This window comes from Perca flavescens, chromosome 12 (genome assembly GCF_004354835.1).
Source record: "Perca flavescens isolate YP-PL-M2 chromosome 12, PFLA_1.0, whole genome shotgun sequence".
In the NCBI taxonomy this organism is placed as follows: domain Eukaryota; kingdom Metazoa; phylum Chordata; class Actinopteri; order Perciformes; family Percidae; genus Perca; species Perca flavescens.
In genome coordinates, this window is record NC_041342.1 from 4,607,189 (window position 1) to 4,723,602 (window position 116,414).

The 116,414-nt window shown below is 41.3% G+C and overlaps 5 protein-coding genes across 19 annotated transcripts; 3 read left to right on the forward strand and 2 right to left on the reverse strand.

Annotated features, from left to right (window-relative positions):
- The first annotated feature begins 5,314 nt into the window (after positions 1-5,314).
- mbnl1 (muscleblind-like splicing regulator 1) lies at positions 5,315-53,875 on the forward strand. Of its 13 annotated transcripts, none has more exons than XM_028592617.1 (12): positions 5,315-5,463; positions 22,067-23,029; positions 42,521-42,736; positions 42,934-43,155; positions 44,312-44,551; positions 45,598-45,651; positions 46,824-46,977; positions 47,937-47,972; positions 48,794-48,876; positions 49,430-49,474; positions 50,153-50,224; positions 50,352-53,875. In XM_028592617.1, exons 2-11 carry the CDS (start codon positions 22,856-22,858, stop codon positions 50,207-50,209), a joined length of 1,281 nt encoding a protein of 426 aa, XP_028448418.1. In that variant the 5' UTR covers positions 5,315-5,463; positions 22,067-22,855; the 3' UTR covers positions 50,210-50,224; positions 50,352-53,875. The 13 variants fall into 13 exon arrangements, with proteins under 13 accessions (XP_028448418.1, XP_028448420.1, XP_028448417.1 ...); XM_028592619.1 differs by lacking the exon at positions 5,315-5,463 and adding an exon at positions 6,011-6,099; XM_028592616.1 differs by lacking the exon at positions 5,315-5,463 and adding an exon at positions 10,370-10,702.
- Positions 53,876-56,460: 2,585 nt separating this feature from the next.
- Positions 56,461-58,446, forward strand: LOC114565009 (ras-related protein Rap-2b). Its single transcript, XM_028592789.1, has one exon. It carries the CDS (start codon positions 56,848-56,850, stop codon positions 57,394-57,396), a length of 549 nt encoding a protein of 182 aa, XP_028448590.1. The 5' UTR covers positions 56,461-56,847; the 3' UTR covers positions 57,397-58,446.
- Positions 58,447-63,645: 5,199 nt separating this feature from the next.
- Positions 63,646-64,545, reverse strand: LOC114565176 (complement C1q-like protein 2). The gene is made up of 3 exons (XM_028593069.1): positions 64,293-64,545; positions 64,046-64,168; positions 63,646-63,926 (listed from the first exon to the last, which is right to left on the reverse strand). The coding sequence occupies exons 1-3, from the start codon at positions 64,543-64,545 to the stop codon at positions 63,646-63,648; spliced, it is 657 nt and encodes a 218-aa protein (XP_028448870.1).
- Positions 64,546-71,122: 6,577 nt separating this feature from the next.
- LOC114565701 (protein HP-25 homolog 1) lies at positions 71,123-75,838 on the reverse strand. Of its 2 annotated transcripts, XM_028593903.1 has the most exons (6): positions 75,760-75,838; positions 75,607-75,645; positions 74,002-74,163; positions 72,087-72,271; positions 71,822-71,944; positions 71,123-71,702 (listed from the first exon to the last, which is right to left on the reverse strand). In XM_028593903.1, the coding sequence occupies exons 4-6, from the start codon at positions 72,220-72,222 to the stop codon at positions 71,422-71,424; spliced, it is 540 nt and encodes a 179-aa protein (XP_028449704.1). In that variant the 5' UTR covers positions 72,223-72,271; positions 74,002-74,163; positions 75,607-75,645; positions 75,760-75,838; the 3' UTR covers positions 71,123-71,421. The 2 variants fall into 2 exon arrangements, with proteins under 2 accessions (XP_028449704.1, XP_028449703.1); XM_028593902.1 differs by lacking the exons at positions 75,607-75,645; positions 75,760-75,838 and having other exon boundaries at positions 74,002-74,205.
- Positions 75,839-78,667: 2,829 nt separating this feature from the next.
- Positions 78,668-115,406, forward strand: kcnab1b (potassium voltage-gated channel subfamily A regulatory beta subunit 1b). Of its 2 annotated transcripts, none has more exons than XM_028593260.1 (14): positions 78,668-78,963; positions 96,066-96,109; positions 98,736-98,773; positions 99,490-99,569; positions 100,044-100,088; positions 101,233-101,277; positions 103,575-103,618; positions 108,327-108,413; positions 113,549-113,634; positions 113,924-114,044; positions 114,149-114,243; positions 114,381-114,501; positions 114,659-114,747; positions 114,829-115,406. In XM_028593260.1, exons 1-14 carry the CDS (start codon positions 78,710-78,712, stop codon positions 114,916-114,918), a joined length of 1,239 nt encoding a protein of 412 aa, XP_028449061.1. In that variant the 5' UTR covers positions 78,668-78,709; the 3' UTR covers positions 114,919-115,406. The 2 variants fall into 2 exon arrangements, with proteins under 2 accessions (XP_028449061.1, XP_028449062.1); XM_028593261.1 differs by lacking the exon at positions 78,668-78,963 and adding an exon at positions 84,359-84,714.
- Positions 115,407-116,414: the final 1,008 nt, after the last annotated feature.

Below are 116,414 nucleotides of genomic sequence, written 5' to 3' on the forward strand. Positions count from 1 at the left end.
ACCCCCTCAAAGTGGAAAAGAACTGTAGTTGTTGGGGAGTTAACTCCATCATGGCATGATATGACTGGCTGAAACAAAAAGGCCAATGCGACCTAATTCTAGTCAAGAAGTGCACCTATGTAAGCTTTATATGCCACAAACAAGAATACAGTTATGCCTCAATATGTCACACTGAAGTCTAGAAAGTATCACCTCCCTGTATGAGAGGCGCTAGATAAAACAAATAGCATAGGAGGGCATGAGAAATATGGGACACATCTGCTTTTATTATGTTATATATGCCAAGGATGTCTTTTGGTACTTCTATCTTGTCCCGTTTGCATAACTCAGGTGATATGTGACGTGATATTTTTGATGCATTGGCATCTCTGTTGATTAGATCACATTCCTTAAAAATTGAGCGTGTTTTGAAAAGCCTTGCAGAAAGTTAAAGAATAAGACATTAACTGATCTTTCAGAAATTGCGTGGTCATTTTGTGTCCATGCAGCCATTTTGTCATTGTGACTTGTTACCACAATAACAATGATGATATGACATTAAGAGGTTAGTTAGATCAAATCTAAAATCCCTTAAGTGGAACAAGGGTTCTGTTACTTTGTAACATGTCTTATGTGCAGACACAATCCCATCTCTCATCACCCAGAGGGAACAAATGTGCCAATGTCCACTTCCAGCCTTGTGATGTGATCTAAACGTAATTGCAGTGTCTGTGTGCACTGTCGAGGTGACCACTTACATCACCCCGTTGAAAATATGTTAGGTCAGAATTCAATATTGGTCGTAAAATCTAAATATAAGACCCCAGGGACTAAGCTGTTTCACAGAGCGCTGCGGTAGCTGTCTGGCAGAAACACACAGGGTAATAAGGCTTGAAAGTGGAGGCCTTAGCACTTACGAGAAAGCTTCTGCTATTGAGATTATTAGTGTAATATCTGTGAAATGTTGTAATGACTTTGAAGAAGCTGTTTGAAAGGACCTTTGTGCTATGCTATGCTATCCTGTGCTATGTTTTCCAGCATGCCAGTGTTTCAAATAGAGACCTGTAGGTTTTCCAGCCACTCTGCACTGTCTTTAATGACATAGCTCATAGCTACAGTCCCATCCAACAGCCTTCATTATGACTCAGTAATCATAGGCTACATTTGTTTTTCTTTTCCTCTCTACTCCCTCTATCTCTCTTGCTCTTTCTTTTTGTAAACCTATCGGCCTCCCTCTCTGTCCCCGTGTGTTTGTCCTCCTCTGAGCACGACGGATACAGTTGTGAGCAAGAGCCGCGCTGGAGAAAGTGTTTGTTGACTTTTCGGCACAGGCTGGTGCTCTGTAGTGGAGCAGTCTGTTATTTATGGCTCAGTTTCTGTGATTGGTTGAGCAGAGATATAATTATGTCTGGCACTCAGCTTAGCTGGTTTTAGAATTATAATAGGTGCCATTTTGAGTTCATGGTTGCTATGATACTAAGTGGAGGGTCTTGTGCTGTATGGAAAATGTTTTTGATATAGACCTATGTCTGGTGGTTGAACTTTTACCTACATAATGAGGCATAGTTACTTGGGACACTGGGAAATGTAATAATTCATTACTGATTTGTATGAGACAAGATACTGTCTGCGGTTTTGTTTGTGTTCAAGGGTCACAATTTTGCACGAGGACTGTGAATTGTGTTCCCCCATCACTTACATCAGAAGCACTTCAGGAAGGGATCTGTTAAAGGCCAGTATGAAGTTCCCTGTTGGAAAGAGCTGTTTTCAGTAAAGCGGTGAAAATATTCTAAATATAGCGTGGCTATATTGTGTTTTGTCCCCATCCACAGCAGGACATTGCTTAGCTTCTGTGTCTGTCTCCTGTCTGCTTCCCCAAACTGGGGGTGTGCCGACCGCCATCATTTGTAGGGAATACACTGACTATGGATTAGTACCTCATACAACCCCACTTCAAAAGATCCCAGCTATCCCTTTTAATATCTTAATAAATCATGAACATTGTTCTTTGATCCCAGATGGTGTATTTCACCAGAACTACAGGTGAATTAAATGACCTGCAGTGTAAAATAGCTGTAATTGATCATATCTCAAAATTTGTGTATACATTTATTCTACATATTCTACTCTAGCACCAACGTTCATCCTCTAAATATTGTCACATTTTCAGTATATAGCAGTTTGACTGATATGTGATGAAAAGTGTGTATTTGATATTTTACTACTTCAATATCAGATAAAAACAAACTCAGATTTGCATCTAAAGTCATCTTAAAAGACATGTGTGACCCTTAACTATTAAAATAATCGATATTTACCAGAGCAGTTGGATGACACAGGACTAACCACGGTTTAGAACTACCCGCTCAGATTCCTGATTTGTTGTTTATCATTAATTCACTTCTGTACAGATGACTGTTATCTGAATGTACTGGTGCCTGACAGGTACACCTTAAATACCAAAAGACTGTAATTTCATGTTTTATTGATGTCACTTAATAGCCTCTAGTTGTGATCTAATTGCATGTTTAGGAGATGACGTTTACTGAGCTCATCGTTGGCATAAATTATGTCCGAAGGATTTCCAAGGAGCTGCAAAGATTTCCAGTGAACTGCGCTATATGTGGAAGTGAGAAAGCTGGAGTCAGATATGCAAGAGGCAAGAGAAACAGGTCTCTCAACAACCATCTCCACAGTTAGTGAAGGGGTTGACCAAAGACTTACTAAAACACTAAAGTTTCTTTAAAAATGGTAATATATAATTCTTGCGAGGCGGGGTTAATTAAATTATTAGTTATCCATGACACGAGGCATGAACAATTATCTTTATAAAAAAACAGTTACTAATGGATATAGCCCAAGTAGCCTTTATCTCCTCATTATGCAGGGTGTTCAGACAGGGACCTTGACTAGACTAATGGGATTGTGTCAGTTTGAATCGGTCTTTGCCGGGGTTTATCCACACACTTACGGTAAAACGACAGCCTTGTATTTGTTTGCTCCCCATAGGAGGTGGCAGGTGAAGATGAGACTTATTCTCTCCACCGTAGATAATCCTGTTGTGTATTCCATACCGTGGCTTATGTGATCACTGTCTTCTATAATACATGTGTAGTCATATCACAAGTGGAAAACACAAGGATGGGAAGGGAGTGGAGGCTCAATGAGTAATCCTCATTTCAGTTAATTTGAAATACACTGGCTGCCACAGTTAATAAATAGCGATGTGTCTATCATTTTCATGAGTACCGCTGCCTTGGCCTGTCTATTTTTTTTTTTTTTTAAAACACACATCAACACTTTCAATTTTATTTTGCTGTTTTAATCTGTGTTTTCTAGGAAATGATTGCATGTCAGGGTAATTGAATTAGTTTATGTAATAAATCACATTCTCTTTGCTACAGGTTTATTTTTACCACACAAATTGGGAGGAAATTTTTTTTTTAAACTTAGACACTAAAATAAAATACTATGTATCTTGTGTTGGCAGAAGATGAGTATTTACACTCTCTCTCTCTCTCTCTCTCTCTCTCTCTCTCTCTCTCTCTCTCTCTCTCTCTCTCTCTCTGTCTTTGTCAAATTAAAATCAGCCTGATCACGATGGGGAAAAACTACACTTCCTGGCAGGCAGAAAGCAGTTTTCAGAGCCGACAGAGGTTATTAAAGATTACATGACCCAGTGTCAGGACCTGGCTGAGTGGATTGTGTAAGTACAGTTTCTCTGATTAGTCCCCCGTTTCACACCTAATTACTGGTGTGATTTTATGGCAAGCTGTCGTGGCAGTAGGCAATGTGTCTCGGCCATTTACAGGACCAAGCTGTCCATGTATTGAAAGTGTTGTCAAGATAAGATGATTGTAAACGTGTCCAAACTGGCAGGTTATATAAGCTTCCAGTGTGAGTAATGTCAATAAATAACTATGGTCAAAAATGACATAGTTCCCACAGTGCAAGTTTTTGACTTTTAGACCTAGATGATAATTAAAATGGCGCTTCCATTTAACACATTTTGACTGTCACCTCTCTCTGTCCAGGTCCTTAGTGGAGCTAGGAATGCTGTAGTGCCACTTGCAGACTGCAAGTGTCCACGGAGCCCTAAAAAGGGAAGGAGTCTCACTCTGATTCCTGGCAGCTTGCGGAGCAGTGGAGGCTAAATTAGGCCTGGTTTCATTGACTTCCAATCCCCAGAGTCTCAGCAGCCCTGCAGCCCAGAGGAGGAGAGGCCGGCTGGTGCTCAGGGCATCTGATGCTTCCTCAGAGCTTCTCCTGACACTGCCTGGGTAAGTTAAAGTGTCAGATGGAGAGATGATATGTCTAAAGAGCTTAAGATGAGAGGTTGCATCTCCTGATAATATTTGCGAAAATGGGGAAGAAAACATGAATAACATTAAAGGTTCTGTAATGTTTGGCATTATAACATTAATCATCATCATCATCATCATCGTCATTACCAGATCAAATTTAGTGATTATTACTGTAAACAAACAACAAAACATGCTCTGTTGGTTTTTGCAAGAAATAAATCGGCTATATTGCTGTATGGCCTTGTGACCCCTTAAAATAAGGATAACACAAGTTATTAGCCAATCCACTAAAGATACATTATTTCTTTCTCAGATAGCTTTCTCTTGGGGATTATAAGATGCCTGAAGGGGTATAATTAGCACAAATTAGAGAAACGTTGTAAAAACTAAACAGACGTTGTTTAACAGAAATGTTCTTGTGACCCCTTAGATTTATATCTGGACTCCAAAATGGGTACCAACCCTTAGGTTGGGAACCACTGCTCCATGGTATGAAATGTAATTGTGAAATGTCGCTAAATAGTGCAGATGCACTGTTATAGCTACATTTTTATTCGTCTTAAAAAAGTCACCAATATGCCAGAAATAAGGTCTCTGAAATGGTCAAATTCATCTTCATCCTCGTTTGCTCTGATAAGCTCTTTATGTCCGGTGTTTACTAGCTTCAAGGCTGCAGTGTGATCGCAACATTATGTTTGCAACGTGAAGCAACGTGTAGAGTTTTCATCATATTTCAAAAACACAATAACACTGACATGAGAGAGAGGCTGCAGCTCGTCCTGACCTTTTTTGTTTATAGTAACTACGCCAAGATTTCACAATTGTTTTAATAATGATGTGTTGCGTTCAACAAATGAAGTGCTTTAGCCATCATGTGATGTGTTGCACATGACATTCAACATGCTCAGTATGTCTTTTTCTGCTGATAAAATGCTTGTCTGCCTCCCACTCTCCACTGCTCTTTCCTCTTTGCTGTGCTGTCCAGTGTGATTGACCGCGTCTCTTTCTCTGTGCTGGCAGTCGGAGACAGGTGCTGAGTGCTGCTGAGCGTTGCTGTATGTGTGGGCTCCAGGGGCCTGGTTCAACATTCCAGTGATAGTTTGATAGACACAGTCCTTGGGGGAGGAAGAGGAGGTGGCCAAATGCTCTCACCAACTTCACAGAAGAAGAACCGAGGGGGGTAAGTGAAATCCTGTGACGATGTACCTGCCATGGGTGGATTGTGATAACATACTACAAGTGCCCTTTCTTTTTTAGTTCCCTCAACAGCAGCCTTTACAACACTCCACTTCCTGATTTAAAAAAGCTGTTTCACTGCTTATCTGTCAGGCTGCAAACTGGTCTAATGTCACAGGCACTTCCTCTTTTTACACACTCCCAGGCTGCAAGCATGCACACGTCTGTGTACGCATATACATTAGACACAAACTACACACAGTTATCACAATGTGAGGCAAAGGGGAAGTAAAAAAAAAAGAAAAAGGGGATGCAGAGAGAGGCGGGGGGAAATAACAAGGTGACCATATTTGGCATCAGTAGATAATGCAAGAAGAAGATGCAAATTAGATAAAGAGTGGTTGTCATGGAGACTTGATGTTGCGCAGTGATGGTTCGCTGTAAACCTGACCACATTTGTGGTATGGCCGTTGCCAAGCAGAAGCTGCTATTATGAGAGTGAGAGAGATGAGAGTGAGAGAAGTACAGGAAGAGAGAAATGAAGATGTTAGTTCGTCCCATAGTGCATTGCGTCAGCGTGACCTGTGTTGAAATGACTTTGTCGATCCCAGTGGCACGTCAGCGATAGACAGACACACAGGTAAGCTCACTGGCTATACAATCACTTTCTGTAGTATTAATGTCTGTTGACCGTTTTAAATGGCTTTTGGTATTATTCTGTGTTTTCAGTTGATTTGTTTCATACAATTTCATAATTGTGTAGTTGATAAAGATTCCCTTTTTTCAACAAACAAAGTTTTTCCTCTGATACTTTGCAAAGACGTTCTTTGTCAGCCGTAGGAAAGCCACCATTTGCAGTATTTGTCTCTTTATACAACTTTGTATGGCGATATAAAGTTTGTAAGAAGATTGGGATGTAAGTAGAGTTTATTTGATATTTGCAGCAGTATATCTGCAGGCTACATTTAGACAGAAAAATGGCTGGAAGCTGGAGTTAATAACCTCTTTGCAAAGGGTGTTTCCATTCGTTTTTATTTTATCTTCAAGATAAGCTTCAAGCTTAGATGGTGCACGCACGCACGCACGCACGCACGCACGCACACACACACACACACACACACACACACACACACACACACACACACACACACACACACACACACACACACACAAAATGGTCTCAGATGGGGTGAGACAGGGTGCTATTTCCTCTCTGTATTTCAAACCTGACAGCTTGAATTGCACCTGCTGTTGGTGGAGCGAAGTTAAGAGAAAACCACAATTATGCAGCAGAGGAAGTGGACTGCAATTTTGCACACTGTCATACACACATTTACAATTTGTCCCACTTTTATGTACATTTTTAGTAATTTGTAGCATATTTTTAACATCTTTGTTTAGGTGGGATACTCCCCACGTATTCTAAAGTAACATATAACAAAAGTAGTTTGAGGTGTAGATATTTCTTCAAAGCAATGTTTTGTTTTCTCATTATGCAGCCTCCAAAATAAGCTATAGTGAAATGGCTGACATTGAATGCAGCGCCCTGCTGTGGGCCTTTCCGCGAGACCGTGTACCGTTACAGCTGTTGCTGTGATGGTCTGTAATGGGAGTGTAATGTGTATTTGCGGCCTTAGTGATAGATGAGCCGTCAGATTTTGGCACACAAGAGCTCTAGGACATTTCCTCAGTGGAGTGAGAGTTCACATCAGCCAGCCAATGTCATTTACAGAGTGCTGGGAAATAGCAGAGCGCTGAGATGATAGGGAAGCTTAAGGTGGAAAGTTGCATTCATCAGGGAGGAGGGAGAGAAAATAAGGGTGGACGAATGTGAAGGGTTAGGATTTGATGGCTTGACAGAGGCAGAAGGGTCACCCGTTCCAGACTGTGTTGGTTTAGGGTTCATGTGTTGTGTGAAGAATAGAGTGTGAGGGAGTTCTTTCCTTATTAAATTACTCTTTTACTCTGCAATTTAGGACTTTACTTGTAGGACTCGCAAAATACAGATAATAAAAAAGAATGAACAAAATTGATGCAACAGAAAATCTTACAATTAATGCAACTTGATAATGACATTTTTAGGGTTACTTTTTCAGACTCTCTCCCCATGACTAGTTCACTGATCTCAATGTGTAAAGTCGGTGGAATTCCCCTTCAACTCCACCACATACACACACCTCTTCCTGTTTTCAGTTCGTTAACAGTTTGCTCAACCCCAGGATGTTGATGCCTGTTGCTCTTTGCTCATACCTAAACAGCTCCACGGTCTCATTGATCTCCTACAGAGAACAACGTTCACAACAACCTCTTATCTGTAAGACACACAGGAGCAGGAAGTTACAATAAATGACTTCAGATAAAGAAAAAAAGAACCAGAAAAGGAGAAATGGGCTCCTTTTGTACATTTGATAAGATTATATGCCGAATAAAACTGAATGAGCAAACCTTCTGGTAACTGCAAGGTTTGGCTCTATATTCATTTTGTACGTCTGATTAGATTAGGGGGAATATGCATCTGCGGGTTGTGCAAAATAGTGCTTGTGGTTGTTTGTGGGGAAATTTAGTTGAATTAAGATGTAGTCATGAGTGAGACAAAGTGATGAAACCACAGACTCATAGAGAACATATAAAGAGTGATTATGAATAGGAACTATGGAGCAGCAAGGCAGACGAGTAAAAGAGAGACGCAGAGACCGAAAGGAGCAGAAGCACTAGCATACACTCAGCTGCAGTAGAAGAGGGGAAATTCCACGTCAGTGGCTGAGTTTCTCAGAACGCCCAGATCTTTGGAGGCGTTGCTAATGTGTCTCCTATTGAGCCAGAACAACATCAATCACCACGCTTCTTCATTATGGGTCAAGGAAAACTCCATTCGGAGGTTTGAATGACCTGCTGCTTCCATTGATCAGTAGTCAAACAGATTGCTCTGCTAATCTAAAAGACATGCTGCATGTGTTCTAGCAACGCCGTTTCCATAGTTGGAAATATATCTCCTTCCTTCACTAATGACGGTTGGAAATAGATTTAAGGCATGCACTTTGCTGTTGAAGCTAACAATGGCACTGTCTACCTAAATTTGATCAACTCAAAAAAAGAGTACTGTGGCATCCTATGACATCTTCCTTTTGTCTAGACTATACAACATATTTTCGGTTCTCCCTGAATACACAGGCACGTTGCACCAGAATATTGGTAATAAGTAAAAGGTAAGCACTGCTGCTGGGGCTCTACCACAAATTGTCACTGGGGGTTTAAGGGCCTGATGTGTAAATTAGAGATGACTTATCACCAGCTTTGTATTAAACAGAGCTGTGCAGCTATAGAAACTGGTCCAGAGAGAGAAAGAAGGGGTGGAACAGAAAGTCAGGTGTTACAGTTTTACATAGGAGAAGCATTGGGGTATTGTTCGTAGTAGTATACATGTTTATGTAAATACACCAAAGAAAGAAAGGGCTCTTACATCTCTCTGCAAATATGGATGCAGGTGTGATCTCAGTCAAACTGAATTCAGCTGCAGTGTGTGGAATTTCTTTTTTTTTTTTTCCAAAATGAAAATACATTGCAAAGCTAATGTCAGTTCAGCATTATGAATGCACTTTCTCCTTGATCACAGCAAGTGAGTCATAGACAATATGCAGGATCAGACGCCAGAACACAGCTCAAAATCTGTTAAGATTCCTGCAGATGTCAAGGCCACTATCTCCATGGCTACCAGATATTGCAGCATTAAGTCCAAATCAAATTCTTGGAGACTCTTTTAGCCTCTCTGGCTTTCCCCTGGTTGCATGGGTTCTGGTGGCAGAAGCCTTGCGTCAACAACAATACAGGAAAGTTGGCAGCAGCAGTTGCCTCAGTGTGGTCCCGGTTTTTATAATATGTTGCTGTTGCTGACCTGCAGCCAAACGGCACTGGTCTGCTTCTTTTTGAATAGCCATTTCCCGAGTATTTACACTCTGAATGTGTAGCCACTTACTAGCGTAGTCCAATGTGATTTGGTGCAGTTCATTGTGTCCTGCTTTTTTAGTGTGGGCAAGAGCTGTGAGTGTGAGGCTGAGCTGAGGTGTTAGAGGGTTGCATGCCACAGCAGAGGAGGGGACCCTGACAGAAGCCAGACCTAGTCTGTCGCAAACTCCCTGTCAATTTCTTTCTATATTTCTTTCCTCCACACCCCTTAATCTGTTGTTTTTAATCCAACTGCTGTTTTTCCTCCTTATTTGTCCTTACCTCATTAAATCCCTTCTTTCACTCGTTTCTGTCTCACTCTTTCCTCATCACTAGCCCAGCTTTCATTTCTGAAGCCCTTTGTCGCTCTCGCTTTTTCTGTGACTTATTTCCCTTCTTTTATCCTTCTTTATCGTCTTGCTGCGCTTTCCCAATGTTTCCTTCCTCCCTTCCTCTTCACTCTCTCCCTCCTCAGCTTCACTGGATAGGCAAGGGCAGTGTTGCTGTAACTGAACCAGCACTTCCTGGTGTTGTTTAAGGGGGGGCGTGGCCAGCCTTCAGCAAGAAGGAGAGGGAGGGAGAAGGGACTGCAGGATCTGTATGCTCAGTGCAGTCACTCCTCCTCTTCTTCCTCCTCCTCTTCTTCCTCCTCCTCCTCCTCCTCCTCCTCCACAGCTGTTGCTACTGCCACCCAGTGAGCACCACTTTCCTCGGGCAGCAGACAGACGATCCAGAGGCTGTGGAGTCAGTAGAGACACAGCCCAGCCCATCTCAGCACAGCTCAGCACAGCCACTTCAAGAGGCAGGGGAGGGGAGACACTAGCGCACACAGCCAACGCTGCAACGTAGACACACACACACACACACACACACGCACGCACGCACGCACGCACGCACACACACACACACACACAAACACACACACACACACACACACACACACACAATTACACAGACAAACACTCCTGCTCTCTCTCTTCCTCCCTCCCTCTCCTTCTCTCTCTCTCTCTCTCTTTCTCTCTCTCTCTCTCTCTCACTCCGGTGCTCGGCTCCGCACAGCTCCTCTACTCATTCGCTGCTGATTCACTCGCTTGCCTGTCTTCTGCCAGTCGCTCTGCCTAGCTGCGCTCTGCCTGCCTGCCTGAGAATGGTCCAGCCGGTGCCTGGGGGTCTGCTGTCGCGGCCTGTCTGAACACACGCATAAACACAGAGTCAATCGACACGCGGAAGCAAACACACACACACACACACACACACACACACACACACACACACACACAAACTGGAGTGCTATGTGAGAGGTAAGAGCTTGGTTCATAACCTACCTCCTTGTCTCATTGGTTTATCTCGATCTTTCTTCCTGTGTGTGCTGCAGTCTTTACTTTCCAAAGTAAGAGCCTGTACTGAAACATAGGTAGAGATATGGGGATTGCTTGCCTTAGTGTGTGTGTGTGTGGTGTGTGTGTGTGTGTGCGCGCGCGTGTGTTCAGTATGTGGGCCAAAGGGTTAACATTGATCTGTTCCTGCTTGTTTTATAGATATAGGCATACAAATATGCGCATACACACACAGACAGACACACACACACACAGTAAGACACATTCTTGGCTCAAAGCAGACAGTCACACAATAGCTATTTCCTGAGGGTAGCGCTAGTTAGCAAGAAAATTTGCTTGTGCGTGTGCTGGTGTGTGTGTGTGTGTGCTTGGAGGGCCATGGTTGTTCCAGGAAGCAGTAGAGAGGATCAATAGATCGCCCACTCAGCTTTCATTCCCTCCGTCTGACTCAACATTGGACATGTTGGGAGTTATCCTGCAGGGCTTGGTTAACAAGGAGAATGGTAAATTTGATTCTCTTGTACCTCTTCCCAGCCTTGCTGCGTCAGCCTAAAGGGGGAAGCATGGTTTTGCATGTGTGTTTGTGTATGTCTACGTGTGTGTGCTGCTGTGTAAGGCAAAACTCCCGCCTGGCTGCATGTAAATTACGTGTGACATGTGGAGCTGCTGCTACCTTATATGGTGAGCACAGTATTTCAGTACAGTCGGATCTTGCCAAGCATTCCGGGTCGCGGGAGGAGAGAGTGTGTGAGAGGGTGACTCTGTCTGTGGGAGTGTGTGTGTGTGTGTGTGTGTGTGTGTGACTAAGTGAGTGTTTTCATGCGTCTGACAGAGGGGGAGTAGCTGATAGAGAGGAAGAAAGTTGAAGGCAGAAGGAAAGAGGGGCAGGAACGAGAAAGACAGGGAGAAGGAGACCCAGTAAATGGAGGGATTTTACTTGTCTGTGTTTAAACTGGAGTGAAAGTAAGTACCTTCGTACTTTATTAAGGCTTTGGGAGATAACGTGAGATTGCCCTGTGATGGTTTTCTTTCTTTCAGGAGTTGAGTTAAGTTTGTCTGTGTGGATCGTGCCAATGTAAACAGACTCAAAGTGTTTTCTTACGTGCGATAATAACCTGATATTTGTTAGAAACAATAATTTAAAAGTTCTTTTTTTACTGCCATTCTTAATTTCGGAGAGTCTAAAAACTGTCTGAATAACAGCAGGACATGATTCTGGTAAAATATGGTATGTGAAAGGCAGAGGCTCTTCAGAGCTTTAAACTTTAGCCTTTCTTTCTCTCCCCTCTTTGTCCCTCTCCTCGCCACCTCTGCCCTCCTCCCCCTCGCCTCTCTGGGTTTCCTCTTGGTGGTGCGTCCGTGGTTGGGGCAATGATGAGGAATGTTGTTGTTGTTGTGACTTGGAGGGATTCAGGGTGGCTCAGACAGTAGCACTCACACACAAGTACACATATGTAAGCAAGCGCAACACCGACAGATGTGTGGCAGATTGCATTGTTGAGACTTTCTAAAATCCTCATGGTAGCTCTGCTGCTGGTAGACTTATCAATTTCTTTAAGCCTGAGGAGTGTGCTGTTGTTATTGTCAACATGAATATTATGGCCAATAATGTCAAAGGTGACATAGATCTCTCTGTGTTTTGTTGTATGTGAACTTGGGTACAAATTGCTCTGCATTTATGTGTGTTGCCTATAAGCTAGGATCTGCCCTGCAGACAGGATTATGTGCATGGCTGAATCTGCGCTGACAGGTTAAGCCTTTCTTACACGAGGGCTTCACTGTATGTTCCTACTGTGTTGTGACCACATTTCAACCCCTCTGAGCAACACTTTGACACAGCTTTGGATGAGTAAGACACCTTCCACTTGACGTTATTTCAAGCTTAAGCTATAAATGAATTGACTTCAGCCACTGTTAGAAACATGGTGGAGTCGTTAGCTTGCCATAATATCTACCTATTTCTATTCTTTTCAGGTAGTCAGTAATAATTATTTATCAGATAATGCAGTAGAGAGGAAGCAAAGTCAGTGTCCACCTGCATCTGAACCACACAACAGTAATAATAAGCAGGGCGAGCAGCATGTCGAAGCTGCCGTTTGTGCAGTCAGTAATAAGTGTCTCGTTATTTCTTTGCTGTTCTGTCCAGAAGTACACGTGTCAACACAAGCCCGCCCTTGTTCTTCTTCAGCCCAGTTGAATCAGCTCCTGCTTACAGCCTTGACATCTTTAAACCTCTCCATCTCTGAAGCGGAGATAGATGGCTATAACATTTAATAACACAATCCTGCCCCAATTGACATATTCTCTCTCACAGTCTCTTTGTAGCTATCCCGCTGCCTAGCCTTTGTTTCTATGATTGTGACTGCACTGGTTCCGTTTGCCTCGGTATATTAGAAGCAGGCCCCAACACAAGCCAGTGGATGTGGGTACATTAGCATGGCCTGTCCTCCATGAAAATGATTAACTAAATTAAAATGATACAAATAACTAGTGCAGAAGATGAAACTGGTCACTGGTGAAGTATGTTTGCATGTAATATACTGATAAAGAAGTGAATGGCTTACATGTGGTAAAATATGTAAGGCATTACCAGAAGGCACACAACCATGTTTATGCTCAGAAATTAATTAATCGAAGGACTATCCAATTGCGCCCAGAGGCATTTGAGCGGCGTCCGTTGGTGACGCCTTTTGGAAATGAGCTGTGAATGAAGCTTGCCCAGACCCACTCTCAGTTACAACTGAGAAGGGTTTGTTGTCAACCAGGCTAAGATATGTGCAGATACGTCATAAAGATAAAACATTTTAAGACATCAGTAAGTGTGTGGTTTGAGATTAACAGTTTGTGCTACTTTTCAGCCAATTTTTGTTACACACAACTGCTATGATGTGTTTGGAAAAGACAAAAGTCACAGCAACTATTAGGTCAACAACATAATTATTTCCTTGGCCTACTGTTTATATTTATATCTGTATATGGGAACTAGGTTAGGCAGTACCTGTATATATACAGATGGGTGCAAATTAAAGGGGGGAAAAATAACATGAAAAGCTTCGTAGTAAGGTCTTTGTACACCATGATCTGCCATAACAGCTTTAATAAAAAATGGCATAGATTTTAATCATCTCTAATAAACCTGTCCAAAATCTCCCACGTGTTCAATTGGTGACTGCTAGGGTCATGGCATACAACTCACATAATTTAAGTCCTCATCAAACCATTCATCCTTTGCATTGGCCATGTTTTTCCTCTAACTTTTTTCAAGCTTTACTTAAACGTAAAACCAGTCTGTATATGTGGAAACCAGCCTGACTATGTTCCAGCACATTGACACAGACAACATAAATGTGAGCCAATGAGCCACTCATTAAAGTAGCTGAATGTAACTTTCCATTTGTGTTGATTCTAGCGGCTGCTTTGGACAAAAGCGGTAGTGTTTTTACCACGCCTGCTTTCGTAAAGGTCTTTTCTTTACGGTGCTGTATCACCCACTGTAGAATACTGAGTTACGTTACCGAGAGGCTATATAGTCGCAATGAATATTTTGCGCAGACAGAAAATAATTCATTTACAATAAGAGAAAACGTTGCAGATGGATCGTTGCATTTCGATTGTTGCATACAGTAACTTAGCCTACTTTGGATGTCTCGTGAGCTAAACCAGGTATCACTGTCACTGTGTCACGAGCCAAAGCATTAAGAGATTGTTGTAGCAACCAACGTAGTAATAACTTATATAGCACATTTCATGAAACCCACGGACGCTTTACACAAGTACAGGGGGACAAGGGAAAAGAAAATAGTAGGCCAACACAAACATGGACTAAAAGGAATAAAATGTCTACACTAAATGGAAGGGGGGGAGGGGGCGTAATTTAATGTTGGCTACTGACGTACAACCACATCACTCATTGCTGGATACATTGCTGGATATGAAGGAAATTTCTGAAATAAACCCCAAAAGGTACGTTAATGTCACAGCTGTTATAACTACTATTATCTGATATATCAGTGGGTTATTAATCAAGTATTAACAAATACTGAAATAAAATGTGTGATGTACAGTGGAAAGTTAGCAAGCTAGCAAAATACAGATAAACTAGCAGCTTCACATCATAGGGTCAAACGGTTAACATTCAGTACTCACTGCAGACTGAAACTACTCAGGAATAGCTTCATCTGCTGCAACAATAACTAAATAGAAAGAGTACAAACTTACATTGTCTCTGACTTCTGAACAGGCAACCGTGATGAAAAGAAACAAAACGCGATCTCGGGGATTATCGTATGTAACTAACGTAGCCGTAACTACACACACTGTAACCTACACAGTCTCCGTAGCGTGAGGAATTCACAACAGTAACAAGTAACGATGCAGCACATAAAAAATTGAGTGAAAGTATTAAACTCATCGAAAATATGTACTCAAGTAGGGGTGTCCCCGAATCAGAATTGTTGAATCTTTCTATAGTCGACTGATAGTCGAATCATCTATGTGTGTGTGTGTGAACGGGTTGGGAGGGGCACGACACTAGTCAGCTCATGTCGAGCGCAATAAACTCTGCGATTTTTGTCCGTGATTTCTCTTTTCCTTTTCTCGGACAATGGCAGTCTCAAATCTAGCTTTCTTTGAGTTAGTTTTGGCGCAGCTCCGGTACTACTACTAGATTAACTGCCGTCGTCAGTCTGATACTGTGGGTGTATCTAGAAAAAAGACAAACATATTCCCAACATATGATATTGCTATTCGTAAATTAAAAGCGCCATTATATATGAAAGAGTGAACCGTCTTTTTTGGTAATAAACTTACCCGTTTTAAGTGGAAAACCATGTTTGTTGTTGACGAGTGGTAGGACATGAGCTCTTGGCACAACTTGCATTTTACTTTTTTTGGATTATCTTTTACCATTTCAAAGTGCATCCACAACTTAGATTTTCTTTTTCCAGACATTGTTAAATAACGTTAATCCCTGCCGCCAAGATGCTCCTCGTCTGTCATGGATCAGGGAAAGTGAAACTTAAATCTGTCACAGGGGTGGTGGTTGGATTTACACACACACACACACACACGTAAAACATATTTATTGAACGTTTCTTTCTTTTCAAGTTTTTTTTTTTACAGCCTTATCATAATTAAAGGCTGTATATAACTTAATATAACCGTACAAAACCAGTAGTTCTGTGTGAAATTAGACATTGAGCACCCCCATATTGCCAAAATGGTATGATCCTCGTTTCATAATAACACCCGTGAAGATTCGACTGTGAGATTGGTGGTCGAATCAGGCTCCGCATATCGATGCATCGAATCTTCGACTATTCGGGGTCACCCCTATACTCAAGTAAAAGTGGAAGTAGGAGAAAAAAATAATACTCCAGCAGAGTACAGATACAGTCTTTTAGTACTTAAGTAGAGTAGTGAAGTAGTTCTACTTCGTTACTATACAGCTCTGTTTATGATCATCAGATGGAATATTACACAGTTTCAGAAACATGTAAAAATTACATATAGTCACTTTAAACCATAAGGCCAGCCATTATCCTCACTGCCTGTTGACTTGACCACATCATTATATATATACACACACACACAGAAAGATGCAGAGTTGCACACAGTCAGATATTCACCACAATTTAAGTACACATAGAGGTTTGTGTGTGTGTGTGTGTGTGTGCATGCATGTGCGTGCATAGCTCTGTCCATTTATGCTAAACAAGAGATCTAATTGTTTCCAGAGGTTTGCTCTCGGAGGAGTCAATAGCCATTGTTTGTTGTGCGTTCCTAGCCGAAGACTCACTTTCAGAACCACGTTATTTAATCCGATGACAAATAAGTTAGTTAAACTAATAGTTGAGAGGAGATGACAACTTGATACGATTAATAGGTTGATAACAATACCAACAATGGTTATACTCAAGTTAGCAAGAAATGACGGACTATATCCTCTACTCAAAAAACTTAGAAATATATAGTATAGATACATAGTGTATTCGTCATTTCATTTTAATGCAACGGGCTGTTGCCCTAGCCCTTAAACGAAAACATAGCAACACAGTTGAGCTACTGTGTGCAGACTTTTTCCTAATGTTTTCATTGCTGTCTTTATTGGTCCAACACCTGCCTTCAATGGTATTTGGATCTACTATGCATTCCTAGCCCTTATACTCATTTTATGCAGACCTCACTGGGTGCGATCTCTCAACCAACATGAAAGGTCACATCACCAAAAGAAAAGCAGTTTACTCAGCCAAAAGAAATGCAGCCAACTCAGGGATGCATGTGATGTAGAAGAGCTACGGTGGATAGAGTAGAAGCCCTCAGCCTCTCAGTATGTGTGTGTTTGAGCGAAAAAGATCAAGAGACGGCGAGGAGAGCATGATCACGTGTCCAAATATGCGCTTGTGTGTATGTGTGTACGTAAAGGTCAGTGAGGGCAATATTGACATGCTATATTCTGAGCACATGGAGCAGCAGGAGCGGTGCTTGGGGTGTTGCATTTCCTCCAGTGTCCTCCACTGAGATGACCTGTCTCAGCACACTCTCACTCCAGCTCTGTCAATATGCTGAAACAACTCCTTTTACTCAACAGAAGCAAACCAAAAGAGAAGGACACCTCTTTCTCTGCAGTCCATGTTGAAAATAGGAACTCCAAGCTAGAAGCTGTGGTTTGTTGGTTAGGCTGCCATAGCATAGATGTTGCAATATAACAAGTAGCATCTCCCCTCATACTGCATCAGTTAACCCCAGTGTAATTTCATATACAATTACGCAGAATGGAGCCTCCAGTAACTCATGCCCTTTGATGTTAAGCTATGCTAAACTTAGTCTGGATCAATCCAAGTACATTTCCAGAATAATTGCCTGACGGAGGGACATTGAGCGCATGAGACACATGACGCCTGATGTCCCTCACCTTCTGCTCTCTGTGTGCTGCCATTCTCAAAATCCCTTGGCTTCCGGAAACAAAAACAAACTTTGAGCTACCAAGCTACACGCTAAAAAAGTTTCGAAGAAAATGTGGGACGTGCAACAAGGCAGACCTGCTTTGTTCTTAAGGGGAATGATTGAAAAGATTTAAAAAGAATATGTTTACAGCATTTACGATCTAACTGGGACGAATTGGGACCGATAGGTGGGGATTGCTGCAGACGAAGTACACAAGGCGATACGCTGGTAAAAGCAAATGAAGTTTAACCATGTATCTAGCTAATTCAAATAGCTCACGTTACTGTATCATGTGAACAGTTAACTTCATTTAATATTGCAGGTTGCGTTTTCTTTTGCGGGGTGCAAATGTTCCACCAGAACAAGTTCCTTCCCGAGTAGGGTTGGGTACCGAAACTCGGTGCCAATAGGGAACCGGTGCTGACGTAAACGGTAGTAACGAGACCGAATAAGAACGAAAGTTTCGGTGCCTCATTTCGGTGCTCGACTTTACACTACACCTGACAGCATGTAACGTTAGCCTACCTTTAGCTAGCAGCTGGATTAATCACGGTTAAAATGCTGACCGCTAACATTAAACAGTGTAAAGTTTGACTGTATTTCACTGTGGAGGACTTCTACAGCGGGATGTAACAGTCTGCAGTGCAGCAGCTGCCGTTGTCGCAATTCATAGATATACAGTATGTTTATATGGTCGGAATTAAACAACACAGACGGTGCGTTCACTTGCAGCTGCCGTTGTTGGAATTAAACAACACAGATTCACTTAAAACAGGTAGCCTCGTGGTGCATTCACAGTAATTGTAAAATACCCTTTTCCCATCTGGGGTTCAACAGCAATTTACTGGTGAAATAAGTTATTGTTATTGTTATAGTTATTACAGGATTATTAAATCTTTAATTTTGACCATGGCCTTAGCAATAAACAAGTCACTGACTGTTGTTCACTACCCTTATTTTTTTTCTTCTTCTTTTTTTTTAAACTTTATTGAAAAGTACCAGTTCAGGCACCGTTTAGGCACCGGCACCGTTTTAAAAGTATCGATTTAGCACCGGAATCGAAAAAAAAAAAAAAAACGATACCCAACCCTATTCCCGAGACTATTTTTGCAGAGCCACCGTTGCTGCGTCCAGAGCTTAGCGCCGCCCAAGACGATTGTGATTGGTTTAAAGAAATGCAAACAACCCTGAGCGTTTTTTTTTCCTATTGTAGAATGTATGTGTTGTAGCCAGACCTTACTCCACAGTGCTGTATAGATAGGTCTGGCAATGTGAGACTAAAAACTAAACTAGACAACTATTGTGCCACTTGGCCATTTTTCAGGAAGTCTTACCATAACTGTGAACCACTCCCTCTAGCAGTTAGTCACATTGACAACATGAAGACCAGCCCAGATTAACAAAACACATGTTGTTTTGATTGCTCTAACTTTTCAATCAGTTGAGACATGCCTTAATAACAATACAGCTCTCTGTGTTCAAGAAAACCTCATAATGTGTGAGCGCCATCCATCAAAGTGCACCGTGCAAGTCACTGCCAACTTTGCAGTTTTGCAAAGTTTGCGCTTTCAGTGGCGGTGAAGAGTGCATTTCGACAGCATAACCAAGACAAAATAGAAGACGGTCAGAATTGCTTTTTTGAGTCAGAAACGGTTTGGGCCGTTGAGGCATATGCTGGTGTCACATGACTGTGAGCTGATGGTGATGTGCTGATATTGAAGACACACACTTCCTCTTCTTGCAGTCATGTAATGTTTCTGCCACGTGTCCTAAAGTGTGATAGGAAGCATACGATCGCTCTCTCTCTCTCTCTTTTTCTCTCTCTCTCTATCTCTCTCTCTCTCTCTCTCTCTCTCTCTCTCTGGCCTCCTTTTAACATGGTGCACAAACACACCACGCAATCTTTCCTTCCTCCAGTGTGGTTGACCTTGCACCAGCTTGCAAGAGGGAGTGCTGCTGGAGGATGTTGGACGAGAACACAGGCCAGACAGTCACATTGAGGGCACAAAGGCAGAGGCATGGATGGAGTTGGAGAGGATGGGGAAAACAGCAAGACCAAAGTAGAGTAGGATCCACTGGTAAAAACAGTATACATTCTGTGGTTAGAGAAGAGAAGTAGATCATATTAAACAGTCATTTGAAATGGGTGCCTTGGAGACAAAGAGCAGTTAAAGAGGAATTAGATAGAGGGAGTGGCATACTGACAAGAAAGACCATAGAGATGAAGAAATCAATATGGGAAGGACACTCATGTCCAGACATGATGGATCATAATGAGCGCTCATTATCACTCTGGCACTGTCTTACACCATACTACATTGTCTCTCTCTCATAGATACAGTATGTGTTCATCAGCCATAGAAACAGATTAGGCAGCCAGACAGAATGCAGGGGGGCACGTTGTCATGCATTGAGTCATCACCTTCTCTCATTTGATTGAAGACAGCCCCTTCGGCACCTTCAATTTAAAACATGTTATAATAGATATCTCTATTCCACCTCATTACTTTGTGTCCAGCTGTGGCTGGTGTTGAGTCTGATGAGTTCTGAGATAATCCGCACTCACCTGAACTTCAACTTATTACAATGTATATTTGGATAGTAAAAGTGTGTTGTCATCAGCACTGTCAGACTGAGCTGTAGCAATAAATACTTGTAATATCAACATTATATGATATTAAGAACACAGGTGCCAGTGCATACAGGGTTACACAGAGAGATTAGACTTGGCTGACTTGACATTTTCACAGCAATGAAGATAAAATTATGAAGTCTCATTCCAAAACAAGACATTCAATCTTGCCGCACTTCAAAATGTTATTTTTGGCATGAAAATACTATAAAACTGACATCTAAAGATTACTGCCTATCATCAAATAAAATGTTATTATCTGTCATTTGAAAATATTTAGCAGTAAGGTTGATACATCTTTTTTGTTGTTTTGAAAATGTTATTGAAAAGTTCATTGGTTTTAGTCTCTAAAGTGCATGATATGGACGGTGTCTGTGTATTGCAGGGGTAGGGTTGTTGTAGTGTTTGTGTTATGATTATGCTTGCACTCCAAAGGTCATTTGTAGCTGTAAAGCTACTTTTGCTAGCATAGGGGTTATCCAAGGTGAACCGTAGCAGTTTCCCCTCCCTTCACTCTGTAACATATATCCATGTTGCTGGGTCATCACGACCTGGGCTGTACTGCTGCAGAGCTCTGATATAGCGTGTTGCAGTGTTGCAGTGCTGTAAAGTTAGAAGCGGTTCGTAGCATTGCTGAAGGTGCACATGCTGTTCTGGGAAAAAGCCACTTCTCTACACAGGGTGTGGTGAGTTACCCCGCCTGTGCGATAAGAGCACACTAGGCCCACGGGAGCCCAATCATTCAAATTCCCCTAGAAAACCCCATACAATGCATTCACCAAAAATAGAAACCACTGCAAATATGATAAAATAAATACATAAAAAAAGTTTAAAAAAAACTTTGATAAATGGGAAGTTTGGTTTATGAGTGAAATACACATGATATTATCACAGCAGGCAAGTTCATATCTGTGTGAGATCCTCGCAGTCTTGCTGTGATCATAATGGTACTGTTTTTATTTAGAATTGCTTGATTTCATGGAGAATAATATTATCTGGGATATTTAATCAAAGGTTGTTTGTTAGAAAAATATATCATTTGTTTTGCAAGAAATCAGGTAGTCTAGTGGAACTAGTGAGCATAGTGATTAGTTTAGCCTGTCTCTCGCTTTCTCTTCCTCCAGCAGCAGGCAGGTCAGCCTCCTCTTTGCTCCTCCCCCTGCTCTCACCTGGCGCTCAGCCCAGAATGTTGCTGCAACTCTGCAAACTCATTGGTCCCCACTCTTACACCACTTCGCAAGAAGGGAAATGACTAACCTCCTGCCCTGCCTCGACTTCCCCTCTGCTTTCACTCTCTTCCCTTTCTTTCACCTCTAAACACATTTGCAATGGCCGGCTTTGCTGTACTCAACTGTAAGTGATACAGGATTTGATCTGATTTTCCTGCGTTGACCAGAAGAGTTGGAAGGTTGTAAATGGCTGCTGTGTTTTGTGTGTGTGTGTGTGTGTGTGTGTGTGTGTGTGTGTGTGTGTTTGTGTGTGTGTGGCGTGATGAGCGTCATTGCGCACCACGTGTGTTTAGACTGTAAAGCGGGTGAAAGTTGTATTTGTTTCAGCTGACACCACTGCATTTCTGGCATTTTTACATATTCTTCATGCCCACAGCTGCATAGCTTAGCAGCAGATTACAAAAAATGCTGCAGGTCAGAACCTTCTATGAGAGATAAATGAAAGAGAAATAAACCTTAAAATTTTTCTTTGGATGTGTGTCATCAGCCTAATCTTTCTTTCCCTCCTTTCTCTCTCCCCAGAGGAAGTGCCTTCCCTGATGTCTGCTGCAGCTTCGACCTGCTTCTACAGCTGAAGCTCCACCCTCCGCCCCGCCTCGCTCGCTTGCCGCCACAGTAAAACGAGTACAAGGACAGCGGCCACACCCACCTCGCAGCCTACGCTCCGACCTGCTCATCCATCACCATCCACTCCTCAAAGCCGGGCTCCAGCCTCAGCTCTCCCCACCGGAAGGCCCTCCACCAGCCCAACAGCCTTACCACAGCAGCCCAACACACCATTAGGCCCACGCAGCATCTCACCCACCTTGCCTTGGACGTTCGCCTTCAGCCCTCTAAGCCTCCACTCGGTCCTCAGTGTCCTTAACCTTCCTGTAGCAGGCTACACCCAGACTATCGCCTCTGTTGCCTGCTTCACTGCACCTAACCAGAGGGCTCTCTGTTTGGCCCGCTCATCTGTTTGCCTCCTTGGCTTGTGAATGTTGTAAGTGAGACCGTTCAGCAAGAAACACTGAGAGAGAAAAGTCAGGCAGAGAGCGGCAACTTCATTGCTAGTCATCTCCTGGATATAAACGCTTCTTCTGTGGTTGGTTGATCCAAAAGATTATCCAATCACATTCGCCCTGCAACATTTCACGTTGGAAAAGGAGCCCTCTCAATCGACGTCACATACACATATCACAGATCTTAACAACAAATACACACAAACAAAAGAAGAAAAAAAAAATTTAAGTTGTGAATTAAAACACGAGAGGTACTTTATTCACGCTTGAACAGATTTCAGCTCGGAATAACTTTTGCCAGCGTTTTGCCATGGCGATGAACATGGCACACATGCGTGACACAAAGTGGCTGACACTTGAGGTATGTAGGGAGTTCCAGAGGGGCACGTGCTCACGCTCGGACCAGGAGTGCAAGTTCGCTCATCCGGCCAAGAGCTGTCAGGTGGACAACGGACGGGTCATTGCTTGCTTCGACTCACTCAAGGTAAGAAAGGAGAAGTGGTGAAAAGGAAGTCTGAAGGTCAGATCTCAGACAGACAGACAGACACACACATTGGCCACAGATAAGAGATTGAGCGTGCTCAGTCTGACATACTGTTTGAGTAAATATGTGGGGTTACAAACAGCAGTCTACATCTAGAGTGCACCATCTGGCTACGGCATGTGCTCTCCTTGGTCCCACCTATTTCTGGTCAGGTGACTGGAACATGTGATCAAGGGTACAGAGAGAAGGGAAGGGGGAAGGGGGAGGGGCAGCTTTTTACATTCAGGAAGCAGAAGTCAGGCATTTGTAACACTGCGCTGTGGATTTTCTAGGACAGGCTGAAGAGTTTTCGCGGGTTGTTCAGCAGTCACTTATGAGTCGGTCGCATTTCCGACTGATTACACTGCACGTAAACACTGTTGCATGAATTTACTAAACCAGCACGGGCCGTCTAAAAGTGAAAAAAACATGGTTGTGTGCTAGTGTTTGAACAGGAAAACCTACATGAATAGGCTGTCACATGTACAAACTCATATGGATGCCGTAAGCACAACATGTTTCATCAGCTAGAGTGGAACGAGGTGATAGCGTCATCATGTAGATCTTGCTCAGTCAAACCACTTCCTGTGCAGAGGGGGTTTGTGTGTGTGTGTGTGTGTGTGTGTGTGTGTGTGTGTGTTAAAGAGCGAAGTTAGGGGCAGATTTGGGGCACTGTATGCAGTCATTTTCCATTTTTAGGCAGCAGCAGGAAAGGAGAAAAGCAAACACCTCTTTTTTTCTTTATCTCTCTCTCTCTCTCTCTCTCTCTCTCTCTCCCTCTCTTTCACAATCTGTCTTTTTATCGGAGCACAAGATCTCTAGAGATGGGCGGACCTCAACCCAAAGTTTCCAGCATTAACACACACACACCCACACAGGTTGGGCTATGTGTGTTTTTCACTTCTGTTTGTATTTTGCCCCTGCAGACATTGGTGACTCGTGGTCATTGGCAGTGTATGATCAGGGCAGGGTTAGGATGAGGACAGTGTTTATTGCCAGATGTGGACAGAGGAGTATTGTCAAGCCCAGGCTGAACTCTCCCCAAGTTTCCTCACAATGTGCTAACGCCTATGTGTGCGTACTTGCCTGTGTGTGTGTGTGTGTGATTGTCAAAATTACAAGCCACATTAAGTCATAGTTGTTTATTACATCTTGAGTCTTATTTTCATAGTTTTGGCCATCATTCCTGTCTGTGGAGATTGCCACCATCATTCTCCCTATCTCGTGAGATATTTCAAGAAACACAAGCAATTTCGCCAAACATATTAGTAAGAGAAAACAAAGACTGTAAAATGATTACCAGAGCCGTCTGTTCGGGTCACTTGTAACCATCCACAGTTTATAGACCCACTTCCTGGTTCAACTTGATGTGTTATACTTACCACAATTTTCTGACAAACAATTGATTATGGCCAACATTTCTGATTCGCTCAGAAGTAGATAATCTGGCTGAACTGGTGGCTTGTTTACAACCTGTAATCTGACCTGAGAGCTTGAATGCTCATTTATTTCCCATTTCGAACTTCATTAAAGTGATGTCGCTGTGTTCCAAGATGTCAAAAGTGAATTTAAAAGTTATAATAACCAGTGGAAATGGTGGCCAAAATTACAAAGTCAAGTCCCAAGAAGTAAAACACAAATGTTCTTCTGACTATCTGGATGTCGGTGGCCAGTTCAATACAGTGACCACATGTAGACATTCACTGACAACACAGTGGAGCTTTTATCTACAGGCGAAAGGATCTCGATACATGAACGTATGTTTAAATTGTCATTCACGGTGAGGTAAAGGCCAGTCACTTGAAAGGAGTAGCTGGCAGATATATAGAGGCTATTTGAGGGCACCAAGGGGCCTATTTTAGTAGTTTGGACACATTTTCCACTAGGATTTGTGTATTAATGGGGATGGGTGATTCTTTTTTTAACTGTGTGCCCCATTTTTTCCATTGGTAATGAAAAACAGAGCAGGTTTCTATAACCCACAGTGGAAACAGCAGGAGAAAGAGAGAGAGAGAGAGAGAGAGAGAGAGAGAGAGAGAGAGAGAGAGAGAGAGAGAGAGAGAGAGCAAAAGAAGATGGAGAAAATCAGAAGCAAAGGCTATTAATTGCACGTATAAACCATTGACATATATATAATGGACCAATAGACCCCGTTGCTCTGGACGGAGACCAGTGAAGGCTATTAGAAGCACTTTTCCGGTGATCTCTTGCTTTCCTGCACAGCCTCCAACTGACAGAGACAAGGTAAATGTGACGTGAGCAACGTTTCTGAAAGTTGTAAGTCTTCTGGTAGCTGTGCCAAGAGAAATCTCAATAATTTCCAATCTTACAGAGACGTGGGGCGTAGGTATATGTAAGGAGATAACATAAGCACATGCTAATTATTGCTAACTAACATGCTAGTTAACATTAGTAATTAAACCTAAACAGCTAATGTAAGTCGAAACTGCCTGGTTATGACACAATCGTTAGCAGATTTTTACAAAAACGTCTGCTACGGAGCCATAACGTGAGGTACAAGGTAATGGAGCCTTTTATACATTGTCGTATTTCTTTAGAAATAAACAACGGACAAATAGAGTCTTTAAACGCTTCAGATGTAAAGTTATTCACAGTCAAGTGACGTAAAAAAAAAATGGCGGTCAGTGGAATGCTAACAAGAGGTGATACCTTTGTAGCAACAAAATGGTGCCATTGGAGGTTCGAGTTCTGAAGCGAAGCTTACCCCCCTTGGTATAAACCAGAAGATAAGACCTAAAATACAAACGGTAAGGTTTTCCTCTTACATAGACCCACAACCTCAAAAAATACATGTCCTACTCTACTTTCACACAGGTTCAGTGGTTGAAATAGCTACATACCTACACACACACACACACACACACACACACACACACTGCACCCTCACACATGTACACACACTTTCTGCCCATGAGAGAGGATCGTCCTTCTTCTTGAGAAGTCTATAATTAGAATTCGTCTCACATGATCACCAGTGCATAGCTGAGCAGGTCACACCCAAACCCAGTCATTTCCCAACAGCCTCTCCCTCCCTCTCTCTCTCTCTCTCTCTCTCTCTCTCTCTCTCTCTCTCTCTCTCTCTCACCCTGGCCTCCTTTTTATATGGTGCACAAGCACACATGCATGCATATACAGAGATCACCCGCAAAAAAAAATATGTCCTACACTAAACCACACTTGTAGAGTCAACGCCGAGGGAATTAGAGCAGGGAATGTATTTGTACCAGAAATAGCAAAAAATGGTTAATATTTTTTTTCATGGGAAGATGTTCATGGCAGTAATCAGATGTGGATTATATACCCCCAAGCAAGATAACCAATCAGAACTAAGTTTTCATCTAGGCCACAGAATTGAAACTAAGGTGTGCGTGTGCGTGTGTGCATGCATGCATGCGCACGTCTGTGCACTTATATACTGTACATGCATGTGTGGGTGTTCACTGGCCTTAGACTTAGACCTCAGAACGCAGCCCTTTCCGTTGCCTGTGTATCTGGTTGGTGCAACACAGACGGCTCAGCTATGTCGAAGCGGGGTAAATATTTGGAGAAGGATTGTGGCTGCCAGAACTCCCTGATTTAAAGTCAGCTTTGTAACTTTGTTACTGTTAACGATTAACTTTTAAGCAGACGCTGATTCTAAATTTGTACAAAAGATTCCTGTTTACAGCTAAATATTTCTAATATTTCGATCTGCTCTAATATAAACGCACATAGAATAACCGATGAGACAAGCGGAAAAGTGTGGTGCAGCATTACGCTCCTTTGAGCTGCACTGTATCTGACAAAACTACAAGAAGAATGTTGAGGAAGTAACCTACTTTTAACCTCCAGTGGTTGTAATTACTTGAGTTCTCTACTTGCCTCACTAAAGCATTCCCAATCAGATTGGAGTATAATAGTCAGCTCAGGCTGCAGAGCGAGATAATGCAAGCGAGATAATGCCTGTCTCATTAGTTTATACTAGAATGAGTCTGAAATAATATAGGTTACTCTCCACAGTGACTGAACTGTAACACTGCAGCTACACCCCACACAGAGGTAAACTGCCAATTTATTTCAAGTGCTGTACCATCCCACTTTAATTTGATGCAAGCCTATTCTAGTCCGCCGTTGCTTGTTTTCATTCTCCTCCCATCTTGGTAGCTCCTTCTACTTGATTTCCCGCTCAGTTTCCTTTTTGCTTCATTTACTTCAGGCCACGCCCATCCCTGGACAGGGTGGTTCACATTACACCCTGGTAGACCCACACACACACACACACACACACACACACACACATAGAAACCTATGTAGCGTGAGCTTATGGGCTGATGTGACATCAACAAGCAACCTTTTGTGAACCCAAGAGCAGCAGGTCCTTGTTTACCCCCGACACTGCTGTCCATGCCATACAAAATGAGTGGTAACTGTCCACCATGGAGAACAGTTTGAACACACACACACACACACACACACACACACACACACACACACACACACACACACACACACACAGCATAGACCTTGTACTTTGTCTACCTGCCAGCCTGACACACCCACTGTCATCATGTCTGTGTCCTGAGAAAAAGGTCAAGTGTGTGTGTGTGTGTGTGTGTGTGTGTGTGTGTGTGTGTGTGTGTGTGTGTGTGTGTGTGTGTCGCGCGCGTGTGTATGTGTTGCATCTGTATTAGTAGTGCTGTAGCAGTGGGTTTATATGTGTTACCACACTGTTCCGAGCCAAGATTACATTCCTACAGAGCAGCGGGCGGGTAAATACCTCTTATTTATCTCTCTCTGTCTCTCTCTCCTGCTGTCTGTGAATCTATCTGTCATTCCGCTCATTTTGCTGACCCTTTTTTGACAGCATGTTTATGTTCAGTGGTTAAATGGAACAGTCAGGTTAACACACACACACACACACACACACACACACACACACACACATACACATGCACCGAGGTGGTTGGCCAGACAGACATGTGGGGTAAATATTAGCCACGTTGCTAGTCGACAGTGTTTTTTATGATTTCAAACAAATTATCCAGCCAATCTCTGGGCCATAAATTCAACACAGTCTGTGTGTGTGTGTGTGTGTGTGTGTGTGTGTGTGTGTGTGTGTGTGTGTGTGTGTGTGTGTGTGTGTGTGTGTGTGTGTGTGTGTGTGTGTGTGTGTGTGTTTGTGAGCAATAAGCAGATGGTATAAGTTATAAGTTCAGAAGGCTAATGTGTATTTGACACTGCTGTCACACACTGCATTAAAAGACACACTGCACAGGGCCATGTGTAGGCAACAGTTGTAATTCATGTAGCCAGTAATGAATGACTAAAAACCAGAGCAAAGACAACATATTGTAGTTTAAGTGTCTGATTTAGCTCAGTATAGTTTTATTTTAATCCTAGTTTAGAGCTTGATTGTAAAACCCCTATGCTGCTACAATATGAATGTCTTTATTGGGGGAAAAAAGAAAAAGATATATATATATTTTATCTGACATGTTAGACTGTCTACTGTATTTGACATGACAGATCAAATGTTCTCCTTGGATGTTGTCTAAAAGGATCTGTGCCGCATTCGGACACAATCCAAATGCGCTGTTTATCTGCACAACAGCCACAGTTAGGCATGTGGAATCCAAAGCCACTCATAGCCGTGTGATCCTCACATTGCTTGCTTCACTGGCTTCTCGCCAAAAGTTACAAGCCCAAAGAAAAGGAAATAGGACACCTGTGCGCAGTGTCAATAACTGACCAAGACAAATGTGTTTCGATATTAAGGTTTAGTCACACCTGTGATCAGCAAGGTTTGTTTTCAGTAGCACTGTGCTAATCTCAAATCAGGGTGCTGCCGTGAAGCTATAGTTCAGACAGACACTGGTTCCTGGATCCGTATGGGTTTCTCTCCTCTGCAGTCAGCACATGGGATCTCCCTCCTAATTAGATTTTTAATGGGATATCTGTGGGTGCATCCACAATGAAAATGTCTCTCCAATTAACAAGGCATCCATAACATTCAGTTTTTACTAGAAGAGAGCTATTCATATTGCAGTGTCGTCTGTTTGGCTGTGCTCGGTCTTCTCTGATTATAACAAGCAGGTCTCACTAGATAAGAGCTGAGTCACATTGCAGGCGCTTTTATTTTAGTAAGTAGGATCGTTTACGTCTCTTTCTCCTAGTGTTGAGGGGTTTATTTGTACGTCTTTCTCACTGTCACGCTCGAGAGATTTGTGTTTAAACCAGTCTAATCCAGGCCTACACACACACACACACACACACACACACACACACACACACACACATACACTGAGACATTCTTTGGTCTACTCGTTCCATGGTGTGTGCATCCTTGTCAGATCAGTTTGGCTGTGCGTCTTCTCTGTGAGCTTATGTGACGGAAGATCAGCGACAACAGCCTGTCTTTTCTTCTCAGTGTCAGTCGTCCCTATCCCTCCATCACACTGGGCCCCTTCATAACACCACTGATACAATGATTACTTCTCTAGCCTCTCTCTCTGTCTCTCTAACACACAGACATACCATACAACCTCACATAGCTTGAGGGTTTGTTTGCTTCACCAATTAATCAATATTGACAATTTAAAGCCGAGATTGAAGTGTTTTTATTCCAGTTATGCTGGTATTAGTGGATTAATAATAATAATTATGTTCATGCGTTTTTATTGGTTAAAATGTATAGATTTCCAAGCAACTATTAAATGAAACAGGAAACTACATCGGAGCAAACATTTACATTTATTTGAACTCATACACAATAAAGGTAAGGCTTTTTTATATGCACACATACTGTAGAAAGACAGCCCTCATCATGCTTTATTTTTATGAAAGCTTCATACAAACCAGTTCTGCATAGGCCTAGGTATCAACTATTCAATGCTTGTGACATGAACTTCAAGATAGATGTTATTGTTGGCTCCATCCTTCAGACATTAGCAAGAAAACATTTCTATCTTCATCACTTTTAACCCCAAGAACCTTATTTTAATACATCAGAATAAATTGAGGAAAAATGGGTCTAAAATGATGCACTGCAATGCATGTATGACATCTAATAATATGTAAATGCATCCATGTACATCTAGAATACATGTATTTTCATTTGGAGACATGGCGCTGCCATGAGTCTTGGATTTAAATATCATATAGCTTGAATAAAAACTCGAAAAAGCCACCGCAGAATATATGGAATATTGTCAGAAAATGTGGAATAAGACTTTTTTTATTTCGTATACAATTTTAATACGGATTTTTATTTATTTTTTTTTATCTTAAATGGTTTTAAATTTGTATTCATTACTATTTATATTCTTATTTTACTCCCTATTTTTGTTATTTGTTCTTTAATGATTGATGATTTGTGTGAAGCACTTTGAGTTGCCTTGTGCTGAAATGTGCTATATAAATAAAATCGCCTTGCCTTGCCTTGCCTTTAGTATAAAAGCTCAGTCTAATACTTAAGCAAACGCTCGTTGAGCAGCAGCCTAATACAACAGAAGAGTAAACAGTGTGTTGCAGCTATACAAACTCACATTGTTTTAACAGAGAACAAAAATGCCGAAAACAGCCGTTGTCGTGTTCGTGGTTTGTGCCTAACCGCACTGATAAACACTTCACTTTTCCCCGGATTGCAGCGATGCATAATTTTCCTGTGAATCCCTCGTGTTTAGGGAGGCGATCTCAATTCAGCACAAGAATGGCGGACTCCGCCACTATTAAATTAAGAGATCGTTACTGAATGTGAAAACATTTAAATGCTATGCAGAAATAATGGCGGGCATAAATACTTTCAAAAATGGGGTTTGATTACAAGGTAATCTAAGGGACTTTAAAGCTACTTAAGGGGAAATAAAAAAAAGGAAAACTGGCGGATAAGAGGTGAAATTGTTTTAATCTTAATATACCTTCAGCCTTACAACTGATCTGGCTTTTCCTAATTATCCCTATCCATCTCCGTCTATAACTTCCGGTTTCTCTCTCTTTCTTGTTGGCTTTTTCAGTCTGTCAGCTCTGCCATTATCTTCCCATTAGACAGATGAGAGAGAAGGAGAGGATCTTGAGGGCACAGCTACTCACATTTAGACTCAACTCTCTCAACACCTTTTCACACTGCTCCTCCCCCTCGCCAGCTGTTAGGTATATCAGTCAACTTTACCCCGCCTCTTATCTCTATGTTGATGCCAAAACGTGAAAAATAATCTACACGGTGAGACGCCCGCTGGTGGTGCAAGGCACAAGAATGTGAGAGAGCAAGGATAGCTGTCCATCTGTTTTTCACTCGCTCAATTGCTCTCTCTCTCTCTGTGTCAATTTTGTTTTTCTTTAAAGTACATTCCTTCTCAAAATCACGGTGTCTGGGCCTGTCAAACCCATGGCATTGGTGTTCTTGCTGCACCATCACCATTTATTAAAGGCAGCTAACGTTGCGGTCCCTCTGGACCTTCATCAAGAGTATTTTCAACAATACACACAATCGTGATCTTAAATACATTCTGATCCTCCCATTCTGGCTCCCCAGGTGTGAGACAATTGACAATCATTTATCGATGGGAGTGGCTCTCAATAAACACACCTGTCACTTGTGCAAAATTTCACATTCATACAAGTAATACATATCTTAATGTAATTGCAATACTACACATATCAATTTCTCATCCATTTCAGGAATACATAGTGACTCCACAATGTTAACTTGTTGCCACTTAGCCTTTAAAAATATTTATATTCACAGTGTTTCCTACATGAGTGCAAATATATATATATATATATATATATATATATATATATATATACACACATTCCATATCCATATCCATTGCAGTAATACATATCCATTTCATATCTACATACTCAAATTCATATCGATTTCAATAATACATACTCAGATTCATATTTATTATTATTTATTCATTATTATTATCCAACCCTAACTGTAAAATTGTAAAACATACCCATTTTATAAAAACATTATTATGTGACATTGAGCGAAAACTGAGAAGTGAAACAAGTCAGCAGTCAACACATCACCCTCTTTTCTCAAATGATGTTATATCTCCATTTTGGCTTGTCATGATCCATCGTGTGTCCTTGTTTTTTGACCTGAAACAGTCACCAGGACCACCTGAGGTCCAATTAGTGTTAGCCCTGATTAGTTTCGTGTCACACACACACACAGACTGCAGGACTCATACTGCATCTGCATCCTCTACATTGGCCATTACTCATACTAGCGCCAGGTACATAATATATTGCTTTATATATCATGAGCAGCCGTAGCATTTAGCATTACTTGCATTTGCACACTGCCAGTTAATACGTCTGGACTTCTGGACTGGACTTTGGACTGATTGAATAGTCATTGGTTGCTGTAGCTACTCTCATTTCAGTGATATGGGATTTAGACTATTCATTGAAAACTGAAAGTAGAGTTAATTTATGTTGTTTAGAAACTTGCAGTAACCCTAATAGAATAGAAAAGAATAAACGAGAATAATTCCATGTGATGCTTATTATAGGACACCAACACGTGTACAGAATTTGTGATACAAGTCAAGTAGCCCCGGAAACTAATTGAATTCCCACTCCACTGTCAGTTTTTTTTTTTTTCTCACCTTTCAAGAGAGAATACATTTTAAGAGTTAATGTGATACAAAAATCCCTTCATAAAATGCAATTAGAGAGAGAGAGAGAGAGAGAGAGAGAGAGAGAGAGAGAGAGGAGTGTGAAAGCATCCCGCTTTTGCTAGTGAGAAATTCAAAGGAGATAATCGCACGCAGGAAACAGGATTAGGCCAGTTGACAGTGGGAATAGAGCTGTGGATAGGATTACGGTCTGAGATCAGATTAGCACAATACATGCCAGATTGAATCTGTTAGTGCTGCAAACTAAATTAATCATCTGCCCAGTGGTTATTACTTGGCCGTTGATAGAAGGGACTTGTTCTGCATGTTTCCACAACCCAGGTGTCACAAACCTGAGAAGGATATGAACCCTGTGCAGATAATGGTGGTAGTGGTGTGGGTTAGAAAGGGAGAACAGACAATGGGGATCAAAGAACGGCATATAAAAGAGAAAAAGGAGCAGTGGCATGCCTCTAAACTTTCTTTCAGCTTTTGAAGTGTTTGAAGAAGCAGGGATGTAGTCTACATAAAACAAGATGGGGAAGGCATACAGTAAGCTTTTCTTATCTTGGTGAAAGGAGTTTCCTTTGTTACTTCTGCCTTATATGATCACTTTCCCTTCTGTCCCCTTTTTTCTTATCTGTCTGTGACAAAGTTCATGTGATTCGTAATGCTATTCAGGACTGTTATGGTAGTTAAATCCACACATTAAAGCATAACAGTTCCTTAACTATTTAAAACCTATGAACATAAATCCATCTATATGGTGGGGAATCATAAAAGTACATTTGCTATTAATGTAGATGCTCTGCTAAGGCACTAGAAGCAAAGTCTAACCATTGGTTTCGCACGTCACCAGATGACTCCTCTTTAAAGTTGTGAAAGGCCGGCTGATTAAGATACATGGCCGACTTTGATTCTGAGCCTGTGAGGCCTACAGACTGAGTGAGAAAAGAGCACACCTCAGTCGTTTCAGAAACAATAGCGTTGTTATTGACGCCTCGCTGCTGCCTGGACCTTGTGATGTCTGCGCAATGACTTTTCTTTCTGTCTCCCGCTGGGAAGTGGAGCTCCGAGATGATTTAATGAACGTGCTCAGGCCACCTCACGTACTTACACTGCGAGTACTGGATGGCTTTCATAAAGTGCTGCTGCTCAAATCGATACCTGCGAGATTGCTGTGTTATTACTGATAATGAAAAGGACCGAACTAACCTTGTTAGCCTTTACAGGAGAAGAAAGCAGCACTGCATTGAACAGAGACTGTAGAGAAAAAAAAACCTGGCGTAAATAAAGTCACATGAAAGTATGTTTGTGTGAAAAGAGATAGAGAGGAGGGGGGGGGGGGGGCAGGGGGGGCGAGTCAAGAGAAAAACAGAGAGGTCTAAGTTTGGATCCAGGGCTCCTGTGTACGTGACATCTGACCTGAGGCATTTCTGAGAACCAACACTATCTCAAGTGTGAATAACTCATTGTGTGTGTGTGTGTGTGCGTGCGTGCGTGCGTGTGCGTGTGTGTGTGTGTGTGTGTCTATAAATAGTGAGGTTTGTGTGGCTGCCACTGTGTCTAATCCATATGTGTGTTTATGTTTGAAGCATCAAGTGAGACTGCTGTCATCTTAAGTTTGCACAGTATTACCTTAAATGATCACCTAAAACTTTGTAAATCCACCAACATTTTCTGACCACACAGACAATGTTTTGAATCTATCTTACCTCATCACTCTGTGTGTGGTCTGTGTTGTAGCCCGTAATCCTTTTTCTCATCGTCGTTGTTTGGTGAGGGTGGTAATGCGTCACCGGGGGCATACTGCCACTATTATCATAGATTAACACTCCCTCCCTCCTCCGTATCCCAATAAGCTCCAGCATGGATCACAGTGTACACTGAGTCCCAACAGGGAGATATAGACATAATCACAAGGGTATGAGTGTGCGTTCATGGTCTGATATAGAAATGCAAGCCACAGCGAGAAACAACCCTGCATCAAGTATCACTGCGTAGATCTCTTACGTCCTCCTTGCCCTCCTTATAAACTTTACTGCTAATTTAATGCACAATTAAGTGGCTAAAACCAAAAAGAAAATCAATTGTACTTTACTGTAAAAGGGTATTATTGATTGCGAATTTCTCATTGCTTTTGGTGGCTCAATACTTGCAAATATAGCAACAATAACACCACACAAGCACGGCTGAATATTCTTGGACTGCTATGTTTTCAGTAATTTGCATAGCTCTTCACTGACTATCAGGAAATTCCAGTTTGCCATGTCATGTAAGATGATCTGCCAGTTGTCAGAATTTTGACTCATCTGATATGTTTTATATTTTGAGCCATATTTGAGCACACAGTAGACAAAAACAACCAACCACCGGGCCTGGCCCTTTGAGTCTCTGCTGCTTTTCCAGCAAAACAAAGCTTTATTCACAGTGTGTGTGAGGAGAAAGGGCTTTCATCTCTGCGTATGTTTGGACAGAAGTCACTGGAACGCAGGGCAGAGAACAGTGTGGCTTCACACCAGAACCCAACACAACTGAGTCTCACACCACTACACTGGAACATCAAAGAAACATAAGAATACACATATATATATATATATATATATATATATATATATATATATATATATATATATATATATATATATATATATATATATATACATATATATACATATATGCATAGGCAATGCTGCAAATAAGTGATGTAAAACAGACATACACTAGCTGTTAATTAGTGTAACAGAAATGATTTTCCAAGTTTTTAATAATTTAGAATTTTAGTAAATGTTCTTGCCACAGTTTAAAGCCCAAAGGAAATTTAGATTGATGGTTTGTTGCAATGGCTCCCGAATGGGTCGTAAGATAGATCTGACATGAGACGTTCAAAGGGGAAAGGAAAGCAAGATAACATATTTCTGCTATACAAATTTTTTTTTACTTCTAATTCTTATTTAGTTTTTTTATGAATTACGAGACAGTTTTAACACCTCAGGTCTCAGGTAAATTATTTATGGTCTCGTTTAGTATTGTTTGTTGATTATTGTGTTGTGCACTTGTATTGTAGGTGGTGGGCGGTTTGAGCGGAAGTGATAACATATATTTGTTTGCTTCACCTGTTCACCTGGGTTTTTGGGGGTTTTTGACAGAGAGGGGTGAGCCTGGGAGCGACACACTTTCTGTTGACCGCTGCACTAACGCGTTTATTCCAACTCACAAAGTAACTTTACATTTGGTAACTACAGTGCTAGTTGTATTTTACATGTGGAGGAATAAATCATTGCAATACAATCTCGAGCGCGTCACAGTGTGTTTATGCATCTCTCATTGTTTAGTCCCTCATGGCAGCACTTTGTCGGACTGCTTACAGCCGCAATACTGAGGACAGTCAACAGACTGCCCCAGACGACTTGAGAGGTCTGGACGGTTCATGATGTAGCAGCAGATTAGAGATGTATTGTGGCCCTTAAACCATTCAGCATATTATTAACCACCAGTAGTGAGGTGTTGTAATTCAAAAAGGTTGTGAACCACTGGTGTATTGGATATATTTGTACTCTAACCCTTAAGTTAAGACCAGTGTTACACCACCTTGCCACTGTTTCACTCACTTCTTCTCACATACACACACAAACACACACACACACACGCACACACAAACACACACACACACACACACACACACACACACACACACACAGGCGCATTTATACATCTTGCCGCATGCTTCACTTGTTCTTTTCCAAAGGATTGGGATGCAGCCACACCCAGCATTCTTTACACATTGGTTCATTGTTTGTTTAAATCCCACACAGTCACAAAAGCAGGGTGTGTGTGTGTGTGTCTACGAGTGAGAGGCAGAGTTAGAAGAGACTGTGATCAGGGTGGGACATGTTATTCCAATTTATCATCAATCAGACAGTACGGTAGCCAGTGGGATTATTGTTCCCTGTTTGGCCTGGAGTTTGGCAAGTCTGATCTCACCAGGAGAAACACAGACCCCCCACTACTAATACAAAACAGAGTCTGGACTGAACCTAAAGAAGGCACGGGAAGTTCAGTTGTTATTGAATTCAGTTGTTATTATTGTTTTTATTTTAAGTTATTGTTTGTGATCCACAAGTCATCGTTATATAAAGTAATGATGACAAGCAAATGTAAAATATTTTACAAAATGAGATCTGAACAAATATTTATTCTGTAATGTAACCTGCAATCTGTATTGCACTGCACTGTACATTAGTTTAAACCAGTTATCAATTTCTTCTAGTCATTTTGCAATTTGTACATATAAGTAGTCATTTTTATACATTGAAAAACAATTTATTTGAAATATTCTCATTCAGTATTATTAATATATCTTTAGGTTTTGTCATTTTAGAATTGTGGCCCTTGATAAAACAATATGAGGGCTTTTCACACCGTATTCTCAGGGTTAGCCTGAGCCCAGGGCTATACAATTCACACTTGACTTCTTCTAGCCCTGGGTTACGTGTCAGTTGAAACACATACCTAATGTTAACATTCTCCAACTTCTTCTGTTACAGTTTTTTTCGATTGCTAGACGACAGTGGGCACAACTGGAGTCACATGTGCAAAACTCTAACTCCAGTCTGCACAGCAGCAGTTCATGTGGACCAAACTCTAGTTGTTTTTTCATTGCTTGAACACAGTTTTCAAAACTCTACACACTTATCCCATGACTTTAACCACAACATGCACAACACTGTAGATTTACAGCACTTGTTCAAATGCTAACACACTGCTGTCAAAACTGTTAACCACACATTCAAAACAGAATAGATTTCAGTCTGGTGCCTATCAAACACTGCTGATTGGAATTTTAGCTGAAAGCCTAAGTGTCTTGTTTTAGACTAGTTAGTGAACATATACGGTATTTATATAGAGAAAGCTCAGAGAGACTTTTTTGTATACAAACCCCAAATAAGAATGAAACAATTATAAACTGTACCGTTTGAGAGAAACAGGTAAAAGAGCAGAGATACCAACATGTCCAGGTAAGATGTCTGAGATTATGTACACAGCTATAAAAAAAGTGAAAAACACTATATCTTTACAACAGTAAAACTGTGTTCTTACTGTTTTTCAGAAAGTAATGGAGGTGAAAGCAATGAATGTGTATTTAGAGATGATGCAGACATCCAATGTGATGAAGAAAACTTGCCACATGATGCTGGAGAGAGGCAGGATTAGTCACACTATTCTTTGGTACTGTTACGTATGTACCTTTAGTTTTTTTCCACAGTAATTTCATAAATTACTAGAGACAAAATACTATATTGAAGAAAATTTTCATTCCTTCTTGTTTACCTCACGTAAAAATTGGTGTATAATACAATCTATATCTTTTCCTTAAATAAACTATTGAGTAGTGTGAAGTCACTCAAATTTTTCAAACTGTAAAGATGAGAAAGTTTGTAATTTCTGTATTGGTGTTTGACGCTAGTGTTTTTACCCTCAGTGTGTTCTGAGTGACAGTGTGTGTTATCTCAGTGTGTGTGTGTGTGTGTGTGTGTGTTATCTCAGTGAGGCTTGTGCATAGTGTTTGGCTGCACTGAGCCTGTTTTGCAGGTGATGTGAACTGTTTAGCTCAGGTGACTGTTGGTAGGGCAGACTGTAGTTTGAGTTTTGCACATGTGACTCCAGTTGTGCCCACTGTCGTTTAGCAATCGGAAAAAACTGTAACAGCAAGCAGCAGTATACATTCCAAGAGCCTTGTTTCATACTGGCACCTGTTAGCCCCAGGTTTTTTTTTTAGGGTTTAACCCTACAATCTCGGGGCTAACCTTGCCCCAGAGAAGGGCCAACAAGCCCTAGGCTAAAGTTGGGGTTAGTCCATTTGGATTGTGTCAGTGTGAACGCTTTCTTAGCTTTAGGCTACGTGCAGTGTGAAAGGGGCTATGATAATATGTCATAATATGCAGCTGTAGAACTGGATAACCCGAAGTGGAAAAAACATTCCTGAAACACATTTTGGATGATGAAGACACATATGTAACTGCTCTCTGCTCATCAACCTGAACCGACACTGGGGAATCAACTAATGATGTGGATAAATCGCTCTGAAGCGGCTCGCTTCATTGTTTTCATAATTTCTGGCATAAGCATGGAGTATCACTTCATTCACAAAGACAAATCACTTCATTCACTGATCCCATTCTCATCAGGTATTTTCTCACTGGGCCATGAAAAATGTGATTTGAAACCTTCTATGGGTCTCCATAACACATCCAATTTTATTTTTTTAATTTGCATAATTACCTTTAAATTTTGTTGCTATAATGAGATAATATAATTCTGTGTTCCGAGATTTGAATCCCTCGAGCGATTTTGAAACGTTGAAGATGATATCTTTAACATTCATCGGCAGTGAGAATCAGCTTTTTCCTGATGGTTGTATTAGCAGCACAGACACACAAAAAGGCCTGGACACAGGACAGGTGATTGGATGCCCTCTACTCTTGGAATAGTTGTGTCTTCAGGGTCGGTTATATCTCTAGTATTTTCTTTCCTGTATCTGCCAGCGATCAGGAAGATTCCAGGAATAACTGTGTTGTTAGAGCAGTGGGTCCGGCTGCTCTGTTGCCGTGGACACCGTCTCTTGCTGCTCCTCAAGGCCGCTGATGTCATGATAACAGCCACAAACATGATGTGAGAGGGGCGGCGTCTTTCTTCTCCCTATCTCAGTCTGCATCTCCATTTCTCTCTCTCTCGCTCTCTCTCTCTCTCTCTCTCTCTCTAGTCTCTCTCTCTCCTCCCTGCATGTGATGACCCACACTAATCACTTCTTCTGCAAGTTCTAAAATTTCCCTGACGCAGCCCGGCGCTCTCTCGCTATGGAGTCACTATGACTCGCTCTCTTCCACTTATGCAGCCTGATGTTTCCTCTTCTGGGACCTGATTCTTTGTTTCAAAATGGCTGCCTGTGTTGGTTGATGGCATTTCTCTTTGCGTGATTCGGCAGACTGGCAAATGTTAGCTCAAGTCAAAGCCACGTGTTTCTTTCTTAAACGTTACCGTACCACCTTAACCCATGCATAAACCACTGCAGGTGTGAATCCTGTACTCGACAGACAGGGTCATATGGGGTGAACGCAACATGATCCTCCATGCCTTCGCAACTCCCTCCGCGCACACACGCCAACTCACGTAACACACACTATCTCTCCACACACTCTCACTCCCTCCCCTTGCTGCATGCCATTGTCACTTTGTGGATAAGTGCTATTAGAACCTGGTTTCATCTCCTCTTGTTTCACACATTCAAGACGCACTCGCTCACTTTCCACACACAGCGTTGACAGTGTCAGAATTCTTCTGAATGCCAGCTCAACCTATGCGTACATAACCCGGAATGGAAACCTTCACCTCAGCATGGAAAGTTATGCTTTTGTTGAAATTTCCTTTAATTAATTAATCAATCAATCAATTCATCCACCAACATTGCCCCTAAATTGCCCTTGGAAATGAATATAAAGTTATATAAGCAATTTATTCCATATTATACAAAAACTGTGACATATTCCTTTTTTGCTTGTATCTTTGATGCACTGAAGGTGTATCACACACATTGTGAGAGGTTATTAAATCCATTATAAATGCCTTGTTTATGGCTCTGTGTGTTTGTGTGTGCTTTTGTCTTTACGTCAAAAGGAAAATATCTCAAGCTTCACTTTATGCACGTTTTCATCTACAGCATGTCAGCCAATTTTAGCTTATTTTTAAAGTAAGACATAAATATCATATATAATATTTTGCATCAGTTAGCTCTTCACTCAAGATTTTGTTACCATAAGCCATATGCTCCCTTCTGTTACTGAGGCAGTAACAAAGATAACAGTGACACAGAATAGAAGAGACATGGCTGTAGTCCCACTCCATACACAATCTTTAAGAAATCCCTTTTAAAAGGAGATCCAATGAGAACTTTAGATAACAACTTCAGACAAGTGGACTAAACAAAAAATCTTAAAGAGGCCACCTCTGCTATTTAAGTGTCCCCCCTCTCTGCTCCTTATCCCCCACCCCATTCCCTCGCACCTGTCCGGTGCTCCAGTGTCAGCGAAAGGGAAGGAGACGAGAGAAAGAGGAATGAAGTCATGACGGGGTATAGAGATGAATCCCAGTGGGGACAGCTCTGTCAGCGAGGCAAAGCGCAGGCTGCCACAGTCAGCTCAGCTGTGCTGCAGGACTGAAAGTGAATACACAGCTTTCTTAAACTGTGGACGTGTTTGTGCGTGCGTTTGTGTTATGTTTGTGTGACGTGTATCTGCCACCTGTTATCCGAACATGACCCCGACATGCGTGCATTGATGTGTATGCATTGCATTCTTGCTTGCATGAGAATGTGCGTTTGTCAGCCTTTTTCTTAGACTCCTCTCCAGACTAAAGGTGTAATTGGATACTCAACAGCAGGCATCAAAAAGGGATCCCTGTCTGAGATAATTATTTTAAGACTTTGATGTGTGACCTCCGGATGACTGCTGATACAATATATACGGATCATATGAGTGGACAGTATTTTTAGCATTAGTTAGAAATGTAGCTAAGATGGACCTCTGGAGAGCAGCACTGTCCGTCATTACCTCCTGGGGCTAACACGCACACGCACACGTACACATGTCCCTGCTGGGACTGACAGAAATAGCAAGCCGTTAACAATTAGTGGTGAACTTAGCCCAGACCTAATGAGAATTTGAGTGTCTGACATTGAGCATTTACACAATTTTTGATGTCATGATGTTGCACGTAACCAAAAACAAGTCTGCTTGCCATATTCACATTGTGATTTGTAAATGCTCATGTTACACCACTCAGACCGCAGCGGTGCTAGTAGTGTATAAAAGTAAATTTGTATTCCTTCACAGCAAGACTTATCACAAAACAGCAATTTCAAGAGTACATCATCGCACACACACACACACTCCGTGTGCTCATCCTACATGTCTCAATACATTACTAAACAGAATACAGATTAAATTATGTATTATGTGTAAGCAAACAAAAATACTTTCAAAAGGGGTATTTCCAGGTGCTACATTCAGTATACTATTTTAATTAGTCTGCATTGAGGGGAAGCTCAGACTATTGGAGTACAAAAGATCATAACAAGACTAAGAGTCTACAGCCATGCCATGTAATGTACTTTGGGACAACGGTGCTTTGAGCTAAATGCTAACGTCAGCATGGCAACATTTTCACTGTGACTATGGGAACATGCTGATGTTTAAAATGTTTGCCATCTTCGTTTAGCATGTTGCCATGCTAATTAGCGCTAAACACAAAATGCTGAGACTGATGGGAATGCCATTAGTTTTGCAGCTATTTAAACCAAAGTATTGGACAACTTGAAATTTTGGCCAGATAATGGTCTGAAATGAAAGGTCAGAGGTTCACCAAAGTTATTACAGTTCATACTGAGGGAAACATGAATGTCTGTAGCAAGCTATCCGATAGTTGTTGAGACATTAACCACAAATGTTAACCTCATGCTCGCACCAGAGGAAAAGTCAGGGGATCGGAAGTCATTAGGATTCATCGTCTGAGAATCATGAATGTTGGACTGAAATACAGACCAGCATTGTCATCCATAGAGTCATGCCGCAAGCACAAAGCCACAAGTCAACTTTACAAACTTACAAACGTCATCAGTTTGAATCCAAGATACTCCCACAAGAACTTGACACTGGTAGTTTCAACATGCCCATAAAGTGTACGGTTACCATATTTCCATTGTGAATGCAGCCAAACCTGCAGTAAATGGGTCATTCTGACAATGTTTTTCCATTTTTCCATTTAGGGCCGTTGTTCCAGGGAGAACTGCAAGTACCTGCACCCTCCTGCCCACCTAAAGACCCAGCTGGAGATCAATGGCAGGAACAACTTGATCCAGCAGAAGAACATGGCCATGCTCGCCCAACAGATGCAGCTCGCCAACGCCATGATGCCTGCCACGCAGCTACCACCTATGGTGAGAGGACACACACGTATGAACACACCACAGCTGCTGCCCACGGTGAGACCACATACATGTAAAAGCTCACACATATACAGCTCCTTCACAGTCTGCGTGGCTTTTTCAGTCTTTTGATTTGTCTTTCCTTCAGTCCCTCTCTATTTTTTTCCCCATACAAAAAACCCACAGTTGTGGTTTATGTGTACATTTTCGCCACAGTCATTTCATTCTCCTGTTTTTATTTGGCTCTCTTCCAGCCCATGTTCTCGATGTCGCCAGGCATGGCCTCCAACGCCAGCGCAGCAGCAGCTGCAGCCGCAGCCTTTAATCCCTACCTGAGCCCTATGTCACCAGGCCTGATGCCCCAAGAGATAATGTCCAGCACCCCTGTCCTCATGGCCTCCAGCCCCAACGTCAACCAAGGCCCCAACTCTGCCGCTGCTGCAGCCCAGAAACTGCTGAGAACAGATAGACTTGAGGTAACAGACACACTGTTTTTTCTCCAGATTATATGCAGCATAGACCCCACACCTCCCTAAGTACCAGGAAAGCTCTACTCTACTATATGTGTTTCTTAGTCGGAGTGGAGTCTCCCAGTATGATAATGAGCTTGTAAACAAGACACACATTTTTAACAAGTGGTTTTTAACAAGCATACTGTAAGAATAACTGTTCCTAAAACTGAACTGTGATATTATAAGCAGCCTCTATTATGCAAAAGATGCAAAAATCATAAAGCGTAGTTTTTCATCTGCTTATGATGCCGAGTGCATTCCAAGAGTTGCTTTGTAATTAAGTTGTTTTTCATCAACTCACTCTCACACTTAATCTGCCTCCACTACTGTAGTTCCAGTGCAGTTTGTGCACTGCTTACGCCCAGTACGCTTCACCAAATACCAATAGACAAGCACCAGAGATGAGCCTGTTGAATATAACCTTGAGTAGAAAGAGCAGTAATGATTTCTACAGCACCAGTTATAGCAACAACAAAGTCAGTAAAACTCAGAATTTTAACCCCTTTTAAAATCATATCAGGTTTTGCTGCAGCGTTGCATTCTGGTCTATCCAGGCTACTGTGCCTTCTTCCTCTAGTGCAGCTGGTGGTGTGATTGTTGAGTCTAGAAATAAGCCTAATGATTTTGAGAGAAAAAGGAATCGCAAAACCACACAATAGGCCTAGAAATGCAAGGTCATCCAAAAGCAGTTTTGTGTGTTTAGTAGAGCATACATGTTGTACAATGCATTTCCTCTTTTCAGTCGCGTCAGTAAAATGAAAAAGTTGAGTAGAAATGCAACTGTTACCTTTATTGTCTTTCTGTAGCACACATTTATCTAAGTTCAAACATGCACTGCTGACACACTGCAGAAAAGCAGAGTGAGTTGAAGATAAGTAATACCCACGTGTTCATGCATGATACGTCTAAATTAAAAGAAAGTGCTGCCCTCTGGTGTCTCACATATAGACTTTAGACTCTCTCTAATGACAGAGTAAAGGCTTGGTGAGTCATACTTGATATATTCTACATAAAAACACAAATGCACCGAGCAGGAAATGTTCTTTTTGGGACTGTTCTTGTGTTGTACCCACATGAATTTCTAGGTCTAACTCGCCGTCTTTTCATGATCTCTGTCCAGGTGTGTCGGGAATATCAGAGGGGCAACTGCTCCCGGGGGGAGACCGACTGTCGCTTCGCCCACCCCTCAGACAGCACCATGATCGACACCAACGACAACACCGTCACCGTGTGCATGGACTACATCAAGGGTCGCTGCTCTCGGGAAAAGTGCAAGTACTTCCACCCGCCGGCCCATCTGCAGGCCAAAATTAAAGCTGCCCAGCACCAGGTGAACCAGGCCACAGCCGCCGCGGCCATGGTGAGCAGTCTGTACAAGCGTGGTCACACTCTTTCACACCTACATACAGTAACAGGCTTACAGGTGCAATTTTGAGGAAGTTCTTCATTTTTATATCAGGGCTATTTAACTAGAAGTTCAATTACCCAGCAGGGAATTTGTTCTGTGGCTCATATTTACATTCATGTTTTTGAAAGTGTCTCACCTTCCTGTAGCTTTTTGAGTTCTGCTTTTGCCGGGTCAAATGTGTATGTGTTAGGTGGTTTGGGTAAAGTCTGCTCAGAACGGGATGATATGAAGAAGGATCGGACAATGGTACATTATTCTCAATGAGTGCATTAAGCTTTTTTCCCTTCCTGATTTAATAAAAAAAGATTGTCTAGTTCCTTGTTCATTTCATCCCGTACCACAAGCAGAGAGCGAGTTCCTCTCTCTCTCTCTCTCTCTCTCTCTGATGGCCTGGTCTTATTTGTGACAACATTGTTTCTGTACTTCCTATCTATTACTTCTCTTCCTCTTGACATTATCAACAAGGAAATATTGTGCTGTCTCACAGTAACAGCACCTGTGAATAATAATACAGCCACAGTGCTTTCTACATGCTCTTATTGACATAGCGAGGCTGAGAGCTTTGGGCCAAATGTGATACTGACTACGATGTGCACAGTGAAACCGAAACCTGTGAATTGTGCTTTCATGTAATTTTCTGTCCGATACGATACCTCAGAGACCCACCCTAAAGAAATGACTGAATAATATTCTCATCGCTATATTCATCTATCTTTGTGTGACAATAACTAATGTAGATTGGTAGCTGTCTTTGATTATTGATGATCATTTAACTGTTGAGCAGTAGAGCTAGTGTCCACACTGTGCATGCCTTAGTCCTGTTATCCCCTTGTATATTGCATTCCAATGATTTGTTTTTTTATTTGTTTTTGTTTTTTCTCACCTATACCCAAACTGCACTGCTGCCCCCATGATGCACCTCTGCTTGCTGGTTTATGTTAATGCGCTTGAACCCCATTGGCCCATTGCCATCATGTGCTCGCTGCCTGCTAATTAAGACTCAGTCGGCTGTCAAATCACTGAAGCGACCCCTCGACGCAACCTTTGACCTGGTACTATGACCTTTCACCTTTTAGCTTGGCATGTGGCTTTGTTGTAGAGCAGTGTTTTTAACCAAATATACCTAGCTATTTTTGTTGTCGTTTCAGTGCAATGTCTGTCTTTTCCTCCTGTTGATCTGTCATTATTGCCTGTGATAAAATGATTGTGGCTTTCTGGGTTCAGGTTGCATCCAACACTAAACAACTATCTTCTTTCGTGTAGAAATCACCTCAAACACAAATTCAAATGTGGAATTTGTGATAAAGAGCCACAATCAATGTATCACCTGTCGCCTGTTTAACAAAAGTTAGCCAGGGCTAGGGAAGTAGAGCTTCTATAAATGGTGGCATGGCTTCAGACTTACGTCCAAGTCAGTGGTCAGTGTTGTGTGGAGCAGCTCAATTAAATGTGTGCATGTCTGTGTTACTAGTGCATGTCAGATGGATAAGGGTGGGGCTAAGAGGAACACCATAACAGATGATTACGGTTCAAATGATAGTTCACTCCATCAAATCTTGTCACAGATATTCAGATCTCAAGGATGGCCTCATGCCAAGACAAAATCCACATTCAGAGCATTTTATGGTGTAAATATTCACTCCAGAAAAGTAGCTTTAAACAGCTGACTCGTGTCCCCTGGCCTGAGACCATTTTTGACATTTGGCTGAGAGTGAACCATCACTTAAACATGGCTTACACAGTTTATCATGGAGCTAGCAGTGCAGCCTCCCTCTCTCTGTGCTTCCTACCTGTTCCACCTCCTGTTAGCAGCCTTATTGTTTTAATTGTTACTGCTTGCTCATGTTGCATTTAGTCAGCCCTAGGAGTACAAAATGAATAATCCAAGTAAGCTTCCTGATGAAATATAATAAATATGCTTGTTAGCCAGTAGCTCCAGTAAGCACCATGCTCCTGCTTGTGTAGTACTTGTGTCAGACTGCTGCTTGCTTGCTACTGATGATATGATGATATTGTCTTTGTTGTTGTTGTACACACAAGGATGTTGTGATGCTGTTTATATGATGTCCTCTAACGTATTTACCTTTTTCTTTTCTTTCCCGTTTTGGCCTCTCTTCAACACACCCTCTATCTCTCTCTCTATTTTCCACGCACCTCTCTCTCTCTCTCTTTCTATATCTTTTTTTTTCAATTTTCACTGACCTCCCTCCATCTGGCTGGGCAGGGCATCGCCCCTAATGTCATGGCTCAAATGCCCAAGCGGGCAGCCCTGGAGAAGGCCAACGGGGCCACTGCCATGTTTAACACCAGCATGCTCCAGTACCAACAGGCCCTGGCCAGCATGCAGTTTCAGCAGCAGGCTGCTTTCCTCCCATCAGGTATGGCTCCCAAAGCAACCTCCACTAATGCTCTGACCACCCAGAGGAGGCCTGGATTGGTCTAACCTGGCTCCTGTTTGTCTGGGGTTGGGAAAGGTGGTAGATTGCAGGACGGAGCAGACTGGTTGTGGACTATACATCAACTTCTATGTCTTCAGATAGAGGGAACTTACAAAGAAAGTCATACACATAGCATAATATAAAAAAGCTCTAGATTTCATTAGAAGCTAGAAAGGGTTGAACATTCCTCAAAGTGCAATTGAAAAGCTAAGGATGCTTTAACAAATTTGTGCATTATGCTTTGTATGGCATTGCATGGCCACTAGTTGTTAAGAATGGGTTAGAATGTCTTTCTGCCTACTAATTGCTTTAATAAAACGCCACATACAGTAGCTACCTGCTCCTCCTAGTACATGTAGGCTGAATGAGGAAGGCATGGATGTTTGTAGGAGAAAGGACATAACTTGGTTTACTAGTTTGTTAGATTGTCGTGTCCATGGTGTGATTACTCATGTTTTTGATGAGAAAGCATTGCCGGGGCTTTGGCTGGGGCTGGTAAGGACGGGGCTGGATGGGTTGGTTAATGGTAACAAACAGCAGGCCACAGAGTCAGGCTTCTGTACACATCTGCTGTTCTCCTCACTCCTGTCTAGAGTGTGTATGTAATGTTTAATACTCGATAGTTACAATCATAACCGCACTATCACTCTTGTTGTATTACACATTCATATGCAATGCACTGTAGACAAAAGTTTAGATTCACACTCTCAGTTGATTAAAAAGAGATGTGATGATGTCACCACTTTGCCTATTCCAATCGCTGATGACTGTGTCCAAGAGATATTAACCTTTTTTTTCCCCACCTTATCTCTCCCCTCACTCTAACAAACCTTGTGATGGGCTGTTTTGATTTCTCTTCCCTATCCAATCCACTTCCTGTTGCACTGCATGATGGGCAGGCTCAATATTGTGCATGACACCTACAGGCGGCGTTGGTAGGTTCCAGCTTTCCTTCTTCAGTTGTCTGTAACCTCATGTCAGTCTGTGACTCGCACGTCATCAAAATGAAACCATCCTGCGAAATCTACTGTATTGAATCCATGGCCACTTTGTGATGAGATTTTGGTGACCTGAGAGTCACTGTTTTAGTTGCGTGAAGATACATTTTTGTGAATTTGAAGCATAAGCAAGAGTCCACATAAGGAAAGACAAATATTGTGACATTTTAATGTTAATTACCTCTCTGTCAGCTGTTGTTGTTCATAATTAATTTCACTGACCTCTATTTAGTTAATTTCATGTGTACACCCACTATACAGTATATTGCTTGGCCACTCTCGTTATCATGCCGCTCTAAACTTGGCTTTTGGCTGGTCTAACCTGACACATTGATTTTTTTTTTTTAATTAATAAAAAAAAAACAGAGGGAGTTCAATTACAACCTTCCCCTTATCTCCTCTGCCTTAAAGACTCAATATTTCTTTGTAGAACTGTTTTAAACTGTGCTCTCATCTAGTATTTACCAAGAAAGTACAGTATTATTAAAGTACAGCATTTTATGACTAATAATACACACAAATCCAGAAGTAAGTCACTGCTGCTGCAGCTACACTGTGTCACTGTGTCACATCAAGTTCTCAAATCACAAGACCTCTTATCAGCATTGGCAGAGGGAAGAAAGGGAACCAGTTAAATCGAAACCCTCTCTTCTGACTCCCCCTCTCTCTCCTTCTCCTGCCCTCATTTGCCTGGTGTGTATGTGGCTACACTGCTCCTCTATGTATTTTTGCTTACATGATTTTCCCTCCAAAAAAAGTTCCCATGATGCACGGTGGTACTCCAGCCACTGCAGCCAACACATCTGCCACAAACCCCTTCGCAACTGCCTCCACCAATCAGGTTTGCACCTCTACCACCTCAGTCTCTATCGCTCTCTCTCTCTCTATCTATCTATCAGTCTCTCTCTTTCTCTATCAGTCTCTCTATCTCATCTCTCTCTATATCAGTCTCATTCTCTCGTCTCTCTCTCTAGTCTCTCTCTCTATCAGTGTATCTCTCTCTCTCTAGTCTCTCTCTCTCTATCAGTGTATCTCTCTCTAGTCTCTCTCTTTCTCTCTAGTCTCTCTCTTTCTCTATCAGTGTCTCTCTCTCTCTAGTCTCTCTCTTTCTATGTAGTCTCTCTCTCTCTCTAGTCTCTTTCTCTCTCGCTCTGGGGATGCTTGTGTCTTACAGCGAGAGGGGTGGGTTGGGTAAAAGGCGGTACTCCCTCTTGTTGGCCTACACTCAAGTCCAACATGTGTACACATATCATACTGTGACAAGTTTAAACTCTAACCACAATATTCATATGTTTCTTAGATCTATCTGTCTTTCTGGGAAAAAAAACATACTGTATTGTATTTTAATGTTTGTCCTAATTGTAACCTCGATTTTTGTCCTTTCCCATTTTGAGGACTCTTCCTTATCAAAGTTGACTACCAACGAATACATGCAATTGGTATGTATAAGGTGGTTTTATTAAAAATCTTTACAGCGACCTTCGCACAGCTTGTGCAAAAGTTGCTATCTGTGCCCTTTGGTGCTTGGCTTTTTTTAGGGGGGGGGGGGGAGTTCAGCTGCTGCTTCCAGCTTGTTAAGCAATGTCTCGTGTTTAAAAGATGGACATATTCATTATTAAAGTCAGAAAAGTTCTAAAAACCAGTCTGTAAGAAGATTTGCAACGTTGTAAGCAGTCAGTTACATTGTACAGTTTTATAATACCAGTAAAAATGTAGGATGACTCATCATCATGTTAGCAGTCTTGATCCAGGACCAGTTTTCTGCATTTTACTGAGGTGTGCAGGTCAACAACATGGAGGACTTAGATTTGCATGGGGGAGCCACCTCACTGACAGTTTCCCTCTGCCCCCCCCTCATCTCTGCCTTCCCTTAAACCCTCGTGTCCCCTTCCCTGCTGACCAGAAGTGTCTGGATTGTTATTGACATGTCACGACTGAAACTCGAGCCAAATTGCTTTGTCTATTTTGTTATCTTTGTCCTTTTTTTTCTCAGTATTTGAACTTGTCTCATTGTGAAAGGATGTGGTTAAAATGTGTTGATCTGTGTTCCGCTTTGAGTGGTTTTTTTTTTCGGTCTGGGATGCTTCATTTGATCCCTGTCTGTTTTCTCCCCCCAGATTCCAATAATATCTGCAGATCATCTGAGTAGTCACAAGTACTTGACTCAAATGTAGTTCCTCTCAAGAACAGTGAGTTCCTGTTTCCATCCTCATACTCTTTCTATTCATTACAAAGTTTTTTTATTTGGAGTGAATCATTGTAGCTCTGGTTTAAGATTTATTTTTTTGCTTAAGTCAAATCCTTCATGTCTTACAGATCAAATGAATGTGTGCTGGCACCGTCCAAGCCAAAAGAGTTCAGCCTTTATGTACATAGCCTTCAGAATGTCAAAAAATGGGACAAAGGAGGGTCTGCCATCTCTTAGCCGGTCCACGACGATGGTCTCATCGCACGTGTAAACATCAACGGTGCAACACATGATCTGTGCCATCTTCCCACATATCAATGTCAAGAAGAATTTGTTGTCAAATTCACGTCCAGCTGAGAGAAGAGGATATCTTGGTGCCGGGGTCAGTGTGTCTCTCCCTTTGTGGGAAACGTTCACATTACACCCCTGCGTCTGACTAAATCATAGCACTCAATTTGTTCTACCTAATATCATCACTGTGCGCACACAAGGTCAAAGGCATGGTTGCATAAAAGCAACATCCAGTTTTTTCATCCCCTTTTTTTTTAAATTTGTTCTGCTTTATTTTTTTATTTTATAATTGATAGCCATATTTCATAGTTTACAAGTGTAATGCAAACATGCACCTTGAATTGCAATTGAAATCTGAAAGGCACAACGATTTAAACAGGAATTTTATTCGCCAAAAGAATTAGGCATATGTACAGTATTGTGTTTTTACGGCTACTTGTAAATGAGGGTCTTGGACGTATGAATGTTCTTGGTAAACCAACATACCTGTGTACCTTGAAAGCACAGCCAGTCTAGCTTTCCTCACCTTGTCATGTGCCATCAAGGCCATACAGCTAAAACCAGAGTGTTATCTCAGCAGTGTTATTTGTTTACCAAAGTTTAAAGTTTTGTATGGCTCTTTTTTTGTATTGTTTCATTCTCAGAATCTCCATTGTGAGTGTTTTTTTCCCTTCTTTTTTTATTTACTTTTCATTTCTCTAATTAATTCATTTTAGAAGTTGGTTTCCCGCCAAATTTGTGTTTCTAATTTTGATGTTTTTTTTTCTTTTAAAATCAAAAATGTAGGTTTTTTTTCCTAAGTTGGTCATGCCTCTTTTCTTAGACTAGTGTTGTTTTTGTGTGTTGGGATGAAGTTGTTGCTCAAGTCTATTGTTGACTCTAAAGCGTGGAGGGTGTAGCTTGACATTGTGTTGACATTGTGTCACCTTGTTCTCCTTCTTTCAAAGAGGGAGCGACTCTAAAGCTTCTCCAAGGAGCACTGTTGAGCCACAGCCAATTTCCCATCAGTACGATGGGAAATTTAAAAAACAACTGGACCCAGAGGTCTATTAGGTCATTTAAGCCACATGTGCACTTGATTGATTGTTTGTCTGGTCGCCCTGTTTTAATTGTCACAACTCATCCTAAGTGAACTTTTGCTTTTGAGGAAATACAACACATTATGCGTTTGCATTTCCAAACAAAACCTGAAGGTTCTCAGTCACTTGTAGATCTGACTACAGAAACCAAAGCACAGTTTTACTCTCAATCATATTCACAAAGGGTTACAGAAGCATCTCTCAAGAGGCTCAGTTAAGGAACCATGTTCATCCATGTTCCATACACCTGTCAATTTTTATGATCACATCCCTTTTCTGTTTTCACAGAGGTGTGTAGTGTGTCTTTACCGATTGTAATGTACCTAACAAAGCCTTAGATTACAATTACTGGGTCCCAGCCCAATCACATGTCAATCACCATGCAGGTAAAGAACACCAATGATGTTTTATAGTTCTCTCACGTGTCGCTTATGATCGTTTTTTTTTGTTCTTTCTCTCAATGTAAAAATAACAATTACTCTCTTAAATTTCATTGAACTTCTGTGTTATGTACTACTTAAGGATTTGAATCTATTTGAGGTATGTAGTTGTAGATTTTTTTCTTTTTTTTGCCTTACTATATATTACTTGACAACATTGATATAGCCGTTGTAGATTTTGAGATAGTATGACATTCATAACTTTTTCAAACCATATAAATGATAATGTGTTGAGTCAGTTTTAAATATCCATTTCATCCATATAGCTGGATGTCTTTTTCAGATGATGTTACATTATCAGTTAATTTTGTTGATGAAAGACTTTTTTGATACAAGGATTGAGATCAATTAATTTGCTGCCACTGCAGCATCTCTGAGCAGACAAAAAAAAGAAAACTAATCTTTTAACCAACTTCAATTTTCCTTGTAACATGTCGCGATCATGTTTGAAAATATATTGTATTGAAAAATAGATTGTCCATGTTTTAGAGTAAAAATTATTTTCTACTGTATCCATTTCAAAAAGATATGTACTTATGTTTGAATATTTCTTAAGTTTGCCCTGAATGTCAGGCCAAAACGAGCGAGTGAGATTGACGGGTCTCTGGATGTTTGGTGGATAGTGAGATTAGGAGCGAGAAAGCGAAGACTTTTCCAGACTGGAGAAGTCAGAAATGCTGCAGATGATGAGTTCTAACCTAAGGGACGAAGGTTGACTTTTTGCACTTCTGTATATAGTCAAATGAACAGAGAAAAAAATGTGTATCATATTGAGATATTATTTTGAATAAAAAAAGATCTATAATTATAAGGAATTTTGTTAGATTAATTTAAATTCTTAAATTAGAAGACCAGCTAAAAAAAGTATTGCTTGCAAAGAAGGGCACTGGTTTCTTGGCCAACGCATTCAGAGAAAGCTATGCGCTTTTTGTCTTATTTTATCGGTAGTATTGCCAGGGAATGTCAAAGGGGAATAGATTTCCCCATGTCATGCTAACTCCACCTCTCCTGTGGGATGACATATCCAATAATATCCATATATCATTTGTTAGACTTGGTCACGCAGTATTGCTGCTCCCATGGTACACTTGATACATAAAACTTTCAAAAAATTGTATTCTATAATAGTTTGATTTGACTGCATGTAAAAGTACAAACATGTAAACAAAATAAACTGCGTAGTTATGTAAAGACAGATAACACATTCAGATTACAGAATACACAGTAATATGTTTGTTTGTTTTTTCAAAGTAGATAACATCCACAGTGGGGAGAAATAATACTTAAAAAAAAAACAAGTCATCTTACTCTTGTGTGATTAAAAAAAAATATTTTCCAAGCAAAGATGTTATTTAAAGAATGATGAATAAATATTAGCACTCATCCACCCCAGATACAGAACCTTCTCATAGCCGTATAATTACAGTCGACACTGACTCACAGGACGTTGTTCCTGCTATCATCGCTGTGCACTCAGCAGGTGAAGGCTCACCATACCAAATGCTTATTTGGCAAATTAGTCTTTGAAATGAATGTAACAGTCACCGGTCAACAGGTGTCTGACTCGAGGCTGCTGAGTTTAGTTGCTACAGAACCAAAGCACCATTTTTTCCTCCGAACCAGATGTTAAGTCTCCTGGCTGGAACCATGGCTTCTCTTCCCTGCTGGGGGCACGTGTACGCTTTGACTGCTTTTTACTTGTAAGTGCAACCATCAATTATGTATTTGCTAACAGCCACACGATAATGTACTATTCTGTCTTCAGATCTGTTGATGCACATTTTGTTGTTGCCATAAATGACTCTGAATCTGAATAAAACAATATTTGATTTGCTCATGCAACAGGTGTGTGTTCACTGACTCTGTGTGTACTGGGTGTGTGAGTCAAGTTAACACATAGGAGCATTTCAGTGAATGCTTTAAAGTTCTCACGTTCAACCTGATATTTATTGATGCATATACTGCAGATCAACATGCAAGTGTTTTCCCATTATATTTTGGCATGACATATGTGCATGGGATAATCTAGGAGAGTGTCTTCAAAATTGTTTCTGAACTTCAACAAAATTGTTTCTGAATTTCAACCTTGGGTTCAATGTCAGCAAGACTGGAGCAGCTCCTCAGAGACTGATATCATTTTTAATCAGATGAATCGTGCTCAGGGCAATTTTCATGGCATTGTGTGCTTTATCTGGGTCAGACGTGATAATAAAACAGGTGAAGGCCACATGAACTCACAACATGCCTACCATTGTATTGTATTCAAACATGTAACGTGTTGATGACATCAGAGGGCTTATTTCCCTCTTTTCCATCTTTTGGACCGAGTGTATACGGTTCAGAAGGCCTGGTTATCTTATTCATACAGTGACTTGTGTTTGCTGTAATCCAGATGTGAACAAAGGTCTCACCCCCAAAAAATTAAAACACAGGGACCTGCTTTCAATCCCAAATTGATTGACAGGTTGTTGTTGTTTTTTTTTGTTTAGTTTTTTAAATATGTTTATTGGTTTTCATTACAAAATGGATCCACGAAATTTAGCACGCAACCATATTTCAAACAAACACACACATCCAAAAATACAACAACGTCGACTCAGGTACACACATAAAATACAATAAAAAATGAATGAATAAAGAAAGAAAGCATACACAGCAAAGTACTCTCTCTTATGACTGTTATTAAAAAAAAAAGTGTGACATAATGTCAGCGACAGTGGGGTCCATATAATTCAGATAAGGTTCCCAAACTTTATAAAATTGGTTTGATTTGAAATGTATCACACAGGTCAGGTATTCCAGAGATACTAAATCTAACAGCACTTTATGCCAGCTCTTAACAGTGGCTGTTTATCACTAATCCAATGCAAAAATATATTCTTATAGCTGCATATGTAAGAATACAGAAGAGTTTCTGGTTTTTTAACATTACATATCTAGCAGGGAGACCAAAAATAAGAGACATTGAGTCATTGACACATTTTCTAATGCAAGCAGTTACCCTAAAGCTAAATCTTTATATTCTTTTATCTTCAGAAACATGCTACCTTTCCAGTCCGAATGTCTTATTATCGTTTCTACCATGGTGCTTGTTGGCAGGATATTATGTTGCTATGTGTCATAGAACAAAATATCTTTAATGTCATTGTATCAAGTACAATTCGATTGAGATTGCAACCTCTGTATTGACGCTATAAATAAATAACTACGGTAAAGATGATCTAATCAGATTATCACAACACATCAAGAACAATAAATGTGGTTCCTGCTATAGAGGACAATCATATGATTAGATTTGGGGCTACATTTTGATGTTAATAAGGGGGAAAAAAATAATATTCTTCATCCTGTGATAGCTTGTAATAATAATCCAATAGTATAATGTAGTATAATACTTACAATACAGTACCAGGGCCATGTCTGCATTATGAGTACTACTTTTGGTACTTTTACTTAGACATTTTAAAATGCAGGCCTTTTACTTGTAATGTATTACTTGTATATTGCAGTATTGCTGCTTTTACTCATGTACAGGCAGTGGTGGACTTCAGAGTACATTTAATCAAGTACAATACTTCTGTACAGCTTTGAGGTACTTGTACTTTATTTGAGTATTTTCATTGTATGCTACTTTATACTTCTAAACCACTACATTTTGGAAGCCAATTTTGTACTTTCATGACAGCTTTCATTTCTAGATACTTTGTATATTTAGATTATTATTACAAATTATAAATCATTACATTGTGAGCATAGGTTTAACTACCCAGTAGTTAAATATAGTATAGTTATATATATATATTAAAAATATGCCTGCCTCTATGGGAATTTAACATAGGGGTGTCCTTAAAGGTTGTATTTTTCCTCATTTTTTAAATTAAGGTATTAAGATCAATTTCCAAAAGATGATTTTTTTTTATTCCTCTTTTTAGTCAACTTTAGCATGGGTTAATACACTTATGAGCACTACTGTAAAAGATGTGCGTACTTCCTCCACCACTGGCCCATTGGGTGGGGGGGGGGTAAGTAAGATGACATATGTAAAATGGCTAATGAATGACCTTATTAGCACACGTATGTGTATGTATAATCCTAATTACAGACAGCTGAAGAGCCTCTTGTTGAGAGCAATGCCATTGTGTACATGAGGGCAGAGGGCAGAGGTTGTGTGGACTAGGCCACAGACAGGCACAGCCTGCAGCAGGGGGCCGTCGGACTGGGGGAAAAAGGGGACTGAGTACCCAGGGGCCTCATGTGAGGACTCGGAGGGCCCAAAAATATGCTAGAATGAAAAGCTGTGGATGAGGGGAGGGGCCCATAGAAAAAGGGGCCCAGGATGTTGTGCTACGCCCCTGGCCTGCACTGTCTGTCTGGTCATCCCGTCATCCGATGAGAACATCCGACGGCTCTGGCCGAGGTTTTGGGTGACGGCTCCTTTAAGAAAACGGAACTGAGCCTCGGCTTTTGACGCGTTGCTGAGGATGTGGGCAGGAAACGCCATGCAAGAGCGGAGGAGCGATCACGCTTCCCAGCCCCGTTGCACAATACAGTGCGATCAAAATGTGCTTTAATTCGCCACGCTAATGTCCAGGAGCGGCCATTCTCCTCGGATCTGCGCTCCGCGGCCGTCACAGAGCAGGCGAGGAGGATTTGACTCCTATCCGAGCGAGAGGGCAGCCTTCCCAGCCTGCTCGCTTTGAAAACATCGGGGCTGGTCAGCGGGTGGGAGAGAGAGAGAGAGACACAGAGACACAGAGAGAGAGAGAGAGAGAGAGCAGGCAGGCTTCGTCGCGGAAAAAAAGGAGGTGTCTGCCATGAGGGAGTACAAAGTGGTTGTTTTGGGCTCGGGTGGAGTCGGGAAATCGGCGCTGACGGTCCAGTTCGTGACGGGCTCCTTCATCGAGAAGTACGACCCCACGATAGAGGATTTCTACCGGAAGGAGATCGAGGTGGACTCGTCCCCGTCGGTGCTGGAGATCCTGGACACGGCGGGGACCGAGCAGTTCGCCTCCATGCGAGACCTGTACATCAAGAACGGCCAGGGCTTTATTTTGGTTTACAGCCTGGTGAACCAGCAGAGCTTCCAGGACATCAAGCCGATGAGAGACCAGATCATCCGGGTGAAGAGATACGAGAGGGTGCCCATGATCCTGGTGGGAAACAAGGTGGACCTGGAGGGGGAGAGAGAGGTGTCTTCCGGGGAAGGCAAGGCGCTGGCCCAGGAGTGGAACTGCCCGTTTATGGAAACTTCAGCCAAAAATAAAGGATCAGTCGACGAACTGTTTGCGGAAATAGTCAGACAGATGAACTATTCAACTGTTCCCAGTGGTGGCGACCAGTGCTGCTCTTGTGTCCTGCTCTAAAACAACAACAACAACAACAACAACAACCTACAGAAAACAGTGCATCCGGGCTGAGTTGGCGCTTCTAAGTTGTCCTGCAGGCTTTTTGCGAAGCTATTCTCTCTCCTCACACTGTTGTCTTATTGTTGCACACAAATCAACGACGACAATAATCCATTGTGTATTATAGCCTGGAAAAGTGTTTACATGACAAAGTACTTGAATGTTTTTGGATTTTTTTTTTTTAATATAGCTTTGTATATGACACTTCTCTGGAAATGTGCCTCAGTGGGAATGTCTTATTGTGAAACCTAAGAGACACCTGTTTTCTGGTTATTTTTTTTTTTTTTTTTGTGGTTTTATTTGTTGAGTTGTACTGTTACATCTTCTAGGCCGGGTCCATCTGTTTTAGGGTTGGTGGGGTTATGCTAAATCCAGGCAGAGCTGGGATTGGTCACTTGTAAGGTCTTTTTTGGGTGAGACCCCGGGGCTCAAAGCTGCTCCTAAACGTATCAATCACCACTCTAGCCTTGCACAGGTTACTCACATCAGATCTCCACAATTTATTTCCCCAAAAGGTCAAGTGTGAGACAGACGCAGACCCCCCCCCAGCCACTAAGATACTGTATTTGAAGCCGTGGACTGTGGTGGAGTTGTGTTACGACTAAATGTTTTTGTTTTTATCCCCCCCCCCCCCCCCTCCGGTCTGGTGAAAGTGGATTTATCATGGAACTTGCACTTAGCTGACGGTGTCCCTCCTCAGTGTGCACAAACAAGGACCTTAGTGCATTGCTGTCGCTGCATGGGGAACGCCACAACCCCATGTCAAGTGCCTTCCTAAGAAAACTCCTGTGACTGTGCCAACTGATGAGCCCTACTTCCTCTGCAGTGCGTCTTGATGGCAATCAGAACTTTTTTAGCAGTTTTCAGTAAACAATCTAGTTTAATTTGGTGTTGAAGTGAGGAGAGCCTCTAACCTATCTTGCTGTCAGGAAGCTGAGCTTGTGTCAGACCTGATTTTTCAGGGTCAGACTCGAGCCGTTTCTCGAGGTACTAGTCCAACAAGAACAACAGTAACTTTAGCCTACTAGGATTGTGGTTCAGTGAATGGCAAGCCATGTGTGTCTGTATTATCTAGATTTTTTTTCTTTTCTAAAAAAAAAAAAAAAAAAAAAAAAAAAAAAAAAAAATTGACTTACTGTAATTGTAATTCTCTCTTTGGACAAACTCTTCTGCCATCCACCTGTCAGTTTGAAAGACTAAATACTTAATACAAAACGCATTTTACGTAACGCTGTGTGCTGTGCTTGTCTCTGCTAATAACATAAAGTGTCTACATTTTTTGGGTACTTTGATTGTGATTGTCCCTGTAAACAACTTTGAAGTCCATCAATTGAGTAGTCAACAAAAAAAAAGAACTGACCTTTCTGTAGTTATATGAAGGAACAACAAAAACATTTCTCTTAATGTGATGATTTGCTGCTTTTCTTAGTTTTATATTTGGTGTTTTTTGCGCACAAAAAATCATTTTAACGATTTGTCGCGTCACCATGGGCTCATGGCACTTGTGATGCATACTTTCCAATGCTTTTGGGCATCTTATACACAAATCAATTAATTAAACAACAAAACATAGACTAATCGATAGGGAGAAAAAATCAGATATCACGATATTCTTGACCAAATACCTCGATATCAATATTGCGGCGATATTCTAGGGTTGGCAATTGATGCTTTAACAAAATATCTTCACACTTAGATTTTAGATAAATAATCATCAGTAATGTGGACATACTGTCTAAGTGGGGAAAATGAAAATAATAGAACAGCTAGAACAGTCTGGTAACCAGCCTTTAAAACCAGTAAAAGACACCACTTATGTCATATCACGATATTACGATATCCAAAATCTAAGACGAAATCTAGTCAACCTGGGGCTTTTCTTGTTTGTTTTTTTAGATATCATAGATGCAGCGCTAGATGCCATGTTTGACACTTGTTTACAATAAACTAAAAATAGTTGCAGGTTTTAAATGTTCACTGTTTGTATAAGGATAGCCCTAAACACCCTGGTTAGTAGTGTTAAGTAACGATGGCCCACGTGAATAAAAAAACATCTCCGTCCAGTTGTTTGGGTAATGGGTAGGGTTTCCAGTAAGTGTGTTTTGCTGGGGAGAGATGTTTCCCCTCTTCCGCCCGCATGTTTTCTAGGCTGTGGAGCGGAGGACAGAGAGGGCTTTTTATGTCTGCAGCCAAGTTGAATCAGCCATACATTCTGTAGGCTGGTATTTGGTAAGCCGTTCCTCAGACCAGCCAATGAGCTGTTGCCTCAAGTGTCCCTACAACCACAGAGATGTAAAGTCAGATTACCAAATTCAATCTAAGGACTATTCAGGTCCTATGCGAAGAAAGGGTTGCTTCAATGAGTCTAGCAATGCTAACTTTGTTTTCCTAATGACCATCTGCAGTAGCTGCAACTGTCAGTGCATGCAGCTACAACTCCAGAGCACTTTCATTAGAGATGACTGGAATTTACTATAACTACAACTATCGCCAACTCCTATTACTGATTGTTACTGAATTAACAGATGGGCTTAATTTCTTTCTTTTAGTGAAACATAGGAATTACCTTTTAAAGACCTCATATTTTTGCTCATTTTCAGGTTATAATAATTGTACATAATTGTATTTTGAGGTTGTACCAGAATAGGTTTACATGGTTTCATTTTCAAAAAACACCATCTTTTTGTCATACTGTCATTGCTGCAGCTCCTCTTCTTTCCCCCCGCACTCCTATCTTTGTTGGGAGTCGCACCTGAGTCGCACATGCACAGGACCTATGTAAGGACTACTAGCCAGTCAGAAGTAGAGTAGGGCGGGCCCTGACAAGCATGCTAGTGTGATCCAATACAAACCCGCTTCAGCCGGTAACCATGGCTTCGGCTCGTGTTGGAACCCGAGTCTGATCCCGAAGCACAGGCAGAACAACCCGAACCAGCTTCGCAACCTAGACTGGAGCAAGACGTTTCCAATGGTAAGTTATTTAAATGTAAACAAAATTAGTCTTTCATATGTAACGATTTCATTCTGCACTGTCTCCTGGACGTGGCGATACAACTACCTGAACTCTCCGCTCTAGCTTGGTTTGAGGCCGTGCCACGCTAGCAGCTAGGCGAGCACTAAAACGTGTGTTACAAAGTGACGCAGAATGACGCGCATTTGTCACAGAAGTAAAGGCTGGACTACAATAGAGCTGTTTGGAGCAGTTTGTGAACAGTGTTTTCTGTTGGAGATGGTAAGTGACTTTGGGGTAGACTTTGGGCTTTTTCACTTTGTAAACCTATAACATGTACACAAAAAGATACATAACACAATAAAGGAAAGGGAAAAAGCCAAAAAGCATAATATGAGCACTTTAAAATGAATGAAACTTCTCATGCACACATATCAGCAGAAGTGTGCACACACAACAGGAAATGAACCTGGCAGTAGATTTTTTTGTAGATTCCATTTTTTCAGGTTAAAAAGGCAACACACAGCACAAAAGAAGCTGTCAGATAAATGTGTCAAACTAAATTATCTAGTTGCTTAGCTACTGATTTTTTTTTAATCCTAGCAATGGGTTAAATGTGTTCACTTTGCTTCACAGATGTAAAATACTAGGTAACTCAATGACTAGAATGAGCAAAGCAGGACTACTGTCACTGCCTATCATAGTGAAAAGTACTGTACATGTGTACTGTTTTGAGGTAGTTGTACTTTACTTGTGTGTTTATATTTTATACTTCTACACCATTACATTTCAGAGGGAAATATTGTACCCATGGCTGCACTTACTAGGTACTTTTCAAACTAAGACTTATACTATACTATACTATACTATACAGTTATATTGTGTGCAATATAGTTTTATTTCAAGCACTGCTGGGAGGGGCACTCGTAATTTTGTTGTATTCATTCTATTTTGCAGCGACTTTTCTCCGGCGCTTAGCACCGCCCAAGACGATTGTGATTGGTTTAAAGAAATGCCAATAAACCAGAGCACGTTTTCCTCCCATCCCTGAATGCTATGTGGAGTAGCCAGACCCTCCTTCAGCGTGCTTTGGAGGAGGGTCTGGCAAAGCGAGAATAAGTTTCAGATTAATATGGGTTGTTTCCAGCCAAAGAGAGATTTCCCCTCTAAACATCATTTTTAAGGCTTAAAATGTTTTAAAAAAAAAAAATCTCTGATGTTTTGTGCAAATGTGCAAAACATGAATACAAATGTACACAGATTTGTGCTGTGAACCGAACTACGTAACTCATAAAATTATTACAACTAACTCCACCTTAACCAGCTACTACCGTAAAATGCTACTTATACGTTGACCAGTATAAACAATTTAATGTAACAGTTTTATATACATACACCAGAACGAGATTCTGCCCAAGTACTGCGGAATTTAAAAAGAAAACACTTAGATGCAAATTCTGCAATGGTAAAATGCTGCTTCTCCTATGGTTGTTGGAAAAAGTAGTTTTAGGCGTTTTCTGACATTAACTTTATAACTTTATTCAAATTATATAATTATACACATATAATATTACAAATGCAGTTTTACAACTGCTGCTACGCCTTTGGAGCTGGAGATTTGCCTAAAATCTGACACCATCCTCTGCTTACTGCATTATTACACAAACCCTAATGTTCATCCTGAATTTCACAATCTGCCTGGCAGATTAGAAAAAGCATGTGTAATACATGTAAACTGAAAGTTTCAGTTTATCTCCTGCAACATTTATTCTGTTTAGTCTAAAGCCTTTATTGCCTGTAACCTGTGCTTCATTAACATTTCATTGCATGTAAGTCTTTTACAGCTTACTGATAAATTGGGTTTTTTTATTGCATGGAGGAAAGGAAGGGTGGAGGAAAGAGTGCTTCCTGTGCTGCGGTAACTTCACCTCCGATCTATGAAATGTTGAAACAGACATTCAGTTCCTCTTATGCATTTAGAAATAAATGGTTTGCATCGTCACAGGCTGTCCTCCCTCGGGCGCCCATGACACCAGACCTGACTGTATGTCCTTTGATCTTACACTGATAGAAAATAAAGGACAGGGACACGGTGGGAAAAGGATGAATAGGTTTCACTTGTGTGGCTGTGGTGCATGCTGTGGCGCCATGTGATTTGATTTGAGCAAAGAAGCCAGCAGGATCATATGACACTGATTTACCGTAGTTGCAACAGCTGGTTATTTATGAGCTTTTTGGATGCAAAGCCCGTCGTCTTTTCCTTCAAAACACTTCCACCTTTCCAATCACTATAGACACTTCTTCCTAAAACCCTTTCTCTCATGGAGACTATTGAAGAGCTTTCATGCCTTTATTATTGTTAAACCACATGAACCACATGAACTCAAACCAATGTGACAGCTGACAACACACACACTCAGTCTGACCCCAGCAGCAAGTGAGTGAGAAAATGTGGAAGTAAGAAAAAAGTCTTATTTCATTATACGTCCTGTATGTAAAGCTTGAGTTTGCAGTAATAGAGTCAGTAACTGCAGAGGGGAGAGTAAGAAGCTGTACAGAGACAAAAAGCTTGCTACTTCACAGAGTTGAAGTTGACATATAGGCCTACAGCCGTTTTCATGGTTAGCTTACTATGAGACCATTATCACTTCTCATAGTTTATATTCACTTTCTGAGACTTAGATGCCACTCTCAAATCTGTCCGGTAAATAACAGGCTATAGCCAGCATCCTGTTAGCTTAGCTTAGCACAAAAACTGGAAACAGGGGAAACAGCTAGCCTGGGTCTGTGCCTACCAGCACCTATAACAACTCACTAATTAACATGTAACTCCTTTGTTTCATTTTTATTTAAAAAGAAATGTAACAGGTTGTGGTTTTACAAGGAGTTAAGTGCTTTAACTATTTTTTGTATTTGTATTATTTCAGGTTTTTGGACTTTGGACAGAGCCAAGATAACTGTGTTCCTCTGTTTCCAGTCTTTAAGCTAAGCTATGCAGACCTAGAACCAGAGCTTTTTTTTTTTATTTTAAGCAACACACAGTAAATAAACATATGGCTGCTAAAGGTATGGAAGTACAGAACTGACAGTATGAAAAAAAATATATAATTAGATTTTCAGTGTACTCCAAAGTACAGTTTCAAAATAGGTTAAGTGAACTTTAAAGTGAAAGTGCAAACCAGGGTGTTGCATTTGAATTACAGTTATGTCGTGATTTTAGCTTACATAAAAAAAGAGAAGGAAATGGCAGTTTGCACTTACAGATTGAATAACAAATGACCAATGAAGGTGCTGTGGTTATTACCATTATCAACAATCCAGGTGTCAGGCCGCAGTCTCATGTACACCTGGTCTCCCACTTCAAGCTGTAGAGTCATGCCATTGGTTGCGGTCTCATAGCAGTTTCCAGCTGGATGGTTGTACACAGTAACCATCTGCACTCCATTCTTCATCAGGCGCAGCCCCATTGGTCTAGATGATAAATTATGGCCAGAGAAGCTGAAGTAATAAACTCCTTTGACTGGAGCAGTGAAAATACCTGGGGATGATCAACAGAAAGAAACATCTGTCTGTCCATTTCATCTAGAGTCAAAGAAAGTATTTATTTAACAAATTAATCTATATAGCCATGAATATACATCATTATAGTAAGTTTACCTGTCGCAGGATTGTATGCGCCTGTGTTTGAGTACACATTCTTGTAGGTCAGCGTGATCTCAACATTATAAGGTCCAACACTTCCACCGGGGCCGAGAGATGCTCCAAATGCCACACTGTTACCTTTTTTAAGAGTTATTGTAATGTGAATTTTGTTTAAAGACAACTAAACCGGAAAACAATGAAAATGGTATACACACACAAAGACAGAATAAAAACCTATATCTTAGTTACTGTATGTTCTTACCTTGGACATCTCTCTTCAGATCCTCTAATTGTTTTTCAGTGTTCTTCAGTTTGGCCTCCAGGTCTCTTAAGATGTCAAAAAGGTGCCAATGGTTTATCTGGCTCCCTGTTACGTCACCAGCACAGGGACATGTTCGCTCGACATTAGGAATCTCCATGCTTGGGACCTGTTCTGCTTGGTCATCCAGCTGCTGCACCTCAGCCACACTAAGGTAGAAGAGGGATAAAGTCAACACAGCCACGGAGGTCTTCATCTTTTTAACTTACTTCTGTTTGTCTTGATGAGCTCTCCCCACTATTTTTTATATACCACACAAAGAAGAAAATACCCTTAAATTGACCAGCAACCCAAAAGCTGTTTTCTTCCACCCTGATGGGTAAACAAACAAACTCATGACAAGAATATGATATTTGGCCAAAGGTGGCTTTGGTTAATGTTTTATTGTTCTTGGTCAACAAGACTCATATTTACAATTCTTTTTTTTTCTTCTTCACTAAAAAGATAAGGCTTGCTGGATATTTCTATATTTTTGTTATTGTCAGCAATTTCAATGAAGTGACTTCAATTAATTAATAAACAATTAATCATACTGACAAGTATTGTCTTTGCAGCCAAAGCCTTAATTGAATGTATTCCTAATACAGGCATTGCAGTTTATTTTGATTCAATCACACACACACACACACACACACACACACACACACACACACACACACACACACACACACACACACACACATCTAAAGCACAATCATTAACTGTCACGTCCAGTTCCGTTTTTATTGTGTTTTCTGTTTGTTTCATGGACTTCCTGTTTTATTTTGACATTTACTGTTTTGTCTTCATTCCCTTCACTTGTCTTCCTGCCTTTGTTTGTTTCCCGCCGTTTGTGATTACCTGTCCCCGCCCTAATGTGATTCACCTGTGTGTAGTTGATTTCCCATCCCCCGTGTATATATCCCCTTGTTTCACTTGTTCCCTGCCAGATTGTTTTTACTCCTCGTGTGTCTCATTCTCCAGCGTGTCCTTGTGTTTGTTTTCTGGTGTTTCCAGATCTTTTGTTTGTATTTCCGACCACGTTTTCAGCCTATTGGACTTGTACCGTTGCCTGGATTGTTTATTCATTAATAAACAGACTTACCTGCTACTCCGAGTTGAGTCGAGCATTTGAGTCCGACATTGTACCCGTGACAGTACAATCTGGCCAAGAAGGACTCAGCCGACTCCGGTATGTATCCAACGAAGACTGTTTCAGATGAACTTTGTGATCTTGTTTGTGACTTGGTGGAGCTGAAGTCCAGGTGGAGGGAGGCTAACAGTGAGTACCTGAAGGAAGCCATTCTGTCATTAGCCCGTGAGAAAGTTTTGAGGTAACTTTGGTTAGAGGATTCTGTTCCTCCCTGGGCAATAAGTTTAATTTTCACTCTCACTCCTCCAACTGCTAATGAATGAATTCTTGTAAGCCAGTTAGCTCCACCAATGCTAATCTTCAGATCTCCGGACTATCTCAGTGCCAGCAAGCACCCACCAGCCTGCCTAATGCTCTGCCTGCTAGCATGTTGGCTACCGGTGCTTTTTTCATCAACCAGCCTGCTCCTGTTTCTACATCTCCTAGTCGTGTCACTCTTCAGCCTGAAGGAGAGCCAGAAACGTTTGTGACCTTATTTCAGTATACTGCCATGTGTGTGTTTAAAAAGACTGAGGAGGCCAAAGCAGTCAGCCTTCTAGCTGGAGGGGAAAGGTCTAGCACAGCTACTAACAGCTCCCCTGTACTTCTGTCATTCGGCTCTACTGCTACCTGTTCTGCGGGCAACCCCTACAATAAGCAGTCTGTTGTAGGGATCCGCCTGGCTATATTCCCTGGAACTCGTGGAGGCCATATACGGAGTAAGGGTCAACATGGCTCCCGATGCCATGTCCAGCGTCAACCTCTCTCCAGTCTTAAGTCCTCACTTTCCAGCAATCCCAAGCCCGTGGTGTACAGCAGCCCCGAGTCCGCAATGTGCAGGCTTCCAGAACCTCAGCGGACCCGTCTGGCAATATTTCCTGGGAACCGTGGAGGCTGCAAGAGAGGACGTGGTTGAGATGGGTCCCAATGACATTCCACGCTTCAACCTCTCTTCAGCCTAGAGCCCGTGCTGTGCAACGGTTCCGAGCACGTGTGCTCCAGCGGAATGGAGCATGTGTTGTCCAGTGGACCTGAGTACGTGCTGTCCAGTGGCCTAGAGCCCATGCTGTCCAGCTTCCCCGAGTCCAAGCTGACGTGCAGCTTTCCAGAACCTCCGCTGATGTCAGCTTTCCAGAACCTTCGCTGACGTCCAGCCGTCCAGGGTCTATGTCGACTGATCTCCCAGGGTCTATGTCGACGACTGTTCTCGGAGTCCGCGCTGAGCGTTCTCCCAGAGTCTGCGCTGGCCAGTCTTCTAGAGCCTCAGCTGACCAGTCTCCCAGTGCCTTTGTTGCCCGACACCTCAGAGACGGTGCCGTTGGCCGACACCTCAGAGACTTTGCCATTGTTCAGCGCTCCAGAGACTTTGCCGGTCTCTGGAGTCCCAGAGACTTTTTTGTGGTTAGGCACCCCTGAGACTGTACCTTTTTTATTTGGTGCCACAGAGATTCCTGTTACTTGTGTTTTGTCGGTGGTCCGACCAACTCCTGCTCCCCGTGTTTTGTCGGCGGAACTGCTGATTCCTGCTCCTTGTGTTTTTTGTGTGTCCAGGCCGACTTCTGATCCTGTTTCCTGGGACTGTTCGAATTACCCTGTCGGCGGATTTGCCGACTCCTGATTTTGTTGCCTGTCACGGTTCCAGTTGCCCTGTCGACAGACTGGCCAACTCCTGATCTTGTTGGCGCACCCTAACCCAGCTGTCTACAGCCCAGCTGACTTGTCGCCTGGCTCCAGCCCAGCTCCCCCTTCACCTCCTTGGCCTGCCTGAATTCCAGAGGGATATCACCTTTGCCGCCGGCCTCTAGAGGGTTATTGCCTTTCCTGTTGGGCTCCAGAGAGATATCGGCGACTGCTGCCAGAGGGATTGTGCCTTCGTGCTTGGCCGCCAGAGGGATTCTGCCTTCGCCGCCGGCCTCCAGAGGGGTTTCGCCTTTGCCGCCGGCCTCCAGAGGGGTTTTGCCTTCGTCGATGGTTGCCTGAGAGTCTTCAACGTCCTGTTTGGTCACCAGAGGCAGTCTGCCTTCGTGCTCGGCCACCTGAGGGGTATCTCCTTTATCGCCAACTGCCTCCAGAGGGTTTTTGTCTTTGCCACAGACCTCCAGAGACTCTTCGCAGACCTGTCAGTCTTCCCGAGTGACTCAGCCTTCGCCGTCCTGCTCGTTCTCCTGAGGGGATCCGCCTTCGCCAACCTGTTCCGCCACCAGAGAGGTTTCACCTTCGCTGCCGGCCGCCTGAGAATCCTTGTCGTCCTGTTTGGCTGTCTGAGGGTTTCCACATTCACTGTGGTTCACAGTCCTGGACCCCGGCTTAGCTGCCCGCAGCCTTTCGGTCCCCAAGCTCCGCTGTGCCCAGGTCCCTGCTGCCCACCTTCTTCAGTTCCCTAGCCCAGTTGTCCTTTTGTCCTTCCTGCGCCCTTCTTGATCTTTTGTTTGTATTTTTTTTTACTATTGAGTCAAGCATGTGAGTCTGACATTGTACCCGTGACATTAACAGGTTTAATCTACTTGTGTTAATTTGTGCTTGAGGAGAAATGAAAAAAATTAAAAGTTGTTGTTTCACAACCAGTGTTTTATTTATTGTACTTGTACTATTCAAGGTTGTTGGACTTTGGACAGAACCACACGGTTTCCCCTTTTTTTCCAGTCTTAAACCAAGCTAATCACTTCTGGCTCTAGATCTACTGTTTCTTTTGATTGCTAAACGACAGTGGGCACAACTGAAGCCACGTGTGCAAAACTATCCCTTGACTTTAACCACAACGTGCACAACACTGTGGATTTACAGCACTTTGTTCAAATGCTAACACACTGCTGTCAAAACTGGTAATCACATGTTCAAAACAAAATAGATTTCAGTCTGGTGCCTATCAAACTCTGCTGATTGGAATTTTAGCTGAAAGCCTTAGCAAGTGTCTTGTTTTAGACTAGTTGGTGAACCTATACGGTATTTATATAGAGAAAGCTCAGAAAGCCTTTTTTTGTATACGAACACCAAATTAGAATGAAACAATTGTACACTGTAGTGTTTTAGAGAAACAGGTAAAAGAGCAGAGATACCAATATGTCCAGGTAAGATGTCTGATGTTATGTACACCGCTATAAAATAAGTGACATAGGCCTACATCCGTTTTCATGGTTAGCTTAGGGTGACCAGATTTCCCGGAACTAAAACCGGGACACTTTGCACGTGACCGTAGTGCGTTTGTGCACGCACACGCTTTTTAACGTGAACATGTGCCAGCCCAAGTCAGACACAGACAGTAACTTCATTATTTTGATCCTAGGCTCCTCGTCTAATAAGTGTTTTTTCCTGTGAAATTAATAAAATTGCAGTAACAGCCTTTGTCAGTTTAGTGTGAGATTTATGTTGAGTTTTTTTCCAAAAAATATTTTTTGAAGTGTTATTTATTCCAATAACAGCAAAGTAATTAAAATGATTTATTGAAAATGTTGAGCATTAAACACTTAATTTCCTGCATTCTGGTGAATTTTTATGCACCTATTTCTACATTTTTCTGAATCAATGTATGCTGCAAATATCTTTATTTAAAGAGAAACAGATTACAATCCAAATATAAAAAACATAATGTAATATATTGCAGTAAGGCTGTCAGGCATTCTGTATTGCTTTCAACTATTTATTCTCCTTTGGATGGACTTTTCTAATTATATCTGAGTCAGCAAGCATGTAGCAATCATTTACTCTTACCTCCTGTTTTGCTTCTTTTGTTGGGGAAGTAACCTCCTTAATGTGCGTATAACAATTATTCACCTCAATGATACATTCATTCATTTTAATTTATTAATAAACCCCTGGACTGTAATATTTCAGATGTTTGAGCAAGATTTCTGCTCTTGTCCAAAACTTTGTGCACATTCAAAATACAGTATATCTGTGTTCTCTGTGATTTGGAGGAGTCTTGGAGGATATTTTGAGAAAAATAAAGTGATAATAGGAATAAAGTACAAGAATAAAGTCACAAGCTATATTTCAGAAAATAATCTATACCTGCACCATAGTCTGCTGTGCATTACGTGATTGCTCTGCTGATACGGTAGATCTCAGACAGACACAGAGCCCCGTTTGGGTCTCTGGTCTCTGAATGAGACAAATAGTTTAACTAGGGAAGTGGCTATACGCCACGCTGCGTCGGAGGTGGAAACCCGAAACTACAGAAATACACGGAGCATAAACGCAACTCATCTGCCGCAGCATGTCCACAGCTGAGCGCATCCATGAACCTGAAGCTGCGCTGCATTTTACAGAGAGTGGACACTAAGAGACCCACAGGTCTGCTTCAGAGCTCCGTGTGGTTGAGTCTGAACCGTAGACTGGAAACGTCACGTCACGGGAACTTCGAACTAAATCATTAGTATTGCGCTCCTAAACTTTGTGTTGATGGCATCAACGTATTAGACTGATTTGGCTACGATTCCTCCGAAAACTTCACCCCTTTCACAGCTTTCCTCACGGAGAGACGGTTGCTAGGTGATAGCAACAAATACAGCATGGTCGGACCCCGCACGTAGCTGCCCGTTCTATTCGCCTCGGAAAAATAAACTGGACAAAGTTACATTCGGGGCCACGCTCAAAACATTCGGGGCTGAAGACACGGCAAAATCGGCTGACGCCGCTCCTGGTGTAAACCGGGACATTTTAGCGTCCCGACAGGCTTTTGTCGGGACTCGGGACAAGCAATTCAAAATCGGGACTGTCCCGGTCAAACCGGGACGTCTGGTCACCCTACGTTAGCTTACTATGAGACCATTATCACTTCTCATAGTTTATACTCAAAGTGCACCAACAGGCATTTGCTGGTAGGTAAACATATTACAGGTCAAGCTTTTGTACAAAATCACGCTTTTGTACTTAAAGTTCAACTCAAAGACTGATCTTATGTCTGTAATTTAAATATGTAGTTCGACATTTTGGGAAATACACTTATTCACTCACTTTCTGAGACTTAGATACCACACTCAAATCTGTCCGGTAAATATCAGGCTATAGCCAGCATCCGGTTAGCTTAGCTTAGCACAAGACTGGAAATGGGGAAACAGCTAGCCTGGGTCTGTGCCTACCAGCACCTATAACAACTCACTAATTAACATGTAACTCCTTTGTTTCATTTGTATTTAAAAAGAAATGTAAAAATGACAGGTTGTGGTTTTACAAGGAGTTAAATGCTTTAACTATTTCTCGTATTTGTATTATTTCATATTTTTGGACTAACTGTGTTCCTCTGTTCCCGGTCTTTAAGCTAAGCTATGCAGACCTAGAACCTGAGCTTTTTTTATTTTAAGCAACCTATAGTTCACAGTAAATAAACTTGTGTCTGCTAAAGGTATGGAAGTACAGAACTGAAAGTATGAAAAAAATAGAATTAGATTTTCAGTGTACTCTGAAGTACAGTTTCAAAATAGGTTAAGTGAACTTTAAAGTGAAAGTGCAAACCAGGGTGTTGCATATGAATTACAGTTATGTCGTGATTTTAGCTTACATAAAAAAAAGAGAAGGAAATGGCAGTTTGCATTTGTTTCAAAGTGATTGCAGCATTCTTACAGAGTAGGTGTATAAATAAAAACACTTTATGAAGGCAAACATAATGTCAATGAATATACACTTTTTAATGTACACAATTATTAAAAGTATTCTTAACCTGCGTTCTTTTTTATATTTACAGTGATTTAAATTTCCTGAGCTGCTATTATCAACACTTACAGTATAGGAGACCATTTTCTAACAATAAAGCTCTGATAAAGCCACTCTACACCATCTGCTTAGCACCAATCAGCTAACAGAGAAGATAACAGAGTGGTTGGTGAACACAGTCAAGAGCATCTAGCTGCTAAAGAGCCAGATATCTTTCTCTGGAACTGTTGCAGGCCATTGCAGAGTTAAAACAAAAGGGATATTTAGACTCACGTTCATCAAGTTAAAAAGCAACATACTCTCCTCTTTCCCTTACAGAGGGAATAACAAATGACCAATGAAGGTGCTGTGGTTATTACCATTATCAACAATCCAGGTGTCAGGCCGCAGTCTCATGTACACCTGGTCTCCCACTTCAAGCTGTAGAGTCATGCCATTGGTTGCGGTCTCATGGCGGTTTCCAGCTGGATGGTTGTACACAGTAACCATCTGCACTCCATTCTTCATCAGGCGCAGCCCCATTGGTCTAGATGATATATTATGGCCAGAGAAGCTGAAGTAATAGACTCCTTTGACTGGAGCAGTGAAAATACCTGGGGATGATCAACAGAAAGAAACATCTGTCCCTCCATTTCATCTAGAATCAAAGAAAGTATTTATTTAACAAATTAATCTATACAACCATGAATACACATCATTATAGTAAGTTTACCTGTCGCAGGATTGTATGCGCCTGTGTTTGAATACACATTCTTGTAGGTCAGTGTGATCTCAACATTATAAGGTCCTATATTTCCAGCATTGCCGATAGATGCTCCAAATGCCACACTGTTACCTTAAAAAAGTTACATAAAAACGCAGAGTTATTGTAATGTGTATTTTGTTTAAAGTCAACTAAACTGGAAAACAATGAAAATGGTATACACACACACAAAGACAGAATAAAAACCTATATCTTAGTTACTGTATGTTCTTACCTCGGACCTCTCTCGTCAGATCCTCTAATTGTTTTTCAGTGTTCTTCAGTTTGGCCTCCAGGTCTCTTAAGTTTATCTGGCTCCCTGTTACGTCACCAGCACAGGGACATGTTCGCTCGACATTAGGAATCTCCATGCTTGGGACCTGTTCTGCTTGGTCATCCAGCTGCTGCACCTCAGCCACACTAAGGTAGAAGAGGGATAAAGTCAACACAGCCACGGAGGTCTTCATCTTTTTAACTTACTTCTGTTTGTCTTGATCAGCTCTCCCCACTATGCTTTATATACCACACAAAGAAGGAAATATCCTTGAATTTACCAGAAACCCAAAGGGTGTTATCTTCCACCCTGATGGCCAAACAAACTAATAACAAGAATATGATATTTGGCCAAAGGTGGCTTTGGTTATTGTTTTATCGTTCTTGGTCAACAAGACTGATATTTACAATCCTTTTTTTTTCTTCACTAAAAAGATAAGGCTGGCTGGATATTTCTATATTTTTGTTTTTGCAGCAATTTCAATGAAGTGACTTACATCAATTAATTAATAAACAATTAATCATACTGACAAGTATTGTCTTTTGCAGCAAAAGCTTTAATTGAATATATTCCTAATACAGGAATTGCAGTTTATTTTGTTTCAATCACACACACACACACACACACACACACACACACACACACACACACACACACACACACACACACACACACACACACACACACACATATCTAAAGCACATTAATTAATAGGTTTAATCTCCTTTGGTTAATTTGTGCTTAAAGAGAAATGTAAAAATGAAACGTTGCTGTTACACAACCAGTGTTTTTATTTATTGTACTTGTACTATTTAAGGTTGTTGGACTTTGGACAGAACCACCTGCGCCTGTGTTTGTGTACACATTCTTGTAGGTCAGTTTGATCTCAACTTTATAAGGTCCAACTCCTCCACCGGGGCCAAGAGATGCTCCAAATGCCACCCGCTTACCTTGAGAGGCTACATGAAAATGAGGAATTTATTCTGTTTGTTTCTTCTGCTCTGATAGACCAGAACAAACTAATCCTTTTTTATTTACTTTACAAAACTAAAAATAAACAATATAAAGAGTTTCTGAATATTGTTCTCTGAACTAAAGCATTATCTCTTTCATAACTTTAATGGTTGCTTTATGGCATCCCTAAGATAAGGTAGAACAGAAAAAACAAGCTATAAAACTAAATCAATATAAGAGAGGATACAAGAAAGATAAGACAGTTTATGATACAGAAACAGATTTTGTACAAAACAAACAATAAAATGTGCCGGATGCCGATCTTTGAGAGTAACTGAAGTTATTTGCACGTGATTGACCACAGCTGCTTCCACGCTGATGGGCTTCATTTTCTAACAGTGTTGCCTTGCTGCCTGTAGGAGTCAGATCGTGCACAATTGTGGATGAGTCGCTTGGGGGAACAGTGAAGAAAAGACCTCACATATCCAGGGACTGAAATAGACTAAATGCTCTACTGCACACTGAGTGGGAGGACACAGCGGACACACAGAGGTGCTCTCAGCCCCCAGACATCATCATCCAACATCTTATCTTCATTGTGTGTGTGTGTGTGTGTGTGTGTGTGTGTGTGTGTGTGTGTGCGCGCGCACTTCCATCTTCGTTATGGTTTCTGAAAGACTGCACGTTTCTTTTATGGGCAAAAAAATATATTTAAAAAATCTTTAGACTTTAAGAAAAAAAGACTTTAGATTTTTCAAAGCCTAATATGTGGTTTCCTTGGATACAGCTGCTGTATCCTCTCTGTCCTCCACTAGAGAGCAGACGGTTACAACTGAGGAAGAGAAGAATGGTATGGAGTCCTATTTATTCCAATACATTTTCATTTAAGGAGGAGGAGGAAAACATCTCTAACTGTTCTTACCTGGAATCTCTTGCTTCACTGTTCTTCAGCGTTTGTCACTCTGGCTTCCAGGTCTTTGATGTTCTTGTTACAGGAATCGCAGTCCGCCTTGGCCACAGGCAGGTAGAGGAGGCAGAAAGCCAACGCAGCCAGTGCAGTCTTCATCGTTAAACATCTTCTGTCCTGTAGTAGTAGTCAATCTTAAGCCTTAAGGATAGCTCAGAGCTTTTGTGCTGTACTTGACAACTTTATATACCACCCTGAGAAGGAAATACCCCTGCACTGGCATGCTTTTACTTGATTGATTGATTGATTGATTGATTGATTAGACTTTATTGTCCACCTTAGTGGAAATGTGTCTTTGACTTCTCCAACATCAATGACACCAATATAAAATTACATTAAAATACACACAGTTAACAGTACAACTCTAATACCATCAACATGCAACAACAGGAATAGAAAACAGCGCAGACAATTAAGATAAGGTAGGTTTCGATCTACAATTAACACATTTAACATTTTAAGTTAAGTTCATGTATGGCATGGGGAATAAAAGAAGATTACTTTTCCAATTTAAACTATTGTTCTTCACTCATGATGGCTTATAAAAACATGAAGAGGATATTATTTGAAGATCTTTCTTTTGTCTTACAGAGTGACTTTGTTTGTTTTTTTCAACCTGGACCCTATTTCCCAATACTGTTGTGTATAAGTGACTGATGGGAACAACAATCTTTGGAATTGGTCTAGTATTAAGCGAGAACGCTGTGATCAGCAGCCACGAACTGGACTGCAATGTAATCGTCATTGTCTATTTCCTCACTAAAAGTGCAGTTTTTGCCAAAGTTTTTGTCAAAAATCGCTGTACCCATCACTCTCTTAGACACAAAAAAATAATAATATAGGGTCCAGGTTGAAAATATAACAAAATAAGGAAGAAAGATAAGACTGTACATGAATACATATACATGTTTACTGCAAACCTATAGATAGATAATGTGACAATCTTGATCTTTGAGTTTACAGTGAAGGCATTGACACATCAATCAATCAAGAGTGTCTTCCACTTGAGGCTCTGATTTTTCATGTATTAGACATATATTCATACACTTAAGCCTGTGAATGAGTTATGTGTGTTCCTGTTGGTTTTTGGTTATTGACAAATCTATTTCTGACAAATATAATAGCATACATATGAAGTACAAGCAAAGAGATCTAAGCTACAGGCTTCCCTCGCTGGAGCCACCAGGAGCTCAAACAAAAACTGCATTGTCTTTTCATTTGTCAATCATCTAAGAATAAAGTTGACATCACAGGTATGGCCCACAGAGTGTCTGCCCCCCCCCCTCTCTCTCTTTTATCTCCTTTGTTACTGTTAGTATGTTCATTTTTGTGCCCGTCTGTTTGCTCTCTTTGCTGTGTCCATGCACATGTGCCCTTTTTTTTTAATAATTCTGTAGAAATGGTGTGTTGGTGTATTACTCTAAATTACTCTGTTGGCCAGTCATGACAAAAAAAGATCTTCAGCAAACATATCCTAATATCCTTCTATCCCATCCTATCCCATCCTATCACTCCTCTGTGGTCCTGCATGACCAGCGTTGCATTACTTACTGTACTTACATGGAGATGCTTTTAGGCCACATTCTCTCCACAGGATGACTAAATATATTGAAAAAGATTTGTTAAAAAATTTCCATCTTCAACATTGTTTCTGCAAGGCTTTGTGTTCCTTTTCTGAATGAGCAAAGTAGAAAATGTACAAATGTAACTCACTAAGCCTCTTCAGGCTTGATACTGTATGAGAAAGTAAGCTTCTTGGATCTGACTGCTGTATCCTCTCTGTTCACAAGAGGGCAGGCAGGTACAACTGACCAAGAGTAAAGAGGGTACTTATGTGTAACTTCATGCACTGCATGCAACATTTTGGGATTACTATACATGAAATGATCTCTACCACCTCCTCACCCTCAAATCACGCAGACAAATGATAAAAAAAAATAAAAAATTGCTCATGCATTCCCAGTGCAAACTCACAGTACAAACAAAAGTGGCCAAATGTATTGCCCCCTCCCCCTCTCGGGGTGTCTCTTTGGTATTTTTCCATCAGCTGTTGTGGCTGAGTGGCAAAAGTGTGGCAGGAAGATAAGCCACACCTGAATCCACTCTTACTGATTGCCCTCTTGATTTCTCAATCAGAGAGGGCTTGGATATGCAGTTCATGTCTCTCTCTGTACTGACAGCCAGCAGGGTTTGTGATCTATTAGTTTTGATTTCCACACACTCACTACACCACTGATAATGAAACCTGAAATACATGTTTTATCGTAAACTATAGTTCAAAATGGGTTGAAGCTAGTTTGTAGTTTCTGTAGCCACCCATGAGGATTTTCTAAGTAATGACAACAACACTATCAGCGCATCCACATAACGCAAGCCTTAAGTGATGGCACACCACCCTTCTTCCATGCAGTTGCTATAGTGTTTATCCTGTCAAATCAAAGAGGACATGGAGGATTAAAAAAACAAAACATGGACTCTTCAGAACAGGTAATTATCTTGTAATTTTAATGCAACAGAAATGCAGACGGTCCATCGTGTCACTTTCTTTTTTTGGATTTTAGTCCTTCTGTGGAATGTGTAGTTTCTTTGCAGTACAAATGGTGACTGAAAGATTTTGTGGTTACTTCTTTGGGTTTTCCGCCATGCCTTCACCTGTTGCAGCAGTCCTCTTCGTCTCCAAAGCTGAACGCTGCTCTTGTCCTTTCTCAGCGGTGACGGGACTGCATCATTTAGTTAACATAGCCATACTGAGAGTTGTGTGGAGCTGACAGGCTTAATTAGCTTTGTATCAACTCATTTGGCAATGGCTTGAATGTAACTGATGTTCATTAGTATAAAATAAACTGCGCACTATGGCTTTAAATAAATTGGTTTTAATGTAATCCTCAATTATGTGTGGTGTGGTCTCCCTTATTTTGTTGAAACTGTGAGCCGGTTCATGAAAAATAAGTAATGTGAGGTTAGTAGTAGTAGTAGTAGTAGTAGTAGTAGTAGTAGACTTTATGAAATAACTGCTATAAAACCTGGTCTTCGAAAGCTGTATAAAATGTCCTATAATAAAAATACAACTTTAAGCGAGGAGTATTGTTATTATAAACTCCCCATGTGTGACATAATATATCAATAAGATATCTGCCTAAAAGATGGAAAAACATAAGCTTTTATTTTATCCTACTAAAAGGCCTAAACCTGCAGAAATTAGGCCTTTTTGGACATTAAGGAGGTAAAAGAAAAAGATTTTACCTGTCACATGCTGAAGTGTAAAAGTAGCACACAGAGTCACAAAATCAGTGAACAGATATTTAAGTTTGCTAACATTAGCCACCATAAGCTACTGGTCATATCAGACCAAATAAGCCTCTAGCAGCAAAACCCTTGAGTGTATTGAACTAAGCAAGGATGCATTTTATTGCTTATGAATTCAACTTTTCAGTTTTAAGAGGAAGATTATGCCATTTCTTTTTTCAAAAGAGACAAAGTTTCAGGAGTATACTGTCAGGGGATATTTATAACTCCAAACAACATAGCCATACTTGTGGTCAGCATTATGGAAGTAAATCTGTTTAATTGGATTTTGAAATTAAAAAGCCATTGAATTTCTAGCACTGAATATTTATGTATTGAAATTATCGTTCTGAATTTTTTGCCTCTGAGTTTTCAACAACAAACTTCTCCAGCTGACAGCGGGGTCTGTCAGCATCACTGGCCGGCCGGCGAGCGAGCGCTCCCGGCAGCCACCAGCTGGCTCTCGTGTCAGACTGGAGCTTCTCAAGCCGACAACATCGGAGCTAATGTGCAATTCTGAATTTATGAACTTAGAAAAACAAAGGTGAAAATTTGTGTTTGAGTAAAATTCAGCGGCAAAAAAATCAAATACATAATTTCAATGCATAAATATTCAGTGCTAAAAATTCAATGGGTTTTTAATTTCAAAATCTGCTGAAACGGATGTACTGCCATACAGCATCAACTCGGTGTATCTTTATTACTGGTTAGCTGGCTCATTGTGTTGTTGGTAGTGCGTCTGTCTCTTGGCTGCATTTCTGTTACAGTCGCTATGTAATTAATATCTTCAAGGAAATGTTCCCAGAGCAGAGGTGGACTGATTTGCTCTCAGCTCATTACATAATGTACAACAGATGGATATATTTCTGAACTACAAGTGGACATAAATATTTATATATATAATATAATTTGGCTTGCCTCACAGACAAACCGGCTTCCTGGAGCTGTTGTCTTTTAATTTGTCAATCATCTAAGAATAAAGTTGACATCACAGGTATGGCACACAGAGTTTCTGCCGCCTCTCTGTTGTCTCCCTTAATACTGTTGGTATGTTCATTTTATTTGTGTGCGTCTGTTTGTCCAGCTGTCTTTGCTGTGTCCGTGCACGTGTGTACTTTTAATAATACAGTTGTTTAATATATATGTAAAAACTGTGTTGGGGTATTGCTAAAAATGTTGTTGGCCATAGTCATGACAAAAACTTCCTCAGCAAACAAATACGGCTAAATGTTGTCCCACATGATCAGCATTGCATTGTACTTACATGGAGATGTTTTTAGGCCACATTCTCTCCACAGGATGACTAAATATATTGAAAAGGATTTGCTAACTAAACAAAGTGACCCATCAGCCTGTGGGAGACAAGGTTGATCCAAACATGTATCTCAAGGCAGCCTGCACTGAGATCCCAGTGCCCAGGCAGAGAGGAGGGCCCAGGCTGGATCGCTGCCCCAGTTACACCCAGCAGAGGCAGGGAGCAGGAACCAGGGTGCACCCCCCCAGCCCCACCAGCTGCCTTCCAGGAAGCTTCGAAGACAGCAGACCGCAAGAGCGGCAGGGTTTGGAGGAGCTTCTTCATGTACACAGCCTTTTTTTTCAGGCCGCCCAACCTAGAGCCAGCATGGTGTACAGGTAGGATATTATGTTCTAAAAATGGTTGCATGCACTTCAAAATTCAAATAGATAAATCCAAGCCATGCTACATTATCTGATATGGTGATAGAGAGCTTGTAGAAGGAAATTTACAGCACACATGTTTTATGTTACTTACATGTTGCATCATTTTGGCTTATCATGTTGATTCTGTTGAATGAACTGCAACCTTTTTTGATATGTTCAAGGGTTAATGTTAATTTAGTTTAAGCCCAATCTGGGTAAACAGCATCCTGTTTGTCAATTCACTCCGATTTGTTTCATTTATAAACCCCTGGAATTAAGGATTAAAGTTTAACTCTGTCCTGTTAAATACCTAATGTATTCATTATCTCATGAAAAGGCAGAGTCCTTCTTAGCACAGCGAGACCCAGCACTAATTCCCATTCTGCAATTAGACTGGCACATGAGGCCATCTTTAGACATGCTGCTATATCTTCAGTGGATTCGGCAGGTTTCATTACTGTGAAAAGAGGATAACATTGATGCAAAGCAGAAAGAGAGTGAGAGTCAGCAGTGATTATGTGTGTGTGTTAGATAGATAGATTTATTTAATTCTTTTTTTTTATAGTCCAATTATATTTTTCTCTTTCTTGGTTCACAATATTGTATACTTGTGGTACCAAATTCTCATCCTACTGTACATCATAACACTGATAGGTTTCTGAAAGGCCAAAATGAAGCTTAAACTTGGCTAATCCAAAAATGGGCAAAAGAGGCTCATATGGCTCATATAGGATGAGCTGTTACCCTTGGCATATTCTGTTTCAATTACATACAATACATACAATACATACATACATACAATACATAAAAACAAAAATTTCAAAGTGAGCTTGTAAGCCATTTATCCTGAGTTTGAAATTCTGCAGGTACTTAGACATTTCATCAATACTGAATCTATGAACCGTTGAGTGCTTCACCATTAGAAAATAAACAGCCCTGCATTCACTTCCCTTTATCATTCAACATCCCCACTATGAGGCCATATGCCTGCTGGGCAGACACATAAGGTCACTAGGCTTCTGTAGGGGCTGTTACAATGAAAATGTCAGCATTCATCAGGGGCACCATATGTAGTGGTTGCAAACTGAGATGAGGTTGTGGCAAAGGCTGATAATGATGCTGATCATAATGATGGGAAATGTCATAACAGTGATGGTGGAAATGATGATAATGGGAATAGTAGTGAGATGATAAGGATGGCATGATAATATAAGTAGATGCTTTTGGTACTGTATGTGAAGGACGGTGGTGGTGGTGATGATGATGATGGTGACGACCTTGTATTTTTGGTTAAATCCTTGTCCCCTCCTATCAGATTTATAGTCAAGCTTCTTCATCAATAGCCTATTTCATGCATGTTTGCTGGCCCAGAGTGAAATTTGTAGCGCTTAATAATAACTATTATGTCTACACCGAGTCTGTACCACCCTTTTAGAGCAGATTAAACAACCAAATCCTCTGTGGTTTTGTATGCACAGTGTATCATAATCACTTGTGCTGCCGGTCTAATCGGTATAGGGGGAAACACTACGGACTTGGTGTGGGAGCGTGCTGTGTTAAATTGTGATTTAGAGAGGAGAGATGGGAGTGGGGGATGAGAGAACAGGGGATACCAGACGGACAGAAGATGGGAGCGAAAAAGGGGAATGCAGAGGAAAATGCATAAAGCAGCAAGAGACTGGGACTGCTGCAGCAGTGACGTCACAGACAGCTTGGAAAGGTTTCCCCCCCATCTCTCAAATACTCAACAGGAGGTTAGTGTTGATAAGGACAACTGTCTATTATGGAATAGCCTTTTGAACACAAAATATTTCATCTGTCAAGATAAAAGACATTTACAGAGCTGAAATTGTGTGATATGGATGTTGCTGAATGTGGCTAGAATAGGTAAAGAAAATCACTGCTCTCTGCATAGATAGATAGATGCAGCATTTTAAAGGAAGACCGGCAGTGCTATTAAGCTGACAGATGTTCCACACTGTGGGAAACCCAAGGTTTGGTTAGAGGTATTTATCAGTGTCCTCAGTGCAGCGTAATGACATTTGGAGGTCTGTGCCTTAGCAACAGAGTTTTAGAACTCTATTATAGGTTCTTACTGGAGCAATTAAAGCAGAGTGGTTTGCTTCAGGCTAGCAGCGTTATCGCCCGTTGGGGATTCCAGTTCTAGTTGACGCTTTTGACTGACACACTTTTATATGGGATTGGCAGGGAGGAAGTTGTAGCCTTAAGGTGCTGGTGACATTAGAGGGATGTTTTCAACTTTGACCAATTGCGCAGTCACTTCTCCAGAGCGTCGCAGAACAACGTGATCAAGCCAGACCAGGGTCTTCCAACAGGCAAAAGGACTGTAGAAGATGTAGAAATGGCGGCACTTTGTGTGATTTTACACATCAAGATCATCATCATTTACTCGTCAAAGAGAGTGCTTCTGGTCCTGTGTAAATTAGATATTTGTATAATGTCTTCTGTGGCTCTGGAAGGAGCTTTTCAAACTCTGCTAAATGACCCTGATGTTGTCAGGTTGGGCTTTGAGACTTCAAATCCTTAACGGAAAGTCTTTTTCACAGAGTTTAATAGACTTAAGATTTACCAGACAAGGAGAGTCTAACAAAATAATTCAAGTTGCATTGCGGGAAATGTAGGATCCAGGGTTTTTGGATCTTGACCCATACTAGGCACTAAAAATCAGGCCATCTCGGCCTCTTTTGCTTAAAGATTATTTTTGGGGCTTTTCCATTTATCATAGTGATAGTGGATAGACATGACAGGGGGAGAGAGATGGGGGATGACACGCAGCAAAGGGCTGCAGGTTGGATTGGAACCCGGGGTGTTGCAGGACTTAGCCAACATGGGATGAACACTCTTATTGGGTGAGCTAGAGGCCACACCTCAATTTTTTTATTTTTTTTATTTGACTTGTCGGTCCTCCAATTTTGTGGAGGTGCAAATCACTGGAATGCCCCTTTAAGAAATATTTGTCTTCAATAATTATTCTAGCTCGAAAAGACAAGTCAACACAAGTCACACTCATTGTTTGATCTCTGGAGGTCATGTGCCAAAACGTTTTAGTAGCATTCCTATGTATTACAAGCACTTGAAAAGACCGTAAAAAGCTATAACCTCGAGTCAAATACATTACATTTCATCACACAACGTATAGTTTATCAAAAATCTGACCCAGAATCCAACTTTGGCAGCAAAAATGACCGGGCCCTGGCAAACTGATTTTCGCTGTTATCAAATGCAATCACGAGGATATAAATAAAACTGTGCTGGCCCCGAGGTTCGTGGATGCTCAATGAACCATGGAATGCGCCATTGTCACATTACCGCTCAGTGGGGGAGGAAAATAAGACGCTGCGCTGCCTGAACACTGGTTCATGCTTTATTTCACTGTGCCACTTAACATCTGCTCTGAGATGTCAGCGTCAGTGTCGGTCTCCCTGGGTTCTTCTTTGAGACTGTAATGAACTATAGTCTGTCATTTATCACAGTACAAATCATGAATTGTGGTATGCAATTTGTACATTGGTCTTTGATTGGAAGTTAGTAGGCTACTTATTACATGGTTGTTTATGCAATGTAAAGAGGGCTTGCACTGTAATGGCAGACAACAAAAAGAGGGGGTAGCAAGTAAAGCCGTCACCAGTGAAGCGAAGTGTGTCTTTGGCGTTCACATGTAGGTTACTGTAATTAACCACCATATGCCACTTTAACATCCCGCCTGAAGTAAACGAACACACACGCATAAACTCACGTCAACTCAGCTCCCTTGATTTCCATTCAGAATATACCTCTTCCTCTCTTCCTCTCTCTCTCTCTCTCTTTATGAGTGTGTGGCGCCATAGTGAAAAACACTGCAGTTCTTTCAGCCAGTCAGTCAGAGCCAGTAGCCTATACACAGTTTCTCTCTCTCTCTCTCTCTCTCTCTCTCTCTCTCTCTCATTCAGCGCCTGGCTCACTCATTCTACGCTCAACACGCGCTGCTCCTCGCCTCCTCACTGCATCTGTTCTCTTCTCCCTGAAGTGAGGTACCATGCATCCCGCTTTCTCCTCCTTCTCCTCTCCGCTTGTCTGTTACCATTCCAGGGTCCCTTTATCAAACAGAGTGTTCTTGCTGCAAAGCCGGGGACCATAAAAGCTTTGTTACTTGCTCGAGGACTTTGGAGACGGGACAAGGCTGCTTGCCGGGTCTGAGGACAGCTACCGGAAACGCTGCTGCTGTTGCCGCTTTCTGTTGGGATGCAGATCTTTACGGGGCCTGTGCTTGCTGTGTAACACCGCTTGATTCCTCTCAAAGGTGCAGGAGGGCACACGTCAATCAAGAATCTCATCCTTGGTTCTCAGAGAACGCTGAGAACTCATTGTGTGTAAGAACGGTAGATTTAATTCTGTGTGTTGTGAGGGGAAGCAAATGCAGCTGTTTGCCAGAAAAGATTTGTGAGTGTTGGTCTGTGAAAGCATGACCTTATTTTTTAAATGTGTGACAGGAATTAGACGGTGTCTGCGCTGATGTGTCTGTGCATGTGTTTACATTGTCGAAAGCCTAGTGTAGCGGTGTCACTGTCCCTTGCTCCAGGTGTTTGACTAAAAGGCTTAGCCGCAGTAGGAGGACGAGAAAAACTCCCCAGACACCCACAACTCCCGGCTGCCCGACAAAACCTCCTAGATACCTACAGATATATACATTAAAAGAGGAACTAGAGGCAGACTTTGTAAAGAGAAATGGACCTAAGCAGAAACAAGCAAGAAATCAAATTGTTGTTGGAAATGGAAAAGTGCACAATAGTTTATATAGAATGAGGTGAGGAAGATAAAACAGGACAGACACAGAAAGAGAAAAATTAGATAGAAAAGCAAGAAAAACTAGGGCAGTATTGAACTCATTCTTTATATTGCCACGGCGAAGCAGCTTATAGGTGTGAGCAGAAAACATTGAACTAGAGAAAAAAGCACGGAAAAAGAAAATAATGACACAGGTTTTTCTCTTCTTTCTGGTTTAGCAGGACATTTTCCTCGTCTCCTCACACCATTAACCCTAAACCCTTTAACCATCTGCAACACACACGCTCTCAAGTGCTCTACTCAATTGGGCGACTCTTTCAGCGACTCATTCAGTGCCTCTTCTCCTTCATCCTTTCCCCTCCATTTCCATCCTCTCTTATATATTCAGGTGGAGTCAGACCGTCACAGAATCACCGTCTCACCTCCTCATACAGTGACCAGGACTGCCCTGCTGCTATGTTTGATCTTGATGTGACATTGGCTTGAGATTCGTCTCCTAAAAAAAAAAAAAAACTGAATGATCTCATGTCCCCATCATTCCTGCCTTTGATTTCCATATGAGATTCAGCAGCAACAGGCAGAACTGGCTTGGACCATTGACTTTCAACTTTACATTAGAACAACAAGGACAGCATCTAAGTTCCACGGACTGTTAGGTATTTTTAAAGACAGAATTACAGCCTTGTTTGTATTGGAGCAGCTCTAGTGGCATTTGCCAACAGCCATGCAGGTTTCCTTTGCATGCACGGACCACGGGCTGAAGGCCCCGCGTAACGGCGAGCACAGCAAGCAGAACGCCACCAGCCCCAACACAACCAGCCAGGCCCGCGCCCGCTTCCGCACCGTGGCCCTGATAGCACGCAGCCTGGGCTCCTTCACCCACCGCTACCACCACAACCTCAAGGAGTCCACCGGCAAGCTCACCGGCATGAAGTACCGGTACGTAGACTCGTGGAGACTGTGTGAGAAAGAATTAGGAGGTGTATTTAGTTTGACTTAGTTTAGCTTGCTCTCCTCTGCCCAGTGTACGCTCTAAAAACCTGCCACAACTCTTAATGTGAGAGAGAGAAACATAATAACTGAATATGAATCACAACACAATATAACATGTTAGAAAATGGTAGAAAAACAAGATAACTAAAATGAGAAGAGAGACTTAGAAAAACATCAAAAGATGGATAGAATGAAGATATGAGCAGTGCCAGGTGAATAGTTGGATGCTGTGTTTGTGTGAGTGTGTCAAGATAAAATATTCTTTTTCCGGATGCATATTTATTGACACCTCTATATTTACTGTACACCACAATTAATAGTGTCTTTTGCAAACTAGGATCGGGAACAGTTTAGCAGTTTGTTTGGAGTTTAATTGAAGTGCAATTTGAAGAGAGAACATATATTTTGTTCTGGTTATGACAAAGAAAAACCGAAAAGATTGTTTTTCAGGCACTCAGAAAAGATATATTTAAAGCTTTTTTAAGCCAGGTTATTGGTTTTTAAACTGGACTGGTTTTGACCTCACAGACTAGGCCTACACCTGGTACTGCATAGACCAAATTACTAATAAATACAAAGAAAACAAAGATAATAACCTAATATTATGAAATCAAGATAATAAAATTAAAAACCTTAAACATTTTTATTACAGCATAGTTGGATGCAGTCATCAACATGTACGGATAAGAGAAAGATATAAATTTGAGATTCTCACAACACACAAGCTGACCAAAACGGTGGTGGTGAACATCTGTGCCAGCTGTGTGTACTGACACAATCTGTTTATAAATAGGGTGTATGAGAAGTTCAGTGGCAGATGTGGGAGCATAACTGATGCTGCAGCAGACTATGGATACCATGAGGTAAAATATGGGAAAATTGAACTTACAGTAGTGCTGATTCTTTGTAGACAACGTATTGTCGGTAGGAGTAGCAGTAGTAAAACAATTTGAATGCCCATGAGAAATATTACCAATAAAAAAGCGGACTCCACATAAAGCTAAATAAATCACCCGATACATTATGTGCATCTACAGCACAACACCTGCCTGTATCAAAGCTGAGTTTGATCTTTAAGATATATCCTGTTCCAGCCCACCACCAGCATCAGTAAAAGGACCAGCCGCATACTGTTCTAATTAACCGGCCGCTACCATACAGTACATTCTGGAAAGTTTCACAGTAAAGCCAAGTGGAGCCGTGTGTGTGTGTGTGTGTGTGTGTGTGTGTGTGTGTGTGTGTGTGTGTGTGTGTGTGTGTGTGTGTGTGTGTGTGTGTGTGTGTGTGTGTGTGTGTGTGTGTGTGTGTGTGTGTGTGTGTGTGTGTGTGTGTGTGTGTGTGTGTGTGTGTGTGTAACAAGGCTGGGCCAAGTAAACAATGCTCTCTTATCTCAGAGAATGGGCTCTTAACCCAGACCACAGGAGCAAAATAGTAACTTTCACCTCACACTGGAGAAGGTGACATCCTCGCTAATGGTGTCAGAATCAAGAGAGACACAGAGAAAGACTGAGAGAAGGAGGGGATGATGGGAAGAGAAAGAGTTAGAAAGAAGAAATGAAAGACAGAACAATAAAAGACTAAATTAGAGAGTGAATGAGAGAGAAAATTGGGGCATGCGGGTCAGTTCATAGGAAAGAGGCAATTAGCAGAAACTCAGCAGATTGGATGTGGAGCAGCTAAATGTGATACGTGTCTGCTTGTCACACAATCTCATCTCGTTTCCATAACAACATCGAAATAGCCAACTTCAATCTGTTCCCATCACCAAACAAGACTCCATTGTGCTGACTGGTTCAGCATTTACAATAGAATGTTTTCCATTACCCGAAAATATTCAATTTTGAAATCCTATTGCGTTTTCCCATCATTTTCATTTATTTTTATAAAAGCACAAATGCAACCACAAGAAGCCACATTTTAGCCATACTTGTTTCACTGTTGCTTCTATTTTCCCCAGGGAGCAATTGATAGAAAAGTTTTGCAGCAGTGATGCAAAGTGCATGGCGTGTTTATTTTGGTTTGTAACATGAGGATTTGCTCGTTCTTGTAGCTTCTTCTAAAAACAGGATGCTACCAAAAAAGCTTCCTACGAGCCCTCAGCAAATCCCCTATTTCCACCGCAGAATGATAAATGGATGAATGAAAATGGATGAAATTGCTCATTTGTTACATCCCCTCTACCTCTGCTCACTGTTGGTCTGATCATTTCTGTCCCTCTCTCTCTTCTAGTACTGTAGCTGCCTCCCATTGTTCCACTTAAACCACTGACTTAAAGCTTTTTGGATTAAGTAGATGCTTGTATTGCTTTGGACGCCATCTGACAAGGAATCTCTTTCTCTTGAGGTGAAGCTAAGTCAGCAGCTAAATCTGCATTTTGCAAACTGTAAAGATTTTTGTCTATGTGATAACAAAAGAAAGCACTTTTACTCCAAGTGTGTGTGTGTGTGTGTGTGTGTGTGTGTGTGTGTGTGTGTGTGTGTGTGTGTGTGTGTGTGTGTGTGTGTGTGTGTGTGTGTGTGTGTGTGTGTGTGTGTGTGTGTGTGTGTGTGTGTGTTGGCATATGCATTTGGCACACTGCATTACATATATGAGTGCATGAGATGTGTGTGCCGTTGAGGCTCTGCACTGGGAACATCCGAAGGCGTAGCAAGTTGAGAGCGAGTGAGTGAGCATAAACTAATAATACCACCATCCGCAGCATTTTTAGTTGTCATGGCGATATGCAGTACTGTATAGTGTAGCCAAATATAGTGTAAATTGAATTGTGACGTCCCCTAGTTGCAAACATCCAATGTTGTTGGACCTCTTTCTTAGAATAATACACAAACCCACAAACAGCACGCATTCAGGCCAAAATCTATGACGTAACAAAACATGCTGTTGTTGCTGGCTTAACAACTAACAAAAACAGATTATTTCTGGTTCCTGGTAGTGAGACCCTGGTCACCTGGATTGAAGTTCATAACGGTCATTAGGCAGCAGAAGGCCTTTTGACAGTCCAGAAGGTTTGAGGGAGATTCCACTTGATTGGTTCAGAGCTGCGCTGCAGATGAGCAATGCAAAAAAAGCCCTTCTGTCGGTTCCTTTGGATGCAGGCTTATCAGTGGCCAGCAGAGAGAGAGAGGCACTCTCTGCTGTGTATACATATATGTGTTGACAGTGTGAGTAATGCATAAAGCAGCTATATGTGTGTGTGTGTGTGTGTGTGTGTGTGTGTGTGTGTGTGTGTGTGTGTGGGTGTATGCATTTGGCACATTGCACATGAAATAGCCTGTTTGCGTCGGAAGTTAGGGCTTGGCAAGACAAATTCAATATTCAGGATTTATTTTCTATTGTTGTAATCAAGCCATAGGATTCTATATCATAATCATTATGTTGTATTACATTAACACTGCAAAGCAACTATGTCTTGCGATTTCCTCTAAAATCCTTGCAATGCACTTGAACATTTTTTCAGTTTGACTTCTTCATTTTGATGAATACCAGTGAACAGAAACTACACCTAAAAAGATAGTGTCTTTTCATCAGTATTGTATGTGGTTCATACTGGCCACTAAAAGGTATACCACACTTTGTCTTGTTGCACAGTGACACACAGTCAAGCCAAATTAAAGTTTTGGAAGAAACGTTAAGAGTTTCTTTTCCGTTTGAAGCAGCCCCAGAGCGACTGTCACCTCTCATTCATGAATGACTAGTTTAAAGGGGTGGTTCAGAATTTTGGACATAGGACCTCATTTCCAAGTTAGCTAGTGTGTTTATTTATCAGTGGAGACCGTTTTCAACACGTTTCATCCAGTCCTTCCAGTTGCAGAGTTCGCTGGTGCTAGGCTAGCGCAAGTAAACAGTATATGCTAGCCTGCCACTAAAAACCTTACCCACTCCGCAGTACACCCGAGGCAAATAATAATACGTGTTAAACGGTCTCCACTGATAAAGAACACACTGGCTAACCTGGAAACCTAAAATTCTGAGCCACCCCTTTAATCCTTTTAATTAAAACTTATTCCCTCTTTTAAGTCCCTCTAGTTAATAAACCAATGCGCTATCAAAGCTTAATGAAAACATACTGGTGTAAGTGACTTTTGGGTAACACTATAATGTCTCCTGAGTCATTGATGGGTTTCTTCAGCTTAGAAGTTTAAATGTAAAAAGTTATGAGGCGCCCTGGTAGCTCACCTGGTTAAGCGCCCCATGTACCCAAGGCTCAGTCCTTATACTGCAGCAGTGGCTTGGGTTAGATTCCAACCTGCAGCCCTTTGCTGCATGTCGTCCCCTCTCTCTCTCCCCCCTTTACTGTCTACAGCTGTCCTACCAATTAAAGGCCAAAAAAGTCCAAAAAACAAGCTTTAAAAAGGTTAAAAAAAAATTACTGATGACATGTGGTCTGTTATTTTTGATCGGAAAATACTTTGTTGTTATTATATTATATGTCGAGGCCTTAAAACAACTCAGTCAAGAACACTTCCTTTACAATAGTGTGGCGGGGAATACACTGCAGATTCTTTTCACATATTTAGCATGAAGCATTTTTCTTTGTACCACAAATCATTCAGTGGGTTTAGACAAGGTGTACGGAGGCTTGTGTGATTGAATATTACACAGAGGGCTGCAGTTTTTAGGAGCTGTATATAGAAGACTGATGCAACCTCTGTCCACAAAAAGATAACCGATACTCTGCAGCTGTGGCACTTGTCAGGGTGTGCCATAAATCATAATTTGCTTTGTTGTTTATCTCAGTGTGTTAATGTCTGTGTTTTGTAGTGAACTTGGATCATGTGTGTGCATGCGCGTGTGTGTGTGTGTGTGTGTGTGTGTGTGTGTGTGTGTGTGTGTGTGTGTGTGTGTGTGTGTGTGTGTGTGTGTGTGTGTGTGTGTGTGTGTGTGTGTGTGTGTGTGTGTGTGTGTGTGTGTGTGTGTGTGTGTGTGTGTGTGTGTGTGTGTTCGCATGACTTCATGCGTGTTTGCAAACAGAGCCCATCATGCTGCTTTTGCTCAGAGACACACTGGCAGTGTGTATCCAGCTCTCTGAGTTGATTTTTTACCCAGTTTTGTTTTTATCATGCATCAAAAGTCTTCATCACCCTTCAGTAAAACAGTTGTATTTTATGTTCCAACATCATTTACATCATTCAGGTCATGTTCCGTTCTGCTGTGATGTATGGTTCTAATAATATGAGCCAGGGTGTTGCACAACAGGAGCCTTGTAGCACTGAGCTCCATTCTGCCTATTGTCCAAACAAGCCCCCAAGGATAAGATTTGCCCCAAACAGCCCGGATGTTTTGCATATATTTTGCATTTTAATTAAAGGTCACAACTAAAATGGTTTTTTTGTGAGCATAATGGTTTAATAATAGTGTTGCTTTGCAAATGCAATTTTGACCTTTTCTCCTTAAGTGGCCTCCATAAACCGACTGTAATCAAAAGATTATTGAAGTGATGAAGAAGAAGAAGAAGAAAACACAGCAGCATGTCTATAACAGTGCACTGGTCTTCGTGTCAGTTTGCATGTCGAAGTGTCCTTAGGCACAATAATGAACCCCAAATTGCTGAGAAGGCTGTGCCATCAGTGTGCAAATGATTAGATTAGATCCTGATGAGCAGATTGGAACCTTGCATAGCAGCTTCTGTGTTTGTGAATAGGGTGAATGTGGCATGTAGTATAAAGTGCTTTGAGTGTCGGAAGTGAATTGAATTGGAATTGTATTGAAAGGATAGCCCCTTGGGATGTAGCATCTCATTTCCGAGGGGGTCCTCTAAACACATACTGTATATACAGACAGAACAGCTTAACACAAGTCCATTTACCATTCACCAATTGAATATAATGATGTGTAAATTACGAAACCATGCTCGTTGGCTTGGCTGAAAAAGGTAAAACCTCAAATAATCAGATAAACATTACCAGTCAAATGTCACTGACAACAGAAACTAACCTTACAGAAATGCTGTGAGGTTTAAAACAAATCCAGTGTGTACAAGTTCAGGCTTGGCAAGATACTGTCTCGATATTTAGCATTTATTTTTTATTATTGTAATCATATCGTAGGCTTCTATAATATCATAATTGCGTTGTAGTGTAACAATGACACTACAAAGCAACTATTACGTCTGATTTCCTCCAGAATCATGTCTAAGATCCATGACAATGCAGTTGAAAATGTTTTAAGTTTGACTTCTTCATTTCGATGCATGCCAGTGAACAGAAACTAAACCTAAATAAATACTGTCACATACTTTCTACTAGTACTGTATGAAGGTTTTCCAGTTATCATGACATGCTTTTTATTCTCCACATTGCAACGCTCTGAATCAACCACTTCAGATCTGCCCACATGTTTTTCAATACAGGATCAACCCACAGGCCACTAGCTTCAATCATGTGTCTCTGCCGAAAATACAGTTTTTCTGTGTGAGAGTCTCTACCCATTGGTTTGGGTTTTTGAATAGCCTTTTAATACCTACCAAAAAATTAAAATAGTGTATGCATAAGAGAGTCTGTGTATACTGAATAAAAATGAAGAAGAAAAAAAACCCTGAAACAATGTCGACTTTGGCCCTGTGGAAAAACAAAGCACAAAGTCATGTTGGGACTCTGGCTCTTTATTGCACACACACACACACACACACACACACTATACAAACATGCACATCGTGCAGAGCCCTCTAGGGAGCCAGCTGTCATTTCCTATTTCCCATTCTGTGTCATATAGAATGCTTCATTTGGAAAGGGCTTGTGATCTCCTTAGACCTGGGGCTTGGATTTACAACTCTGCAAGTCTCAGTCTGTTACTAGTGGCTCTTGGTTTCTGTCTCTCTTTTTAACACTCTTTTTCCTGCTGTTCTTCATCCCTTTCCCTTCTTCTGTCATTGGTAAAGATTCAGCCATTTCAGCTTCATCAGTGATATTTGTCCCCTGCAAGTCTGCAAATCTATTCTTTTTCCGCCCTCAAAGTGCTTGATTTCACTTCCCTACTTTCTTCCTGCCCACACAGACCCTGGCTTTGATATTTTTGGAATATGACCTGCCTTTCTGCCCTGCACTGAATTATTTTGAATACAACAGTATGGTTGCCATCAGAAGAGCGGTGGGAACTGAGGAGGTGGACGTTGTCTAATCCCTCCGCCCATCAAGGTTGGCTTGTGTGGGTTTGCTTAGTCTACATTAATCCCCAGCGAGTTTTACTCAAAACCTTAACAAAAGGGTTAGCTGACAAATATTGATGTGAGCAATCCAGTATCAGGAAATAAATCATAAGAAATACCCGGGTGTGACTTGAGAACCATATTAAGTGCTTTCCATGCGGGGAAAAAACAAAATCCTCCCACAATAAGAGTTCATTCCTCCACAGATTTAAGCACAATAAATACAGCCAGATGTTTATTAACTTTCAACTGAGGATCCACTAAGAATAGCATGGGCTACATACAGTAGCAGCTCACAGGATCTTCATAAGCGGTGACAGGATTGTGTGAGGAGGCGTTTTCAAATGACTCATTTGTCATTTTACTTCAAGGCTTTCTTTTGGGCACCATCCAAGCATGAGGGACCGAGCCACACTCACTGGCTTCCAAAATTGTTTATGTGCAGGTTTGTAGAGACAAGTTGTCCTTTCCTTGTGTATGTGTGTGTGTGTGTGTGTGTGTGTGTGTGTTTATCTTACCATTTACAATATAATATATAAAGAACTTGTGCCTCTGCATCCTAATTGCCCTATTTGTCTCTCCCACATGCTCACAGAGCACCCATTTTCTCCTAAACACAGTTGTTAATTTTCTTTCCTGTGTTGTGCATGACATACTGTAATTCCCTGAATCATTAGCTTCTTTAGCAGCGTACCTCTGCTAGCACCCCTTTCCAGACCTGAACAGATCTTTGAATGTGCTATTAGCCATCTGTGTGGTTAATAATCAGGTATGGCCAATGCTGCTGCTTCAATGGGGACAAGAACACAGCAGCGAGGCGGCTTTTCCGCCAGCTGAGCGTCAGCTCTGTTCTTCTCCTATCATTAAGGCATCCTGTATGCATTTAAAACATCACACAAACAATGCAAATATAGCTTATGGAGGATCTCCAAAAAGAAAGTTAGCAATTGTCCAAGGACAGCCAGCTATATATGGAAATGGAATATTCTTGCAAGCTTGTTTTTTGTGGAGATAGTATGCATCAATGTGCCACTGTAAACATAAAAAACAGTATCAATTAAGACCCAAGGCAAATGTATGTACAATTTACAACGATTCCAGGCTTTAAGCATGCAGATGCTTTACCCAGAGTGATGTGCAATGAATGCAGCAGTGAACATTCCTCATCATCAAGGCAATTTGTCCTCAATAACCTCCCGGCTGAACACACACACATAGATTCAGTCAGTCTCACACTTCTAACCTATAATACAGCCCCTCCCCCCACACTTTCATGGATCAGAACCCCCTCGCTGATGTATAATACATCAGAGAGACCGAGGATACAATATTCAAACTCCTCCATCATATCAGAGACCAGAGACCAGAACACATCCTACGATCTGTGACTGCGGAGAGATCTGTCTCCTGTCATTCTGTCATCAGTACCTTAATTACACAAGACATCATAGAATCCATAGATGTATCCCATCAAGTCGTTACAATTAAACACTTTCCTTTATATGTGTTCCTCCTTTATCTCGGCAGCTCAGCTGAACTACTGACATGATGACTGATGCTTCCCCATGTTGAACGCCTAATTGAATTGGCTGAGGGCGCGGTTACAGGCACGGGCTGGGATTAGTCCGCCTTAAGCTCGATGGGCACAGGCCATGAGTTGTCAGGCACGAGAAAACCACTGCTGGCATTTCTTACAGCCTCATTCCTCAGAGTCTGAGGATTGTGCCTCGAGGTTACAGCTAGCCAAAAGACAAAACAAATGGTTAACTTGTATGTTGCTAAGATGCATGAGCTACTAGCTTATGTAATAAGTTAGCTAAGGATGTAGATTAATTTAGAATAAATCTACAGATGCAGCCGTATTTTGGAGGTGCAGTAGTATTTTGGAGGTTTTATTTCCATTAGAGTAAAAGAAGACATGGAAGCAAAATAGACCAAAATGTCCTGCATTAAACTGTAACTGTAGGCTCCTCATCTAATAATAACAGTGTTGCTTCATTGCTTCGTTGGTGCAGTGTTTTTTCCTGTAAAATCAGTTTAGTGTGAAGATTTTTCAAAAAGATTTTGTTGTGTTATTTATTCCAATTATCCCAAAAGAAATAAAATGATTTATTGCCATTTGCAAAATAAACAAAACTATGTCCCTCTCCTTGATGCAGTCACTTATTCTAAAGATATACTTGAAACTAGTATCATAAAAAACATGCACATTGAGGCAGAGTTTCCTTTGCTGTTTGTGATTAACCTGGTGAATACTAAAAATTCTCTGTGTGAACTGATTATTTTGTTGAGTATTTATTAAATCTATTTAACAATTGCGTGAGGTAAATAAGAAAAATTAGTAAGGTGGTCAGAGTTGTGTTAATATAGTTAACGTTTTGTTTAAATTTAAAATCAATAATTATTTATTAACTATTAGGCCTTTTTTTTCCCTTGAGCCCCTGCCGCCCAAAATGTCTGGCCGCGTTTTTCTGTCCGAGCCCAGCCCGCGTTCGACAGAGTCGTAACCGAGCCCGGGCCGAGCCCGACAGGCATTAAGATATTTATGTCCTAGCCCAACCCGAGCCCGACACATCCTCATTTTTTTCTCAAACTAATGACACATGTACATTTGTGTGTGTGGAAAGCCCGCTTTTATTAAGCAACTGTAGGAAGGCATTCAGAAATGTCAACAGATGAGCGCATCAGTGCACACGGGGCAACAAGCACACGTTAAAACAGGGGCGCAGTAGCTACATAATATGTTTTAAATTTAAAATGTTCAATGCCTTATCGCGCTGATGTGACTGAGCCCGACCCGAACCCGAACATCATTTCTAAATATGTGTCCGAACCCGGCCTCGGGTTGGGTATCCATCCTCTATTGTTCACGTCCCTGCCTCAGACCCTAATTGGAGGTTGTTTCTGTGTCAAGAAATAAGCATTTGAACATACTCTCCTCTCAAGTTGAAGAGTGTTGTGTGTGATATCAGTGGCTCTGCATGTGGCCTTGATGGTTTTGTCAAATGAATGTGTCTCAATTTCACAGCATTTTGCTTCAAATCGTTTTCTCTATCAGATGGCTGCCCTCGCAGGGCTGTGCATCACCTTGACGCAGTTTTCTTTTCCTACAGTCCACACACATCACTGTGGGAACACACCTGTGGCGTCTGGAGGCAGAACAATCTGCTCTTACAGTTATCGCTGGTGTTAAGTCATTAAACACTTGCACCACATGAGTTCCCCTCTCAGTTGGACATTATGCGGCACAGATTGAAAAACTAGAAGTGGAGCGCCGAGACTCTGAGTTGAGGATGGCAGGAACTCTTTAGTTTCTCTTCCATCGCGTTACTGTAATGAGAGCCAAAAGTGCTGTATTATTTTGCCGTAGATCAGCTGGATGTAAATTAACTGTATATCAGAAGGTGTACCATTGCAGAGTGACTAGGTAGAGGGATAGGATGGAGAGAAAGAGTGTGCGTGTGAGGAGCTAGGTTGAGAAAAGCTGTTATGATACTCCCGCAGTGCTTGAAAGCGAGCATGGTTGTCTGCATTTTATGGGTAAGACAATAGCTGTAAAAAGACTTAGGATTGAAGTGTCGAAGGCTCCGGGATAAAAGAAGAGGCAATTGAGTGAGGGATGAGGGGGGTAAAGAAACAAAGGGCAACATTTGATAAACAGTAATTGGATTTTTTTGGGTATGAGTAGAATATATTTTTCAAGTTCTTTAGAGGGCCATCCTTTTCTTCCAGAAAAGGTGGGATCCATATTGATGGAATAAATCAAGTGTCCTCCCCCCTGTAATATCTCAATTCTGATTCATGTTTGCAGGTGTGATAAAGGTGACCCTCACATCTAGGGATTCTCCTCTTGATCAAACATGACAAGCTACCTAGATTGTTATTATTACAGTAACCCCTGCATACTGCAGTTACAATTGATTGATGAATTGATTTTTTTGTTGTTGCCTAAGCTCCACAATAGCAAAATTGCTGTTGCTGCTCTCGAGTTATATGATATGGAAACAATATAGATTTTTTGGGCTTTGTTTAGGCAGAAAATCTTTGTGTGCCTGAAGCAAAGTACAGCGACGCAGTGATTGCAATCACATTTGACTGAGCCTAAACAACGCTGTTTAAAAACAATCATATCATAGTCTGTTTTTCTTCATAGGAACCTGGGGAAATCTGGGTTGCGTGTCTCCTGTCTGGGGCTCGGTGAGTACATTTAATTTAATTAATTACAGTGAAATGTCTACTAATTTCATAAGCATCCAAGTGCAAACTCAACTCATCTGTGTGTGTGTGTGTTTTATATTATTTCACCCTATTTTGAACCTCATGCATTTTTTATACTTATGGCGAGTCATCAGAGACAACACAACTGTTTGCAGTTGCAGAGTGTTAATATTTTTCCTGTTAATATTTAATCAATAGCACTGGTTTTAACAAACAAGTTGCTTAATTACCACACAATTTTAAAGCACACCAGAGGGTAAATACTCTCATTCATCCTAATATGTCTGATTTATTTAATAGTTTTCTGTTTTTGTGTTTGTGTGTGTGTGTGTGTGTGTGTGTGTGTGTGTGTGTGTGTGTGTGTGTGTGTGTGTGTGTGTGTGTGTGTGTGTGTGTGTGTGTGTGTGTGTGTGTGTGTGTGTGTGTGTGTGTGTGTGTGTGTGTGTTGGCAAAATCTTTATATGTGTGTATACTGTGTTGCAGCGTGTGTGTGCCAAGTCGCTTGATGTCTCTGAGGATAAAATAACTTGACAAAGCAAAGGAATGATGCAGTGCTGCCCAGGCCCAGCAGATACAGAACGATGGAAAATCTGTGAATAAGTTAGTAAATCATGCCTGTAGTGATATATTTTAAAGATTTAGCACCATTACATTCAGCAGCAGAAAGGAATAGTAAAGAGGTAACGATCCTTCAACTTAAAAGAATACGTTTTGAGCCACGATATTTGCAAGCCTCGGTCATGTGGCAGTGCCCTTGAGCAAAACATTGATTCCTCCTTATGCTGATTTTCAGTAGAGGAGTTAAAAGAAAACAAGAATTTCAATGTGGGGATCAAAACAGAGCTATGTGGGTGTCTGTTTTATCCTCTCAACTGCATAATCGTCTTTTAAAGGAATAGTTTGACACTTATTTAATTTCTTGAGACTTAGATGAGAAGATTGATACCCTCATATGTGCTACTTCTGACTGTTAGCTTAGCCTAAAGACTGAAAGTAGGGGGAAACTGCTAGCTTAACTATGTCCAAGGGTAACACATCTGCCTACCAGCTCCTCTTAAGCTCACTAACATGTTATATCTCATTTGTTTCATCTGTACAAACACCAAAGTTGTCGTTTTATGTGCTTTTATGTGTGTAGTAAATTTCTGGAATCTCCGCCTGGTTGCCTGGCAACCTCACAGTGACGACAAGACTCAAGGCTAATCGTCACTGTTTTTACACCTCTGCATTTGTACGGATTACACAAAATCACAATGGCATGGGAATTGGTGAGGTTTAGAGGTTCTGGGAGATTTTGTAACCTACAGACAGTGCTCCCGGTTTCCTCCGTTGAGTGCAGAATGTTTACATATAAATGAACGTCTGTTACATTTAACCCCTTGACGAACGAGTTCACACAATGCTGATTAAGCCTATCAATAGCCAAAATAAATCCAGCTCTGTGTCATGTTTGTGTGGGCACGGCGTTTAGATGAACGGTGTTCGGCTTCCCTCTATGGCGCCCATGTAAGGAGCTCAGAGCAGCAGAGGTGTTTCGCATCATCTGGAGGACTGAAGGGAAGCCAAACATCGTTCATCTGCCCATACAAACATGACACAGAGCTGATTTAAAGTCAGCAATGTATCCCTTTAAGTATGTTGACCGTGTGGAATGCTAACAAAAACCGTGTTCAGCCTATGCTGTTGGCGGAAGAACAGTGGCGTAATTGCTTCTTTTTAGAGAAAGTAAAATAATACAGTACATCATTGCAGTCTGTGCATGTGTTTGTATATGCATATGTCATGTGTGTATTCACTTGTGTGCGTCAATTGTAAGAGGACCTGTTACATGGCCTTAGACTAAACCCTGACTGAACCCTGAGTAGGGGGAGTTTATTGATAGCCTACTGCTATTACTTATTAAGCCTCTTTTAGCTTTTGGCAAAAGACAGGTGTGGACTGTTGGTCTGCACGCAGTGGCCCGTTTTAGACCAGAAGGAAAGAATGTGAAAAAGAAAGGTTACAGGCAGGATAAAGAAGCATACAACAGACTTCCCTGAGTGAAGGGTATCTCTGAAGTTGAGCTTTTTAAATGATGAGAGGAAAACGAGGAAGTAAAGAATAATACATAAATATGAATCCAAGTAACTGTCGTCAGAAGCTGCAGAGAGGACAAACGCTAATTTGTTTACTCTAGCAAAATGCAGTGATATCTCCCCACCTCTTTTCTCTGTCGAATGGAACAAGAAAACAGAATTTCACTTAAAACTGTTTACATGTCTGTCTGCCCCAAACTGTGGAAAGAATGAGGAAATGTAAGCAAACACAAGCATAATGTACGCACATGCACTAATTCCCTCAAAGGAACAAACACCTAAAGCTGCTACACTTTGTTTCACATAAAAATTCTGCACATAGTAGCTTTCTCATAAGAAACTCATACGCCATGTTTTCTTTCAATCTGAAACACTCAACCCTGACATTTCTGTGATGGCTTTAGGGCGGGGGCGTTTTGCCAGTAATAATTAATGCACCACTAAAACGTTTGTGAGCATAGTTTTTAATCCAAAAGGTCTCGTATGTTTTTTTTGGTCCAAAACTTTGACATTGATGTTTTCTTCAACAGGCACATGGGTAACATTTGGAGGTCAGATCTCTGATGAGGTAAGCTACATGTGAAATATCGTATATGAGCAGATGTTGGCTTTCATTATTTTAGAACCTGCAAATACAACTAGTGAGCACTTGTTGCAGTTTACAACCCCCAATTTGAAGCCCCCATGGGAGCAATTTAGTGGATGTAAAATAGTGTGAGTAGACCATGGTAATCATTCTAGTAATAATTAAGTGTTAAGTCCCTGTTGGTTCTACCAAGGCCAAGTTGTAAGGTCTTATTCCTCCCAGTCACAAGTTTTGAAGCAGAAGACCTCTTCCAGTGCCTTGATCCGGCCTTGAAGGGGGGAAGCCATTGAATTGGAGACAGCTCATCACTACATGTTTTCTACTGGGACTAAGAGACACAAACAAACTCACCAAAACAAAACCTAGTACAGAAAGAGACAAAATTAGGCTTTCCTGACAAAATCAGGCTTTCCTGACAAAATTAGGCTTTTTGTGTATGGCTCTGAATAAACTGCAGGCACAAGAACTAGGTCAAAATAGTCTGGGAAATATATTGAGCAGTAAACAACTTTAATCAACAAGCAGCCATTACGGTTTTCTTGATGAGGTATATCTCCGTGGAAAAGAGATTTACTCTCCTTGAGCTTCTTCAGGAAATTTCCCCAGCCAATCCTTTTTTAAGTGTAATTTTGGGTGGGTAATATTTATAGTCGTGTGTTGCGCCACACTAGAGGGGAAACCTTTCTTTTCTGTGTCAGGTGGCAGAGCAGCTGATGACTATCGCGTATGAGAGTGGGGTCAACCTGTTCGACACGGCGGAAGTCTACTCCGGGGGGAAGTGAGTGATGTCTCAGACTTGTTATCTATCTCACATAGCCACAGAGCGATCTTCTGGCCTTGTCAGCCTTTTTCCCCATAGGACACAAGATATTAACAAGGTTCAGCACCAGACCATAAATTATTCACCTGCAGTCCCAAAACGAAAGGTAGATTTACATAATCTTATTCTGTCACATATGACTGGAGGCTCCTCATTATGTTCACAGCTCAATCTAACTTTATAGGCCTGGACATTTGTCTCGCTGAATAATGCGGGACAGGCTGTAGATGTATGGGGATGAATAGTAATTTTAAGGTTGCTGGTGAACATCAGGCATACACTACAGGTGTTTATCCTTTATCTTGTACTCCTGCTGATTTTTAATCAGGTATTCAAGCTGCAGATGTGTGGTAGATAACAGTCACGCTTACATGCTCTTAAAATAAATGGCAGCCTGAGATATAATCTCATTGTGTATTTTTTTCTTTAAAGAGCAGAGATAATCCTGGGAAACATCATCAAGAAAAAGTGCTGGAGGTAAAGTACAGTCTCTCAATATTCTAAATGTGTTCTATGAATAGGTTTTAGATTGTGCATGTGCTTATCCACTACACGGCCAAAAGTATGTGGCTAGGCCAAAAAAAATAGGTTATCTTATTTTTTTTTTTAAATGCATGCAGTCTTCTGAGGCTGAAGGGATTATGTTATGTGATGTTGGGTGGTAAAGCCTGGCTCAGTGTTGGTGTTCCAATTTTTTTTATCCCACAGAAATGAAAAAAAACCATGGTGGCACACTGTAATGTTGGAACAGCAAAGGTATATAGTATCTGTATATAGCTGTGTCGCTAGCATGGATGAAAATGAACTTGACCTTGTGTAACAGAAATATGTTTTCTTTCTCATCCCTTCAATTATCTTGTGAACCCTCAGATTTATGTTAGGATCCCTTGTGGGGGGATCCTGACCCCAGGTTCGGGAACCACTGGTGTCAAATATCATTGTATGCTACAACATTAAAATGTCCTTTTATTGAAATGAAGGGACCCACAATTTTGGCCACATGTTGTTTGTTTCATGCTTGTGCTTAACATGTTCGTATATGTCTGCTTTCAAGCATTGTACATTGTGAATTGAGAAGGTGGAAAGTGCAGAATATGTATCCATGTCATCTTTCTTGGCAGTCTGTAAACGCTAATTCACTAAAATCTCCTACCTAAATATAACCAAGTAAAAGCATAAAATGTGCTCATGCCTGTGGCTTACAGTTGAATAGCAAGCAGCTAATGGTGAGTGTGAGCTTCTATCTGCATCACAGAAAAGATCAGCTCCATACATCTATACTGCATGCACAGCCACACTGCAGTGATAAGACTCAGTTGTGTGTATCTCTGCCTGCCCTCACGTCAACTCTGGCTCGGTTTTAAATTATTAATCATCAAGCATGGGGGATTTTATAATGATGGAGTTATCGCGTTTTCTTTGTTTCTTCAAAGTTACACGTTTGTTAAAGGAGTGCAGCCCATCTGCCATTTCACGCTGCAGGATAGAAAGTCACTGGAGAACCCTTGCATGTCCATGCACATATGCAGACATGGACATACTGACACACAGGCATCTTTTTGAGAACAGCTTTAAAGTCCTTTTTTATGTCTTTTTGATGTGTCTGTCTGTCTTCCCTCAGGAGATCCAGCCTGGTGATCACCACAAAGCTTTACTGGGGAGGAAAGTAAGTGTGTGTGTGTGTGTGTGTGTGTGTGTGTGTGTGTGTGTGTGTGTGTGTGTGTGTGTGTGTGTGTGTGTGTGTGTGTGTGTGTGTGTGCGTGTGTGTGCGTGTGGTGTGAGCTGTCCAGCATGTGTGTTTTCCTCCTCAGATGTTTGGACTAACAACAGGCTGCACAATAAAACATTAGCCACAGAGCGTGACATGGCATCGACCATTTTGGAAAACTCACAGAAGCACAGACATGGACGACACTCTAGAAAAATGAGTGACACACATGCATTTCAACATGGCCATGTTCTCACCCCCTCTTGCTTCCCTTCAAACCCTTCCTCAGCTTTCTTGCCAAACTGCCAAGAATAATATCTGCTTCTTCTGTCATGCTGAAGTATTCTGCTCTCAATCCGCATTAGTCACATTCCCTCTGTTTCTAAAAGTCCTCAGGCTCGCACTGAAGGAAGTAGAAGCTCCATAAGTAAATCCACATTCTTGTTCTGGTTTTCTTTTTAAGTATCGTATGTAGATCAGTGGAGTATGGCCCAGGTGCGATTGTGAAAATTTAATATAAGCTCTTCCTCTCAGACTATCATCAAGGTACCAAATCCGTCTCCACTACAGATAGATTTCGAGAACAGCTACTTAACCCCTCGCTGAGTGAGCTGTGAGACTGTGCCTGAGAGGCCTGTCAAGCATCAAACCACCCAAACATACAGTAGAAATTTGCACACTTTATTCCCTATTGCACTTCCCTACCCTTTTGCACAAAATGTAAGAAGACATGATGACATGGAGGAGGGGCAGCATATTTTGTGTTTGTACTTGTTATAACCTAGCTGGAACACCACAGGAAGGAGGGAGGCCGAAAGAGAAAGTGTGAAATGTAGGATGAAGACGAATAGCAGGCAACTGAGCAAAGAGAAAAACACTGGAGCAGAAAGGAAAGAAAGGAGTTAAGTGGAACAGGAAAATGCAGGCATGGGGAAAATCTGAAAGTAACTTAGTGAACACAGGTGGGGGCCGTGGGGCATCTGACAAATCACTGAAGCACAGTTTTGGAGATTTCCAGGTGTTTTGGGTTTAACGGCCCACAACGTCTTTGTTTTGGTTGGGTCACTACTCTTATGAGCGTCATTTTTAGACAAAACCAGTAGCAGTTATTTTTAATTTTTTTTTGAAAAACAGCTTTGTTAAACCCACGTAAACTACATGCTCAGCGTTACATGTCAGACAGATAAAGTTAGCGACCAGCAAGTGAAAATAGTGGAGCATTTTGCAGCTTCTGAGTCAGATATTTCCCTCAGGAGTTAGTGGACTCTAAAACAGATATAAAAGGAAAAATGAACAATCAACTTTTTGTCCGGCGGCCAGAAACACGACTCCAAATCAATGCTAATGTGGCTCCGTATGTGTAGGTAATTGTTTGCTAACTCGTTCGCCATAACAACTTATTTAAATTATGTTAGTTTTTGTGTGTTGTTTGTTGCACTGCAAAGTAGCACCAAATCAATAGTGTACTTACAAGTGAAATAGGCTACCTGCATTCAAAGCTGTACTTTAATAAAAGCACAGAAATATTAGCTACACATTGTACAAAAGCATCAAAAATCCTGAATGGCTCCTTTTAGAGTGCTATAAATGACTGACCTCAAAGAGGCATGTTTGTGTTGAAGATTGGGGGTGCTACATCAAACTACTATACTATTACCTACTATACAAGGAATAATATATGTTTTAGGTAGCCTAGTTAAATGTTCAGTAATGTGAAATTTCGCATTATGGCATGTAAAACTTACCAGTAACTATAGATAGATAGTCAGATGTAGTGAAGTTAAAAGCCTAATATTTCTCTCTATGTGTAAGAAGTATTAAGTCGAAAATGTAATCAATTACAAGCAATAAGTACATAAAGTACAGCAGCCTACCTGAGTAAATGTACTTTGTTATGTTCCAGCCCTGCATCTAAAAGCAAAAAATGTAAACCAAGCGATTGTCCAGTTTTGGCTGAGATCTATTTTCAACTGCAAATCCTCAAAGACCTGCAAATCCCCAAAGACCTGCCATTGGCAAAATTACTGGCCATCAGGACAGACGGTGACAACAAGCCTTGTGTTTGCCCGCTGCACAGACCCACTGCACAGTTTGTTCTATAGCTGCGGGCACACTGCGGAGCATTGAGTGGGTGTATTTCTCTTCAGTGATTTGTTTGTTATGCAGGCTCTTGTTTGGCATGTTTAATGATCTGCTCCAATTCAAGAGAGCTGTGTGTACGTGCATGAATGTGTCTCCTTTCTCTCCTGTTGCAGAGCAGAGACAGAGAGAGGGCTCAACAGAAAGCACATCATTGAAGGTAACAAGTTGATTTCCTCTCCGCTGCTTTGTCCTTCACATCACCCCATCACTCGGAGCCCCGCCGCACTCCTGTAATCTCCCTCTTTTGTCTCTTTTTTTCTCTCTGTGTTTCTCTCTGCTCTTTGATTTTTATCAGCAGGTGCACCCAGTGAATTTGAAAGTAGTATTAGTCTTGGGTACATCAAATCTCGACAGATGTTTTGTTTTTTCAGTTATAACACATTTACAGGTGTCTTTTTGAGGAAACTGTTGTATCAAGGTTCTCCAAGATTTCTAGCATCCTCTCCTCTCCTCTCCTCTCCTCTCCTCTCCTCTCTAATGACCTACCTCTCTCATCCCATTATTGGCTTGCTCCACCTCAACAACTTGCCATCCGGTCCACAGCGCAATGCACCTTCTGCAGTGACTCAGCTCTCTCCCACGTTATTAACATTCACTGCAGCCTCTGCACATTTCCCCCCCCCCCCCAAACAATGGCAGGGGGAATATACTTAAGAAAGTCTGCCAGTCCAGATGATAGGCAGCATCCATGAGAGAAAGCTGCAGTGTCCACGTCACTACTGAAGTGGTAATGTACATGTCACCACAGGCCACAGGCCACAGGTAACATTTACTAGGAACAACGGGCTGGCAAAGTTAACGATCAATAGCAGAGATTAGCACTGATGAACTCTGAGGTGTAAGGAAATGTAAAAGTTACCCTTTTCCTCACAGGACGAAGACATTCCTTGACAATTTCATCGTTTCAAGGAGACTTTCGTAGAACACATAATGAAATGCATTATTCATCGCAGATGCAAGTAGAATAGCTTTGTTGTTCAACATCTTTTCTCTGTTCCAAAAATAGACTTCCTTCATAGCCAGTAAACCCCAGCTAACAAGACAGCAGAAACTGCTCGCGACGGCGGGGCAGGCTCAGATTAGGATCCATGTAATGGGTGTTTCTGGGGAGTGCAGATGACAGAGGAAGGAATAAGTGGTTGGAACAGCGGTGGGGAAAGCGTATATCTCAGCTGGGATTAACTGGCAATGATGAAGGCTCTGGCATTAATCTGCCATGCACCCTCACACATACTCGAGAAGGCAAGAGTGTCCTTTTACTTGTGTCTCTATTACACTGCTGTCCTCCTTTGTGACAGTCTCCTGTGTTCGCTTTTCATCTTTCATCTGGTCTTCTCTGTGTGTGTGAAATCTGGACTGATATGCTCACAGTACGTTTTTGCCATCTCTTATCCTCTCCCTGATGTACAGTGTTTCACTTACAACAAATACCGAAAGCTGAGCCGGAGAGAAAGAAATGAGCGCAACGATATTTTTTTCTGATCTCTCGTCTTTTTTATCATCCTCTCAGCTTTGAGTTGTTTGGTTCCTCCACCACCTATCAAAACAGCATTCATTTATGTAACAAGGATCAACGGTTGCACAGATGCAGGGCTTTTTCCACATTGATCTACTTACCAGGAGATAGTGGTATGAACTCAGCTTGACACTGATTAACCTTTTAAAATTCTTTTGAATCAAATATAATGACTATTTATGCACTGAAAAAGATGGTATTGTAGCTGTGCATAAGGGACAACTAAGTATTTTTGACAGTAACGTTACCTGAAGATCTAAAGAATATTAATCAGTTATCAATCTATTGTTTCAATAATAAGCAATGTGTAAGGTCCTTTTTTTAACACAGTTTATATCGAAGTAAAAGGCCAACATGTCAATTTGCATTTACTTTGAGTCACTTCTTGTACGTGTAAGTAGGTCAACCACATTTACTATTTCACAAAAGAGTCCAATTGTTTAAAGCAAGACATATGTCGCTTTTGCTGAAAATTGGCCACTGTGGCTAAATTGTGGCAGTTATGACATAATGCTAAATGAAAAACCACTACTACAGCTGTACAGGACCAGCAAGGGGCCAAGAGTCATAAAGACAGCACACTGACTCAATAATGTCCAATACTTGGCTAACATTAGCTACCATAAGCTACTGGTCATACCAGACCAAGTAAGGCTGTAGCAATAAAACTAATTAATTAGCGCGCTGAACTGAGAAACAATTCCTTTTATTGCTTAGGAATAAGAGGCAGAATGTGTTCTCTAAAAAGTTACCTAGTCGTGCTTTAATTAAAACAGAAAGAGACAAAAACTTGATATGTCTCAAATTTCAACTGTTTGCATTTTGAATTCATGGTACTGAAATGTGCTGCTGAGTCACAACACAAAAGACATTTTAACATGCCATACTGTAGCATACGGAAACGCACAGGTGTAGCTAAACTCGCAAGCAATGGCTGAATTCCAAGCAGGTGTTCAGTTCCTGTTTTTATGCATGCATGCTCACTGTTGTGATCCACCGGGACATTTTAATGGAGTGGAGCCATTGATTAATGTTAGGACTTACGCCTGTGCTTTTCCTGCTACAACAATTCAAAATATCTGCTTTGAAAAAGATCTATTAACAAAACCTGACCTCATGACTTCCAGCCTAACAGCTTTACCTTTTGCTGGCCATAAAGACAATAAGATTCAGTGATGAAACTGAAAAAGAAACCTTCTGAGACTTGGATTAACCTGCCTTAGTCTCAGTTACAGAGAGAGACAACAGCCCAGTCTTCAGGCACCACCTTTCTTTATCCCCCTGTCCATTGAAGTCCTTAACACCACCTGAAATATGTGTATGCTGCAGCTGTCCTTCTTGTCGATGATCACTTTTATATACTGTATTGTACTCTGTGTGCACTTTTCTGATGTATTGTGGGCATGTGTAATTGATGGATAATTGTATCTGTTGTATTTTTGTTTTGCTGTGATTTTGTACTGCAGACACTGTGATGTCCAAGGCAAATTCCCCACTGGGAGAAGTCTATCTTATCTTAGTATTTAAAACACAGATATTTTTCTTCTTCATAAACGAGCACTCAGTCAAGCATCATCATTCACTCAGTCATAAAATGAAATAGTCAGAAACAGCATTATTTGCCACTTCGTGGGGCATTAGATTAGCACTCTCCCTTTGTTCTAGGGTGTGGGCTGCAGCTGCTGCCTGGGAGCCTCTGCCAAGCGCCACACAGCACCAAACGCACGCACCTTACTCCCCACGAGACTATCCCTCTCCAACACTGCACCAATGTATCTATGGGAGGGAGAGAGAGAGCCTGTTATTCTGAAATACAACATGTGGCAAAAATGACATTCACAAGGAGATATTACCCATATTACACTGGCAAGAACACCTCCGGGGTTCGTATGTTCTCCAGAAAGAGGCTGGCAAGCTGAGTCTCATCAAACAACCATGCCTGAAACAGAGAATACACCACCAGTTTAAGGAACACATTTTTACTACAGTTTTTAATTTAATATTTGAAAACTTTGAATTAATTTGTTTAAAAAAAATTATGTGAGGTGATAAAGACATTTGGCAAATGGGACTTGTAGTCCCAAACCATGACTCCTACTAGGTAAACCAGACAGAATATGACAACTCCAATTCACGTGCAAGCTGGATCAAAAGACGTGCCAGGCCAGATGCAGCTAGCGGGCCTTGAGTCACATGTGGTCAACTGTCACTTTGCCATTTTTATGAACATGTTGACTTTAAATCCCCCAGGATCTAACTCACCTTATGTGTTCTTTTACCTGATGCCATTGTTTAAATGAGAAAAAAACTAGCACTCTTGAATACATGGAGCTGGACACCATCACAAGAATCGCTAGAATCAATATTGGTTGGTGGCAGAAAATTCGGTTGTTGCAGGTTTATGCAAGCTGCAAACAGTCATAGTTTAGCAAATATAGCGTATATACATAACCGTGTCGAAAGGTGTCAACATTTTTTACTCGCTAGCATGTCTAAATGATATTAAGTCTTCTTGGTCCACTGATATTAGGAGAAGTATTTATTAGTAAAAGGGTGACACTCAGGGCTTATGTGGGCTATGTTGAATCCTTATTTATAAGTGTGTCAGATCAGCCTGGTCTCACAGAATTCCGTGAAATGAGCACAAACTGTTAACAGTGCATTACGTGGTGGTGGCACGGAATGTGTGAAAATTCCGTGTGGCCACCACGGAAAACAATGCCAATGTAAAGTCAAAATGCGAGAAGATGACGTAGCACTAAGATAACTACGGTATCGAGTAGTATGAACGCCCGAAAATCCACATAGGGAGGTTGGTTGGGGTGGTGGATGGGTCAAACACAGGACTTTCATCCAGGAGACCGGGGATCATGTCCCGCGTGTTACATTTCCTAAACCGAACTGTCGCTTTCTTGTTTTACTAAATGCAACCGTCCAGTTCTTCTTTTCCTAAACTCAACCGTCCCATTGTTGTCCCGTGTCCCGTTATTGTTTTCCTAAACCCAATCGTCCCGTTGTCCCGCCACGACCTCTTCCTTAACTTAAGGGGCCATGTTCATTTCACGGGAATTGTTCCATGGGCCCATCACAGAATTTTCGGCAATTCCGTGAAACTGCCGCAGATTTTGAGTTGAGGGGCCGTGTTCATTTCACGGAATTCTGTGAGATCAGGTTGGTCAAATCACCCTTTTGGAAATCAGAAATATTTTTTTTTATGTGTTACCGCTATGAATGGTAACATCTATTAGCACTACAACAGATGATGCTCAATGCTCATGACTGTTTTTTCTTTTTTTCAACTGAATTACATTACTTTCTCAGCATCTTCTTTCCTCTCCTCTCACTTCAGGTTTAAGGGGCTCCCTCCAGAGGATGCAACTTGAGTATGTGGATGTGGTTTTTGCCAACCGGCCAGACAGCAACACTCCCATGGAGGGTGAGTGATGGCTGACCAGACCCTGGGATTTTCTAGGGACAAATCAAATAGGAACAATGTTGTTCTGTAACATGAGAAGGTGATAAATACTGACTGCTGCCCTCGCTGGACTAGTGACCTTTGTCTTTGACCAAAGGGGTTTGTCTTTGAGGTTGTGTGTGTGTGTGTGTGTGTGTGTGTGTGTGTGTGTGTGTGTGTGTGTGTGTCTCCCTCTGACATGCACACATATTTAAAGTAATCTGACAATCTTGCCTCCTCTCTCATCCTCTATTTTAGTCAACCACTCTCCCTCTCTTTCTCTTTCCGTCTCTGTGGGATCACTAGTTTCCACAGGGTCTCTGAGCTACGCCCGCTCCCAGCCCTCCCTGTTCTTCAGAAGCAGGATTATCTGGCCCCCCAGGGGGTAGCTGGTGTATTTTTGGGCTGGTCTCACTAGATACAAGCCCTACTGTGCGCTCCATTCCTTCAACACTCTACTGCCTTTCCCACACATCTACTTTATGTGACCATTTATTTCTTTTACACACGTCCAGTTTCTTCCTCAATTACTTCTACTTTGTGAGGTGGCCATCATAGATACTTGGGCCGCTCTTTTATCCAATCCTAGACTCGCATTGCCAGACCTATCTCCACAGCGCTGTGAAGTAAGGTCTGGCTCTACCACACATACATTCCAGGATAGGAGAAAAAAAAACGTTCTGGCTCGTTTGCATTTCTTTAAACCAATCTTGGGCCGTGCTAAGCTCCGGACGCAGCGACAGTGGCTTTGCAAAATAGTCGTTCCCGGGGCCTTGCTGTCACTGGTTGAACAGGTGACTGGCAGGCAGATCCTGCGGCCTGCTCCGTCAAACCTTCTAGTAACCAGTCTCTGCAGATATACTCTGCAGAGGTCAATACACCATTGACAACGGATGTAGAGAAGTCTAATCTGATTGATAGATTAATTTATCAAAACTGCACAGAGACCGACAGACAAATATAAAAATAGATAAGATGTTTTTCTTTCAGCAGCTCGGCAACACAGTCACTCCATTAATCAGTGTAAAATATTGTGCACATTTTCATCATCCTTAATTACAGCAAAGCAAGGTCGCAGCCATAAATCACTGCGTAGAGGGTCAGTCACTTTTAACAACTTGAGAGAGAGAGTGGGACTGCATGTACAGACCCACACAAAACTGAGACTAAGATTTTCTAAACAGCTTTTCTTGGGGATGAAGTAGCAAGGCTAACATGCAAACATGTGGGATTCCTACATCTCTGTGGGCATTTGCAGTTCATTGGACTTGTCTAAGATATTGATAAACACACCCACATGTTCCTGAAACTTAAAACAGTATTAAAAGCATTGCAGTTCACAAAAAAATGTAGCTCCAAATGTTGTATTCAAATTGAAATATTAAATGTACGTGTGCATGTATTTGTGTAGAAATTGTGTAAGGTGTTTTGTTCTTGTGACTTTAACTGCTCGTGACTTTGTGTTAGACAACGTGTCCCCCCCTGGGGACAGACAAAGTGATGTCATGGCTGCAGAGTCTCCCTTTGTTACCATCACCCTACTTGTTCTTGACTTGCTTTGTCTTTTGGCTTGTATCCAGGACCAACTTGTCTCACAAATATCCAACTTCCTCCTCCCTTTCCTGGTTTTGAGTCCACTTTGATTTCCTCTACTGCTCTTTACTGTTGCAGCTTGCACTTACAATAGTGATGAGACTATAGAAGTTTTCCCCTGAGGGGTTAAAGACCTAGCTGGAATTTCATCTGAAATGTTGTCAGATAATGTAGTCCATAAAGCACTTACATTATAGCATATATGATGAGAATGTGCCTCAAGGAGGAGCATCTGTGCCATTGTCAACTCATTGTTACTTCCGCCAAGGGGGTCATATTTTCGGTGCTGTTTGTCTGTCTGTCTGTCTGTCTGTCTGTCTGTCAGGCAAGATTACAGAAAAACAAATTGTGTAGCATGGGCCAATGGAACCTTAGATTGCAAAATAGGGCATGTCTTGGCAGAGGTCTGCGCTCTCTGAGTGCCCTTCTAGTTTTAATAGGCATACCATGGCCTGCAGAGTAAACTGTCCAAATCTCAGCACAATGTTGCTATCCAGTCAATCAGCATCATTTTTTATTTGACAGAGCAATGTGCTGCAAATTGAATAGGACACACAGGCAGAGGAAAAAAAGCAGACATGGCATCAACTTTATAACAATCCCTTTCAGCCAAGAGCAAATTTCCTTCAAGTGCCAGGATATCAGCTCTCTCCTCGAAGGTTCAGCAATAAAGAACGGCATGCAGGATGGTCTCACCCACTCAGTGCCTCATTACTTATCTTCCTTTCGGCCGCACATTCAAAACCTTCTTTCCCACGATCATAAAACTGATAAAGGGCTTCATCAGCCATCTAAAAAGTTATCCAGTGGTGTGACATATTGATCACCACCCTGTGTGTATATGCATGAGGAGGATAAACATTAGCTTCAAAATAAGTACCAACTCCCGGTAAAGCAACTCTCACATAGACACCTAAACATCCACAAAGATTCCTGTCCAGACAAATATGGATATCACTGTGTGTGTTGCTGAATGCTTTCTTCCACACTGCCGCAACTGTGATACCTGCTGGCTGAAGTTGACCAAATTTTGGAGACTCAGACAAACAAACATGTCAAACATTTAGTAATTAGTTCCAAAGAATATTCTCTATACAGTAAGTGACAATTCTTTCAGAAACAAAATTACTAAACAACATGGCTATGTTTTATTATTTTCAGGCAAGCATGATACTCTCATGTGTGTGCCAATATATTGTGAATTAAAGGAATAGTTATAAATATGCGTATGCACGTTATTGCCAAGAGTTAGTTCAAAAATATATACCTCTCTCATGTCTGTAGGTAAATGTGAAACTACGGTAAGCTTAGCTTGGTTTAGTATAAGCCTAAAGACTTAAACCAGGGGGGAAATAGCTAGCCGAGCTCTACCTAAAGGTTTGTTCAATCTGTAGCTTTACAAATTGAAGAGTCAAAAATGTTGGGTTAGACAGAGCCAGGCTTGCTGTTCCTCTGTTTCTAGCCTTGGTGCTAAACAAGCTAACTGGCTGCTGGTTATACCTATGTGTTTACTGTACACATATGAAAATGGTAGTGATCTTCTCATCTACTGTAAATTGTTAACCAATTTCATACATTCAAGAGCATGCTGTTCGTGTGCCCACAACTTCCCCCACATTATCCTCCTTGAAAACCTGCAGTGGGCTTATGTGAGTGGGGTGCTGATGATGTACACTGGATAGCTCACCTGAGCACTTTGCTCAGTGTGGCATCTGGTGATGTTGGAGTTGATGAGTCACTGGGCCTTGTAAAAAGACTGATAGATAGATAGATAGATAGATAGATAGATAGATAGATATATCCCCAAGGGGAAATTCAAGGTCCCAGTAGCTTAAAGACATCACACACAACATACACATACATCATAAACAGGACGATAAAATAACAACAACAAAAAAATCCACATGAATAATATGGACAATAAAAGAAAAGATACTAAATAAAAAATCCACATGAATGTACTAAGGGATGTATAAGCATGAGACGCTTGCAGTGACAGGGCAATTATATTGTGCATAAGGTGCTCTGTGGTAAGGTGCTCTATGAAAGTGTGTGTCATGGTGGTAGTGCAACTACTGGTCACTAGGTAAGCACGGATGTTGCCGTAGATCAAGTTGTCACTGAGGTGGATTATTCATATAGTGTACTCACAAACTCTTATGAACTGCCTCCCTTACAGAGGAGATGCACTGTTATTCCTCTACCCTCCCACCTGCTTCACACACACACACACACACACACACACACACACACACACACACACACACACACACACACACACACACACACTTGCTCTCTGGCTCTCACTGAGCTACATTTTGGTCCAGAGAGAGAACTACTGATGAAAAGGAGTCGCTCTTTTTTAATCACACACTGCTGTGGTCTCATCTCGTCACCCTCATTTTAAGTCTCTCCGCTTCATATTTGCTCTGGGATATGATGACCTGAGTTTATTTTAGGTATACTCATGCTGTGATCTGAAATTGCGTTGTCCGTTACTGTTATATGTTGTATGTCTGAAACATTGTTTAATGTCCTGCTTCCTTTCTTGGCCAGGACACTGTGTTAAAGGAGATTTTCGTAATCTTAATGAGGCTTTTCCTGCAATACGTTTTAAATAAATTAAATAAATTCAAAATGTACATTGCGGTTATGTAGCAGATGTTTCATTAATCCATTCAAAGTGAAATTACAGACTAAAGAAAGAAATTATAGACTAAAGTAATACAATACTTGATCGCCTTGTTGCTGTTTCCCTCAATAATTAGAGAGTTTGTGCACGGCAGACAACAAACACACGTTCAAAATAATATTTCTCCTCCTGTGTGAGATAAAAACTCCTTTGAGAGAGAACCTCACAGTAGTTTTTCTTAAATACAATTTTGCTTACCCACTATTCCACCCACCATTACTTCCTTGCTGCATCAAACCCGTACAGCTGTATCTATAGTTTGTCCAACTGCGCAAGCAACACTCTGCCAAGGTTGGCTGAGTCTTTTCATTTAACCCCTGCAGCGTTTGGCCACAGTAAGTCGTATATTCTCCCGCAAAGAATATGTGCTTCTGAGTTTAAAAGGACCCGAGCTTCTCTCACAAAGAGGCTGAATGCCAAGCCTTTTATGAGAATTGTGTTGAAAAATACCAAATGAATGGCCGGGTTAGCTCAGTTGGTGGAGCAGGCGCACATATGTGGAGGTTTACTCCACAACGCAGCGGACGTGGGTTCGACTCCGACCTGCGGCCCTTTGCTGCGTGTCAATCCCCCCTCTCTTTCCCCTTTTATGTCTTCATCTGTCCTGAGGAAATAAAGGCCTAAAATGCCCCCAAAAATTTAAATTTCCTGTTTTTTTTTTGTTTGTATATAATGTGAAAATAATGTAAGTTAAGATGTTGCAAATCAACCTTAAGTCGAGTTTTTATAATGGTCTTCCCTGCATGGGTTATATAAAAGTTGCAATTGTGGCGCCATCCACTGTTTGGTTATTGACAATAAACATCTGCTCTTTTGTGTTTTGTTTTTACAGAGATAGTGAGAGCAATGACACATGTGATCAACCAGGGGATGTCTATGTATTGGGGGACATCCAGGTGGTCTGCCATGGAGATCATGGTGAGTTGTTGTGCATCTCATAACAAGCAACGTGACATGACAGAAATTTAAAAAAAGCTATTTAGGGCTGGGCAATTTATTGATATTAATACTTGTTGTCTATCCCTGTAATCATCTTGTGGGAACTTTTAAATACCATGAAACATAATTAAAAACAATCTAAATTACCACTACAAAGCCATTAAAAAGTCAGATACCTACAATAAAAAAAATCTTTTGCATATCTTTTCTCCTCTCCTGAACATTTCTCCACTTTCTTTTTATTTCCTTTTTTTTCACATTCAATTAGGAAGCATACTCTGTGGCCAGACAGTTTAATCTAATTCCACCAGTGTGTGAGCAGGCAGAGTATCACTTCTTCCAGAGGGATAAAGTGGAAACTCAGCTGCCAGAGCTCTACCATAAGATAGGTAAGGCTATAGTAGGCTTTTCCTGAAGTCAAACTTTTGTGAATAGATTTAGGGCTGTGAGAGATTCTGTATTCTGCTGCTCAGTGACGACTGTTCTATCTCAGGTGTGGGTGTGGTATCTTGGTCACCTTTGGCCTGTGGAATCATCACTGGGAAGTACGAGATCGGCATCCCAGAATCCTCCAGGGCCTCAATGAAGGTACAGCTTAAATTTATTTTACCTGCCTAGTATCCATATGTTTCAACCTTTTCACTCTTATCCAACAAGCATCATACCAACAATAAAACATAATCTGGTTCAAGTTATTTCTGCTTATTCTTTTACTCTTCCTCTAGCCATACCAGTGGTTGAGGGAGAAAGTAATGAGTGAGGATGGGAGAAAACAACAAGCCAAGTTAAAGGAACTGGCTCACATCGCAGAGAAGCTTAGTTGTACTTTGCCGCAACTAGCCATAGGTAAGGGACAAGATGAACATCCTAAGACCCTAAACTTTCCATTCCTGAAGAGAGCGAACAAAGGAAATGTTTCTCATGACCAAATTCAGCGTTTCTCTACATAATGTCTGATACCTTGATACCGCCTATTCTAACTCCTCCTATCCCTGATCATCAGCCTGGTGCCTGAGGAACGAGGGAGTCAGCTCAGTGCTGCTGGGATCCTCCAATCCGAGCCAGCTAACAGAGAATCTGGGAGCCATTCAGGTATGAAGCCTGAATAATATAACAACCATTTCATTATTTGGTCTCGTCAAACAGCAGTCTTTCTTTGTTTTGTGCACGCAGGTAATTCCAAAGATGACAGCAGGTATTGCTTCAGAGGTGGATCATATACTGGGAAATCGTCCTCACAGCAAAAAGGACTACCACCATTAGGATGCACCCTGTTTTAGTGAACTATGCTTGAAAAAGCTGATCAAAGCTCAATTCTCACAGCCATGGCACCATAGCGCGTGCCCAACTTTGCTTGTGTGCGCGTATGGCGTGTATGTGTGACTGTGTAAAGTGTTCTGCTTGGCTTCTTGTCTGTATGAAGATCAACCAGTACTCATTCTGAAGTGAGCTACTTGACAAAACATGCATGCTATAGCTATAGCAGGCGGCCACTGGACTGAACAACAGTTAGAAGATCCAGTGAGATGATTTCTGGAGCGAAATACTCTTGCACTCCAACAAGCTGTTGAACCACAAATTTTAAGTAACAAAATATTAGATTATGGAGGAATAGATTACTGCACAATTAAACTCAAGCTGATTGACAACTAGCGTGTGGCGGTTACTGAAAAGTTTGTCATTGTATCAAGAAAAGAAAACTGAAGCAGCACTTTGTCTAGAGCAGGGGTCTTCAACGTTTTTTAGGCCAAGTGCCCCTTAGCTGAAAGAGAGACCACGGGGGGGGGGGGGGGATGCAGTAACTCTGAGGACCCCCAAAGGGTCCCTGACCCCCTGTTGAAGATCTCTGGTCTAGAAAGCATCACATAAGCTCATGGCAGTGCAGTAAATTCATGAAAAAGATAATGTGTATCAAAATGTACCTAATGTTACAGAAATCTACCTTACGAGATGTTTGTGATGTAAACAAAAAAATCCATGACGTATGTAATTGGGCCTGTTCTCAGCAGACTGGAAGATATGCTTACACTTACCATTGCAGCTGGAGCTGGCCTGTTAATGTGATTAATTATTTCAGTACTGGAATACCAAGAGAGCTAACTTAAACTAAAATATGTTTCAAAACATCTGTACTGACTGTTATATATATATATATATATATATATATATATATATATATATATATATATATATATATATATATATATATATATATATATATATATATATATATATATATTATTTTCCCTTATTAAGCAGCTATGTCAGAATGAGCTTTTCATTTCTTCTTTTTCACTTATGCAAAAGTACAGCATAGTGTACTTCCCTATTGTGCCCCTTCCCATTTTAGATTGGACTATGCCAGACTTTCTGTCAGTAAGGATAATGTCTGATTTGTTTAATTTTAGTCTGCGTTGTGGCAAAAACCTTTGTCTAGTTGAAGTTGGGGAGATGATCCCCCTGAGGGGAAGCTTGTGAATTTGACAAACAAAGCCACGAAGAGCTAATGAAGACACTCAGTAAAAAAAAAAAAAAAATAATACAACCATATGGATCCCTGCAGTCACTGCACCTGGAACTCAACTTCTCTCAGATGCCAGTTTTACATAATGGGATGATCTTTGTCAGGTTGTGTCTGTTCAAATATGTTTTGATGCCCTTCATCAGATTTGTACATACAAATAAAGAACTTATAATCATGTGATATGTTTTAAAAGGTCTATAGTAATTATGGATGCCTTCTAATATTCGCCCCTTAC

Bases quoted from the DNA above. Each gene is read 5' to 3' on its own strand.
- mbnl1 (XM_028592617.1), top strand. From the start codon at position 22,856: ATGGCGATGAACATGGCACACATGCGTGACACAAAGTGGCTGACACTT. The intron at 48,877-49,429 runs GTTTGCACCTCT...TCCCATTTTGAG, and splicing joins CAACTGCCTCCACCAATCAG to GACTCTTCCTTATCAAAGTT. The intron at 49,475-50,152 runs GTATGTATAAGG...TTCTCCCCCCAG, and splicing joins CCAACGAATACATGCAATTG to ATTCCAATAATATCTGCAGA.
- LOC114565009 (XM_028592789.1), top strand. From the start codon at position 56,848: ATGAGGGAGTACAAAGTGGTTGTTTTGGGCTCGGGTGGAGTCGGGAAA.
- LOC114565176 (XM_028593069.1), bottom strand. From the start codon at position 64,545: ATGAAGACCTCCGTGGCTGTGTTGACTTTATCCCTCTTCTACCTTAGT. The intron at 64,169-64,292 runs GTAAGAACATAC...CTCTTAAAAAAG, and splicing joins TCTGAAGAGAGATGTCCAAG to GTAACAGTGTGGCATTTGGA. The intron at 63,927-64,045 runs GTAAACTTACTA...GATCATCCCCAG, and splicing joins CGCATACAATCCTGCGACAG to GTATTTTCACTGCTCCAGTC.
- LOC114565701 (XM_028593903.1), bottom strand. From the start codon at position 72,222: ATGGAGATTCCTAATGTCGAGCGAACATGTCCCTGTGCTGGTGACGTA. The intron at 71,945-72,086 runs GTAAGAACATAC...AACTTTTTTAAG, and splicing joins TCTGACGAGAGAGGTCCGAG to GTAACAGTGTGGCATTTGGA. The intron at 71,703-71,821 runs GTAAACTTACTA...GATCATCCCCAG, and splicing joins CGCATACAATCCTGCGACAG to GTATTTTCACTGCTCCAGTC.
- kcnab1b (XM_028593260.1), top strand. From the start codon at position 78,710: ATGTATCTCAAGGCAGCCTGCACTGAGATCCCAGTGCCCAGGCAGAGA. The intron at 103,619-108,326 runs GTAACAAGTTGA...CTCTCACTTCAG, and splicing joins CAGAAAGCACATCATTGAAG to GTTTAAGGGGCTCCCTCCAG. The intron at 114,045-114,148 runs GTAAGGCTATAG...GTTCTATCTCAG, and splicing joins AGAGCTCTACCATAAGATAG to GTGTGGGTGTGGTATCTTGG.